Source organism: Mixophyes fleayi, chromosome 5 (assembly GCF_038048845.1).
Source record: "Mixophyes fleayi isolate aMixFle1 chromosome 5, aMixFle1.hap1, whole genome shotgun sequence".
Classification (NCBI taxonomy): Eukaryota; Metazoa; Chordata; class Amphibia; order Anura; family Limnodynastidae; genus Mixophyes; species Mixophyes fleayi.
Window position 1 is genome coordinate 76739510 of NC_134406.1, and position 140922 is coordinate 76880431.

The following is a 140922-nucleotide window of genomic DNA, read 5'->3' on the forward strand; positions in this document are numbered from 1 at the left end:
GAAGGGGGAAACAGACAGGCTGAAGGGGACAGAGAGACGCTGAAGGGGACAGAGACGCTGAAGGGGACAGAGACGCTGAACGGGACAGAGACGCTGAAGGGGACAGAGAGACGCTGAAGGGGGACACAGAGAGGCTGATGGGGGACACAGAGAGGCTGATGGGGGACACAGAGAGGCTGATGGGGGCACTGAGAGACACTGAAGGGGACAGAAAGACACTGAAGGGAGACACAGACAGGCTGAAGGGGACAGAGGCACTGAAGGGGGAAACAGACAGGCTGAAGGGGGACACAGAGGCTGAAGGGGGCAGAGAGACACTGAAGGGGGACAGAGAGAGGCTGAAGGGGACAGATAGACACTGAAGGAGGGGGAGAGAGAGACACTGAAGAAGGGGGACAGAGAGAGACACTGAAGGAGGGGGACAGAGAGGGACAGAGAGACGCTGAAGGAGGGGGACAGAGAGACGCTGAAGGAGGGGGACAGAGAGACACTGAAGGAGGGGGACAGAGAGACACTGAAGGAGGGGGACAGAGAGAGACGCTGAAGGGGGGTCAGAGTGTGAGCCGATGAAAAGGGACACAGGGTGTGAGATGGCGAAGAGGGGGACACAGGGTGTGAGATGGCGAAGAGGGGGACACAGGGTGTGAGATGGCGAAGAGGGGGACACAGGGTGTGAGATGGCGAAGAGGTTGACACAGGGTGTGAGATGGCGAAGAGGGGGACACAGGGTGTGAGATGGCGAAGAGGGGGACACAGGGTGTGAGATGGCGAAGAGGGGGACACAGGGTATGAGATGGCGAAGAGGGCGACACAGGGTGTGAGATGGCGAAGGGGATACAGAGTCATATGATAAAGGGGCACAATGTGGTAAGGGGTCTAAATACATCTTACGTCATTTTGACCCAACTACTTAAAAAACGGGACTACCCGGTAATTATTTTTGCTTAGGGGTGCCTTTGAAAAATTATGGTGACCCTAAGGGTGCCTCGAGCTGAGAAAGTTTGGGAACCACTGCTGTAATTTATGAGCAGATAGCATTTGGTTTATTATTAGTTTATATAATATGATTATATGTACATTTTAGTGTTATTAAAGGTTTAGGTTATAGGAAAGGTGTCATGCCTGATATCATATTGAAGCCCTAATCATCAGCAGCTGTCCGGTGCAGTCGGCGAAGAGATCGCACATTGCATACTTTAGTTATTGGTATTAGGGAATAATCCTTTGTATGATGCTGGCTATGAAAGGAGCAGACCCCCTGGAGAGACGACCCCCTCCTTTGGATTCCTTAGATTGAATCAGCCTATGAACTGTTTACCCTGAAGCCACCCTGTGCCTGGACCTATGGAAGCAAGCTACGTCATCTCTATTGTTTACAATGAAACACTGACTGTATATATTAGCTGCATCCCCCACCAGGGTCAGGCTACTCTGACCACAGTTATCTAACAGATACACTGTTCCATTGGGACCCATGGAAGCGCAGCGATTGCAGCGGTATGTATGTATATAACTTTTGGTATTGGCTGTGCTGTACTGTACTTTATCATAATATAATAATGTATTAAATTGTTGATTATTTACATCTGCTAAAATAAACCACCATGTGCTTTGGAAACACATACAATTGATTGGGCAATGCTTATTTTAAAACGATAGAATTACTTTAATACACTGCTGTGATGAGAAGACTTGTCCAGGTGCAGGTAGGGTAGCGGGAAGTCAGTGGTCTGCGTTCAGCAAGTTGTACCACTGCTGTGATGAGAAGACTTGTCCAGGTGCAGGTAGGTAGAGGAGGCGTCAGTGGTCTGCGGACAGCAAGTTGTACCACTGCGAGGAGGTGAGGACTTGTCCAGGTGAGGATAAGTGGAGGAATGAATAGAGTCAATAATTGTATGAATACAATGAGAGCACAGAGGAACTTGCTCCAAACAGATAGGCAGCGTTATAGCTAATAGTCAACAGCAAGTAAGCATACCGCTGATGAGTAGAGAAACTTGTCCACGAGGATATGCAGGCACAGCAGGAGTGCTGAACGGCTGAAGCGGGTATGGGAACCGCAGGTGAGCAGAGCAGGTAATCCAACAGACAGCTGAGAACACGAGCAGGATACAAGAGTCAGTAGCGGGTATGAGAACCGCTGATGAGCGGAGCAGGTAATCCAGCAGACAGCTGAGGACACGAACAGGATACAGAAGTCAGTAGCGGGTATGAGATCCACCGATGAGTAGAGCAGATAATCAGCAGGAAGCTGAAGACACGAGCAGGACACAGGAGTCAGTAGCGGGTATGGGAACCACCGATGAGTAGAGCAGGTAATCAGCAGGAAACTGAAGACACGAGCAGGACACAGGAGACACCTTCAGAGACTCACAGGGAATGAGACTCAAGATCAGGCAACGATGTAATGAGCACAGGTGCCTTAAATAGGGAGAGGTGCTTGATCCTCCAATTAGATTAAAAGCAAAGGTCATAAGAGTTCTTGGGTGCTGCGCATGCGCAGTCCATCAAGATGGTGGATGGCCGCAGCTCAGGACAGGCGCCGGCAGGAAGGCTAGAGAACCACGCACCAGCGCAGAGGCACTCACGGTCCGGTGGGTGACAGTACCCCCCCGTTTTAAAGGTGGGCACAGAACACTTGGAGCCGGGTTTGCCCGGATAATTGGAATAAAATCTTTTTAGAAGAGCTGGAGCGTTAAGATCATCTGCGCGGATCCAAGAACGCTCCTCTGGACCAAAGCCCTTCCAATGCACAAGAAAATGAAGAACTCCTCGCAAAATTTTAGCATCTAAAATATGAGTAATTTTAAACTTCCTCTTGATGAACTTGTACTGGCTGAGGTGCTGAAGGAGGAACAGAGAAACGGTTGATGATAAGAGGCTTGAGTAATGACACATGGAAGGCGTTGGAGATACGAAGGTTCTTAGGTAATAGTAGTTTGAAGGACACCAGATTTATCACCTGAGTGATCTTGTATGGACCAATGAAATGGGGAGCGAACTTCATGGACGGAACCTTCAGGCGAATATTTTTGGTAGAAAGCCATACGCGGTCTCCAATTTTCAGTGGTGGAATAGCTCGCCTCTTTTTATCAGCAAAACATTTGTATCTGGCAGATGTCTTCTTCAAGCAGGAATTAACTTGAGACCAGATATTTTTGAAATTCTGACATACACTCTCCACTGCAGGAACTTGGGTGGGAGGGAGGGCAGGAAATTCTGGAAAAGACGGATGGTGACCGTATACCACAAAGAATGGACTTTTTGAAGATGACTTGTGATACATATTGTTATAAGCGAATTCAGCCCATGGAAGTAAATCTACCCAGTTGTCTTGGTTGGCTGAGGAGAACATCCTTATGAAAGTCTCAAGATCTTGGTTGACTCTCTCGGTCTGTCCATTTGATTGAGGATGGTAGGAGGATGATAGTGACAATTGGATACCGAAGGTCTTGCAAAGGGCTCGCCAGAATCTGGAGACGAACTGTACTCCTCTATCCGAAACAATCTCAGATGGACATCCATGAATTCGGAAGATCTCCTTGATAAAATGGTCAGCCAGAGTAGACGAGGAAGGTAAACCAGTCAAAGGAACAAAATGTGCCATTTTCGAAAATCTATCCACCACTACCCAGATGGTATTGCACTTTTTACTAGGAGGAAGATCGGTGATAAAGTCCATACTAATATGGGTCCAAGGCTTGGAAGGAATGGGTAGTGGTTGAAGTAATCCCGCTGGTGTTCTGCGGGGGGTTTTAAACTGGGAACACACCTCACATGCGGCCACAAATTCTTTGATATCTCTCATAGAGGGCCACCAGTAGCTTCGAGAAAGGACTTCTAATGTCTTGCGTTCACCCGAATGTGCAGAAAAGCGTGAAGAATGATACCACGATAATATTTTTTTACGTAGAGATGGAGGCACAAGGGTTCTCCCAAATGGTAGCACCTTGGTGGAGGAAGTGGCCAGAGTCACACATTTGGGATCCAATATGGGATGATTAGGACAATCTTCAGCATCAGAGGACGCCACAAACGCCCGAGATAAGGCATCTGCTTTTCGATTCTTGGAAGCTGGTTTGAAGGTTATGATAAGCTCAAACCGGGAAAAGAAAAGTGACCATCTTGCCTGACGAGGATTCAAACATTGGGCTGACTGCAAATATAACAGGTTTTTGTGATCCGTAAAAATAGTAACAGGATGACGAGCTCCCTCCAGCAGATATCTCCACTCCTCTAATGCTGCTTTTATGGCCAACAACTCCTTGTCCCCGATAGTGTAATTTCTCTCCGCAGGTAGAAGACCTCGAGAGTAGAAGGCACAAGGATGGAATTTTTGTTGCTCCAATTTTTGAGATAGTATGGCCCCTAGGCCAACATTAGAGGCATCTACTTCCAAAAAGAAAGGAAGGGTCACATCAGGCTGTCGAAGAACAGGAGCGGAGGAGAAGGACTTCTTGAGAAACTGGAAAGCTTGAAGGGCCTCAGAGGACCATTGTTTAGTGTTAGCTCCCTTCCGGGTCAGAGCCACTATTGGAGAAGCGATGGAGGAAAAACCTTGAATGAAACATCTGTAGTAGTTTGCAAAACCTAAAAAGCATTGGATTGCTCTGAGAGTAGTTGGCTGGGGCCAACGTAGTACAGCGTTCACCTTTTCAGGATCCATCTTTAGACCAACACCGGACACAATATATCCTAAGAATGGAATCTGGTATAGCTCAAAGGAACATTTTTCTAACTTGCAAAATAAAGAGTTTCTCCGGAGTCTGGAGAGGACCTCTGCCACATGTTGATGATGAGTGGGCAGGTCCTGAGAAAAGATTAATATGTCGTCCAGGTAGACGACGACACAGACATACAACAAGTCCCAGAAGATCTCAATCACGAAACCCTGGAAGACAGCGGGGGCGTTACACAACCCGAAGGGCATAACTAGATATTCATAGTGGCCATCCCTGGTGTTAAAAGCTATCTTCCATTCGTCTCCAGACTTGATCCGGATTACATTATAGGCGCCTCGGAGATCAAGTTTGGTGAAAATCCGGGCTCCCTTAATGCGATCAAAGAGCTCGGTAATTAGTGGAATAGGGTACCGATTTTTGATAGTAATGGCATTGAGACCACGATAATCTATACATGGTCGTAATGATCCATCCTTCTTCTTCACAAAAAAGAACCCCGCTCCAGCGGGAGAAGTGGAAGGTCGGATAAATCCTCGCTGGAGGTTCTCCTTGATATACTCAGAAGTTGCTTGGGACTCTGGTAGTGAGAGTGGATACACACGACCCCTAGGAGGGGTCTTGCCAGGTTGTAAGTCAATCGGACAATCCCACGTCCGATGAGGAGGAAGGCGTTCAGACTGGATCTTATCGAACATATCCGCGAAGGAAGCATACTGTGGAGGAAGACCCGGTGGGCAGGGTGTAATGGAAGACTGATTTATTTTGAATGGAACGACTTGAGACAAACATCTATGATGACAATCCGGACCCCAGGAAGTGACTTGAGGAGTGTTCCAGTCAATCTGAGGTGAATGAAGTTGAAGCCATGGAAGGCCAAGTACGATGGGACTGGTGGTAACAGGAAGGACCAACAAGGAAATTTTCTCTTGGTGTAAGACTCCAATTTGAAGGGTCAATGGAGCCGTACATTGAGTGATGAGTCCATTAATTATGCGTGAACCATCGATAGCGGTGACCGCTACAGGTGCTTTTAAAGGAATCACTGGTAGGGACCATTGATTCACTAGAGAACTAGATATAAAGTTTTCGGCAGCTCCAGAATCCAGAAGTGCATGAGACAAAAACGATTTGGTGGCAAAGGAAACGGTAACATCAAAAGCACAGATTTTAGCATCCATAGAATTTGGAGAGGACTCCAGGGACCCTAACCTTATCTCTCCAGAACTGGTTAGGGCCTGGCATTTCCCGACCTTCTAGGGCATGAGTTCAACATGTGAGTAGAGTCAGCGCAATAGATACAGAGTCTATTCTTCACTCGTCGCTCCCTCACTTCAGATGTTAGTTTAGAGCGTCCTACCTCCATGGGTTCTACTGGAGGCGGAAGATGGCGAACTTGGGATACTGAGCGAACAGGCGCTTTGGAGGAAATTACTCTTTCGGAATCTCTCTCACGAAACCTCATGTCTACACGATGGCATAGAGAAATCAAATCGTCCAAGGAGGAAGGTAACTCTTGTGAGGTCAGTGCGTCTTTAATCTTGTCGGCAAGCCCCTGCCAGAAGGCAGCTATCAGCACCTCAGTGTTCCATTGGAGCTCGGAGGCAAGAATCCGAAATTGGATGACGTACTGAGCTACAGACCGAGATCCTTGGCGAAGCCGGAGAATACTGGAAGCCGCAGAGACAACACGACCAGGTTCGTCAAAAATTCTTCAAAACGTAGAAATAAACATGGCACTATCTTCCAATAAGGGGTCATTTCTTTCCCACAGAGGGGAGGCCCATGCGAGAGCCTGTCCGGAAAACAAAGAGATGAGATAGGCCACTTTGGAACGATGAGTAGAAAAGTTATGTGGTTGGAGTTCAAAATGAATGGAACATTGGTTAAGAAAACCCCTACAGGTTTTGGGGTCTCCATCATACTTAGAAGGAGTAGGCAGGTGTAGCGTGGAAGCAGTAGACACCTGGGATGGCACTGGGGGAGAAGAAGGAGGTACTGGAGGGTCAACAGTAGCTGCTACATTTTGCTAAGGGATTCCTCGGGAGGCTAGAGCCTGACAACATTGAAACAACTGTTGCTGTCGAACATCTTGTTGTTCAATCTGAGTAACCAGGTACTGCAGCATCTCTTTAGCTGTTGGTTCCGATCCTGGGTCTGTCATAGCCTGATCTTACTGTCACGGGCACTAGGAGTTCTGACCAGGATTCACCAGTTGACTATGCTTACCAGAGGGGCGGAGTTTGCACAGCGGTTCTCTGGCAGCAGGGTGAATAGTGGAACGTATATAACAGCAGATGGAGAGAGGATGCCAATGGAATTGATGATAGTCAGTGACTTGCAGCTATACTAGTAGATAAGTCAGCAACTTGCAGCTATAGTGGAAGGCAGGTTTCAACCACGGAGAGCCGGGTGGACGTGAGCAGGTGAAGGAAGGGAATGGGAGAGTCAGTGGTCTGCGCTCAGCAAGTTGTACCACTGCTGTGAAGGGAAGACTTGTCCAGGTGCAGGTAGGTAGCGGGAAGTCAGTGGTCTGTGTTCCGCAAGTTGTACCACTGCTGTGATGAGAAGACTTGTCCAGATGCAGGTAGGTAGCGGGAAGTCAGTGGTGTGCGTTCAGCAAGTTGTACCACTGCTGTGATGAGAAGACTTGTCCAGCTGCAGGTAGGTAGAGGAGGCGTCAGTGGTCTGCGGACAGCAAGTTGTATCACTGCGAGGAGGTGAGGACTTGTCTGGGTGAGGATAAGTGGAGGAATGAATAGAGTCAATAATAGTATGAATACAATGAGAGCACAGAGGAACTTGCTCCAAACAGATATGCAGCGTAATAGTTAATAGTCTATAGCGGGTATAGATACCGCTGCTGAGTAGGGAAGTTTGTCCTAAGCGGATATGCAAGGTAACAGTTGAAAGTCAATAGCAAGTAAGCATACCGCTGATGAGTAGAGAAGCTTGTCCACGAGGATATGCAGGCACAGCAGGAGCGCTGAACGGCTGAAGCGGGTATGGGAACCGCAAGTGAGCAGACCAGGTAATCCAACAGACAGCTGAGGACACGAGCAGGATACAAGAGTCAGTAGCGGGTATGAGAACCGCTGATGAGCGGAGCAGGTAATCCAGCAGACAGCTGAGGACACGAACAGGATACAGAAGTCAGTAGCGGGTATGAGATCCACCGATGAGTAGAGCAGGTAATCAGCAGGAAGCTGAAGACACGAGCAGGACACAGGAGTCAGTAGCGAGTATGGGAACCACCGATGAGTAGAGCAGATAATCAGCTGGAAGCTGAAGACACGAGCAGGACACAGGAGTAAGTTGCGGGTATGGGAACCACCGATGAGTAGAGCAGGTAATCAGCAGGGAACTGAAAACACGAGCAGGACACAGGAGACACCTTCAGAGACTCACAGGGAATGAGACTCAAGATCAGGCAACGATGTAATGAGCACAGGTGCCTTAAATAGGGAGAGGTGCCTGATCCACCGATTAGATTAAAAGCAAAGGTCATAAGAGTTCTTGGAGGCTGCGCATGCGCAGTCCATCAAGATGGCGGACGGCCGCGGCTCAGGACAGGCGCCGGCAGGAAGTCTAGAGAACCACGCACCAGCGCAGAGGCACTCACGGTCCGGTGAGTGACAGTGATGAAGGAAAGGTATCAAGAAACATGGGACGGACACATATTGGCAGACTATTGCTGGAGCCTTCAACATGATTATCCTGATAACCTGATAACATTAAAGAAAATCGTACAAACACCATTTTACTATGCATTAAGTGTAATTATCTGAATCAGCTTACTATGATTATCTGTTATTATACCGAATAAAATGCTATTATGTATTTCATATATTTAGTTTTGTATGGTTTGAGACAATTTCAATGTGATTTGTAAGTAGGCTCTGCCTGCCATTTATGCCACTTTTATGTTTTTGAATGGGGTACCAATTATCTCAATAATTAGAGCCAATCTAGCAAAACCAATGTCATATTCAGAATCAGCATCACAATGTTATCCCAAAATCACTCTATTATGATTGGCAATAAAATGTGTTAACCAGAGTAATATGTATATGTTTTTTTAGTGAAGAGTAAGAAATATGTAAAACGAACAGTTCAGATAGGCCAATAGTTGGCAGTCCCACACAAGTAAGTATGTTAAACTGACATTGATGCAGATTTGGCTGCCAAAACACCTGTCTTGACAAGACAATGCAATTGAAAGTCCAAATTCTGATTAAGATTAAGATGATAGAATTTGGCACTTGCAAAGAATACGTGTATAGATAGAGATATGATGGCTGATGATTTAGACAGCGGCATTACTAGACAAGATGATGAGAGGGCACAATGTTAAATGGTGCAAGTCAAGATGACATTGTACTTGGGACCACCCACCCATATGTTGAAAAGGACATACACATAGTTTAACAAACGCTTCAGCAACAAGTATTTTATGAGGGGTGGGCGGAAATAGCTAAAAAAAAAAAATCTTCTTTTAATGTTTTGCCATTTATGATTATATTATTAACAGGTGACATTGATTGAATACTATTTTTTCTGTGCGTTCTGCTGGCACTCTATATTCCACATATATATTGGAAGTATCCTGCAGTGTTTTGTCTGACAGAGCAGAGCATTCCTAGACCGTAACACTCATGAACTGTTGTCCTATTTGAATTCAATAGTTGTAACAGCCTCACCCTGTCACCAGAAACTAAAAGGGCACACATCTTCCAATCATCTTTCCTATCTTGCTTCCTCCCTGCTTCTATTAGCTTGTATATCACCTAATCCAGGTACCCCACACTTCTTCCTCACACATATATCTGAACGCTACCGAAATCCAGCAAACCTTAAACACATCACCTGTCTCCCCTATTTTTCAAAGTTTTTTAAATGTGCCCTTTGGAATGCACACTCTGTTTGTAACAAATTTACCTCTCAAACAACCTCAACCTTCTGGCAATAACATAAACATGGCTCACGCAATCAGACATTGCCTCACCTGCAGCCCTTTCACATGGTGGCCTCAATCTCACCATACCCCCAGACCTGGAGGCAGACAAGGAGGTGGGGTTGGACTACTTCTCTCCCCACGGTGCACATTCACAGTTCTACCAAATGTCCCATCACTCACGTTCACATCTTTTGAAGTACATACTGTTAGGATTTTTAACCCATTCTCTATGCGTGTTGCTGTGATCTATCTAACATTTCTCTGCATAGCTCCCTCACATCTTCTGACATCCCCACCATCATCATGGGTGATTTCAACATCCCTATTGCTAATCCACGTTCCAGTGTTGCTTCAAAGCTGTTTACTCTAACCTCTCCTGACCTCTCCCAGTGGATTGAATTAGCTACTCATCAGGTTCGCCACTGTCTTGATCTTGAGACTATGCTCAGTTTCTAATTTCCTTAACACTCCTCTCCCCCTCTCGGATCATCACCTTATTGGTTACTCGCTCACTCCCAGTATTAACCTCCCCGCTGTCAAAATCTTCCAAGCATCCTCATACCCGCAGGAATATTAACTCTATTGATTTTCAACAGTTTTTCACCTCTATCCAACACCTTCTCTCCCCAATTTCTACATTCTCCTACCCCGATATGGCAGTTCCTCATTTTCACCATACCCTAACAACTGCCCTTGATCAAGTGGCTCCAGTGACTCTTAATACTCCGCGTAGACTCTGCTGTCAACCGTGGCACGCTAAAGTAACACGAAATCTACAAAAACTTTCTCGGAAACCTGAACATTACTGGCGTAAATCTTGTACCTCTAATGATTTCAGCGCATATACTGCTATCTACCACTCCTATTGAAGTGCTCTGGACACTGCTAAAGAAGCATACTTCAAATCTCTCATCTAGGCTTCTAACCTCAAATGCCTTTTTAACACAAATCTCTTCTCAATCCTCCCACCCAAACCCTCCAACTACCATCAGTGACCAGGATCTTGCTTCCCATTTCAAGGACAAGATTGATAAGATCAGACTTGAAATGGTAACATACACAGACAGACAGAAACACAGACTAGGATCAATTTGATAGCAGCCAATTAACCTACTAGTAAGTTTTTGGAGTGTGGGAGAAAACCAGAGCACCCGGAGGAATCCCACGCTATGGTCAGGAATCGAACTCATGAGCCCAGTGCTGTGAGGCAGAAGTGCTAACCACTAAGCAATGATCTGATAACAGCTAAAACTAAAGGTGATAAAATTCTCCTGGATTTCTCTGCTGCATTCAACATTGTTGACCACTCTCCCCTCATACACACACTACAATCTCTAGGTCTTCAAGACGCTGTCTTATCCTGATTCTCATCCTACCCATGTAATCGCTCTTTCAGTGTTAAGTTCTCTGATACAACCTCCAATCTGCTTCCTTTATCAGTTGGAGTACCACAAGGTTCAGTCCTAGGTCCTCTGCTATTCTCTATCTACACTACTTCTCTTGGAAAACTAATAAGCTTTTCAGTATCATCTCTATGCGGATGATTCACAAATTTATCTATCCTCTCCTCACCATCTGTGTTGTCTCGCGTTACTGACTGTCTTTCTGCAATTTAATTTTGGATGTCATCTCGCCAACTCAAACTCAATCTTTCAAAAACAGAAATAATAATATTGCAACCCAACAACAGAAGCTTCCTGCCTGACATTTCTATTTCTGGTGATAACATGACCATAAATCCCACCCCGCAAGCTAGCTGCTTAGGTGTAATCCTTGACCTTGTTCCCCACATCGACTCTGTATTTACATCATGCTGCATACATCTAAAAAACATTTCCAGAATACATACATATCTCACACAAGACACTGCAAAAACTTTAATTCATGCACTCATCATCTCCCGCATTGACTATTGTAATTCCGTATTCAACAAGAGGCGTTTCTTCAGATTCACTCCTTGTTGAATACAGACGTGTGTATGCACCAATTATGTGTGTTTTCAAAAACAGGCAATTTAAGTTCGTTTTGCGTGTTTTAATGAATCAGGCCCAAGGTGTCATTTCAAATCTCTCATTGTCAGCTATATTTCAAGTCACATAGCACATATCCTATTGTAAGCTACTGTATATACATACCCCATTGCACAATCCACCAATTGCAGAGATGGTCTGATGATTTAATAATCCTGCCCCTCTTCCTCTGCAGATGCAGTTATTATTAGAGGCACTTGCTATGAAAAGCAGAGCAGGGGCTTCTTCCAGAAGAGCAGAGAGGGGGCTTCTGGAACAGATGGATGCGCATTGCCAGGACCACGTCACTGCCAGATCCCATAGCAGTCGCATAAGCTGCTAAGGCAATAGTTAAGTTCTCTTTACGTAATATCTGATATCAAGTATACATTCTGAGCCATATCTATTTGTCAGTATAATTTAAAGTAATATTATGTGAAGCAGTGCCCAGCACTGCGGAGGATCTTACTTGGATATCGGGCTCAGGTATGGATTGGTCCTGGTCCAATTTACTGCTGTCCTACAGCTTATATTTAGTGTGCAGAAGACCAGTACGATGGTGGAGAGAGACCGACAAGAAGCCCCAGACAGAAGATCACAGCCAGGACCAGCACAGAGTGGCAAGTCATCATCATCATCATCATCATCCTCATTTATTTATATAGCGCCACTAATTCTGCAGCGCTGTACAGAGAACTCATTCACATCAGTCCCTGCCCCATTGGAACTTACAGTATAAATTCCCTAATATAGACACACACTCACACACAGACACAGACAGACAGAGAGGGAGAGACTAGGGTCAATTTTGATAGCAGCCAATTAGCCTACCAGTATTTTTTGGGAGTGTGGGGGGAAACCGGAGCACCCGGAGGAAACCCACGCAAACACAGGGAGAACATACAAACTCTACACATGGTCAGGAATCGAACTCATGACCCCAGTGCTGTGAGGTAGAAGTGCTAACCACTAGGCCACTGTGCTGCCCAAGAGAGATGACTGCGGGCTCAACAAAGAATGCTACAGAATCAAAAAGGAAAACAGCAGCGGCCGGCGTGTCAAGTCACAACACAACAGGGGAATGGTTATAAACTGCCAGAGACAGGTAAGGCCATCAGGCACCCTTCTCACAGACCACTCCTGCACTCTCCTTTCACATTCGGACATATGGCTAAAAGGCTAAAAGTTTGTGCTGTATAATTCATACACTAGGCCTGTAAGGACTATTCAGGCACTAGGCCTGCCATAAGTTAGGAGGTCCTCCCCAGTTCTTTAAGAGACTGTGCCCAGTCTATCCCCACCATCTTTGACCTACCAAACTCCCCGGTGGTAGTCTGTTGGTATTGCCTGGTTTCCTTGATTTGTCTTTTGTTTTGAGTCTGTCCCTACAGGGTGTTGCTGGACGGCGTCTGTGTGAAGAGACTGTGAGTACACAGAGAGTGTGAGAAATCCTTACAAAAACAATTGCTACAAGACTTCAAGGATAATTGATACACCCCCACGTGGAAGCCTTCAGTGGATGTCCCAGTGACTGTATCGTCACCTGTCTGTTAGTCTTGTGCGCGTTTGCCTTTCAGGACCTGATACAAATATATAGAGGCATCTCTCATACCAGGCCTACAAAGCTAAACCATATCTGGAGAGAAATTTAACAAAAAGCTTCCATGTTTCCAGCTTTCAGGTTAATGCTAAAAGCTTCATTGTCTCAATTATCTAAGGAAAAATAAGATCATAAATAAGCTTGCTCATTTAAAAAAACTGAACAAAATTGACCCTGTCCCAGTGCCACTCAAGCCTCCAACATTAACTGTGACCCCCTCCTAATTCTAATAGGACACGTCCCTTTCACCTATAAAATGTTGACTGTCCCATTATAAATGACATAACTGGCGATATAACAATGATGAAGCCACTTGTTATTGTATCATTGTAAGTTTCACTGTGTTCCTGCAATGATCCAAAATGTTTCACTCCGTTTAAGCTGAATTCAGTCAACATAAAGCCTTTATTGCATTTTTAACATTCAGTGGACATCTTAAAGTATATTCATTTAGCAGTCATCATCTAAAATACCGTAATGCAGATATTAATTTGTATTTTGTCAAATGCTGTATTAACAGGATATAAGTGCATGCTGTTTAATGATTCTTTTCACATTTGGTATGTAATTTATATCAGGATGGAATAAAATCTTTGGAATCGACCTGCTGTTCCAAGGCACTTACATTTAGATTAAAATGGTACCTACTGCTCCAAATTCCTCTTTGATAGAAAATCGCCCACTCACCATTCAGATAGCTGAGGTCTTCATGAGCTGGCAGTGTTCTTATTCATTTAGCAAAATAAGTCCTTTGGCTATAGGAATTACACATTCAACTCTTCAATTGCACCCACATAAGCATATTAATATCAGCTGGTGACAGATTTCTAATTTTAAATTAGCTACCAACTATTGTGATGTTAAATGCTCTCCGTCCTGGTACAAAGCGCAAAGATATCTAGAAAGTTTTATAATATAAAAAGAATTATTTACAACCTTATTTACATGTTAAAACTATACATTAGTAAGTAAAGCAAAGTAAAGCAGATAATGTTTGTGCCTAAATCGACTGATACATTGATAGTGGCTAACATTGCAATTGCCTTGTATTCCTTTAGCAAACAATTCAAAGGCATCTTGCACACCTCTTCTATCTGTCACTCTGCACTGGCATTGTCCCTTTCTCCTTTAAACATGCCCTTATCTCCCCCATTCTTAAGAAACCCAATCTTGACTCCAACTTACTTGCTAACTACCACCCCTTTTCACTTCTCCCCCTATGCCTCTAAACTACTCGAGCATGTTGTCTGCAACCTCCTCATCAGACATCACTCGGACAACTCTATCATTGACCCTCTCCACTTTGGCATCTGCCCCTTCCACTCCACTGAAACTGCCCTGGCCAAAGTTACTAATGACTCCTCTCGGCTAAATGCAGAGGTCACTTTTCCCTGCTCATCCTCCTGGACCTCTCCACGGCTTTTGACACCATGGACCACCTCCTCCTGTTGCAGTCCTTATTTATCTTGGCCTCTCTTGCTCTGTCCTCGCATGGTTCACCTCATACCTTGCAAACCGCTCCTTCTCTGTTTCCTCTCCTGACTTATCCTCACCTCCTTCTGCCCTCCCTGTAGGAGTCCCCCAGGGCTCTGTTCTTGGCCCTCAACTCTTTTCTCTGTACATTACCTCCTTGGATGATCTCATCTCTTCATTTGGTCTCCAGGATCACCTTTACGTGGGTGACATTCAACTCTACATCTCCTCTGCTGACGTTTCCCCTCCTCCTCTCTCATGTCTCTGGCTGCCCTACTACCATCGTCACTTGAATGTGCTCGCATTTTCTTAAAATCAACATCGCCAAAACTGAACTCATTGTTTTCCCACCTTCTAAATCTTCATCCCACCTTAATCTCTTTATGACTGTTAACAACACCTCCATCTCTTTTGTTCCCCAACTCTGCTGCCTGGGTGTCACCCTTTACTCCTCCCTCTCTTTTGCCCCCCCACATTCAATCCCTTGCCCAATTCTGTCACTTCCAACTATGTAACATCACCTGCGTCCGACTCTTGTAACCTTCTCCTGTCACCTCGCTCTCCTTTGTTTTATAATCAATGCAGTTGCAAGACTTATCTTTCTTTCACGCCGTGCATCCTCTGCCTCCCCTTTCTGTCTTGCCTTACACTGGTTCTCTTTCCCCTATAGAATCCTTTTCAAACTTCTTATCCTCCCCTACAAGGCCATCTCCCACTCTACTGCCCCTTATATCTCCAATGTCCTCTCCACTTACAGCCCAGCCCCTTCCCTGCGATCAGCCACTGACTGACGCCTCTCCTCCACTTTGATCACCTTATCCTGTGCTAGAATTCATGATTTCTCCTGGGCTGCCCCCCTCCACTGGAATGGAGGGGGGCAGCCTCCTAACCTGTGCACCATCAAATGGGCACTTAAAAATCATCTGTTCCTTAAACCCTACCAGCCATCCACCTAACCTTCTCCATGCTTGTTCTTCTCACTTCCCTCTTCCCCTGTCCCTATACATGCTCTTCTTGCACCTGATCCCCTCCACTGACTCCCCCGTGTGCCTGCTGTTTGCCCTCCTTTAGTATGTAAGCTCTTACGACTAGGACCCTCTTCCCTCCTGTCCCTATACTTACTACTTCTGCTCCAGCTACACTGATACTGATCTTGCTTGGAGTCTTTGGAGTTTTAGTCATCTTGTTTATTGTTCTGTGCTGTTTCCCCAATAAGGTCTATTATTTGTAATATGTCTGGCCCTGCAGAAACCTTGTGGTGCCTTATAAACAAAGGTTAATAATAAAAAGGCATCAAGCTGGTTATGTAAGCGCATGAGTGTGAGGTTTTTTGCAATGTAAGTGTTGTTTGATAATTTCATTTTTGGAACTGAGAAAGTTGAGAATAATAATTTTAGTGGATATACAGCAATCCACTGATAATCTTACATGGTCATTGTAAGATGTAGGTAAGGGTGGAAGCAGGTGCAAATAAGGCGTATTCGTTGCGCCTGCTTTCCCATGGTACAAGATACGTGCTGATGATACATAAATAATAATAATTACAAAAATGTGCCCTCCCACCCAAAAATACAACAGGCACTAGTGCTGCTAGTCTCAGCTGGAATTGTCAAAATTGGCAGGACGAAAAGCATGAGTTCCCCCCGAAAATGCAGATACCAGCACTATGCTATGCACTATAGCAAGGAAATCCGCAGATTCCCCTTGCAATAGTGACAACATGACCTATTCCGGTCAGCATGGGCCTGAATTCCATAGTAGGATCAAGCCCGTAAAAAAAATGCGACACCCCCCTCCCCACATAAGAGAAATCAGCCTTGTGCTGAAAGCACTAGATTTCGTCCCACAATTTTTAAATGGTGCACTACTGGTCCCAGCAAACATGGCCCACCTTAAAGTGATCGGGTATGCTGACACTTATAGAATCTACGAGTGCCAGGATGCCCTGACAACATCTTTAGTGTATGTTGGGAAAATGTAAAAAAAACAAAAAACAGATACTGTAATTAAAAAAAAAGATTAAAAAAGTAAACACCACTCACACACTACCCTTGTTAATCATTTTATTGCTTACCTAATTTCTTGGGTGCAAAGGTTCCTTGCCTTAGTGTTAAAAAAACAAACCCTGCATTTTTGCAAGGTCCAATAGAAGTCCTGGCATGCCCTGGATGCCAAGGCATTCTGGTACAAGCGCCAACTTACCCAAACACTTTAAGGCATCCAGCGCTTGCTGGAACCAGTAGGGCGCCATGTAAAAATGCATAACTATCACTTTTTTATATATATTATCGCAACACACACCACACCCGGGGTTTTTTAGAAAGAGCCCTAGTGCTCTCAGCACATGGTTGGTTTTTCCTGGTGGACGGGGGGGCATACTTTTGTGGGCCTGATCGCCCTAGGGAATTCAGCCCTGTGCTGACCGGTCAAGGGCTCGTTGTCACTTTTATAGGAGGACCTCATGCTGCAGGCCTCCCTGCTATAGTGCCACCAGCCCTGGTTGGCATAGCCCAATGCTAGTAACTGCATTTTCAGGGGTACCCGTGCTTTTCTTCCACCCGATTTTGCTGATACCAGCCTAGGCTAGCATTGTTTGTACTGCTTTTAGCATATGTTACGTTTAACCGTATTTTACTCCAATCTATTCAATTTGCGTATTATGCAGCCTGGCTGGTATCTTAAGATACCTACGACTCTGCATACAACACAAATTGGATACATTTCACGGATGCAATTTACATTTTTGTCTATATGAAAATTTTGAAAACATCATTAAAAAAGGAACAAAATCAAGATACATCCAGTTATCCAAAATGAAATGTTCACATAAATAAAAGCAGATAAATATTTTGTAGGAGATGGATCTAATATGGCAGACAGCAAAATCTTGTTGGGGGTTAGATGCACATATTGCTGTTCTCACTCTAAATGTCCTTAGGATGTGCACAGACGTAGTAGAATATACTCATAGAAATGGTGTTTCTTCTGTAAAATGTTATTTTCATTAGAGCAGCAGATGTGATAAGTAAAATATTCTGCTTCAATAAATAAGCAGAGCATGCTGTATATCCAGAGAGCAATCACTGTGTGCATAATGCCTTCTAGTCCATTCATAACTCATTGCTTTGTTCAAGGTCATTTACTAACCTTAAAAATGTAGATATTTACGATCAAGGCCATGCAGAACATGTTCTCCATGTTTAAATCTGAAATATTATCAGAAATGAGATCGTCAATCAGGGAGATACAGCGGGAGTTAGCGGAGTTAGGCGGTCGTACTGGCCAAATTGAAGATATACTGGAAGAGCTGACGGCCTCGCATAATAATCTAATAACGGAGAATGCAACCTTGAAAGCAGAAGTGAGCACATTTCGGGACAAATTTGCGGATGTGGAGGATAGATCCAGAAGGAATAACATCAAGATACGGGGTATTCCAGATTCAGTTACCTCAGCTGAGCTACTCCCCTATGTAACGAATCTTTTCCGCAAACTATTGCCTGGAGCGACTGAACAGGACTTGATGATTGACCGCATACATAGGCTTCCTAGACCAAGATCAGTGTCGGATGACCTACCTAAAGATACACTTATGAGAATCCACTTCTTCCAAACTAAAGAACGTATACTGAGAGCGGCTAGATCAGAGGATAACGCTGAATCCCTCCAGAATCTTCAGATATTTCAAGACTTTTCTATGGCTACGATATCTAAACGGAGATCCTTTCAAGCAATCACCAAAGCACTAAGAGACCAAGACATCATATACAGATGGGGATTTCCTGTCAAGTTAATCATCAGAAGAAATAACTCTACCCAGGTTATTGCATCAGTTGAGGAAGGTATAACGTTACTGAAAACCTGGAGTGTCCCTGTTCAGGACGTTGCATCCGCTCCTAGGTCCCGTGTGAGACAAGACTGGTCAAATTGAGTATTGTAGTGGGCTTGAATGGCCCTGATATTTTTCCATCTGATTAAATACTCTGGAAGTCCTATATCACCACGGTCTTTGAGACACGGATTCTGCGGCTATTCAAGCTAGTTCTAAAGTTTCCGGGGGGCGACCCACCAGTGGTTGTCTGGAGTCCTCTGAGCACCCACGTTCAAAAGTATCTTGTTGTTTTCATTAACTTATGTTATAACCAGGTGTGCCTTTTATCTGGTCACGTTACTTACTGCAGGTGCTGGAGGTCGCAGGAAGATGCCGTGTTTCACCTCCGGATGCAAAAGAGTCGGACACTTATTTATCTATAGGATTCGTTTAACGGTTAAGGTACTATTTCTGTATTGTGTTAATGTTTTACGGTTATGTTGTTATGGGATATGTGGAATTTGATCTTTATATCTTTGCACTCTAGTTATATTCTCTCTGATATGGTTGAATTTTAGATTCTTTAAGTATGCAGGGATTTGTTGGGGTGACAGGGATGAGGTGAGCCAAAATTGGCCTGACCCGCCCCAAGTTACTTATTTTGCTGGTTTTGCTTCCCTACCAGCAAATACTCTAACCCAATGTTTTGGGTTATTTCAGTTTTTTCCCCCTTTTTTTCCCCTATGTTTCCCGTTCCCACCGTTATTTCCCCCTCAATTGGGAACACTCCATTACATACTAAGGTCGTCACATCTAATACTCTTGTTTTGGGTACCGATGTCTCACATGAGGCCCATTCTTCCTACTCTAATATACAATGTTACAGGACACCCCGCTTTAAGAATGTCCACAGGGCAATAGATTACTTAAAGTATAATATGATAGACACACTTATTATTCTAAATGGTTAAATTTCTTACGCAAAATGTTAGAGGTTTGAATTCTCCAAATAAAAGGAGACTAGCCCTAACTTCATTTCACAAGCTGCATGCCGACATAGTATCCCTGCAGGAAACACATTTTAGGGCCGCAGCTCCCCGCATTCTTCGAGATAACCATTATCCGACTTGTTTCACGGCAAACGGCCCATTAAAACGTAATGGAGTAGCCTTGCTATTTAGCAGTAGAGTTACTTATGTTAATAAGACTACCATAGCAGATAAAGCGGGTAGATACTTGATTCTAGTCGGTCTATTAGAAAACAAACCAGTGACCCTGGTTTCACTTTATGCTCCAAACTCACGCCAGATTCCTTTTTTAAGAAGAGTCTTCCGGGAAATAGAGAAACACAAAGAGGGTAAATTGATCGTCATGGGAGACTTTAATATTGTGGCAGACCCTAGGCTAGATAGGTCCTCCCCATCTCCATCTTCTCCTTATAATTCTACTCTTCCCGCTATACCAGGACCTTCATTAGCTTTTTCTAAGCTGTTAGCAGAGTTCGACCTGTATGATGTCTGGAGAATCTCAGAACCGAGTGACAGGGACTACACGTATTTTTCCTCTGTCCATAATTCCTACTCCCGTATAGACCTTATCTTAACTGATAAGTGGACACTACAGGCCACTAAACAAATTAAAATTCTACCAATATCTTGGTCTGACCATGCCCCAGTGTTGTGGACGTGGCATAGGGAGTGACCGTACGAAGCTCCTAGGCCCTGGCGCATGCCAACATATCTATTGACACTTCTGGAAGCTAAATAGGACCTCAAGAATGCTCTCCACCAATACTGTCAAAATAATGCCCCGGAGGACACTAATATTTTTAATTTTTGGTGTGCTCTGAAAGCAGTTTTGAGAGGAGTGGCGATTCAGACAGGTGCCCGGTTAAAAAGAGCTAATGCACACCGCCAAACTGAGCTAGAATTAAAATTACAAACCCTAGAATCCCAAAATAAGGAGCGCCCTTGTACTGAACTAAAGAATGAACTGACACAGGTCCGAGGTCAACTCCAGAAACTGTTGATGGCCAAAACACAACAAGCTTTGACTAAACTTAGGCAAAAATTCTATGTTGCAGGGAACAGAGCGGGGAAGCTTTTGGCTAGAAAGTGTAGGGGTCAAAGAGCCAAACATAGAATTAAACATCTAGTGGACGAAAGTGGACAAAAAGTATCTAACCCTAAAAGTATAGCTAATATGTGTCACGGGCACTAGGAGTCTTTACCCAGGGATCACCAGGTGATAAGCTTACCAGAGCAGTATAGGTGGTAATATGGTACTCTGGTAGCGGGGTGATCACGGAACAGGAGACAGCAGATGATAGAGATGCTCAGGAAAGTCTATGACTAGCAGCACTGGTAATATATATGTAGTAATACACGAGGAACTGAATGGACAAAGGACACGTGAGGGTAGTCAGTGGTCTGCGGTAGCAAGTTGTACCACTGCTATAGTGAGGAGGAATGTCCAACAGAAACGAGGAGGTGATGAGAGTCAGCGGTCTGCGTTTAGCAAGTTGTACCGCTGTCTGGGTGAAGGAATGTGATCCAGGTGAAGGTATCCGGGAAGTCAGTGGTCTGCGTTAGCAAGTTGTACCACTGCTATGTGAGAGGACACTGGAACAGGTGACACTGAAAACAGGAATCAGTGGTCTGCCTCTAGCAAGTTGTACCACTGAATATATATGTGAGGAGGAGCACGGGGAGAGACTGCAATACAGAGGATACACGGGCACCTTGAACTGGATCCACAATGACATGCACAATATAGTAATGACGAACAGCACTGCAGTAATATAAAGTCATAGAAACTATCCGAGCAAAAGATAACACAGTCAATGATGGCAAAAGTCTCAGCGGATAGTAAACTCCAGAGGAGAACAACTCAGTCCAGCAAGATATGCAATACACCAGCACAGTCAATGAGAAGTATGCATACCGTGGTTCAGGAGCAGGCTGTCAGATAGGAGTGCAGAGATACCTGAACGGCTGGAGGCCGGCAGGATGCGAAGTCCCTGGAGGGTGAAGCGGTAATCAAGTAGGTGCAGTGCACAGGTAGGTAGACCAGCAGGGGAACAAATACTCAGGAAGCAGTAGTATGTAGAACTGGACTCCTGGAGGACCCTGAAGAGTAGCGATGGTCTAGACGAGATGAAAGCAGTGAGGCGCAGATCCGATGCAGACTGGCGAGTAGAGACCAGCAGGAACACTGAGAAGCACGGAGAGCGGATCAGCTGCTGTAGACACGAGTAGAACTGAGGAGTAGCAGCCAGCAGGACTCTGCAGGTACACGGAGGTAGCGGATAGCAACCAGCAGGTGCAGCCACGTTGAAACACGGGAGAGCAGAGCTGAGCTGGAACTGTTGAGCACGGAGAGCAGCGGATAGGAATCAGTTGTAGCAGTCTCGAGGAAACACGGGAGAGTTGAGATGAGCTGAAGACTGTAGCGCACGGAGGCAGCAGATAGGAATCAGCCAAACAGTCACGATGAAACACAGGAGGGTTGAAGTGGTCAGAGGACTGTAGTGCACGGAGACAGCGGATAGGAATCAGCTAACAGTCACGATGAAACACAGGAGAGTTGAAGTGGTCTGAAGACTGTAGTGCACGGAGGCAGCGGATAGGAATCAGCTAACAGTCACGATGAAACACAGGAGAGTTGAAGTGGTCTGAAGACTGTAGTGCACGGAGGCAGCGGATAGGAATCAGCTAACAGTCACGATGAAACACAGCAGAGTTGAAGTGGTCTGAAGACTGTAGTGCGCGGAGGCAGCGGATAGGAATCAGCTAACAGTCACGATGAAACACAGCAGAGTTGAAGTGGTCTGGAAACCACAGGAGTAGAAGTGGTCTGGAAACCACAGGAATCAGCAGCGCTGAATACACGAGGAAACACAGGAACACCTTCAGAGGCTCATGGGGAATGAGACTCCAAGATCAGGCAACGAGGTATGGACAGCAGGTGCTTTAAATAGGGAGTGTTGCCTGATCAGCCAATTAAGTTAAAGGAACAGGTACTGAAGGTTTTGAAAGGGCTGCGCATGCGCAGACCCTCAGGATGGTGGACGGCCACGGTTCCTAAACACACGGGAAGAAGCACTCACAGTCTGGTGAGTGACAGTACCCCCCCTTTTAAAGGTGGGCACAGAACGCCTGGAACCGGGCTTGTCCGGATTTTTGGAATAAAACTTCTTAAGAAGAGCTGGGGCGTTGAGATCTTCAGCTTTGATCCATGAACGCTCCTCAGGACCAAAGCCCTTCCAATGAACGAGGAAACGGAGAACTCCTCGCAAAATTTTTGCGTCCAATACATGAGTAATCTCGAAATCTTCCTCCTGATGAACTTGAACTGGCTGAGGTGCTGAAGGAGGAGCCGAGAAACGGTTGATGATGAGAGGTTTGAGCAAGGACACATGGAAGGCATTGGAAATACGAAGGTTCTTAGGAAGTAGAAGTTTTAAACAAACTGGATTTATCACTTGAATGATCCTATATGGACCAATAAAACGAGGAGCGAATTTCATAGATGGGACCTTCAAACGAATATTTTTGGTAGATAACCAGACACGATCTCCAATTTTCAGTGGTGGAATAGCCCGCCTCTTCTTATCTGCGAAAGACTTATATTTGGCAGATGTCTTCTTTAACCAGGTTTTGACCTGAGACCAAATTTTTTTGAAGGTCTGACAAACAGTCTCTACAGCAGGAACTTGGGTGGGAGGGAGGGCAGGAAATTCCGGAAAAGACGGATGGTGACCGTAAACCACAAAGAATGGAGTTTTGGACGATGACTCATGGTACATGTTGTTATGGGCGAATTCAGCCCAAGGAAGCAATTCTACCCAGTTGTCTTGATTGGCTGATGAGAACATCCTTATAAAGGTCTCGAGATCTTGATTGACCCGTTCAGTTTGTCCGTTTGATTGCGGATGGTAAGAAGATGAGAGTGCTAATCGTATGCCCAAGGTTTTACAAAGGGCCCGCCAGAATCTGGAAACGAATTGTACTCCTCTATCTGACACAATCTCAGACGGACATCCATGAATACGAAAGATTTCCTTAACGAAATGTTCAGCCAGAGTAGACGAGGAAGGCAAACCAGACAGGGACAAAATGAGCCATCTTCGAAAATCTGTCTACCACTACCCAAATAGTATTACAATTTTTACTGGATGGCAGATCAGTAATAAAGTCCATACTAATATGGGTCCAGGGCTTGGACGGAATGGGTAGTGGTTGCAGCAACCCCGCTGGAGTTCTGCGGGAGGATTTAAACTGAGAACACAATTCACAAGAAGCAACAAACTCTTTGACGTCTCTCCTCATCGAGGGCCACCAGTAACTTCGAGAGAGAATCTCAAAGGTCTTGCGTTCACCAGCATGTCCAGAAAAACGAGAAGAATGAAACCACAAATGGATTTTCCTCCTAAGAGTAGGAGGCACGAGGGTCTTCCCAAATGGTAGCACTTTAGTGGAAGAAGCAGCCAGCGAGGTACATTTGGGGTCTAGTATAGAATGGTTGGAAACCTCTTCAACATCAGAGGACGTCACAAAAGTTCGAGATAGAGCGTCAGCTTTCTTGTTCTTGGCAGCTGGTTTGAAGGTTATGATTAATTCGAAACGGGAAAAGAAAAGAGACCATCTTGCTTGACGAGGATTCAAGCATTGGGCAGACTGTAGGTATGACAAGTTCTTATGATCCGTGAAAATCGTCACAGGGTGACGAGCTCCTTCCAATGAGTATCTCCACTCCTCTAATGCAACTTTGATAGCCAGCAACTCCTTGTCCCCGATAGTGTAATTTTTCTCCGCAGGCAGGAGACCCCGAGAGTAAAAGGCACAAGGATGGAATTTTTGTTGCTCCGAGCGTTGGGAGAGAATGGCTCCTAAGCCCACTGTCACGGGCACTAGGAGTCTTTACCCAGGGATCACCAGATGGTAGGCTTACCAGAGCAATGTAGATGGTAATAGGGTACTCTGGTAGCTGGGTGATCACGGAACATGAAATGATGGCCGATGAGATGCTCAGGAAAGTCTATGACTAGCAACACTGGTAATAATGAGGTAATGATACACAAGGAACTGTATGGACAAGGACACGTGAAGGTAGTCAGTGGTCTGCGATAGCAAGTTGCACCACTGCTATAGTGAGGAGGAATGTCCAACAGAAACAAGGAGGTGATGAGAGTCAGCGGTCTGCGGGTAGCAAGTTGTACCGCTGTCTGAGTGAAGGAATGGAATCCAAGTGGAGGTATCCAGGTAGTCAGTGGTCTGCGGTAGCAAGCTGTACCACTGCTATGTGAGAGGATAATGGAACAGGTGATACCGGAAACAGGGATCAGTGGTCTGACATCAGCAAGTTGTACCACTGAATATATATGTGAGGAGGTGCACGGGGAAAGACTGCGACACAGGATATACACAGGCACCTTATACACGATCCACAGTAATATGCACAATATAGATATATATATATGTAAATGACTGATCAGGTCTGCAATCTAGAAAGTCTCTTGAAGTAGTCCAGCACAATGATAACACAGTCAATGATGGCAATAGACTCAGCGGATAGCAGACTCCAGAGAGAACCAAACACAGTCCAGCAAGATATGCAATACACAGCACAGTCAATGAGAAGTATGCATACCGTGGTTCAGCAGTAGCAGTCAGATGGGATTGCAGCGGTACCTGAGCGGCTGGAGACCGACTGGATAGGAAGTCCCTGGATAGGAGAAGCAGCGGTCTAGCAGGTGCAGCGCACAGGTGAGTAGACCGACAGGGACACGAATCCACAGGAGTCAGCAACACGTGGAACTGGACTCATAGGAAACCCAGGAGAATGGAGATGATCCAGCAGAGGGTAGTAAAAGAGATACCAATCCAATGCTGACAGGAGGGTAGAGGCCAGTGGAACACGTGAAGGCGTGGAGAGTGGATCAGCAGGAGATGGACGATAGCGCTGACCACAGCGGCAGGACTCAGCGGCACACGGAGGTAACCAGTAGCAACCACAGGAACCAACAGCGATGGGAAACAGGAGTGCAGCGCAGGGCCGGAGCTGTAGATCACGAAGTGTAGCAGATGGTATGAAAAGCGGCAGTCTCGAGGAAGTCACAGCAAAGATGAGATGAGAGTGTAGTGCACGGAGGCAGCGGATAGTAGTCAGCTGGCAGTCACGATGTTGAACACAGGCGAGTTGCAGGCAGGAGACTGTAGTGCACAGAGGCAGCGGATAGTAGTCAGCTGGCAGTCACGATGTTGAACACAGGCGAGTTGCAAGCAGGAGACTGTAGTGCACAGAGGCAGCGGATAGTAGTCAGCTGGCAGTCACGATGTTGAACACAGGCGAGTTGCAAGCAGGAGACTGTAGTGCACAGAGGCAGCGGATAGAAATCAGCAAACAGACTTGATGAGAAGCAGGTGAGTGAGGTAAAAGCTGGAGTGCACGGAGGCAGCGGATAGCAATGAGCAAACAGTCACATTGATATAAAATAACGTTGAAGTGGTGTAGAAGACTGTAGTGCACGGAGGCAGCGGATAGGAATCAGCAAACAGTCATGATGATAAAGTTGATGGTAGAAGTGGTATGGAACCACAGTAGTAGAAGTGGTTTGGAAACCACAGGAATCAGCAGCACTGAATACACAAGTAATACAGGAACACCTTCAGAGACTCATGAGGAATGAGACTCCAAGATCAGGCAACGTGGCAGTGACCACAGGTGCTTAATATAGGGAGGTTGCCTGATCTGCCAATTAAGTTAAAGGGGTATACACTGAAGTATAGAAAAGGGCTGCGCATGCGCAGACCCTCAGGATGGCGGACGGCCACGGTTCCTAAATGTCCGGGAAGAGGCACTCACGGTCCGGTGAGTGACAGTACCCCCCCTTTTAAAGGTGGGCACAGAACGCCTGGAACCGGGCTTGTCCGGATTTTTGGAGTAAAACTTCTTCAAAAGGGCAGGAGCATTAAGATCTTCAGCTTTGATCCAAGAGCGCTCCTCAGGACCAAAGCCCTTCCAATGAACGAGGAAGTGGAGGACTCCTCGCGAAATTTTTGCATCTAGTACCTCGGTAATCTCAAAATCCTCCTCCTGATGGACTTGAACTGGCTGCGGAGCTGAGGGAGGAGTTGAAAAACGGTTGATAATAAGAGGTTTGAGCAAAGATACATGGAAGGCATTAGAAATCCGAAGACTCTTAGGAAGAAGGAGTTTCACACATACTGGATTGATAACTTGAATGATCCTATATGGACCAATAAAACGAGGGGCGAATTTCATGGATGGAACCTTCAAACGAATATTTTTTGTGGATAACCAGACACGATCTCCAATTTTTAGTGGTGGAATAGCCCGCCTCTTCTTATCAGCGAAAGATTTATATTTGACAGATGTCTTCTTCAAACAGGTTCTAACCTGAGACCAGATATTTTTAAAGGTCTGACAAACAGTCTCCACCGCAGGAACTTGGGTGGGCGGGAGGGCAGGAAATTCCGGAAAAGACGGATGGTGACCGTAGACCACAAAGAATGGAGTTTTGGATGATGACTCATGGTACATGTTGTTATGGGCGAACTCAGCCCAAGGGAGTAACTCTACCCAGTTGTCTTGATTGGCTGATGAAAATATCCTTATAAAAGTCTCAAGATCTTGATTGACACGTTCGGTTTGTCCATTGGATTGTGGATGGTAAGAAGATGAGAGTGCTAATCGTATGCCCAAGGTTTTACAAAGGGCTCGCCAGAATCTGGACACGAATTGTACTCCTCTATCCGACACAATCTCAGATGGACATCCATGGATACGGAAGATCTCTTTAATGAAATGTTCAGCCAGGATAGACGAGGAAGGCAAACCAGACAGAGGGATGAAATGAGCCATCTTCGAAAATCTGTCCACTACGACCCAAATAGTGTTATGGTTCTTACTAGGTGGTAAGTCAGTAACGAAATCCATACTAATATGGGTCCATGGTTTGGACGGAATGGGTAGTGGTCGCAGCAACCCTGCTGGGGTTCTGCGGGAGGATTTGAATTGCGAACATAATTCACAGGAAGCAATGAACTCTTTGACGTCTCTCCTCATTGAAGGCCACCAGTAACTTCGAGAGAGAATCTCAAAAGTCTTGTGTTCACCGGCGTGTCCAGAAAAACGAGAGGCATGGAACCACGAAAGGATTTTCCTCCTTAGAGTAGGAGGCACGAGGGTCTTCCCAAATGGTAGCGTTTTGGTGGATGAAGCAGCCAGTGAGATACATTTGGGGTCTAGAATGGTATGGTTGGAAACCTCTTCTATATCAGAGGACGTAGCAAAGGCTCTAGATAAGGCATCAGCTTTTTTGTTCTTGGCAGCTGGTTTGAAGGTAATTATTAATTCAAAACGGGAAAAGAAAAGAGACCATCTTGCTTGACGAGGGTTCAAGCATTGGGCAGACTGGAGATATGACAAGTTCTTATGATCCGTGAAGATCGTCACCGGATGGCGAGCTCCCTCCAACAAGTATCTCCATTCCTCTAATGCGGCTTTGATAGCCAGTAATTCCTTGTCTCCGATGGTATAATTCTTCTCTGCGGGTAGGAGACCCCGAGAATAGAAGGCACAAGGGTGGAATTTTTGCTGTTCCGAGCGTTGGGAGAGAATAGCTCCTAAGCCCACATTAGAGGCATCTACTTCTAGGAAAAAAGGGAGTGTCACATCAGGCTGACGAAGGATTGGAGCCGAAGAGAAGGACTCTTTTAATGTTTGAAAGGCTTGAATAGCCTCAGTAGACCATTGCTTAGGATTAGCCCCTTTACGAGTCAGGGCCACAATAGGAGATGCAATGGAAGAAAAGTCTTGAATGAAGCGTCTATAGTAATTGGCAAAACCTAAAAAACGCTGGATGGCACGAAGAGTAGTTGGCTGGGGCCAATGTAGTACAGCATTTACTTTGTCAGGATCCATCTTCAGACCAACTCCGGAAACAATATACCCCAAGAATGGAATCTGGGGTAATTCGAATGAACATTTTTCTAATTTACAGAACAATGAATTTTTCCGTAGCCTGGAGAGGACTTCTGCCACATGTTGGTGGTGAGAAGGCAGGTCCTGTGAAAAAATCAATATGTCGTCCAGGTAGACGACGACACATACATATAATAAGTCCCGAAAAATCTCATTGATGAAGCCCTGAAAAACAGCGGGGGCATTACATAGCCCGAAAGGCATTACCAGATATTCGTAATGCCCGTCTCTGGTGTTAAACGCCGTCTTCCATTCGTCACCGGAACGGATTCTGATTAAATTGTAAGCACCACGAAGATCCAACTTAGTAAAAATACGGGCTCCCTTAATGCGGTCAAATAGCTCAGTGATCAACGGAATGGGATACCGGTTCTTGATAGTAATGGCATTGAGTCCACGAAAATCTATACAAGGGCGTAATGATCCATCCTTCTTTTTGACAAAGAAGAACCCAGCTCCAGCGGGCGAGGTGGAAGGTCGAATGAACCCACGCTGGAGGTTCTCCCGTATATATTCAGATGTAGCTTGAGTTTCAGGTAACGAGAGTGGATAGACCCGGCCTCTGGGAGGAGTCTTGCCAGGAAGAAGATCAATCGGACAATCCCAAGAACGATGAGGAGGAAGACGTTCAGACTGAGCTTTATCAAAAACATCGGTAAATGAAGCATATTGAGGAGGGAGTCCCGGTGAAATAGCTGAAATGGAAGCTTGCTGTACCTTGAGAGGAATGACTTGGGAAAGGCAATGATGGTGACATTCAGGCCCCCAAGACGTGACTTGAGGGGTGCGCCAGTCAATCTGGGGAGAATGACACTGAAGCCATGGAAGGCCTAGGACAATCGGACTTGTCGTAACAGGAAGAATTAAAAACGATATCTCTTCATGATGCAGAGCACCAATCTGAAGGGTTACTGGAGACGTACTCTGGGTGATGAGACCGTTGATGAGACGTGATCCATCGATAGCCGTCACAGTAATGGGAGTTTTTAAGGTAATCATTGGTAGAGACCATTGATTAACTAACGATTTGGAAATAAAATTTCCTGCTGCTCCGGAATCAATCAATGCCTGTGACTCAAAGGTCTTGGTAGCAAAGGAAATAGTCACATCAAAAGCGCAGACTTTAGATTTCATAGACGATGGAGAGGACTCCAGGGACCCTAACTTCACCTCTCCAGAACTAGTTAGGGCCTGGCATTTCCCGATCTCTTAGGGCAGGAGCTGAGGACATGAGTGGAATCAGCACAATAGATACAGAGTCTATTCTTGACTCTTCGTTTCCTCTCCTCAGAAGATAACTTGGAACGTCCAATCTCCATGGGAATCACAGTGGGTGACACTGGACGAAATTGAGGGTTAGAGCGAAAAGGTGCTTTAGCAGAAGTCGTTTTCTCAGCCTCTCTTTCACGAAATCTCATATCAACACGATGGCATAGAGAGATCAAATCTTCAAGTGACGAAGGAAGCTCTTGGGTAGTCAGTGCATCTTTAATTTTATCGGAAAGCCCCTGCCAGAAGGCGGCAACTAGGGCTTCAGTGTTCCACTGAAGTTCAGAGGCTAAGATCCTAAATTGAATGACGTACTGGCCTACAGTATGAGATCCTTGTCGCAGACGGAGGATGCTGGAAGCAGCGGAGGTCACACGACCTGGTTCATCGAACACACTTCGGAATGTAGAAATGAATTTGGCACTATCTTGTAATATTGGATCGTTCCTCTCCCACAGAGGGGAGGCCCAAGCCAGGGCTTGTCCTGAAAACAAAGAGATAAGATAGGCCACTCTGGAACGATGGGTAGAAAAATTTTGAGGTTGGAGCTCAAAATGGACTGAACATTGGTTAAGGAAACCCCTACAAGTTTTGGGGTCTCCATCGTACTTTGACGGAGTAGGCAGGTGAAGCGTGGAAGCTATAGACACCTGGGATGGCAATGGGGAAACGGAGGAAAGCACAGGAGCTTCAGTAGTAGCTGTCACAGTCTGTCCAGATGTTCCTTGGGAGGTTAATGACTGATAACACTGAAGTAACAGCTGTTGGCGGGCATCCTGTTGCTCCACACGGCTAACCAGATGTTGCAGCATCTCTTTGGCGGTAGGTTCCACATCTGGGTCTGTCATGGCCTGATCTTACTGTCACGGGCACTAGGAGTCTTTACCCAGGGATCACCAGATGGTAGGCTTACCAGAGCAATGTAGATGGTAATAGGGTACTCTGGTAGCTGGGTGATCACGGAACATGAAATGATGGCCGATGAGATGCTCAGGAAAGTCTATGACTAGCAACACTGGTAATAATGAGGTAATGATACACAAGGAACTGTATGGACAAGGACACGTGAAGGTAGTCAGTGGTCTGCGATAGCAAGTTGCACCACTGCTATAGTGAGGAGGAATGTCCAACAGAAACAAGGAGGTGATGAGAGTCAGCGGTCTGCGGGTAGCAAGTTGTACCGCTGTCTGAGTGAAGGAATGGAATCCAAGTGGAGGTATCCAGGTAGTCAGTGGTCTGCGGTAGCAAGCTGTACCACTGCTATGTGAGAGGATAATGGAACAGGTGATACCGGAAACAGGGATCAGTGGTCTGACATCAGCAAGTTGTACCACTGAATATATATGTGAGGAGGTGCACGGGGAAAGACTGCGACACAGGATATACACAGGCACCTTATACACGATCCACAGTAATATGCACAATATAGATATATATATATGTAAATGACTGATCAGGTCTGCAATCTAGAAAGTCTCTTGAAGTAGTCCAGCACAATGATAACACAGTCAATGATGGCAATAGACTCAGCGGATAGCAGACTCCAGAGAGAACCAAACACAGTCCAGCAAGATATGCAATACACAGCACAGTCAATGAGAAGTATGCATACCGTGGTTCAGCAGTAGCAGTCAGATGGGATTGCAGCGGTACCTGAGCGGCTGGAGACCGACTGGATAGGAAGTCCCTGGATAGGAGAAGCAGCGGTCTAGCAGGTGCAGCGCACAGGTGAGTAGACCGACAGGGACACGAATCCACAGGAGTCAGCAACACGTGGAACTGGACTCATAGGAAACCCAGGAGAATGGAGATGATCCAGCAGAGGGTAGTAAAAGAGATACCAATCCAATGCTGACAGGAGGGTAGAGGCCAGTGGAACACGTGAAGGCGTGGAGAGTGGATCAGCAGGAGATGGACGATAGCGCTGACCACAGCGGCAGGACTCAGCGGCACACGGAGGTAACCAGTAGCAACCACAGGAACCAACAGCGATGGGAAACAGGAGTGCAGCGCAGGGCCGGAGCTGTAGATCACGAAGTGTAGCAGATGGTATGAAAAGCGGCAGTCTCGAGGAAGTCACAGCAAAGATGAGATGAGAGTGTAGTGCACGGAGGCAGCGGATAGTAGTCAGCTGGCAGTCACGATGTTGAACACAGGCGAGTTGCAGGCAGGAGACTGTAGTGCACAGAGGCAGCGGATAGTAGTCAGCTGGCAGTCACGATGTTGAACACAGGCGAGTTGCAAGCAGGAGACTGTAGTGCACAGAGGCAGCGGATAGTAGTCAGCTGGCAGTCACGATGTTGAACACAGGCGAGTTGCAAGCAGGAGACTGTAGTGCACAGAGGCAGCGGATAGAAATCAGCAAACAGACTTGATGAGAAGCAGGTGAGTGAGGTAAAAGCTGGAGTGCACGGAGGCAGCGGATAGCAATGAGCAAACAGTCACATTGATATAAAATAACGTTGAAGTGGTGTAGAAGACTGTAGTGCACGGAGGCAGCGGATAGGAATCAGCAAACAGTCATGATGATAAAGTTGATGGTAGAAGTGGTATGGAACCACAGTAGTAGAAGTGGTTTGGAAACCACAGGAATCAGCAGCACTGAATACACAAGTAATACAGGAACACCTTCAGAGACTCATGAGGAATGAGACTCCAAGATCAGGCAACGTGGCAGTGACCACAGGTGCTTAATATAGGGAGGTTGCCTGATCTGCCAATTAAGTTAAAGGGGTATACACTGAAGTATAGAAAAGGGCTGCGCATGCGCAGACCCTCAGGATGGCGGACGGCCACGGTTCCTAAATGTCCGGGAAGAGGCACTCACGGTCCGGTGAGTGACACCCACATTAGAGGCATCTACTTCTAGGAAGAAGGGAAGTGTCACATCAGGCTGTCGAAGAATGGGAGCAGAGGAGAAGGACTCTTTAAGAAATTGAAAGGCTTGGAGGGCCTCGGATGACCATTGCTTAGTATTGGCCCCTTTACGAGTCAGGGCCACAATAGGAGATGCAATGGACGAGAAGTCTTGAATGAAGCGTCTATAGTAATTGGCAAAACCTAAAAAACGCTGGATAGCACGAAGAGTAGTTGGCTGGGGCCAATGTAATACAGCATTCACCTTTTCTGGATCCATTTTTAGGCCAACTCCGGAAACAATATACCCCAAAAATGGAATCTGGGGCAACTCGAATGAACATTTTTCTAGTTTGCAGAATAATGAATTTTTCCGGAGTCTGGAAAGGACCTCTGCCACATGTTGGTGATGAGAAGGCAGGTCCTGTGAAAAGATCAATATGTCGTCCAGGTAGACAACGACACATACATATAACAAGTCCCGAAAGATCTCATTAACAAAGCCCTGGAAAACAGCGGGGGCATTACACAACCCGAAAGGCATTACTAGATATTCATAATGCCCATCTCTGGTGTTGAACGCTGTCTTCCATTCGTCACCGGGCCGGATTCTAATTAAATTATAGGCACCACGAAGATCCAACTTGGTAAAGATCCGAGCTCCCTTGATGCGATCAAATAACTCAGTGATCAACGGAATGGGATACCGATTTTTAATAGTAATGGCATTGAGTCCACGAAAATCTATGCAGGGGCGTAGTGATCCATCCTTCTTTTTTACGAAGAAGAACCCGGCTCCAGCGGGAGAGGTGGAAGGTCGAATAAACCCTCGCTGGAGATTCTCCTGGATGTAATCAGATGTAGCTTGAGTTTCAGGTAACGAAAGTGGATAGACCCGACCCCTAGGAGGAGTCTTGCCAGGTAGAAGATCGATCGGACAATCCCATGATCGATGAGGAGGAAGACGTTCAGACTGAGCTTTATCAAAAACATCGGCAAATGAAGCATACTGAGGAGGGAGTCCCGGTGAGGAAGATGAGATGGAAGATTGCTGTACTTTAAGAGGAATGACTTGAGAAAGACAACGATGATGACATTCAGCTCCCCAAGACGTAACTTGAGGAGTGCGCCAGTCAATCTGGGGAGAATGACATTGAAGCCATGGAAGGCCTAAGACAATCGGACTTGTCGTAACAGGAAGAATTAAAAACGAAATCTCTTCATGGTGTAGCACACCAATCTGAAGCGTTACTGGAGACGTGCTCTGGGTGATGAGACCATTGATGAGACGTGATCCATCTATAGCAGTCACAGTAATCGGTGTTTTCAAAGTAATCACTGGTAGAGACCATTCATTCACTAGGGATTTAGAAATGAAATTTCCTGCTGCTCCAGAATCAATCAGTGCTTGAGACTCAAAGGATTTGGTAGCAAAGGAAATCGTAACATCAAAAGCGCAGACTTTTAATTTCGTAGAAGATGGAGAGGACTCCAGGGACCCTAACTTCACCTCTCCAGAACTAGTTAGGGCCTGGCATTTCCCGATTTCTTAGGGCAAGAACTGAGCATATGTGTGGAATCAGCACAATAGATACAAAGTCTATTCTTTACTCTTCGGTTCCTCTCCTCTAAAGTTAATTTGGAATGTCCTATCTCCATGGGAATCACAGAAGGTGAAGCTGGACGAAATTGAGGGGTTGAGCGAAGAGGTGCTTTAACTGAAGTTGTTTTCTCAGATTCTCTTTCACGAAACCTCATGTCTACACGATGGCAAAGAGAGATCAAATCTTCTAATGACGTAGGAAGCTCTTGGGTAGTCAGTGCATCTTTAATTTTATCGGAGAGCCCCTGCCAGAAGGCGGCAATTAATGCTTCAGTGTTCCACTGAAGTTCAGAGGCTAATATCCTAAATTGAATGACGTACTGGCCTACTGTATGAGAACCCTGACGTAAACGAAGAATGCTGGAAGCAGCGGAGGTCACACGACCTGGTTCATCAAACACACTTCGGAACATAGAAATGAATTTGGCACTATCTTGTAATACAGGATCGTTTCTCTCCCACAGAGGGGAGGCCCAAGCCAGAGCTTGTCCAGAAAACAATGAGATAAGATAGGCCACTCTGGAACGATGGGTAGAAAAATTTTGAGGTTGGAGCTCAAAATGAACTGAGCATTGGTTGAGAAAACCCCTACAAGTTTTGGGGTCTCCATCGTACTTTGACGGAGTAGGCAGGTGAAGCGTGGGAGCTGTAGACACCTGGGATGGCACTGGGGAAACGGAGGAAAGCACAGGAGCTTCAACATTAGCTGTAACGGTCTGTCCAGATGTTCCTTGGGAGGTTAACGACTGGTAGCATTGAAGTAACAGCTGTTGGCGAGCATCCTGTTGCTCCACACGGGTGACCAGATGCTGCAGCATCTCTTTGGCTGTAGGTTCCGTATCTGGGTCTGTCATGGCCTGATCTTACTGTCATGGGCACTAGGAGTCTTTACCCAGGGATCACCAGGTTATAAGCTTACCAGAGCAGTATAGGTGGTAATATGGTACTCTGGTAGCGGGGTGATCACGGAACAGGAGACAGCAGATGATAGAGATGCTCAGGAAAGTCTATGACTAGCAGCACTGGTAATATATATGTAGTAATACACGAGGAACTGAATGGACAAAGGACACGTGAGGGTAGTCAGTGGTCTGCGGTAGCAAGTTGTACCACTGCTATAGTGAGGAGGAATGTCCAACAGAAACGAGGAGGTGATGAGAGTCAGCGGTCTGCGTTTAGCAAGTTGTACCACTGTCTGGGTGAAGGAATGTGATCCAGGTGAAGGTATCCGGGAAGTCAGTGGTCTGCGTTAGCAAGTTGTACCACTGCTATGTGAGAGGACACTGGAACAGGTGACACTGAAAACAGGAATCAGTGGTCTGCCTCTAGCAAGTTGTACCACTGAATATATATGTGAGGAGGAGCACGGGGAGAGACTGCAATACAGAGGATACATGGGCACCTTGAACTGGATCCACAATGACATGCACAATATAGTAATGACGAACAGCACTGCAGTAATATAAACTCATAGAAACTATCCGAGCAAAAGATAACACAGTCAATGATGGCAAAAGTCTCAGCGGATAGTAAACTCCAGAGGAGAACAACTCAGTCCAGCAAGATATGCAATACACCAGCACAGTCAATGAGAAGTATGCATACCGTGGTTCAGGAGCAGGCTGTCAGATAGGAGTGCAGAGATACCTGAACGGCTGGAGGCCGGCAGGATGCGAAGTCCCTGGAGGGTGAAGCGGTAATCAAGTAGGTGCAGCGCACAGGTAGGTAGACCAGCAGGGGAACAAATACTCAGGAAGCAGTAGTATGTAGAACTGGACTCCTGGAGGACCCTGAAGAGTAGCGATGGTCTAGACGAGATGAAAGCAGTGAGGCGCAGATCCGATGCAGACTGGCGAGTAGAGACCAGCAGGAACACTGAGAAGCACGGAGAGCGGATCAGCTGCTGTAGACACGAGTAGAACTGAGGAGTAGCAGCCAGCAGGACTCTGCAGGTACACGGAGGTAGCGGATAGCAACCAACAGGTGCAGCCACGATGAAACACGGGAGAGCAGAGCTGAGCTGGAACTGTTGAGCACGGAGAGCAGCGGATAGGAATCAGTTGTAGCAGTCTCGAGGAAACACGGGAGAGTTGAGATGAGCTGAAGACTGTAGCGCACGGAGGCAGCAGATAGGAATCAGCCAAACAGTCACGATGAAACACAGGAGGGTTGAAGTGGTCAGAGGACTGTAGTGCACGGAGGCAGTGGATAGGAATCAGCTAACAGTCACGATGAAACACAGCAGAGTTGAAGTGGTCTGAAGACTGTAGTGCACGGAGGCAGCGGATAGGAATCAGCTAACAGTCACGATGAAACACAGGAGAGTTGAAGTGGTCTGAAGACTGTAGTGCACAGAGGCAGCGGATAGGAATCAGCTAACAGTCACGATGAAACACAGGAGAGTTGAAGTGGTCTGAAGACTGTAGTGCACGGAGGCAGCGGATAGGAATCAGCTAACAGTCACGATGAAACACAGCAGAGTTGAAGTGGTCTGAAGACTGTAGTGCACGGAGGCAGCGGATAGGAATCAGCTAACAGTCACGATGAAACACAGGAGAGTTGAAGTGGTCTGGAAACCACAGGAGTAGAAGTGGTCTGGAAACCACAGGAATCAGCAGCGCTGAATACACGAGGAAACACAGGAACACCTTCAGAGGCTCATGGGGAATGAGACTCCAAGATCAGGCAACGAGGTATGGACAGCAGGTGCTTTAAATAGGGAGTGTTGCCTGATCAGCCAATTAAGTTAAAGGAACAGGTACTGAAGGTTTTGAAAGGGCTGCGCATGCGCAGACCCTCAGGATGGTGGACGGCCACGGTTCCTAAACACACGGGAAGAAGCACTCACAGTCTGGTGAGTGACAATATGTTTGCTCAGTACTATGCTAAACTATATAATTTGAAAGAGGATAGCTTATTGCATCAACCGTCTCCGGCAGACATAGATGGCTTCTTAAGTAGTCTACATATCCCCAAAGTAGATCCGGAGACCGCAGAATCCCTATCTGCCCCCTGGTCCCAAGCTGAAATACAAACAATTATTAAAAACCTACCAAGAGACAAAGCCCCTGGCCCTGACGGTTATATCAATGGCTTTTATGTTATGTTCCAGGAAGATCTCCTCCCAATACTAGAGCAACTATTTAACGCAGGAACATCACATGGGTCATTTCCCTCTGAAATGTTAGAACCTCGAATCGTCGCTATACCCAAACCGGGGAAGGACCCAGCATCGTGTCTCAATTATAGGCCAATCGCCCTTCTGAATTCTGATATCAAAATATATGCTAAACTGATAGCAAATAGGCTTAACGGACTTCTCCCGAATTTAATCCATCCAGACCAGGTGGGATTTGTTCAGGGGCGGCAGGCCGCGGATAATACGAGAAGAGTGCTTAATATTATAGAATGGTTCTCAGAGGCCCAGTCTGAGCTGTTAGTCCTCTCCCCTGATGCCGAGAAGGCATTTAATAGACTACATTGGGGCTACATGGAGGGGGTCCTTCTCCGGTTTGGATTCCATGGCGAATTCTTGAGGGCTATTTTGGCCTTATATTCCCACCCATCGGCTAGAGTGTTTAGTAACGGATTCCTGTTGGATAGATTCACGATCACAAACGGAACTCGACAGGGTTGCCCCTTATCCCCGTTGATATTTGTCTTGGCAATGGAACCTCTTGCCATATCCATTAGATCCTTACATCTGTTTCCTGGTGCCACTGTTAAAAATACTGAATAATAATAATGATGTTTTGCTTTTTGTAACTGACCCGGGGACTTCGCTGCCGACCCTTCATAATATTTTAGACACATATAGCTGAGCTTCATATTATAAGCTAAACTCCACTAAATCATAAGCCCTTCCAATAAATATTCCCCATGAGAAGGTGCAACTCCTTAAAACATCTTTTCATTACTCATGGAAGATGTCGGCACTGAAATATTTGGGTATTCAAATCACTTCCTCACTGGAAAATACGATTAATCTTAATTTTTTATCTCTAACCCTCCAACTTTCAACTTTAAGTAAATCCTGGGTCTGCAGCGAGGTCTCCTGGTTGGGAAGGATCGCAGCCTTCAAGATGATGTTGCTCCCAAAAATGATGTATTTATTCCGTACTATTCCTGTTTGTATCCCCAAATCTTTATTGGATAAACTGCATTCAGTTATGATATTATATGTCTGGAAGCACAAACCCCCACGAATAGCCAGTTCTCGGATGTATTTGCCTAAACAACAGGGAGGTTTGGCATTGTCACACTTGTACAGATACCATGCGGCTTGCCTACTTTCTCAGCTTCGTGACTGGTCCCTCCCGATGCACCAAAAACCATGGGTAGACCTGGAGAAAGCTCTTAACCCGCATTTCCCATTGGCAGATTTGATCTGGGTTCCAAAAAATTGGCGCCCTGTAAATGCCCAATTACCAAAGACAACTAGGGACTCCCTGTTGGTGTGTGACAAAATGTTAAAGGCCAATTCTATGACTCTGGTCCCGACCAAAAATATCTCCTTAGCTGCAGTGGCTAAATTAATTCCTAATTTAAATCTCAGCCTATGGGTATCAAACGGAATATCCTCATTCTCTCAATTACTAGACGATCAGAGTTTACTATCTTTTACACAAATAAAGGAAAGATTTCACCTCCCTTCTCAGGAATTTTATAAATACCTGCAGATCAGACATTGGTTTAATTCCCTTCCCAGACTAGGTCTACCCATTACATCACCACCGCCACTTGCTGTTCACTAAATTAACAAAAGGAGATAATAGAGCCAGCATTACCTTCTGGTACCGCTATACCCTCCTCTCTACATCAGAAAATAAAACCAAAATACAATTGCAGTGGGAATCTGACCTTCAACTAGAGTTGGAAAGTGAAGAATGGGAAGCCATTTTCACAAACTCGTTCCGAATGTCCAAATGTATAAATCACACAGAAATGATGATAAAATGAATTAATAGATTGTATCTTACCCCAACTAGACTTCATAAAATGTGGCCTTCCCAGTCTAAACTTTGCTGGCGGCAATGCAATATTCCGGGGGATTTGATGCATATATTCTGGAATTGTCCCCATATACAGTCGTTCTGGGTACAAATCTTCCAGCTAGCCAATAAGGTTACTAGACAAAATCTCTCTCCTACCCCGGAGGTTGCGTTGCTGCAGCATTACCCCCCTCAGTTTCCATCACATGCTAAATATGTCTTTAGTCATATTCTGATTGCCGCAAGAGCCTCCTTAGCTCAAGGTTGGAAGTCACCACAGATACCCTTGATATCGAAAGTAGTGGCCAAGGTGCAATTCAGCTTTGAAATGGAGACAGAGGGGATGCCCTACTCCACTGCCACCTCGTCCCCGATAATGAAGTGGTTCAGCTGGCATGTGTATGTTACGGAGGGAGAGGGAGCGCGTCCAGACCGAATAGACTCTGATTTACTACCTGCATCTCCTACACTTAGCGAAGTTCCCCAATGTCCCTATTAGTAGTTCCATGGTGACCATTCGACCAGTGTAACTTTCACGAATTGGAAGGGATCCTATTAGGTTCCCTCCCTCATGTGTTCAATATGGTTTAACAGCAGAATTGTTTAATGTGTTCCCCCCACTATGTACCCCTTCAATCCTTCCCCTTTTTATTTTGTGTCCTTTCCTTACCCCCATCTCTTTTCTTCTTTCTGTACCCCATAATTTTTGAAAAATTAATAATAAAAATACTATTGAAGTTAAAAAAAAAAAAAAAAAATTTTAGATATTTGAGCAATTGTAGATATTTTATGGGTTTGCATAGTCATAATTGTATACCCTTAGTAATAATTAATACCCATATTAATCTGCTTTTACGGGATGCTGGAAAAAAATAGAGTATGAGGCATGCACATATTTATAACAGAAAACAGGTCGTCACACAGTTCTGCCAACCGTCATGCAATACTGCCAACCATCACTGTCCCACCCGAATTTAACTATACTGTTTTTCTCCTAAAATACTGCTTGTTTCACTTTATTTGTATTGTACCTTAACTCATGAACGTAAAGGGATGTCATTGTTTCCTTTATCTTATGTGTGGAATATTTACACTGCGTGCAATGTAATGTATTTGAATATTTGCCTACTTCTCTGGATTCCATATTACTTACACCTTGATCTGCATTGGATATTTTTTCTGGCTAAACTATTTTGCAAACCTTTTTGTGGAACTGAAAAGCCCTATATGTCTATTAGTATTGGAACTGTCCAAATTTAGGTTGGGCAGTTCCAATTCGGGGGCTCTCTCTTGTATGTTTGATTCACTGCTACTCTGCAAAGCACAGCAGCTGTGAACAGCTGAAGCGCGCACCAATGGCATTGAAGGACTGTTTGATAGAGTGCTGGGGTGGCCCAATGCTCAGAAGCACTGGACATGCTCCAGGGAGATGTGACCAAGCCCCACAAGTCCTGCTCCCATCATTCACATTTTGAGGATCACTCCTGAGTCATGTGTAGGTCACAATGTTCAAAACAAATTTGTGACAAGCTTGCCAAACACCCCTTTACCCCCAAATTTTCCACTTATCTTGGCCAAATTATCCACCAATTCAATTGAAGTGCCTGCTCGCCCGTACCTTGTGCAAGAAATGAGGGGTTTAGAAGCAGGAAAGTAGGACACAGAACAAAAAGTTTTATGTGCAACTTTGACCAGTAGGGGACTCAGCTGTTTTTGCCTAGTCTATGACTTATTGTGGAACTACATGAGGCACTGGCAGCCATTGTCGGGTTTTCTAAATTTAATGGAACTTAGATGAATTTAAATAATAAATGTGTACTTATAATTATGCTTAAAGAGTTAATAAGAGTTAATAGTCTGCAGAAGGAATAGTCTGCTCAGGTTGGTTTCTAATAAAGAGGGAGATAAGACACATGCCTGCATCTAATCGTACCAAGTACAAGAGAAAACAGATGAAACCAGCAGTACTGTGGACCCCTGCAAGTTCAAACACTGTATAGGGGGGGGGACCATAGAAAAGGGAGTGTTACTGAAATCTGCACAGTAACACAAAAGGTGTATATGCATTATTTGTTGTTCAGTGTTAGAATGTTGCACCCATGCTTGCATGCCTAAATAAAATGCTTACATTTGGATCTTTGACTTATGATTTTTGACTTTACACCCATTAGTAAAATCCTAGCTGTAACACTGGGAGAGCATGCTGGTGCTTATTCCGCCTGCAATCTTATCCGGAAACAAAATGCTCTGAATGTTGTTCATTGTATTTAATAATATGGAAAATCTGTAGTTCCAAATACAAATATGAATATTCAGCAAGTTTCCTGAAAACAAATCAATGCTGCATTATTTAGCAGCAGCGAAGCCTGAAAAACTTAAATAGCAAGCAGCTCAAATACATTATATTGTTTAAGTAGTGTGAAATTACATAATCAATCAAATAAGGTAGACAATTAATACCAAAGCTTTTTCAGATTTCTTCAAGGTTTGTCAAATAATGTAAAAGCAACATTGTAACCACAGTATGAAAGAACAAACAAATGTTAATCATTACACAATGTCAATGGTAGTGTTCTTTCAATCATTGTACGTTATATTAATTACACAAGTGAGCTCAGTAAGTTATTTACTAATGAAAGAAAGAAAAGAATATCATATCCGTGTCCACAAGCATTCAGACTACTAGTGAACATCATCGGAACTGGATAAAGTGTATCCATTTAGAGATTGAAACTTATAGCACTGATAACAATGTTTTCAATGACCAATTAGGGATAATGACAAAACAATTTTTGGATAAAGGATACAACGTTAAAAACATCCAAAATACTGAAAGAAAAATTAAAGAAATGGTTAGACAAAATGAGAATACAATAAGTAGAGAGAACAAGACGGGCTGTAAATTGGCATTTTTCTCTCAATATAACATTAAACATAAAGATATTGAAAATATATTTAGACACCATTGGAAGGTGTTATTAAAAGATCCAATACTTAACCTGGTGTCATTGTAGTGGAAAGTTGTCACACGGATGTTGAGGTGGTCATTATGACCCGGGTATATTTTATGCCTGATTTTGAAATTTTAAGGATGATTTTAGAAGATTATTAGTATATTTGGAATATTGAACTATTGGAAGAGGTAATTTGATTTAATAAAAAAAAAGTCATAGAGAATAAAGAAGGAACTTTTTATTTCGACGAAGTCTTCAAACAAAATCAACAAAACTGACTAATATCTTAACAAAAAATAAACTTTTCATCTAAAATTAAAATTTAACATTGACATAAGTATGAGATCTTTGAAAATTAAAACAATACAAAAACAAAATCAGTCTTACAACTAATCAGTTTCACCCAGCTAAAATCGCTGCGATATGAAATCAGGTGTTCCGGGCATATAGATTTGTAACCCGCTTGGCAGGCATGAGTGGTGTATTGATCTTTTTTAGCGGTACACACTTAGCGTCTTTTTCGAACTCCTGGTACTTTCGCTGGTAGCTCCTATGTGATTCTCCAGTGACATCTCTAATTCTTTTGCACATTTCTCTTGGAAAACGAAATACATGTTTGCAGATGCTCAAGTGTTCATTTATAAGAGCAAGACCCAAGGTTTTGATGAATTTACATAGTTTTTGCGTCACACTATTATTATTACACTGATGTGTTGCGATCACATTGATTCCAGCCATATTTAGCATAGCATAAAAAATAGCCAGGGTCCATTTTCTCGAATTGTGGCTCACATCATATGTCCAACATAGCTGGCCTGCAACATCTACTCTGCCTTTTGTCAAGTTATAAAATCTATTTATTTCCAGTTTCTTCTTTTCTCCTGTTAACTCATCAATTTGTTCATCATGGTGTAGAATTGACATAAGCAAAACCACTTTATTCTTCTTAGGAATATGGGACACAATCATAACATCTTTTAAGCAAACCTAGATGAATATTCATCTCTACCATGGGTTTTAGTGAACTCTGGAGGAATTTGTCTTTTATTTTTACGCAGAACATCACACACTATAATGGCACAAAACTGCTACACGGACATTGAGGTTGGGTCATAATAACCTTTTTGCAGTTTGCGCCGGTCTAGTTATCAGCGCTGATGCCGACTGACTGAGTGGTAGCGGGAAATGGGTAGGGAGGGGTCTTAGCTCCATCTACAGAGAGGCTTGGCAACGTTGCATAACTAAGTAAAAAGTTACACATAATTTAAATTGCCCCGGGCCATCATGATCTAACCTCAATAAAGCGTGGTTAAAAGTTATCTTCTTTCACGACCCACATTTATATACAGATGAGCTCCCTCTTTGATGAAAAATCTTGTAAAAAGCGCACTTCCAGCCCCAAATGATGGGCATATAAAGACAAAAGGTTTTCACAAATATAGAACATGTAATGCATGTAAAACATGTAAGAAAAGTAAAAGCAAATTCATAAATTTTATGGTTGATAACCAAGAATGTACAATAAAAGAGTTCATTCAATGTCACACAAAAATGTGATGTATCCAATTGAATATAGCTGTGGCCTATTTTATTTGAGGGAACACCCTGTTCACTTAAAGTATGAATTTTTGAACACAGACCAAATATTAAGAATGGAATGGAGATGCATTCCATTCCAGCTCATTTTAAAAAGCAAAATACTGTAAATGTTCGTAAATCCATATAAACATACAATGCCTCACTGGAAAAAGAAAGACGTCTCAGAGAGATTAGCACAAGTGGAAATGCGGTGGGAGATTTGTCACCATGTATATATTTATATAAATATATATATATATATATATATATATATATATATGCATATATATTAGGGATGTGCACCGGCGACTTTTGAGGTATCGTGTTTTGTGTTTTGGATCCGGATTTTCGTTATTTTTGGGGTTCGGATTTGTCTCGCAAAACACTTGACGAAAGGTCTCGGTTCGGATTTAAGGTTTTGGATTCGGATTTTTTTTGAAAAAAACATAAAAAGTTTAAAAATCAAGTTTTTGGGCTTATTTTCACTCCTACGCTATTATTAACCTCAATAACATTCAATAACAAGCATTTCCACTAATTTACAGTGTATTCTGAACACCTCACAATATAGTTATTAGTCCAAAACATTGCAACGAGGTATCTTTCTGGACTGCGTAGAGGAGTGGGTCACCACAATATATATTAAAAACCCTGAACTTTTATGATTCGCACCAATAAATGTACCTGGACTGCGTAGAGGAGTGGGTCACCACAATATATATTAAAAACCCTGAACTTTTATGATTCGCACCAATAAATGTACCTGGACTGCGTAGAGGAGTGGGTCACCACAATATATATTAAAAACCCTGAACTTTTATGATTCGCACCAATAAATGTATCTGGACTGCGTAGAGGAGTGGGTCACCACAATATATATAATAAGAAAACCATCAACTTTTATGATTCGCACCAATAAATGTACCTGGACTGCGTAGAGGAGTGGGTCACCACAATATATTAAAAACCATGAACTTTTATGAATCGCACCAATAAATGTACCTGGACTGCGTAGAGGAGTGGGTCACCACAATATATTAAAAACCCTGAACTTTTATGAATCGCACCAATAAATGTACCTGGTCTGCGTAGAGGAGTGGGTCACCACAATATATATAATAAGAAAACCATCAACTTGTATGATTCGCACCAATAAATGTACCTGGACTGCGTAGAGGATTGGGTCACCACAATATATATTAAAAACCCTGAACTTTTATGAATCGCACCAATAAATGTACCTGGACTGCGTAGAGGAGTGGGTCACCACAATATATTAAAAACCATGAACTTTTATGAATCGCACCAATAAATGTACCTGGACTGCGTAGAGGAGTGGGTCACCACAATATATATTAAAAACCCTGAACTTTTATGATTCGCACCAATAAATGTACCTGGACTGCGTAGAGGAGTGGGCACTGGGCACCACAATAAAATATATAAAAAACCTTCAACAGGTCTGCATTACACTACACATACGGCTGCTCCTCCATCCTCTCCATCATATACATGTTGGAGTTTTAGCGTGTGACAACCTCTTGTTTTTGATAATGTCAGTGCATTTTGAATATTTTTCAATTTGCCCCACACCACTGAATGTACTTTATCTATGATACGCATCTATCTATCTTGACTGCGTAGTGTGGTGGCCCCGGTACACAATTTGGTACCGAGGCCACAATATAATTAAAAAACCCTCCACGTGTCAGAATTCCACCAAAAAAGGGTATGGACTGCGTAGTGTGGTGGCCCCGGTACACAATTTGGTACCGAGGCCACAATATAATTAAAAAATTGGGCATCAACTGTCACCGTTGTTTAATATCTGATACACCTAAATATGGACTGCACAGTGGAGTGGCCCCGGTAGTAAATTTGGTGCCGGGGCCACAATAAAATAAATACACCCTCAACTGGTCTGAATTCCACCAAACAAGTATCTGGACTGCGTAGTGGGGTGGCCCCGGTACCCAATTTGATACCGGGGCCACATTACCTCCTCCAAACATGGTACAGACAATTCGTCATTGAGATCCCATCAAGTATGTTAAAGACAGACAGGGTCGAAGTGTTATTGGTTGACTTTGTAAACCAAAAAACTGTCCCTGTTGCACATAGTCGTGCAATGAAGACTGACTTTTTCATTTAAAGGCACCATCTTTCAAGTGTAGTGTTTGTAAGTCTAAGTCATATTATACTTTTGGTAAAATTGGTTTATTTTGTTCCTCTTTATGGTAACTACTAATAGAATTAAAGTATTAAATAGAAGCGGCAGTTCCTCTTTATGGTAATTAGTAATAGAATTAAAGTATTAAATAGAATTAAAGTATTAAATAGAATTAAAGTATTAAATAGAGTGGTATAGAGTTGTAGTGTGGTATAGATAGAGTGGTCCCCACAATATAATAATAAAACCCTCAACTGGTCTGAATTCCACCAAACAAGTATCTGGACTGCGTAGTGGGGTGGCCCCGGTACCCATTTTGATACCGGGGCCACAATAAAATAAATACACCCTCAACTGGTTTGAATTCCACCAAACAAGTATCTGGACTGCGTAGTGGGGTGGCCCCGGTACCCATTTTGATACCGGGGCCACAATAAAATAAATACACCCTCAACTGGTCTGAATTCCACCAAACAAGTATCTGGACTGCGTAGTGGGGTGGCCCCGGTACCCAATTTGATACCGGGGCCACATTACCTCCTCCAATTTCCAAGTGTAGTGTTTATAACATCTTAACACTACACTAATTCTAGCACGTCAAAACCTCTTGTTTTAAATAATGACAGGGCATTTAACTTTTGATTTAATTTATTGAATTTGTTGGCATTTTCTTTTACTTTTTGAACATGGCAAACGACTGTTGAATGGTCACATAATGCCAAAAAAAAAGTTGCAAGATGGAATTGTCCTTGGGCCCTCCCACCCACCTTTATGTTGTTGAAATAGGACATGCACACTTTAACAAACCAATCATTTCAGCGACAGGGCCTACCAAACAACTGTGGCTGAAATGATTGGTTTGTTTGGGCCCCCACACCAATAAAACAATTCATCTCTCCCTGTACAAACTAAACAGGCTCTACTGAGGAAAGATGTCGTCCTCATCCTCAACCTCTGATTCCTCTCCCCCTACAGTGTGTACTTCCTCCTCCTCACACATTATCAATTCGTCCCCGCTGGACTCCACAACCACAGTCCCTCTGTACTGTCTGGAGGGCAGTGCTGTACTTCATTGAGGAATTGATTATTCATTTTTATAAACATCATTTTTTCAACGTTGTGAGGAAGCAACCTCCTTCGCCGCTCACTGACCAGGTTCCCCGCTGCACTAAAAACTCTTTCCGAGTACACACTGGAGGGGGGACAACTCAGTTAAAAAATAGAGCCAGTTTGTACAGGGGCTTCCAAACTGCCTTTTGGAGTTCTACCACGTCACTACCTCTAGTTAATTTAGATTGCAAGGCTTGTAAATATAAATACTTTGAAGATAAAAAAAAGCAGGCTGCACAGACTGTGGAGCTAGAAAGTGAAATTAAATGGACCACGTTACTTTGGTGGCTATCTATGCCCCCCCCCCCTGCCCTACACTTGTAGTTGAATATAAATAAAGCAGCCTGCATAAACTGTAGAACTAGCAATTCAAATATACAAAGAAATGGACAAAGGCAGTTTGGTATCTGTCTGCATCAGATCCCCTCTCCACTAGGAGTAAAACAGAAAACTTTTCAGCCGTTATATAATCTAGAATATAAATAGAAATTGAGAAATGCAATTTGGTATCTGTCTGCATCATAATCATCAACATCCTCCTCAGCGCCAGCTACATCAATATCCTCCTCCCAGTGTACAACATTCACACCTTCATTAGCCAAATCTGTAACTGGACTGTGGGTGATCCTTCCAGCATATGCAGAGGGCGTGCTGCAAATGCTGGATGGAGTCACCTCTTCCCGTACAGTGATGGGAAGGTCAGGGTTCACAACCAACAACACCCTTGGACTCGCCTTGGGGATTTGTGATGTCATCTGTTTAGAAGGCAGAGTTCTTTGCTGTTTTGTTGTTGTTGCTGACAGCATAACTCTCTTAAATTTTTTGTAGGGGAGGGGAGGAGGGCTTAGATCCTTGGGTGAAGCTGGACCACTAGTCATGAACACGGGCCAGGGCCTAAGCCGTTCCTTGCCACTACGTGTCGTAATTGGCATATTGCCAACTTTACGTTTCTCCTCAGATGATTTTAAGTTTCTTTTTTTGCTGTTTTTTGAGAACTTGGGCTTTTTGGATTTTACATGCCCTGTACTAGGAGATTGGGCATCGTGCTTGCCAGACGACGTTGATGGCATTTCATCGTCTATGTCATGACTAGTGGCAGCAGCTTCAGCATTAGGAGGAAGTGGGTCTTGATCTCTCCCTACTTTATCCTCCAAATTTTTGGTCTCCATTATATGTAGCACAAGATACTGCAGAATGTGTGAACTTGGTAATATTGCAGTACCAATGGACTTATACTGCTGGATTGGTTTTGCAAATTTGGTTATAATTATATATATTTTTTTTAATTTTTAATTTTTTATTTTTTTTTACTTTTTTTTTATTTTTTAAAAACTTGGGAATAATGGGGAAATAACTATGCCCTTAGAAGCACAGAGCACAGGACACAGCACCACTGGACTGAACAGGACACGGCACAGGACCCAGCAGCACTACGGAACTCAGCAGGACAGAGCACAGGACACAGCACCAATGGACTGATACTGCAGAATGTGTGAACTTTGTAATATTGCAGTACCAATGGACTTATACTGCTGGATTGGTTTTGCAAATTTGGTTATAATTATATTTTTTTTCTTTAATTTTTAATTTTTAATTTTTTTCTACTTTTTTTTTATTTTTTAAAAACTTGGGAATAATGGGGAAATAACTATGCCCTTAGAAGCACAGAGCACAGGACACAGCACCACTGGACTGAACAGGACACGGCACAGGACCCAGCAGCACTACGGAACTCAGCAGGACAGAGCACAGGACACAGCACCAATGGACTGATACTGCAGAATGTGTGAACTTTGTAATATTGCAGTACCACTGGACTTTTACTGCTGAATGTGTGAACTTGGTAATATTGCAGTACCAATGGGCTTATACTGCAGGATTGGTTGTGCAAATTTTGTGGTAATTAAAAAAAATTAAATTAGTTTTTGGTATTTTTTTAAATAACTTTTTTTTATTTTTTTAAACACAGGGGAATATTGGGGAAATAACTATGCCCTCAGAAGCACAGAGCACAGGACACAGCACCACTGGACTGAACAGGACACAGCACAGGACCCAGCAGCACCACTGACCTCAGAAGGACAGAGCACAGCACACAGCACCACAGGACTGATACTGCAGAACACAGCACAGCACAGCACAGCACAGCACAGCACAGCACAGAACTAAACAGCACAGCACAGAACTAAACAGCACAGCACGAGATCTACCAGGACAGAGGACCACCTAACACACCCTCCCTCTACCCTGATCAATGCCCGAGTGAAGATGGCGGCGACTAGCGGGGAATTTATAGGATCCGAGTATCGCGAGATCCGACAACGGGATTATGAGTCAGAGCCTCAGTTTCAGATTTGAATTTGGCGCCAATACCCGGATCTGTCTCGGATCCGACTCGGATCGGCAACGTTCGGGTGGGCTCGGATTTCATAAATCCGAGTGCGCTCATCCCTAATATATATATATATATATATATATATATATATATATATATATATATATATGCACATCAGTCCCTAAATACCCCCCAGCCACACACACACTCCTACTAGTATGTTTTTGGAGTGTGGGAGGAAGCCGGAGCAATCCCACGCAAGCATGGGGAGAACATACAAACTCCATACAGATGAGGATAATATATAATATAATATATAATATATAACAAGTACATGCTTCTTTTAGCTCGTCAAGGCCTCTCTGAAGTACTATTAACTCCAATGGGGTAAATGTATCAAGCTGCGGGTTTGAAAAAGTGGAGATGTTGCCTATAGCAACCAATCAGATTCTAGCTGTGATTTTCTAGAATGTATTAAATAAATTATAGCTAGAATCTGATTGGTTGCTACAGGCAACACCTCCACTTTTTCAAACCAGCAGCTTAATACATTTAACCCCAAGAGTTGCTTGTGTCCCATCCTGGTGGACTATAAGGAGAACTCTAGTCATTTATAAATGTTTCTCTCTTTGCAGCTTGTTTATTCAGCTTCCAATTGAAAGCTTTACACTATGCCGCTATTTAAAGTTCTTCAGGCTGATATCCCTACAGAATCATGAATAGTAGATACTGGCAATCATAAGTATCTGTAAACCATGGAGATCACTGGTATGGAATCTCCGCAATTCTACTAATAGGAGCATGGAGATTTAGGGTATATGTTGTTTTGTCTGGCGTTCTCCTTTAAATGTGGTGCTGACATTCCTCATTATAATGCTACTGCTGGTTTTCACACATAGGGGCATATTCAATTGTTAGCAAGACGGGTGAAAATCCCACGCTCAAAAAAATAAATAAATCCTGCGCTCGTTTTTTCCTGTTCAAGCGCTCGTTTTAAAAAAAAACAAAAACGCTCAATTCAATTGTTAACATTGCATCCACCCCCTTGCGCTCTACTATTGGTCCTAGCGAGTTTGAAATGAGGAGTGGTTAAGGCAGCCATTTTAGTATAAAAAATTAATGCAAATTAATGCAATCAAGAAGGGCCCCAGCACTGCAAATGAGATTGGGCCCCTACACTGCAATCAAGAAGGGCCCCAGCACTGCACAAGAGAATGGGCCCCCACACTGCAATCAAGAAGGGCCCCAGCACTGCACAAGAGAATGGGCCCCCACACTGCAATCAAGAAGGGCCCCAGCACTGCAAAGGAGATTGGGCCCCTACACTTCAATCAAGAAGGGCCCCAGCACTGCAAGCAACAATGCCCCCCCTGGACAGCAGATTTAAAGATTTTACAAGCAGGAAATTTTTTTTTAATTTACAAACATTTCTTGAACACTGGCCAAGCATGGACATTGAAGGTACAAATATTTGTGGGACAGTGGGCAAGCCGGACATTTGGAAGGTACAAATATTTGTTGGGACTTTGCGTAAATACGTGTGTGTAGGTAAAGCATCAGAAAACTGAGGATTTCGTCCATGGTGAGTATTTTTGTTTTTTTTGTTTTTAATAAAATTCTATGGTGTACATGAGGGTGTTTACTGTATTTCTTGGGGTTTTATTATTTTTAATAAAGATTTGTGGTTGGAATGAGGGTGTTGTGCTTTTATTTAACATTTTGCTTTGTGGAACTACAGATCACAGCCAGCTGTGGGTGTAAGAGCATGTTGGCACTTGTGGTTCTACATGTGCCAACATGCCCTGGGTGCCATGGGTACGCTGGTGCTTGTAGTTAGACAAGTAGCAGCATGCCCACACTATTTAGGCCAACAAGGCTGGCTGGGACATGTAGTTCCACAAATCAAAAATGTGTTTTTTTTGTTTTTTTTTCATACAAAATCCCCATTTATTACCCTACTACCCACAGCCCTGGGGTAGTAGAAAGAGCCCTAGTGCTATCGGCACTGGGCTGGATGTCCCTAGGGGGGTGGCCCGCTTACAATTTTCAGCGGACCACACTCCCTAGGGAATCCAGGCCAGCGCTGAACAGTCTGTGCGTGTTTAGTCATTATGGCCGTGGGACCCAAACTGCGCTCCCCCCCCCTGCTATAATGCCTATCACCCCGTCTGGATTGCCTAGTGCTGTTTCAATTAAAATAGGGGGAACCCTACGCAAAAATTTTCAAAGATTTTAAAACACACAGCAATAGCCTGCCAGCACTAGGGTTAAGGCTAAATAGAGTGGGGAGCAAACGCTTTTGGTTTTAAAAAATAAATAAATAACTTATGCTACTTTTCACAATTTTGAGAGCTGACTGAGGTCAGGCACAACCACCACCCCCCAAACCACCCACCCCCAAAAAATAAAAAAAGTTTAAATACATACACCACTAATGGATTTTTTTAAAGGGGGAACTTTGAAATATTTATTAATTATTTACACTGTTATTTTTTTTTTACAAAAAAGCTTTTCAGTTTTCGTGTTATTTTAATGAACTTATACACCTATTTTTTCAGTTTAATTTCTATTTTTCATAACTTAAATTTTTTTTTTCTTTGAGCAGACCAAGGAGGTGCGAGATGAAACAGCAGCTTTGCCTGTTTCACTCACAGCATTAAAAAACAATTGAATAGCTTTTTCTGCTGAGGGTTCGCATCCAGCCTATACTTTAACATTGACAAACGTTTGGAGCGCGAGAAAACCGCTTCGGTAAAAAAAAATAAAAAATGATATTTGAATTGCGCGAGAAGTTTCCGCACTCGAAAATAAGGAAAAAAAAAATAATGACTTAACGCGCTCGAACTTCTAAACTCGCTAACAAATGAATATGCCCCATAGTGTTTCATGGGAAAAGACTATTGTGAACTATATAGTGCTAACAGGCTAATTTTCCTCACTCCTCCTTAACTGTTTTGGTTTCAAACTACAAACTCCATTTCCTTGGATTATAAAGTATTTTAAAAGCTTCCTTCCCTTACCATGGAGAAACATCTAATCAGACTGGAACACTTCCTCACAGAGAGCATGAGGCATAGTTAATGTCTCCAATTATTAAATCACTAGCCCTATTGTACCGTCAGACGGTGTCTAATCTGATATGTTCCTTTGGTGAGTACCTATCTAAATATTACATGCTTCCAAGTTTAATCAGTATATTTATGGCAGTTTTTCCTTCACTTTTTTGCTCAAGTCCATCCATGGTGTCAATGGTAAATTTGTGATCCTAAAATAATCTTTAGCACATTACATTTTTTACTACACAATTATTTGAAAGATAAACAAACAAAGGAAGTTCCAGAAACTTAGGTACATTGCAGGGTCTCTGAGTTTAAAATCCATCTCAGGATCACTCACACAAGCATCACTTACCTGTTTGTCAATTTCTTTCTTTTGTTAGCAGCACATAAATATGCTATAAAATAAAAGCAAACAATCATCTATTACCTTTAAAATGACTTAACTAGCTAAAAGTTGATATATTATTGCTTGTTGTGTGTTCCTTGCTTCCGTCTGTCCCAATTTAGGCAGACAGTCTCAATTTGAAAGCCCTGTCCCACCATCCCAATCGGGATAGATTTCTGGAAATTTGGGAGGTATGTATCATTCACTGCTGCTATGCAGGGCAGACAGGGCGAACTGAGAGTACCCAGCAGCCTAGCACTTCAAAAGTACCCCATCATGACATGGGCATGCCCCCTGTCCTGATGTCAGATACACAAATGTTGGGTGGTACGCTCTTTGTACCATTGTATTAAAACCTAATGTATTTATATTGCTGCCAGCTTTTACAGCCTCCATGTTGGCATGTTGGTGGCTTCCTTAGTGTAAATGGAAAATGGTTTATCTTTCCATCTGTATGAGAGAATGAGAAGTGTGTCCATTAGACTAAACGCAGTTAAAATCATGCGGGTGAGTGACTTGCCAAAGAACCTATGATCTGTGGATTCCTGGAATTTCAGCCAATGGGAGCAGGAAGGGTATGGGACTTATACACAGTTATAAGTCAGTGCTCAGAGGTTACAGTTCTTCCTGCTTCCGGATTCCTCCCGCCCGCCCTGCTATTTTCTGGGGTAGCATTTAATTGTAGTCGGTTAGAGTAGGAGAGCAGTGCAGTCTGTAACTATGCATATGGTGCTCGGGTGATCTTGTCATAGGTCACTACCCCTCTGTGGTTATGGTGTCATACCATGGTTGGTCCGTATGTTAGGAGGACTATTGGGCCAGTTTTGTATGGTTTATACTGGCGGAGTTAATAGGGGGCGTAGTCTTGCCGTTGGACTTGATCTTAGCACCGGCCAATAGATAAGGTATGATCCTGGGTTGGTGGTACTATGGTCTGACCTTTCCACCTTTGTTGGTTTTGCGTTCCTGACTGCCCTGCTCTCGTCCGCCTTACAGTCCTATTAGTTTAATATTAATAAATACCATCATTCATTCCAACTTTAATTTGGTGTCCGTGTCATTATTTAGTTTATTAAAGGTTATGTCACAGGTGGTGTTATTTGGGGGAAAACTTCCCCGCTATGCATTTTAATGTTTAATTTAAGCATACTGTACATTTTATGACCATATGTTCCATAAAAAAAAAATATTTCTCTGTTAGAAAGTACCTTGTTACATTGATTAATATTATGTCAAATGCATTTTAACACTAAAGATATATTTTGAAACCCTATTTTTTCAGTAGTGAGACTATAACCTGTCTTGCTGAGGACTGTGTGTTTGAGCCAGGCTTGCTCTGCCTACCTGCTGTGAACAGATTCTCCCCCTTTGCCTCTCTTTTAATGTCTTGAATACTCCCCTGCTGGGGGTGCGGCTTGAAGCTCTGCCTATAGAACACAATGCTATATCTGCGCTCAGGCATTTACACAGTGCCCAGAGCATCTCTGCCTCGTTACCTCTGTACTTCGGCTCACTGATTTGGGATTGTATTATTTATTTCTGCATCTGACTGAGCCGCAGTGCTCTGTGACTGGACACTGTCAGGTCCCGCTTCGTTCTTCACTGAGCTGAAGGGAACGGTAAGAACCATAAAGTAAATATATTTATTCATGTGCAAAGCTAGTGAACTGTTTATCTTGGACTGCTTAGTGTATGACATGTACCAACTTGCAATTCCTTTCACTCATCCTTTATCTGTACGTTGCAGGTAAGCCTAGTAAAGAAGACCGTGTACAGTATGTTCTTCTAAAGCACTATTTATTTTTGTAGCCAGATAGTAATGGTTATTATGTCCATTAGCTTGTAATACAATTTTCTTTACATAAGTAGGTTATTTATTCTAATGAAATATTCCAATGTCTTACTATATATTTTCAATGTGTTATCCATCATTATATTGCACACACAGAAATAGCTGCACAATATCCTGTGGATACTATACAGTGATTGATGCATACTGTGTAGTAGAACATACTCTACTACAATGCATGTTCTATTAGCTGAACAGTCATCTTCCAAACTGGATGCTAAATGTTGTTGGTCATTAGACAACCTACCTCTATATTAAGTGACATTTTAACCACATTGTTTACTGGATATAATGTGTGTGTTGCACCCCCCCCCCCCCTCCCTCCCCTGCCCTATTGCCTGCCTCACATACCAAAACAGACTATTATTTGCTTGATTGCTTTACAGACTTATTTGCAGGTGTTGGAATTCAGGGATTCTAGAAACCTGTTATCCTACTGCTCCAAATGCTGTATTCTGCATACAAAGAGTTTCATGTCAATGTGCCTCTTTTTTCAAAACTGATTTTGGTATTCACTCGATTCTATTACATATTAAAATCTCCTTGAAGTGGACATCTGTATTTAGTAGTAGAACAAAATGCTTATTATGATTGATGATCTCTCTTTACATTGTTAGGACTCATGAACATGCTTTTAAAAAGAAAAAGCTGATTGCTGAGTGCAGATAAATCAAATAAATTGTATTCAGGCATAATATTTCTCATGTCTCTACATATTTTAGTAAACACCTGGCCAGCAATACATTACATACAGCAGTGGGAAAAGGTGGGAACAAACACCTATTAATGGCTATCAGTATTGCTTCATCATGGTTCGTGTCATAATAGTGTCAAAAACATTGTTAGACTGTTGCAACATATTTTAGTGAAAGCAGAGATTAAAATTTATGCTATTTGTTGTAATTTTGTATCATGTAAAGAGTACAAGAAATGCAATTGGTACTGCAGATTGATTTATAATAAATGAAATCAATATTCACAACAGACATCAACTGAGCCATTCAAGCAAATTATATAAAAAAAAAACCAACATATATATAGTCTGTAGGTATATCAAGATGATACCTTGGGGACTTTGGAAGAAGGGTAAATGTTGGACATTTTGTAGGAGGTTCAATGATGAAGGCAGCTCAGCTTCTTCATACACAAGCCTGATGTCAGTACAAGGCGAAACACATGAGATACGGCAGATCAGCTGACTGCATAATGTCATCATGGGGTAGCAAGCAGCATGAGTAACACTTGTGTGGGTGGCCTTTCTCTGAGCATACTTGACGTTCCCAATTTATCATGTTATTCCCTTTTTCATGATTATTATGTCTTAATTAAACCAAGTTAGGGATATGTTTGCATGATGAGTTTGTAAATGAATAAAAAGTATGTTCAACTGGAATTGTAGGGGCTGGTTCAGTCCTTTGCAAGAAGTGGAAACTTCTTACACATCTCATGGCCCAAAAGGAAACTTTGGGTCTGGTTTGAGTTAGGAACAAATCAAAGAAAATGAGCAAATTTGCACCTGCACAAAACCATATTGCATTAGAGCGGGAGGTAAATTTAAATTGTAGGGACAGATTTATAGTTGGGATACGGCATGTGATAGATCATTTCAGTGTAAAAATAAAACTATCAGGTATTTATGTGCTACATGAAATTACAGCCAGTATTTCTCTTGCGTTTAAGTCACTTTGTACTCCTTGCATGGTAACATGGTTTGTCCAGGTGCAAAGTTGTTCCTTTTCTTTGCTTTGCCCCTAAATCAATATCAGGCCCTTTGTGTGCACCTTTGCACCTAAAGTATGCCCTAAATGAGAAAGTGCCTGCTCTCTAGACCTCATGTGGGAATTGGTAAACAGGAAAGTTGGATGAGCTCCAATTCTGAGGTAGAGGCATGTGCCTCTGCCTCTCCTCCTAGTAATCATTTCTGTCAATGCTTTACCTAGCGGTATGGTACCCACACAGCCTTTTATGCAGGATGGGTGCCATGTGACCTGATACTTCATTAATTCATTAGTGGCAGTAGTTTTTCTGGCAGGATGGCACCTGCCCAGGCTGTTATTCTGGGCAGTTCCATCATAAAACCAGGTACTGCACATGCCCTTGCACATATTCTGCAGCCACTTTATGCAGAGGGCATGCAAGACGAAGGCATGGCCCCAATTGTGAAGCGCTACGGAATATGTTGGCGCTATATAAATAAATGATGATGATGATGGTGCCCTATCAGTTTCCTGCTCAAGTGTTCTTCCTAGACAGAACATCAGAGCAGGGCTGCAGAAAACAGCTGGAGACTCAGCAGCTTAGTTATGAAGCAGAATTTGTATATTTACATTATTTTTTATCCATATTGATAAATATGTACGTTCCTGAAATATCTCGCCAACCGCAGTGTGGCTTGCAGATTCAGGTGAGAACAATTCCCTGCATGTGTGAGAGTTTGATAGGATACAACAGGTGGAATTCAATTGACGGCAATGTGGTGCACTGACATCGCACTGCGTACGTTGCTGGCAATTACGGTAGAAATCTCCGCTCATTTTTCTGTGCGAGGGAAAATGAGCTGAGATTCCTGTCAAATCTCAGCTGCGAAATGACTCATGGACGTTCTGGAGATAGTTTGCAGCTAATTGATTTCCCCCCTATGAGACTATTTTTCTCCTGTGCAAATCAAAATTTCCCAATCGAATAGATGGGAAGTGAAAACCTTTTACTTTTGTATGGGAGAACTATTTTCCCCTGTGAAAAGGGAGAATTTGAATAGACCTCTTATAGTGCTGATAATGGGGCATGTAAATGTTTGGATCAAAAACAAAGTTGCTTTTGGACGAAGAATGAGAGTAAACTTGGGAAACTAATTGAATGTACAAAAGAGTGAGTATTAACTATGCCATCTTCACTTTCTTTACATTGAAGAAGTGTTTTACTCAGAAAATTATTCCAAGTGACTGACTTAGACTAGCATAGTGTCGTAGGTGGATCAGTTTGAAATGAATAAACTATGTAAGTCCATTTCTTTTTACCTTAATTTGTCAAATGTATTAAGAAAATATTTTAGTGTTAGTGGCACCTAAATTAGCACTGCCCTTCACTGCCCAATCTGCATTAGTGCTGTACATTATTGCAGTACAAATTCTTGGCAACGAATGATTTTACAAATTAATTGAACGCAGTGTTGTAAGCTTTGCAGTATTAGACTTGTAACGTCAGACATTCAACATTTTTAATATATAAAAAAGCTATAGTAAATTACATGTCTTCATTTCTAATAATGCTGCATCTTTAACACTTACTAAAAATAATGTTATAAAATTGCAATCTTAATATATGGTACCAACAAGGTGACTAGGTCAATGTAATTTGATTGATGTATGCAAGTAAAAGCGTGGCAATAACAGTCACAGCCGTTGCAGTAAAGTTACACCATCATTCTGCTACCAGAGGTCAGGCCTGTGTGCTATTACTACAAACAATCTGCATGTTTATTGGGTATAATTTTATATGTTCTTTCCCTTCTACAAAAACAACAGTACTACTTATCAAATACTAGGGAAGTGAAGGGATAACTTTTCCGCTCCAGAAATGAGGTAGAATTAATTCCCTTGGGCGCTAGTGGTAGGTATAAATTAGAGTAATTTAAATATGTGGTTGCTGCTGCCAGCAGACACTAAGCTGCTGGTCTCAGAGGTTTGTGCAAAACCTCACATGTAAAAAATGGATGAAGTGATCAGCATCTATTTATATAGCGCCACTAATTCCACAGCACTGTACATAGAACTCATTCACATCAGTCCCTGCCCCATTGGAGCTTACAATCTAAATCCCTTAACATACACACAGACAGACCAAGAGAGACTAAGGACAATTTAATAGCAGCCTACTAGTATGTTTTTGGAGTGTGGGAGGAAACTGAAGCACCTGGAGGAAACCCACACAAACACAGGGAAAACATACAAACTCCACACAGATAAGGTCATGGTTGTGAATCGAACTCATGACCTCAGTGCTGTGAGGCAGAAGTGTTAACCACTAAGCCATCATGCTCAGGGGCGGGCTGGGGCAGGGGGACGTCAGCGCACAGGCAAGCGCATCACATGACACGCGATGCAGCCGCGTCCTTGATGACGCGGGCGCATCACGTGTCATATGATGCGGCCGCCTATGCGCCCCCTGGGCTGAAACTTGCCAGCCCGTGCCTGACCGTGCTGCCCATATATATATCACACTTGCCAGCATTTTAGATTTGGCTTCCGGGAGCTGCCGGGGGGGTGGGGGTGGGCGTGCAGTGGGCGAGGCTCCAAAATCGCGTCATTTTGGCCCCGCCCCCGTGACGTAATGATGCAAAACGCCGCGATTCCCAGTGAATCGTATACTTTTACTAACCTACAAGGCCATCAACAAAGCTGCACCAACATACATCTCCTCTCTTGTCTCAAAATATCTCCCAACTCGGCAACTCCGTTCTGCAAAAGATCTGCGTCTCTCATCCACCCTCATTACATCCTCCCATTCCCGGTTACAGGACTTTTTGCGGGCTGCACCCACTCTATGGAACTCTCTCCCTCGCACAATAAGACTCTCCTCTGGTCTACAAAATTTCAAGCGTTCTCTGAAAACCTACCTATTCAGACAAGCTTATAATATTCCTCAACCACCCTCTTAACCTCACTACCTTTAGCCTGTTACACAATTTCACACAAGACAACTACCCCCTGACCAACATTGTTGTGTGACAGGATCATTTAGCTTATGAGTCACCCTACCTTTGCAGTCTGGCTGGGCCAAGATGCAAAATGTATACTTAACCTCATGTGTCAATCTCCCATTGTCCCATAGATTGTAAGCTTGCGAGCAGGGCCTTCTCACCTCTTTGTCTGTTTTACCCAGTTCGTTTATTAGTTTATTATGTTTGTCCCCAATTGTAAAGCGCTACGGAATATGTTGGCGCTATATGATGATGATGATGATGAATCGTGGCGTTTGAACCGAATTCTGCCCACTTCACTAGGAAGTGGGCAGATCAGGGAGATTGCCACTCTATCCCGGGAGTCCATGAGACTCACGCGAAATGCGGGAGTCTCCCGGACATTCCTGGAGATTTGGCAAGTATGATATATATATATATATATGTATATATATATATATATATATATATATATATATGTATATATCTATATAAATATAATAGATGTTGCAAATCCTTTATAATCAGTAAATTGGTATATACATTTATTAAATATAAATAAAAAATAAAATATCATAGATATCAACTTATATCCATCCTTTAATTAGTATAAAAAGGTATCTATAAGGCTGCACTCAATGTGATGATTAATAGTGGCATTACCAGTCAGAAATTTCTCTCGATGTTTGTAGAGGAATATTACAAATGTTATTTGTTACTCACTTTGCAGTCCTCTATGTAAACGTATCTCTGTTTCAATCGGGAAGATTTCTTATTCTGTATCCAAATATATAACAGTTTGGCAACTGCAATTTCCAGGGGATAAAAATTTAAATGTGCATCATTGTTATTCACTCCGAGGACCTGAGTCACTAAGGAAAGTAAAGCAAAAAAAGGAGTAACTTTGCACCTGGTCAAAACCATGTTGCATTGAAAGGGGGGGGGGGGGTAAATTTAAAATGTGGGAACAGATTTATAGTTGGCATAGTACATGTCCTAGATCAAGTTTAAATTTCAGTGTAAAAATAAAGCTATCAAGTATTTGTGTGTTAGATGAAAAAAGACAGCCAGTATTTAACTTATTTGCAAAATAATAAGCTAACTTGCACCACTTGCATTGAAACATGGTTTGTCCTGGAGAGCATTTACTCCTATTTTTGCCATACTTTCCGTAATGACCTGAGAGCGCAATTCGCACCTAGGCTCCAGCGCCTGCAGCTCTTTAACAGGTACTCACCTTTCAGTTCAGCTGGCCAGAATCAGATGAATAATCAGTTAACCTCCGTACAGGACACCATTCATCATGGGGGTAGTCTGATCAGATTCACTGTTAATATTTCATGTAGATTTATTAATCACAGACAGTTTGTGTCAATGTCACCCAGTATATTTGTTTGAGATAACATAAAGATGGCTAAATGGTGCCCCTCACACATACAAAAAAACAGTGTGAGCAGTACCAGTACCAGTGCTTATGGCCTGGTCTGGTAATTAGTAATGCAGGGAGTCAAACAGCATGGGATCATAACCAGCACATGTGAACCAGCCACAGACTGCTGTGCATGGGGCAGAATTACATAGGGGAATCAGGGCCACAAAAAATGTGCAGCACTTCCTATGGTAATTCAACACATTGCTGAATAGCACTGGGGCTCTTCCCGAGGCTCCTGGGGCATTGCGGGTCCGGTTAAGTCATAAAATATGTAGTTTTGATTAGTCCCAGCAATCTCTGGCATCAATTAAGAGCTTAGGCATGCTGAAGCGTGTAGAACTACAAATGCCATCATGCCCATGACTGACAAATTACACTGGTGTATGTAGAACTGCAAGGCAGCCAAAGCCCGCTGGAACCTGTAGTTCCACACACTGGACTTATAGTAAATTAAGAATGACTAAATCACTTGTTCCTTTATTCCACTCCTAAATTCATAGACATACTGTCTTGTTCTTCCCCGAGGTAATCCATAAGATATCCAAGAGTTAGCTACGACGCAAACTGCAACGTACCAATGAAGCTGAAGCTTGTAGTTCTGATCAGTATTCTTTTTTTTAATTGAGTTCATTACCCTGAGACCCCAGCACAGGGCTGGATTTCCCTGAGCTTGGATGGACCATACTTTATTTGCGGGCCTGATTTCCCTTGGGAATTTAGCTCCATACTTGCCAGGCTGGGGTTGGTTCTCACTCTGCAGGTTTCTATGTTATAGTGTGACCAGCCCAGCCTGGTGCTGGTTTCACCTTTCTTGGGGTGACTCCATGCTGTTTGTCCCCCACATTAGTAGTTATCAGCCAAGGCTTTAAGTGCTGGTTACATTTTTGTGGGGAGATCTGTTTTTTTTTTAGTTTTTATGATTTATTTTTTTTATAGTAGTAAAGATACGTGCTGAAGGTCATCGTCATCATCATGTATCTTTACACCACGATTTGGGAAACCACAATTTGTACTCCAAACAGACTTACCTGGAGATGTCTACTCATAATAGGAAGCATTTCCAGGGAGAACACCACAATTATGTGTGCAAGGAGCAACAAGTACAACTTATGCAAAACTCTAAATTCCATGTTGTTTTATGGCCATGCTCCAAATGAGGTCCACACTATTTACAGTGAATTGTGGCAGATATTGTTTTTTGTTAGCATACTTTGATATGCTTTTATACAGTCTCTTACTAGCCCGCAAGGAATAGAATATGAAAACATCCACAGCAGAAAAATCATTACTGATGTCTAATGGAAAAAACAATATAAAAGCATATAAATCCGCTTCATAGAAAAATAATGTGTTTTTTTTAGAATATTAAATGAGTATAATGCTCTTTGAGCAGCAAACAAAAAAATAAATGCACACTTCAAATTGCAAGTACAGAGCTCTATATAAAAGCATTAAAACCTCACATAAAAACATACATATATAAACATTACCAGATTCAAATATTGATTTCAGCCAGTTTTGCTCTAAAAAATCAAACAAAACAGACAAACAACAATAGATAAACAGTCATACCAACAACAATCATATTTTTAGAATCAAAGTCACACGCAAAAATATATATTTATTGAAAAGGTAATAAAAATAACTGAACACCATTGCAGACTAGCCTTCAGCAAATGATACAAAAGAACTAGAAAAACAGAACCACATATCCTAAGAAAAACAGCAGTCACATGCCTGTAGGTGGAAAGGCCTTATGTAGATAAGTGACCCATTTGCAACTCTCTTTAGTGATGTCACGTGAGGTTTGGGGTTGAAGACCATACAGAATAGTCCCAAGGCATTAAACAGGGACTGACGACAGACAAAGCCAAATGCCAGGGTAGGCAGCAGACTGGCAGCATAGACTGACAAGTCAGGAGTTGAGCAGGCAGCAGACAATCAGTACTAGGAGCAGTAGAATAGGACATCCAAGCACTCAATGAAAGCAACTGACAGCTTTAAATATCTGAGACACAAGAGAGCCAGAAACTTCTACCTGACGTGCGTCTGTCTATGTGAAGAAAACGCATGATTTAGTTTAATTTTCAACAGTCTTCTCATATCCATTTGAATGGCTCAACCTTGTCAACTTATTTGACATATTATGCAAAATGACAATTTACTGTGATAACTTTTATTACTGTCACAAATTTCACATTGAGCAGTTTCTTTGTTGCAACTGTTAATTCCTTATAATAGTATTGCTAATGAAAGAAATGATGACCTCAGAACTCACAGATTATTTAAAGGAGTCTCTATATTTATTAATAGTACATGGCCTACAGAATTAAATGTAAACTCCTCACCCTCACCTTCAAACCCCTACCCCCCCACCCCCCCTACATCTCCAACCTCATACCTACCTACACTCCATTATATTCCATCATTCTTTGTACCTCTTGGCCTGCTGTCCTAGTCCTGTATTCTTAAGCTTAGGCCTACTTCTCGCTGGTTACTACCATCACTCTCGCTCACTGACCTGAAAATAATTTGATCTACATTACCATGTTACCTGTATTTTTATTCATTCGGTATGTCTGGTCTTTGTATTTTGTTCTTCATGTATCATGTTGTGTTATGGAATACTGTTTAGCTGTATATGTCATGTTCAGCGCTGTGAACCCTTTGTGGCGCCTTATAAATAAAAGTTAATAATAATAATAATGTAATATATAAAGTTATCATCCTTATACATGCCAAGTCTACACTTGCCTTGTTCATCAATTAAAGGCTTTCCCTCACACTTAGTTTATGGTCACTGCAGCACTCAAATCCAAGGATGTGGTCTCTGTAGTGAAGAACAAATCACATACATAGCCCACGTGGTAACTTTGGGGCACATACTTGGGCTCAGCATAATTGCCTATTCTCCCAAAATGTCTGGGAGACTCCATATATTCTCTGACACTCTTTGGAGGAAAAAGGCAATTCTCGCTAAAGGCTGTTCCCAGACCTGCAAAGTGGTTGTGAACATGTTATATTAATGCAAATCATGTAATCAAGCCCCTTCCACCCAGAGCATGATCATGACAAGATGCTGGTTCCTCCCTTCTGGTTGTCAAAAAAATATAAGGCACATAAAAATGGGTTAGAGTACTCCAGGGCCCTTGGTACCCACTGGTTTCTAGGTGGGAGCCTAGGTTGCCTAATTTAGAGTTAGGCCTCATTTAGAGTTAGGAGTAAAACCAGATAGAAGGTGCATTTTTGCTTTTACTTTGTGCACAGATTTAGAGTTGGGAGGGGGGCATGTCCTAGCTCAATTCTAAATGGTAAGAGAGGAGATATTTCTATAAAAACAAACTTTATATAATATTCAACACATAGCCCATGGATTAACATAATATAGTAAGTGTGCATTTGAATAATAGCCATAGGGAGTTTTCAAATTTTAAAGATTGAAAGGATGCTGCACATCTTTAAAACAGGTGTCTAGGAGGGGGCGGGATGTTCGTAGGGTTAAGTGAAGAGGGGAAGAGATGGATCGAGAAGCCAGGAGCAGCGCTGAAAATCAGATAGATGTGTAAAATATATGGTGCTTTCAGTGGTTATCTTTGCAGCAGTATTATAATATGAGGTCCATACGTTCCAGGTGCATAGAATGGTCATGTATTATGCATGTTATATGTTCTAGTTTGTATATATGCCAAACTTTGTTAAGCATTATTCCTATTGACTGCTTTCAGGCCTTTGGCTGCTTTAAGAATATGCTCTATTAATCTAGACGTATGTTTCAGATTGTCTGCAATTGGGTATGGAAGAAAAGAAAATAGGCAAAAAATTTATAGACGATATATTGTTTATTTGGAGAGGAAGTACAGAGAAACTTATGGAATTTTGTGAACATCTTAATTCCAATCAACGTAATATTGTACTTTCTTTTGATGTCAGCAAAATAAGTGTCAATTTCCTTGATATTACGATTTATGTTAAAAAAAATACACTACAGACTAAATTGCATAAAAAATCTACTGATTCCAATTCTCTTATCCCATTCCCGAGTGAGCATCACTCGAGATGGTTAAGAAATATTCCGTACGGTCAATTTGTTAGGTGTAGAAGAAATTGCACTGAAACTACAGAACTTATGTGCCATGTTTATAGATTGTTAGAGGATTTCAGACAGAGGGGTTACTCTGAATCTCTTGTTGAAGAAGCTAAAGAAAAAGCCCAGGCATTGGATAGAGAAGGGTGTTTGAGTAAAGATCATACTCTAAGGAACAGCAAAACCACCAATAATGAATATAGACAGTGGTCATTTATTACAAGATACAATAATCAACACAAAGAGAATGAACGTATAGTCAATAAACATTGGGGACTACTCAAGAAAGACAATATTACTGGTCAGATCCTTCCAGAATGCCCTAATTTCATCTATAGGAAGGCAAAAAATCCTTAAAGACAATTTAGTTAAAGGCTTGTTACCTGAAACAACAAATGGAATACGATCAAAAGGTTTCCACAGATGTGGGATCTGTGCTATGTGCAAAAATACTTAGATCCAGAACAAGAATAGCAAAATTACTACTTTTCAAATAGGGAACAATAACTATCCCATTGATGAATTCATTACATGCCATACGAAAAATGGGATATATTTAATTAAATGTAAATGCAACAAATATTATGTAGGCCGCACCTCTCGATCATTGAAAATACTTATGTCTGAACATTTGTATAGCATTAAAAAAGGATGCTTCACCCATTCCTTATCTCAACATTTTGCAGATAACCATAACTGTTCAATTAAACGTTACTGCAAATTGGAAATATAGAGACATTGCAACCAGATTAGCAAGAAAAGAAATGTATTGGATACATAAATTACAGACCCTTGTTCCAAATGGGTTGAATGTTGATTTCGAACTCCACTGGTTCTTATAATATTCATGCTAATTCGGATCAGTAGTACCTATTCGGAGTTCACGTTTTGTATAGAAGTAAATTAAAGAACAGTATGCCTCAAACAATCCAAAACGGAATCTACTCCTTGGATGTATATATTGAAATGTCTCATTATAAATGTACGATAAATAATAACTTTGCGATTTAAACAAGTGTGTTCAGTAAGCCTAATATAGAGAATAATCCAGCGTGACTAAAAAAATTAGAAAAAAAATAAATATTATTTATAATAATAGAAGGTGCCTAGTTAATAATAGCTAAATTCATTTTTGTATTTATTTATAGATACTGTATTTATCTTTATAAGCGTTGTATTATATAATCTTACAATGTTGTATAAGTTTTCTAGCAACTAACACGGTTTCATGTACAAATACGGACTATGTAGGGCAGTGGCGCACGCAGGGGGGGTTTCTGGGTCTCCAGAAACCCCTCCCCTCCGCTAAAAAAGTGCCCTATATAGCGGCACTGTACTATACAGCAGCCGCAGCATTGTCAAAGAAGCGTCCGCGGCGGTGCTGTATTGTATATTGTATATTGTATGTGGGTGGTCAATTCTAACTAGAGATGGTCACTGACCCCCGTGTTTTGGTTTTGGATTCGGTTTTGGATCTGGATTACCGTCGTGTTTTGGTTTTGGTTTTGGTTTTGCAAAACCGCCATTGCGTGTTTTGGTTTTGGTTTTGGTTTTGTTTGGTTTTGTTTTGCTATTTTTTGGGAAAATCCATGTTTTTGGGCCTAAATTAACCCAATTTAGTGCTCCAACTGTTTTAGAGACAAGTAATCTAATTGTTGAGGTAATAAATCATCCAAAAAAACAGTTTAATTCTTCGTTGGTAGGCCTATTCTACACACAAAACAGATTGTCTTCCTCTCCATCTATGCATATTGGCAATGCAGCCATCGTCTTTGAATGTATATTACACCCTACACTTATAGTTAAATATGTAAAGAAATGGAAAAAGCCAGTTTGGTTTCTGTCTCTCAAGGCCCCCCTCCACTTGTATAAAATAGCAAAAAATTCAGCCATTATAGACTGTACAATATTAATTGACATGGAGAAAGCCAGTTTGGTTTCTGTCTCTCTAGGCCCCCCTCCACTTGTATAAAATACTAAAAAATTCAGCCATTATAGACTGTACAATATTAATTGACATGGAGAAAGACAGTTTGGGGTCACTCTGTCTCTCTAGGCCCCCCTCCACTTGTATAAAATACCAAAAAATTCAGCCATTATAGACTGTACAATATTAATTGACATGGAGAAAGCCAGTTTGGTTTCTGTCTCTCTAGGCCCCCCTCCACTTGTATAAAATACTAAAAAATTCAGCCATTATAGACTGTACAATATTAATTGACATGGAGAAAGACAGTTTGGGGTCACTCTGTCTCTCTAGGCCCCCCTCCACTTGTATAAAATACCAAAAAATTCAGCCATTATAGACTGTACAATATTATGAAAAATGGACAAAGCCAGTTTAGGGTCACTCTGTCTATGACACCCTACCCTTAAGGATAAATTGCCCTAACAGCAGCCTTTCAAGATGGTATGTGATATGGAAATGCCACAAGTCCCTTTCCTCTTTGGGGGTAGATTGCACCCTACACTTACATAGAAAGTTTTAAAAAGATGTTATCGGCATCATCTTCAGCTTCATCCTCACCCTCATCAGTGTGTACGTCATCATCACAGACTATCAATTCATCGCCGCTTGAATCCGCCATTAGAGAACAGTCAGTGCTTGGATGTCTTGGATGGTGAAGGCCTTCCTCGTGGAAGATGTAGTTCATTTTTATAAACATCATTTTCTCCACATTTTTGGGAAGTAACCTTCTACGGCGATCACTGACTAAGTTCCCTGCTGTGCTGAACACTCGTTCAGAGTACACACTGGAGGGTGGGCAGCTTAGGTATTGCAAAGCAAGTTTGTACATGGGTTTCCAAATGGCCTGCTTTTCTTCCCAGTAAGGAAAGGGACTGTCTGACATTTCCATATCAACTACCTCTTGAAAGTAATCCTCCACCATCCTTTGCATGTTTATACTCATATTGGATGGACTTATGGGCAAAGTGACACATTTTTTTGAAAAATCCTTCAAACCAGCCCAGATGTTAAATTGTTCTCGTCTGCCCCCTGTGTCTTCCCTGCTTCTTTTTTGGAAATTTAATTTTTTACGAGCAACAGCTTGAGAAAGTGAAGGAGGACACGTCGTCAAGCCGAGGCCCAGTTCAGCGGCCAACTTGCTGAGCAATAGCTCCTTGCAAAAGTTCACATCTCGCTCATTTACAAGTAAAGACTCAATGTAGGTTTTAAACCTTGGATCAAGCACAGTGGCCAAAACGTACTGATCCGAGTTCAAGATCTTAATAACTCGAGGATCATTGTGAAGCGAATTAAGTACTTGATCGACAAGGCCAACATACTTTGCTGAATTGCTTGCTTTCAGCTCCTCCTTCATTTTCTCAAGCTGCTTTTCCAATAGTCTAATTAAAGGAATGACTTGGCTCAAACTAGCAGAGTCTGCACTGACCTCACATGTCACAACTTCAAATAGTTTCAGCACCTTGCACAGCACTGAAAGGATTCCCCACTGTGCAAGAGTGAAATACATCCCCCCTCCTTTCCCAATGTCATGACTTGTGCAATATGCTTGGATGGCTTTGCGCTGTTCCTCCATCCTCTGAAGCATGTACAGGGTGGAATTCCACCGAGTTACCACCTCTTGCTTAAGTTGGTGGCAGGGCAAGTTAAACTGCTCTTGGAGCTGCTGTAATCTCCTACATGCTGTGGCTGAATGCCTGAAATGGCCTGAAATTTTACGGGCCACCGAAAGCATCTCCTGCACCTCACGGTTATTTCGTAGGAAGCTCTGCACCACCAAGTTGATGGTGTGAGCAAAACAGGGAATATGTTGGAAATCACCCAGCTGTAATGCTCGCACTATATTGTTGGCGTTATCTGAAATGACATACCCTGGGGAGAGTCCGAGTGGTATAAGCCATGCATCAATCACATCTCTCAGTTTGCGTAACAAATTGTCAGCCGTATGCCTGTTAGTGAAGCCGGTGATACAAAGAGTGGCCTGCCTGTGACAAATGTTACGTAGTGGTGTACATGCTGCTGCTGTTCCTGCTGGTGAAGGTGAATGACCAACCCAGTGGGCTGTCACAGTCATATAGTCTTTGGTTTGGCCACTTCCACTTGTCCACATATCTGTGGTTAAGTGAACAGTGGGCAGAATGGCATTTTTCAGCGCAATCTCTACATTTTTACACACTTTTTGGTATAGTTGTGGAATAGCTTTACGGGAGAAATGGTGTCGCGATGGAATTCTGTAACGCGGACACAAAACCTCAATTAACTGTGAAAAACCAGCTGCGTTTATTGTGGAGATTGGACGCAGATCTAACACTAACATTGCAGCCATGGCGTCTGTGATTCGCTTGGCGACTGGGTGACTGCTGTCATATTTGCTTCCCCTCGCAAATGATTGTTTCACAGTTAATTGCTGAAATGTAGGACTGCTCATTTTATTCACCTGCCTCTGGGATGACGATTCACCCCCAGCAGCAGCAACAGCAGCAGCAGGACTAACGCTTTCTTCAGAGGAATCAATAATAGTGCCGGAGTCATCCAGCCTTAAGTGGGATGCCGGGCTAACTCCGAGCGCTACTGAGGATATTGATGAGGATGGTGTGGTGGGTGTATTTTGTAGCCGTCGGTATGTCGGTGAGCGGAGGGTCTTAGCTGATGAGGGAGTGCTTGTATTCTTTTGGGAAGAACTTTCAGCTTTTCCCAACACTTTGCCATGAACTCTCGTTAAATGGCGTAACATAGACGAGGTTCCAAGATGGTTAAGGTCCCTCCCTCGACTGACTGTGGCTTCACATACACTACAAATGGCTATACAATTGTTGTCTGGATTTGGGTAGAAATAATTCCACACATAAGAAGTGGATTTTTTTGTTTTATGCCCAGGCATGACAATGGCCTTTTTCTTGTCACGTGCCAGAACTGCTGCCACTGGTGCAGGACTTACACAAACAACCTCATCCTCATCAACATCCTCATTAGCGCCCTCGTCGCCTACACAAATCTCCCCCTCATCCTCTTCTAATTCCAAAGTGGCATCCTCAATTTGGGTATCACCGGCTACACTCGGGCTATTAAGGCACACATCAGCAGAATGCTCACGATTAGACATCCCACTGTTGGATGGACTCTCCACAGGGATTGTTGTCATTTGTGAATCAGAGCAAATATTCTCCTGTAATGCCTCACTGGTATCTTGCAGCTCAGCTTTGACGCGTAACAGTAGTTGTGCACCAATTGTAGCCTGGGTAACTTTTTGGGATCTGCCACTAATAGCCAAAGGTGAAGGCCTCATTCTCTCTTTGCCACTGCGTGTGTAGAATGGCATGCTTGCAATTTTTTTTTTATCGTCACTTAACTTTTGCTCAGTTACACTTCTTTTTCGCTTCAATACAGTAAATTTTTTTTTGGTTTTTGTTTTTTGCACTAATTTGAAAACACTCTGTTGTTTGACATCGCCTTGGCCAGATGACGTACTGGGAACACTAACATCAGGACTGGTGACAGAACCTGGTTGCTCATTTAGATCATATGTGGACTGCTTTGAATCCATTCTGAGCGCAAACCACTGAGGAGTGCTAAAAATTATTGAGTAGATACTGCTGACAGATATGACTTTTGACAGCCAGAAATATTAATGCACAATTAGGGAGGACACCCCAAAAACACTGAGGAGTGCTAAAAATTATTGAGTAGATACTGCTGACAGATATGACTTTTGACAGCCAGAAATATTAATGCACAATTAGGGAGGACACCCCAAAAACACTGAGGAGTGCTAAAAATTATTGAGTAGATACTGCTGACAGATATGACTTTTGACAGCCAGAAATATTAATGCACAATTAGGGAGGACACCCCAAAAACACTGAGGAGTGCTAAAAATTATTGAGTAGATACTGCTGACAGATATGACTTTTGACAGCCAGAAATATTAATGCACAATTAGGGAGGACACCCCAAAAACACTGAGGAGTGCTAAAAATTATTGAGTAGATACTGCTGACAGATATGACTTTTGACAGCCAGAAATATTAATGCACAATTAGGGAGGACACCCCAAAAACACTGAGGAGTGCTAAAAATTATTGAGTAGATACTGCTGACAGATATGACTTTTGACAGCCAGAAATATTAATGCACAATTAGGGAGGACACCCCAAAAACACTGAGGAGTGCTAAAAATTATTGAGTAGATACTGCTGACAGATATGACTTTTGACAGCCAGAAATATTAATGCACAATTAGGGAGGACACCCCAAAAACACTGAGGAGTGCTAAAAATTATTGAGTAGATACTGCTGACAGATATGACTTTTGACAGCCAGAAATATTAATGCACAATTAGGGAGGACACCCCAAAAACACTGAGGAGTGCTAAAAATTATTGAGTAGATACTGCTAACCCACGATTAGCACCAGTTATCTACATACATATATGCAGCTCTAGAATATTTATAAATAGACTAATACATGTCAAAAAGGAAGCCAGATATTATTTGGAGATATCCAGCAATGATATAGCAGCTGGTGATATACTGTGCTTTCCTTGTTGGAATTTTTAATGGGACTGCGATATTTAATAATATGTAGTATTTAACAACTATTCTTCAACCAAGGTTTGGTTTGATATCTGCCTATATTACCACTGAAGGGCTCCGAAAATATTTTTTATTGTACACCATACATACACACAGTACCATTTTTAACCAATATTTTTCCTTTTGTTTCTGAGAATAAATATTTTAAAAATAGTTTATTAATAAAAATTTAGTTTTTTAACCAACTATTATTGGCTTTGGGATTGGAGTGCCTCTTCTGTTTTTCTTTCATTCTCTTATTTTTCTAATTGATTATTTAACATAAGAGGGAGCACCCCATCTGTATTATATAAAGGTATTTTACCCATAAAGTTACATATGCTAGTCCCCCCTTTGTGCGGTCACACTCATTTATTTGTTGTGGCATTAGTTTTCTAGCAACTAAGGTCTGATTGGTTCCAAGTATCACATGATCGGATTATTATCTAATTGGTATTTCCCTATAGATATGAGGCTGTCAATATCGAGTGACGTTAGTGTCACATGATCGGGATATAACTGATATTGTCAGTATTGATTTTTCATATATTTATTATCACAGCTTAGGTGCCCTCACCATACATTTACCTACATTAAATTTCATCTGCCATTTCATAGCCAAGTTTGTACATTTTGCATGTCTTAGGGGCCAATTTTACAAATCTTTCCAAGCCTTAATTACTGCAAAAACAGCCATCTTCACAGGATTAGGCTATATAAAAGTAATGAAACTATTTATCAAGGTCATATCACCTGAGATATCCCAGTCACTAAAGTGTTAATCGCTACAGCAAAATGGGCCTATTTATCAAACTCCGAAAAGCTTAGCTTGATATCTAACTCAGTCTATATACTAGTACTATATATATGCATTAATAACAACCAGTAACCACTACTCCATCTAAACTCTCTAACAGATTGAAAGTAAAACCAATTGATCAGCAAACCATTCTAGCTGACTGATCCCTACAGAACTGCTTTACAATAATCACAACTGTTCTATTGTTTTCTATGTCCCTCTTTCAGTCTGAATGCTATCTTCAGAGCATCGCACTGCAGCTAACTTCATCCCTACACACTGTCTGTTCTAAAATGACACATGAGAAAATGAAGGAGGACTATATATATATACATATATACAGGGCCGGACTGGGACTAAAAATTAGCCCTGGCATTTGAAGCATACAGGCCCACCTCTGTTGATGAGCAGGAAAAAACCAAGGGCGTGGCCACATTATATTGGGGGCATGATCACACTGTGCCCCTTCATCACAACCACACCATGCCTCCTTATGATCGCACTGCGCCTCCATGCTGCTTTTCTCCCATTCATCACACTCTGCCATACTGCTTTTGCCCCTCCTCACGCTCTGCCATGCTGCTTTTGCTCCTCTTCATCACCCTGTTCCATGCTGCTCCCCCTTCTTCATCCCCCTGTGCCATTTAACCCCCCCTTTTTTTCATCCCGCTGTGCCTTTTATTCCCCCCCTTTCTTCATCCCCCTGTGCCTTTTATTCCCCGCCTTTCTTCATCCACCTGTGCCTTTTATTCCCCCTCCATTTCTTCATCCCCTGTGCCTTTTATTCCCCCCGTTTCATCATCTCCCTGTGCCTTTTATCCCCCCCCCTTTCTTCAGCCCCCCCTGTGCCTTTTATTTCTCCCCCTTTCTTCACCCCCCTGTGTCTGTCTGCTTTTTTCCAGTCTTTTACTTTCCTCTATATGGCTTTCTTTCATCTTTATTTTCTTTTCTTCTCTTCTGTCTTATTTCTTCTGTGTGCCACTCCTCACTGAATGTCTGGCGTGATGTGATGACGTCACGCCCGACCTTCAGTGCAAATGAAGGGAGGGGGGAGAGGGACACCAGCGCCGCGATCATGTGAGTATTTGTATACTCACATGATCGCGTGCCGGTACCAGACCGGCGTGAGTATACAAATACTCACATGATCTCTGCGCAGGGTACTGGACTGGCCCATACGGCCATCGGCCCTTCTGGCAAATGCCAGAAGTGCCAGATGACCAGTCCGGCCCTGCATATATATAAATTTATATATATATATATATATATATATATATATGTTTTTCATTCGGGTGCATCAGATTTTTCAGAGTTGCATGAATTTATTGGAGTATGGCTGGGTACACACTACATAGTTTTCAGATGATTATCGGGCCAATCACCCGATAAACGACTGTTCAGCCTGATGTTGTGTTAGTGTGTACACTGCAACGATGAGTGATCGTTCCAAAGCACATCGTATAATTTCATTTGATTTTGAAACTGAATTAAAAATTTTGTTCAATGATGGAACGATGTTGTTCCAATTCTGCAGTGTGTATACAGTCATGATCAGGATCTCCATAGAGCCATGATCTTTTCAGCTGATGGTTATGACTTATGAAGAGCATAGATCTGAAGGTAAATCGTGTATAGTGTGTACACATGAATCAACATGCTGATCGGGACTTTTTCTTACCAGTCGTTGTTAAAATCGTTATCGATAACTACATAGGGATAAAATTTCGGTAGTGTGTACTCATCCTAAGTGTATTTAGAAGTGAAACAGGATCAACTTGATGACTTTTCTTACTGTTGAAGAGAAGCTTGAACAAAGCACTCAATGCTAGATTGTGGATAATAGGCTAGGCTATAGATTTCATCTGCAGCGACTGGATGTTAACTGTCTTCTATGTTTGGAACCAGCCGTGAATTATACAGGAACTTTCAGCTCAATCTATAATCGATGGAATGATGTATTGAAATGTCTTATTCCAAATATTATTTCTTGTTTTTTATATATTATACATAAACATGACATCTATTTATTAGATGCTAACATATTTTACTTTCCATGTCACTGAATTGAGTTGAGTAAAGCTACTGTCCATTTGGAAGTCGGCACCAATGTAGTATGTGTAGTATTTATTCTATGGGAATACTTTGCAACAGTGAAATGACTTAGTTCCCATGTTTAGCAAAGCCAATAGAGGAACAATTTTTAGAGGAACTGTGATCTAAAGAATCAAACTAATGGCTTAAATCCTCATACTGTCAGTGCAAATACTACAGAGAACAATAAAGCTACAGGTGATGCTACTGCCATTAAATCACAGTCACTTTCATATCTGCTTTCTTCTTTGCTTATTTTAGAATTTATGATAAGGTTTCCAAGCATTGGCCAAACATAATAACTTTCACTTCCTAGAATAGCCCTGGTAATCTTGTATTGATAAAAAATATGTTACAGGAAAGTTATGACCTTGTCGATGTGATGTAAATGTATGCAAAAATGTCTAAATTCCCCTCAAGAAGACATACACTTAAGATCAAATGCTACTTAAATCCTAAGCTATTAAATGAGATCTAAACTTTTTAATCCCCTTTTATGAATTGTGTCCCCTTCAGGTACAATATAAATACATTTTTATTAAAAAGGAACATCATACTGGCCTATCTATTTCTACTGCTTGGTACCTGGAAGGGCTGTCTAGCTGAACAGATTTTCCTTTGTTTACTGTGGGAAATTGTTTCCCACAGCAATGGAGCCGACAGATGATCATTCAAAAACGAAATTACAAGGTACCGTATATACTCGAGTATAAGCCTACCCGAATATAAGCCGAGGCACCTAATTTTACCACCAAAAACTTGGAAAACGTATTGACTCGAGTATAAGCTTAGGGTGGGAAATGCACCAGCTACTGATAAATTTTTACAAATAAAAATATTGGGGGGTGACTTCTATGCATTAGATAAATACATATACAGCTAGTACCATAACTGTGCGTATTCATAAGCACATATTCCCTGAAAGTACAGTCCAAAAATGACTTGCTTCTTTTAATAAACTCAGGCTCCCAAAATGTCTCCAAATGTACCAAAAATCATTAAATACCCACATCAGCCCACGAAAGTACACAGCCAGAGGAATAAAAAAAAACAAAAACGTCTTTTTTACCTTCCTTGGTTGGTTAATTTGTGACCTAATGCTTTTGAGGGAGGGAGGGAGGGAGGGAGGGATTTTCTTCAGCCCTTAATTTCCGCAGTGGAACGAAATGTGCGTTCAACTAACAGGAAGTTCGGCATTTGGAACTTCCAAATGCTGAAGTTCGTGTCAGTGGAACGCACATGCGTTCCACTGCGGAAGTTAAGAGCTGAGGGACCGGAGAATAGGGACTCACTCGAGTATAAGACGAGGGGGGCTTTTTCAGCATAAAAAATGTGCTGAAAAAGTCGGCTTATACACGAGTATATACAGTAAATTCTTCTATTGAATAAAATTATATGTAGGGTGTAGCTTGAAAATGTGTAGCAAAAGAGAGGTATAAAATGTAAGCAACTGCTTAAAAAATATCCTTTGCCATTATTATTTTTTAGTTCAATTATTTTAATATTAATTTTAATTTAATTTGAATCATTCTCTGTCTCCTATGCACTCTGGAACTCAAGATCTGCCTGCAGCAAACTTTCAATCACCCACAACCTTTTCCTCTCCCTCTCCTTCTGTCTCCTAGTCCTAACAGAAAGCAAGGGAACCCCTAACACAAACACCCTTCTGCATTCACCTATGGTGGCCTCTCCTTCAACTACACCCCTCGTCCTGGTAACCATCATGGTAGTGAAGTAGTCATCATACTGTCTCCTGGCTTTACCTACAGCATCACCCCCGCCTGAAGCCGTTCTTCCCTTGTCCTCCTCCGTGTAGTAGTACATGAAGTGACACAGATGTTAACAATCATCATCAGACCATCTCACAAGGAAATTTCTCTCCTTTATTTACTGTTTCAACACTTCACCTAGTTGCACAGTCAGATTGACAGTGGTTCACAGGTACACACAACCTAAAATTCACATGCCTTAGGAATTTTTGCCTCTACCTGCACTGTCTGTATTTTTCCCAGTTTCTATCAATATGTAAACCTGCATTGAAGGTTTGAAAACTATTGGCGCTTACAGTGCTCAATATCTCTATTAAGGTTTGCATGCAGTTTACTCATAACTTCCAACAATCTTCACACACTGTACAGTGTTTTCCTTATCTCATAAACTGGACAAGTGGAATGTTGTTAATTGGTTTGGTAGTAATCAAAGCAAAAACCTAAATACTGACTAAACACATTTAAAATAGTAGCAACCTATACAAAACATCAATGTTCTATGAACAGATCAACTCTACAGGTGGTGTCTCTAAATAATATCTGAGCAGATTTAATGCTTATGTGACAGGTGCAGGAAAGATAAGCACTTTGGGTCTGATTCATTAAGGATCTTAAATGGAGAGGATCCTTATTTCAGTCTCCTGGACAAAACCATGTTACAATGCAAGGGGTGCAAATGAGTGTTCTGTTTTGCACATAAGTTAAATACTGACTGTTTTTTCATGTAGCACACAAATACTTGATAGCTTATTTGTACACTGAAATTTAAAGTTGATATGTGTGTGTTAGATGAAAAAACAGTCAGTATTTAACTTATGTGCAAAACAGAATACTAATTTGCCCCCCTTGCATTGTAACATGGTTTTGTCCAGGAGATCCTCTTCATTTAAGATCCTTAATGAATCAGGCCCCTTGTTCATCCAGTTGTTTCCTGCAGACTCTAAATGGCATGGTAAAATCTTTCAGAGCAGGAAATCTGCTTGTGTGACACTATTTAGAAGAAAAACATTTATTTCAACATTAAAGCATCATTTAAAAACAAAAAATAAAACCACTCACATGACACTACCCTAACTCTGCAGTTATCAGATTTTTCTATTACTAATAATGATCATCATCTCAAAGTGACTCAGCGTTTCTTAGTAGTTACTCTATAGTATAGCTAGTTGAGACAAGCCCTTTCAGAATACTTTTTAACACCTTGTTTCAGATTGTGACATGTGACAAAACATTGTAAAAATATTGCAGGCAGGTTAAGTAATTGGTCAGAGCAAAATAGCATACACAATGAACTGATTAAATCAATCATGAAAATGTATTAATATCTTCTAAATCTTTCAATTGGGGGTAAAAAAAATACATATCTAAATGTGATTTATATTGCAGTGATAAAGCTTCTTACTAACCGGAAAGAGTTACAGTATATTGCAATCCACCAACAAATGTTTTTCGTTTGTGTCATAGTTTGTTATACATTCCTATAGTTAGCACACTAAGAAGCATATCAGTCTTTAGGATTCTGATCAGACACTTTCTGCTGGCAGATTTTATAAGTAGTATTGGGAACATCTTTCTAATGAGCACTGAAGTGATGACATCAGAACTCACTGTTTATATACTGATTACAGGAGTTTATACATATATTACCATTATGTATGTTAAAAAACTATTATTAGTTCCCATTTTACTGCAAGAGAGAACTAAATATCTGGTTATTTATAGTACTAACGGCCCTGTCTAATTGTTTTGTCTTTTTGTTTTTATTACAGATACTGGGATGCCTTTAAAGGTGAAAGTTCCTCTCATTGTTTCTATTTTGTTCCTCTTAATCAGTGTATCTGTTATCATTGCCATTGCGTATATTCAGATTCACCATGAGCGGGCCCTTTCTCCTGGTCTGAAGGTGAGTCAAGTTAACCATGATGTTTTAATGTGCAAAATAATAAGATTTAAACCAGAGTACTTATTTTATTAGTTATGTTCGTACATAATAGGCTTGCAACAAACAAATGAAAACCTGGAGATCCACCCCACCATAACTGATCTTGTAAGCCATGTGTTATGATCCATAAATGTAGAACCTGTTGAATGCACAAATTAAGTAAAATGCGCCAGTATCGAATGTTTTAAGTAATGCTAAAAATTCTAAAAGTGTCTGTAATCTAAAGCATTTTTAGGTCCCATGTATATTTAAAAATGTTCTCTTTTCCTTTAGAACTGTCTTGTAAGGTTCCTTATTTGTCATTTATTGTAAAGTTTCTTTGTGTGGTTTATTACTTAAATAAACCATCCAAATTTAGCTGAAAATGATTTGTGCGTTATTCCTAAAGGTAATTATTGAGTAGTAATGGTATGGCATACTTGCCTACTCTCCCGGAATTTCTGGCAGGCTCCCAAATTTCGGGGAGTCCTCCCAGACTCCCGGAATTGTAGGCAAACCTCCCGCACCCTGTAAAATGCCAAAATTCACGACATTGAATAGTGAGGGGTGGGGCTTAATTACATCATTAAGTCCCACCCCCCGCTATTCAATACCTTGAATGTCTGTATTTTATGGTAGGGGCGGGGCTATAGTGACGTAATGACATCATCATGCCACCTCCTGCCTTCTGTCACATGATCTGTACTCCGATCTCCCGGAGTACAGATTTAAAAAGTAGGCAAGTATGTGGTATGGTGCTTGTAAGATAGAATGTCACTGTTATTGTTCATGGACACTGCTCCTTTTGAAGAAACTTATTTGAATATTTTGTCACTGCTCATTATTGTAGTGAAACTGTTCATACTGCTTATCTGAACAACCTGTCCTGCATTACTAAGGCCAGAATGGATCTGGCTGTAGGTGAATATTCTGCTTCGTGCTCCATATGCCAAGTTGGCTGGTCATTGACTGGCAGGGCTTCTATGTAAATGGCATTTTCCAGATGTACCTTTTCCTTTCGGGAAGTTTATTTAAATATTTTCCACAGTAAGCATTGCCTGAAAGTGCGTCTCACTGTTCTAGTGAGTCTGGTTATCAATGAAGTGTTTGACTTTTAAGATGTGATTCTGTCTCTTTCCTCCCAAATTACTTTGTTGGCATATTTAATACTTTCTCCCACTGAGACTATTGTGCATTAAATATTGCTGCATGTATATATATTCAGTGTATGGATTTAGCAGTGACTCTGCAGTTTAGCTTACTGCTTTTTCAATACAGCTCTACCTCAGGTTTTGAGATTAAAAGCACAAACCATTACAGGGCTTCCGCATAAGAAGACACAAAATGTGTTACATGAAATAATACTATAATCCAGTGCAGTGCCGTAACTAGACATTTCGGTGCCCTGGGCGAGACAGGGCACCGGCGCCCCCCTTCGAAGTGGGAGGGACATTTGCCAAGTGGGTGTGGCCAACCTAATGTGGGGGTGTGGCTAGAACTTTACTGAAAGAATTCTGTTACACATATTTGCAAATGCATGATATATATATCTATCAGAGCCAGATTTACACCTCATGGGGCCCTAGGGAAGATATTGGTTTGGGCCTCCCCCTTCACACACACAGTGGCCCCTCACATACACATAATACACACACAGTGGCCCCTCACATACAGAGCTGGGTTAAGGCTTTGGGGGGCCCGGGGCACTTAAGGCAGGGGGGCTCCTATGATGTAGCATGGTTATCATTTTACACAAATAAACAGGCAATACAGTGTGCACTACTGTTAGTTGCACACAGCTCTGCCTGCACAAGCAGTACGTGGTGAAGCGGGGACATACCTCCCAACTGTCCTTTTAGTCGGACCAAATCCTGACTAAGCGAGACAGCCACCCAAATTCAGGGCTGTCCCATCAGATTCAGGACAGTTGTCAGACTGTCCTGCTCTCTCCTACCTGTCTTGGTCACTTTCATCACATGTAGCAGCTGGTTTCTTTAGCTCCGTTCCTTCTTGTCTTGATCCTGTGGATCCCTATTTTGAAAAAAATGGGTACATGAGATTTAGAAAACTCCAACCAGCCCCGTTGTTAAATCAATAGCACTCACGCTTTATAATTAGGCCTCCCCCCATTCCCAACAATAATATTCAGATTTAATAAGTAGACCTATTTCCCTCCAACCAGCCCCAACATTAAATTGACAGTATACCCATTTAATCAAAACTTATTTCCCTCCCTCCAAACAGTCCCAGCAATAAATAGCATTTACATTTAATAAATATAACCATTTTCCACAACCATCCCCGGCAATGAATAATTCATATTCACATTTAATAAATAGCCCTCCTCTCCAAAATCAGCCCCATGTTCAAATAATAGCCCCAAACCACCCCAGCATTAAATTAAATATTCTGTCACCTCACCTTAAATAATTAGCCCCCACCTTCACTCCACCATTAAATAGCCCACCTTCCACACTATATTAAGATCCTCCTTTCCCTCACACGCCTAATTAAAATACTGCAGCCACACACACTATATTAACAAACTTTCACTCCCCCCCCCCCCCCCTGCAGCCATGGTCACTCACTCAGCCCCCCCCCAGCCGCCATGTTCACTCACTCAGCTCCCCCTCACAGCAGCCATGTTCACTCACTTAGCCCCCCCCAGCAGCCATGTTCACTCACTCAGCCCCCCCCCAGCAGCCATGTTCACTCACTCAGCCCCCTCCCCCCCAGCAGCCATGTTCACTCACTCAGCCCCCTCCCCCCCAGCAGCCATCTTCACTCACTCAGCCCCCCCCAGCAGCCATGTTCACTCACTCAGCCCCCCCCCCCACAGCAATGTTCACTCACTCAGCCCCCCCCCACAGCCATGTTCACTCACTCAGCCCCCCCCATGTTCACTCACTCAGCCCCTCCCCCCACAGCAGCCATGTTCACTCACAAATGTCTTGCTATTGCCTTGAAGTAAAATAACTCTGCATCCATTTTATTTGAAATGTAGAGCACAAATTTTTACGATAGCTGATGTTTCAGTAAATTGTTTGATGGAAAGTGGATTTAAATGTTAACTCATTGGACTGTATATCTAAGCAACATTTGCTAAATATCTTGTTTGATACTTCTGTCTTCTCTTGCGTGTTTTTAGTTATTTATTTTTTTGCCATGCAATACAATACAAAGTTGATCTCTGGATAGGTTTGTGCCCATTGCAGAGAGCCCAGAGGTTGGAGATAACTAAAAGAAGCTACACCCCCCCCCCCCCCCCTGTACACATGTTCACTTATTCCCCGCTGTGAAGTCTTCTTTACTTATTCCTCCCCCTCCAGTACCTGTCCCTATCCCCCGAACAGAATAAAGACTCTAAAAATAAAGACAATCAAAAACACTCACCTCATCAGCCTGCAGGAATTCACTCTGCGCCGCACTCAACACATTGCGAGTACACGTCAGCCAGCCACCACACTAGCCCCTCCCCCCTCTCGCGGCATCCGACCCCCCACTCCCCCGACTCGCGGCACCCCCCCCCCCCCCGCACGAGTCGCGGGGGGAGGGGGGGGTGCCGCGAGTCGGGGGAGGGGACACAATTTTTTTTATTTTTTTTTAAAAATGTTTTCTTTTTTTTTTTACTCTGTGCCAGAGGGGAAGGTAGCGGGCGGCTGCTGCGCCCCCCTCGGGCTTGCGCCCTGGGCGACAGCACCGCCCGCACCACCCTAGTTACGGCTCTGATCCAGTGTGAGTAATGATTAGCCCTATCAGTCTAACTTTTTGAGGATGCAGATGTCAGTAGGTGGCCACACATTCAAGACAATATTGATCTATTGCTATTGAACTTTCAAATTGACAGAGTTAACTCTCAAGTTCACGGTTGTGAAGCTACTGTTAAGCACATGACCAGTGTGGAAATGACAAAGTTCTTTTATTCTTCCATAATTCAATGCATGAGTCTTAGTTCAGGATAGAGCAAGACTGACTCTTTATTCAATGTACACAGATTATATACATAAAAATCCACCCCTCCTAACAGACGTCACTAATCATATCACATACTAAAGAAATCAATTATAAATGCTTTTGACAGATATTTCATCAAACAGAAAACCTATATGCTTAAGGTCAAGGGGCATATGTGACCTTTCACATTCCTAAGGCTCATGCCTACTTAAAATGTCTGGTATCTATTCGAACATCCTGTATACAATGAGTCCCCCTATTCATTCTAAGACACGTAGAAAGAATTTAACCCTTGCACAGAATACATAGAAATACAGACAGTTGAACTATTCTATCTAAACACATATAATACATTAATAATATTTTATCCAACTTATATTTGTACCATAATTTATTCTATTACACATTTCTTTAGGTTCATTTGCTGAATAATGAGAATGTCCACTTCACAAAAGTTTCTATATATACAGGGCTGGCGGTGCCATTTGCAGCTCCCCCTGACAGCAATTTGCCGATGCGCCTCAGAGTCTATTCCGATCCCTGCTCAGAATCGGAAGTTAATAGGAACCAGTGCCCATCGTGTGACCTGTAACTTCCATTTATCATTTTTTACTTCATAATTTCCCCATAAACAAACATGAGTGCTTTTCCCAGAACTTCATGAAGAAACAGCCTCTAAAACCAATATGTCTGCACTGGGCATATTGCACAGTTTGTGTCGACACTGTTAAACACATTTAACCAGTTGAACTAAATTAGCAGTTTATATCTGCTAATGTATCTCTCTCTCTCTCTCTTATGTCTGTTCAGTATGGAATAGTGTTGGATGCGGGATCCTCAAGGACCACAGTATATGTGTACCAGTGGCCTGCCGAAAAAGAAAACAACACTGGGGTAGTGAGTCAGACCTTCAAGTGCAATGTAAATGGTAAGAATGCATTTTTTCACTCATTGTGGCGTGTTTTGCCCATTGCGGCCAATCCCATTGCTAACAGTTGCATAAAATCAAGCACATAGCCATGCAGTCTCCATTGTCAAACATTAGCAGTAGAATGGATCGCACTGAAGAGCTCAGTGACTTTCAACATGGCACTGTAATAGGATGCCCCCTTTCCAACAAGTCAGTTTGTCAAATGTCTGCCATGCTAGAAGTGCCCCAATCATTGTATATACAGTACATTACGTATAGTACAAACGTTAGGTTACGTCACTTTAAAATATACACAAATTGATGTAGTAATATTATTATTTTTTTACTGTTATCTTGTTATTTATGTGCTTGAAATATAAGAGGCGTGTGGAACACAAAAGGTAGCAGAATGACATTTGGTGGGGAAAGTGGTTATCGTGAGGACGCAGCATTATCTGACTCCAATAATAACTAATAAAGCAGTCATTGGGAACTGGCATTTTGTGCAGTTAGCGGTTGTATAGTACGGTTGGAACAAGGAAAGACAGCAGAAAGCAAACACATGAAATATGAACCAGTCATTGTAGAAATCTTAGACAGTAACCATAACTGCCCTTCACCATTTATCATAACTGACATTTAGTCAAATTATGTTAACTGTAGCAAATTATATTGTGAGCAAAAAACCTCATTGTCGTAAATTAATTTTGACATTGATCAAATTGAATTAATTGACATTTACTGTGATTTGGTTCTTTAATTTCTGTAAAGTAAATCCCTGGAGGCAGAATAATAAGATAAGTCTGACATGCAGTTGGAAAATGGCAAACCAAATGTTCCAATTCCTGAGTAAATTCCATCAGCTGACACCTTTATGTCTTCTGTATTGTCTTATTTGTTAATCAGAAAGTCCGGGTAACCAGTCAGTTTTTTAAAAATGTATTAATTGTTTTCATGCATTTTTTAGATAACTCAGAATACCTTTTGTACAAAAGGCCCCGGACCTGCCTGGGGAGGAGCCACCAAACTGGTGTGGCCCTACCTCCTTCAGTGGCTTTGGAAGGGCCCCAAAGAAGTTGCTGACCGGGCCTGAAATTTTCTTAGCGACTGCCATTTGCAAGCGGTTTGATATTGCCAGTCACCATCATCATCATCATCCATTAGTTGCACCTGCCCTTAACCACCATCAAATAATACAGATGGATAGGCATATATGCATCTGTATCCCGGTCTGCATCTGCTTGCAACTACGTGAACACGCCCTTACTGTACTGTAGTCTATGTTAGAGTGCCCATTGCCTCCCTCTTGAAGTGGACATAAGTGCCAAAGTCACGCAGCTCTGCCTGGGCACACATGCATGTGGTCCCTTTCCTGAGCTTGCACAGAACAATTTCATGCAAGATAAAGTACATATACTGGTGTAGAACTACATCAGCCCCACAGTATTTACACTGGCTGTTGCAGCCGTTTGATGGGAGGGGTTGGGGGCTTTCCTTTCTAAGTGCAGATTTCGCACATGAGTTTGTTTCGATTTTGCACTGAAGTGGGAAAATAAAATTTGAGTGTGAGGGATATCATTAATTAAATGAACAGGGGGGGTGCGGGTGGAGAATGCACATCAAGGGAGGGATTCCCCGATTTAGAGGATGGTGCATATCCTTTTCCTCCCTGTAATAGAGGAATTTTCAATCTAGGCACGCTTCTATCCATGTAATAAATACCTTCAAGCACACAAAGTGCTACATCTAATAAAGACAGCCCAGGTGCCCCTCTTTCTCATGATTAACTCAAGCATAAATTAGAATAAATCGAGCAAACATTTAAATGAGTAAAGGGGTGGCCCTAAAGTGGTAGTAAGTTGGACTTTGTAATGACGTTTACACTCTTTCCACCATGCACATTTTCAGATGTATCTGCCAATCTGCAATTATAGGAGCAGATTAATATTACAAGATAGTTTCATATACCGGAATGTGGGTGTGCAGTTTGTAATATGTTAGGCCAGCTTGGCAGGTTATGTGGGACTTCACAAGACCTGGAGAGCCGCAGGGTGGCTAGGCCTGCGCTAGGCGGACAATTGGGGCAACAAAGAAAAAGCATTGTGGGCCTACATTTTTTATGGTTCGTCAACGAGCATTAATATTTTTTTAAAACAACCTGCTTAGTCTAAACGCTAAAAAAACCCTAATGATTTAATTTTAATTATTATAAATCACTTTATTCACTTGTAATCAGTAGTTACTTATCTCTGCATGCAATATTGTGTGAGTGAAATATACAGAGATATGCGTAAAAATTGTGACCAATTATTTGTTTTATACTGATAAATATACAGTATGTTAATCTGAAATGTATTATAGGGAGTTCCAATATGATTCACAGCTTAACTTGTGTTTTCAGGCCTTGGGATTTCCAGCTTTGCTAATGAGCCAGGAAAAGCAGCTAACAATATTGACAATTGTATGAAGAAAGTGATAAATGTGATTCCGTTTAATCAGCAAAACAGCACCCCTGCATATTTGGGAGCCACTGCTGGAATGAGACTTCTCCGGTGAGTGACTTATTAGGTGTAAAATAATATGTCTGCCCACTTATTGCCCTATCATGTCATGTCAAGACATATGTTATGAGATTAAATATACTGTACTATGAAGGACAATATTAGCATGTACTTGTGTGTTTTGGGCTTGAATTGAAAATCCACTTTTCCAGTTTCTAAGCATTTTGTCCCCTGTAAACCGCTTAGGTTGAAAAATGAAAGTGCCGCTCAAGGAGTCCTTACCAGCATTGAGAATTACTTCAGAACCCAACCCTTTGATTTTAGAGGAGCTCACATCATTACTGGCCAAGAGGAAGGGGTGTACGGATGGATTACAGTCAACTATTTAATGGGAAATTTCTTGGAGGTGTGTGCAAAGAAATGCTTGCTTTCCATTCTCCAATTTTCATATCCACGTGTCATTTCTGCAGTTGCAGATCTGGATATTTTTGACATTTGTTTGAAAAAGATCTACATAAAGGTCACTAACATCAGCAGGGCTGTCGGCATAGTCAGTGTTCTTTCTTTTGTTGCATTTCCATCAAGTTCATGCCTATAATAAAGCAGTCTGAGGCAGATGTCTCAGTCAGTAGGTTTAGGAGTACAGAAATATTTTGGGGACTAATTACTACTAATGGTAGTAATTTTGCTACAAGGGATTTTTAGCTTGTTAGTAGATCAATCATTGAAATATCACTATGTCCGTATTATAGCATATATGAAACTAATACATTTTTTATATATGATGGTTAATGTAAGGTATTACGGTGGGATAATGGAAGGGATATAGTGAGTTAAATGAAATAGGGAGAGAGAGAAATGTATCACCTGGGTGCATCCTGTTATAATGCAGGAAACCACATTGCAATGTTTATCACGCTGGACGACAGCAGGACATATCTGTCAGAATAACTCTTCCCAGGGTAGCATGTGAACCAATCACATAATACTAACATCCAATCCTTGCATCCTGCAACTTCCAAGTCTCTCCATAAATGTCATAATGTGGCTGAGGGTTTCCTATTTTTTTTTATTTTTTTTTAACACCAGTCTCCTGCAAACACTGAAGGCAACCATTGTGTTGCTGGAATCAATAGTCATGAAAATGGAGCCTATGTCTTGGGGCCAGCAAAATCACCTGTGAATGGATAAGATGGATTTTAGTGAATACAAAGCTGCCCTCAATACAAACAGGCAACAGGGCATTATAATGAAGATGTCATAAGCAAGCTGTACAAAGGGAAATAATTAAGGTAAAATCTACACAAAGAAAGATAAGTAGTCAGTGATCACACATATGTATTTATAATGATTCCTTTAGCAATAACCCCACTGTGGAGTGACATACACGAATCATAGATGGCACAGACAAAATAAAGCACAAATTAAGAATACACAATGGGCCTGATTCATTAATGAAAGGAAAGCAAAAAGAAAATGTAGGTTTTTCCTGTACAAAACCATGTTACAATGCAAGGAGTGCAAATTAGTTTATTATTTGGCACATAAGGAAAATACTATCTGTTTTTTCATGTAGCACACAAATACTTGATAGCTTTATTTGTACACTGAAATTTTAAGTTGATCTAGAACATGCCCTATCCCAACTATAAATCTGCCATCACATTTTAAATTTGCCTCCCCCTCCAATGCAATATGGATTTGCCAAAGTGCAAAGTTACTCCTTTTTTTTGCTTTACTTTCCTTACTGAATCAGGCCCACTGTGTTCATATTTTTCTTAAGTCTACACCAACACAATTCTAGTTCATGTCTTTTATAAAACCTCCTTTTGACTATCTAATAATAATTCACAAAATGTGACTTCAGATTTCAGTTTGACATAGTAATTACTGCATGCCTCTTTCATGTACAGTATTACAGGTGTGGGAGTGTGGGATATGTAATGACATAATCTCTTCTAGATTAGCCAAGTAATGTATCTAAATTCCCATACATTTAAATATACTTTAAAACATTCCTGAATGCACAAGTCATAATTCTAAGAAAGTACCTTGAGTTCTTTAATCCAAAATAAATCTTATAATATTAGTCGCTTTTCCAGATGCTTTTAACAAATAATTAATTTTAGTTAAAGTAAATTGTTACCATTTAATGTAATGGCACTGGTATGAAATGTATTAAAGCTACATAAGAATAAAAATTAATTCATATTCATTTTGACTAATTTTACACTTACTAGAGCACTTACTTTGTAAGTGAGAGGACAAGTCATTGGTCCCACAGTATAAAAAGATAGGTTCGTAACAAGACTTCACAATATCTTAAAAAAGAATAATGATTTTCCCCTGTACCTCAGTGTATATTAGGCATACTTACCAACTTTAGAAAGTTGGTTTCCGGGAGCCTGCCGGGGGAAGGTGGGCGTGATGGGGGCGGGGCTCCAAAATGTGAGTCATTTTGGACCCGCCCTCGTGACGTAATGACGCAAACGCCGCGATTCACCGGGAATTGCGGCGTTTGGGACCTAACTCTGCCCACTTCACTAGGAAGACTCTCGCTAAATGCGGGAGTCTCCCGGACATTCCGGGAGAGTTGGCAAGTATGATATTAGGAGTAGTAACAACACCACAATCAGAAGCAGTAACCTACATCCAATTCACATGTAATAAGATCTATTAAATGTTGCCTGTGGAACATACATCATTTGTTATTTTGTTATGGAAACCTAGACAACAACAAGCAATTTGTATGACAACAACAAGCAATTCGTATGACAACAACAAGCAATTTGTAGGGCTCACTGCAAACTTCTACTTTGTTGTAGTCGCGCTACTGTTTCATTTATAAGGAACCTTGGGGGACAAACAGTGTGCAGAGGAATGCAGTGGTGTTGGTAACAGCAACCAATTATATTCATTTTTTCTGCCAATATTTACAGACACCTTTTTTTCATTGCATCAGTTTTCATAAATGTTCTTACAGGTTTTCAATACAAACAAGTGAGAAAGTGTAGCTCAGTGGTTAAATCCACTGATTTTAAAACTGGGAAAGACTTGCTGATGACCCTTGTCTGAGGTACGTTCTGTATTGAACCGTTAGTTAATGACTATTTTATCTGATTAATAGTGATGTATAAAATAGTATGAGATAGATGAGTGTTGGCTAACCTGTGACACTCCAGGTGTTGTGAAACTACAAGCCCCAGCATGCTTTGCCAATATATAGCAGCTTATTGCTGGAAGGGTATGCTGGGACTTGTAGTTTCACAACACCTGGAGTGTCACAGGTTAGCCAACACTGAGATAGATAATAAAGAATAACATTAATAACTAGCATTTGTAAGTGGTTTGGACTGTCTGCGCTTGTGGTGGGGTGTGCTGTTAATTACTGCTTGTGAAAGTAATATGAGTTCCGGATTCTTTCTGCTTTTGAAATATTGGAGGGCTCTAGTGTGCTGTAGGATCTGTGACAGAAGGAAGGCAGAGAGAGGGGACATGGGGCAGTGGTGAGAATGCTTACTTTGTGGTGTACTCTCCATGAGTTTCCCTTGCATGTAATAATTTTATGTTTTACTTATATTAGAAAAACATTTGGAGCATGTGGGTTCATCCTGATGGAGCAGAGACCACTGGAGCTTTGGATTTGGGTGGCGCCTCTACACAGATATCTTTTATTCCAGAGAAGTCAGAGCAGAACCCCAACAACACTTTGGAAGTGACATTGTACGGCTACAAGTACAATGTGTACACTCACAGCTTTCAGTGCTATGGGAGAGATGAATCAGAGATACGCCTCTTGGCATCATTAGTTCAGGTACGAAAACAAAGGTGTATCTACTGCATTGTGGTATAAGAATCCCTAGAGCATAACACTTACTGGTACACTCATGGTCCAAAAAGAAGAAAATCAATTTTTCCTCTCTCTCAATTTCCCTTGTGAACGAGAAATTGATACCCTGTGCACAATATCTACCCTTCCTCTTAACTGAAAGTCTTATGCTTCAGTACAGCTGTGGTATCGTGTTAGGTGGTACCACACGTGTACAGGTGTGTCCATGGATGGCCAAGGTGCGCTCCACACATGCACAGTTCCCAACTGTCCTGATTTCCTGTATTATTGGAAAAAAGTCTATAGAGATTAGTTACCTTTATAGAACCCCAACTGGCATATATTCTTGAATTTACCACCAATAACATTTTAGTGCTTATTCACCAGGCATGTTTGCACTTTTGTCAACTGTCCCGAAATAACTAAGATGGTATTGTGCCCACTGATGTCCCAAAATTTTTGATGGTTGGTCTAACAATTTTTAATTATTGTTGCTACTTGAAATAATCCACTGCCTAGTGTGACAGAGTGTTGCTGGGATAGCGTTGTTAGTTTGGAGCAAATGGAGAAAGTGAATGGCTACAGCAACTTATATAGAAGTAGGGTTTAGAGAAGGTAGCATATAATAAGGGCTCATATGGGAGACAATGAAGATAACGAGTAAACGGCAATGGTAGTAGCATGGAAAATATTAAATAGATGGTAAAGCTACTGGCAGAGTATGGATTAGATTGACAAGTGGAAGAAGACATTGTTGGCAGCGGTGAGTACTGTGCTGTGCGTGTTATTGTCCATTACTACTAATGGGTCTACTTTACTAATGGGCAAGATGCATTACTGCAACTAATGACCTCTAATTGGATTTCACTGGCAGCTAATAGATACCTTTTAGGACATTAATGACAACTAATGGCATCTTGCTGGGCAGCCTATGTCAAACAATGGGCATCTTATTGGGCTTAACAGCTACCACAAGTATCTTACATGGCATTACTTTTACTAATGACATCTTATTAGACATTATTTTTAGTAACAGGCATCTTATTGTGAATTACTGCTACTAAAAGACAAATGAATCATCATCAAACATTTATTTATATTGCGCCAGCAAATTCCATAGCGCTTTACAATTGGGAACAAACACACAGCTTACAATCTATGGCTCATCAATCTATCTTAAATGCTGCAGCAAAACTGCTCATCCACTCTCACCACTCCACATCTACTGCACCACTTTGCAAATACTTACACCGACTTAGGTATCCTCCAGAATCCAATTTAAATGACTCACCCTTACCTACAAAGCTCTCCACAACTCCACTCCTTTATACTTATCAAAATACTCTCTGATCTGCGCTTCACATTTATTTTGTCTACCTTGTGTGTCACTATTTTATGTATGTCCTGTTTTGCCCACTGTCTGGAGCTGTGAAACACAAATCAATGATAATAATAATAACTTATTGGACATGACTTTCATGGTGGGCATCTTATTGAGCATTACTGATACTAGACATTTACTGCTATGCATTACTTATGCGCATGGGAATTTTCACCAGTGTATTATATCTTATATATTCTGAGTGATGTAAACAGTAGCTAACATATTCGATTTTTCTGGTCATTATCACTGTTATCACATATTTTTCTTATGACATGTAATTGAAAACTGCCATCAGGCCAGTGACTAGTTGGCACTTATTGTCTGTTGTCTAGTTTAGAGATGCAGAATAGTGCTTTATAGGTATAGTCACATCCACTATTTTGCATAACCACATGCCCCAAAATCTACCTCCTGCATTGCATACTGCAACACTTCCCATATACAGCCATTGCTTCACACCAAGAGGTGTCGCTGATTTGTTTTGTAAGTGCTATTAGTCCTGATTGGATGCCATCTTGTGTTAAGTATACTTTCAGCTAAGTTGAAAGGTGACTATTAAGGTAATTTTATCGTTTTCAAATAAGCATTGCATAGGCGATTGTATTGTGTTTCCAACGCACAAAGTGATTTATTTTAGCAGATGTAAATAGTCAACAGTTGAAATACATTATTATATTATGATACAGTACAGTACAGCCAATACCAAAAGATAAATACATACCGCTGCGCTACGCTGCAATTCGCACTGCGCTCCCACGGGTACCGGTGAACAATAATTCACCTTTGAATACTGTGGTCAGAGTAGACTGAAGACTGGGAGCGCAGCTTTGATTATATATACATTCAGTGTTACAGAGAGAACAATGTAGATGACGTGGCTTGCTTCTATAGGTCCAGACTTAGGGTGGGTCCAGGGTAAACAGGTCATAGGCTAGTTCAAACTAAAGAATCCAAAGGTGGGGGTCATCTCTCCAGGGGTTGTGCTCCTTTCTTCCCGCCTGACTCTCCAGTTACAATTAGTCTATTAGCATTTTATGGTCAGTATCATATTAAAGGTTTATTCCCTAACATCAATAACTAGAGTATGCAATGTGCGATCTCTTCGCCGAATGCACCAGACAGCTGCTGATGTAAAGGGGATTAATATGATATCAGACATGACACATTTCCTTTAACCTGAACCTTAAATAACACCGAGGTGTACATATAATCATAGCATATAAACTAATATTAAACTAAATACTATCTGCTCATAAATTACTGTGTAACGGAACCAATATGAATATGAATTACATAAATAACTAAATGTTGTAATGTGAGTGTGTACGTGCGTATTTTACCGTGCGATCGCAATATGCCACGTGTAGAGTGGCATACTGAGTGCAATCGACCAATAAAACAATATCAACCAATATACTTTCGTTCATCCAATTATACTACTTCGACTTGACAAATAGGGGTTTGGCTGTACATACATGGCAGCAATCAATTGGATGTCACTGTGTATACTGAAAGTATAGATGAGGAATGGGAGGTATTGTGCAGTGGTAGCACTGCAGCATTCTTTTGACGCCATACTGTGAAATATATGGCTTTTAAAACTCATTGAGTATTCTAGAGACCTAGGAGTAGATTTACTAAAGCTTCTGAAAAGGAAAAGTGGAGATGTTGCCCATAGCAACCAATGAGATTCTAGCTATCATTTTCTAGAATGCACTAGACATGATAGTTAAAATCCTATTGGTTGCTATGGACAACATCTCCACCTTTTCTTTTTAGAAGCTTTAGTAAATATACCCACTAGTGTACTTATTCAGGGCACCAAACTCAGAGATTCCTTCTAACACTTCAGAGGGTCTGTTAGATGTTATAATACATGAGCAGTAGTGTTTTTGGGGGGATTTAACCCTTTCATTTTCTGTTTTAATTTTGAACATTCCATTTTAACTTTGAACATTCCATTCACCTTTTTAGTTTAACAATGTTCTTTTTCCAAAAAGTCTCACCAAATGGAGAATGGACATAGGACCACTAATTGGGTTTTTAAAGCATGACATAGGCTTGTGCTGACACAGAACATCCATTTACAGACAGATTTAATAAGGCCAAACTAGGCTGGAACATATCTTTCTGTAGGTGAATGTGTCAGCGCATGTCCCTGTCATACTCAACAGCTACAAAGTTTGATGTCTAATTAATATCCTTTCCCCATCTCCTTGTGTTGCTGTGTGCTTTTTTACATGACCTCCTGTTTGTAGCAATGGTGAGTATGACAAAACAGAACTGATGTGTATGTGCTTGTTTTTTACTGGATTTCACTGGCCTCTACCAGCAATTGGTTTGCCCTCAAGGCTTCAGCAGAGGAAATAAAAACAGCAATCGTTATGGATATATAGTTATATTATATAAGTTAGTTCATTAGTTGGTGCCACTGTGTTACTTCTTATGTATCAAAGTGTGTTTTCATATCATACACCACATATTTCTACTTAATTAATTATAATTTGTTCCAAGTAAAAGTCTAAATCCCAAATACATGCCAAGGTAACATAACTTGTATGCTTTCCATGTGGGGTTGAGTGTCAGAGCCAGTTTATTAAAGTGTTATTATCATACCCACACTACTCTTGTGTCTATCTTCCATGTGTAGGGTTCATCGGGGAAACTCCATGTTGAAAACCCATGCTACCCCTTTAATTATAAGGTGAATTTAACAATGAGTCATACATTTGGGAGTTTGTGTTCTGCACCATTCCGGCCAACAAATTACAACCCAGATCAGCTCATCAGTTTTATGGGGACGGGAGATCCAGCCCAATGTCTGGAGAAAGTGTCATCTCTATTTAATTTCACGGCATGCCACGGGGAACAAGACTGTTCATTCGATGGGGTTTACCAGCCAATGGTAAAAGGAAAGTTTTCGGTAAGTAGTGCCTATTATACAGAGTAATAGTGTTTAACAACATATTATCTAGTCCTACACCTACCTATATATCAAGAGTAGTAACAATGCAACTGCCAGAAATAAAAAGCTACATTCAACCTTCCTGTAAAATTATCTATTCCAGATAATATAATGGAAAATAATTTTAACTGCAGTAAGTACATTATTTATTATAATGCTATAAAAGCTGGTGAACAACAGTCTGTAATAGTCACTGCAACCCAAAACATGCATTTCAGAAGTCACCTTACACAATAAAACTGCTGTTTTGGCCAGGTTGTAATATTAAATATAACTGATAAGTAACAGCAGAACATACTGTCCTGATAAACTTTATTATACCTTTTGTTATATATGTGTTGTGTTACATACTACAAATGTATATTGCAACAAACATATTTGACACTATAATGTACAGTATTTGCTTTCACACTTGGGGAAGGGGAGGGGGGGATAGTGTCATAGGCAAATCAAGGGGGAGGGGTGTTCCTAGTGCCTGGAAACCCCCTCCAAGCCTGGGGCACTGTGTAATTGAGGTGGCTGGACACTACCCCCGCTTCAAAACGGCTCTGCTCGAAAATAGAGAGCTGCATGCACCTAACAATATTGCATCCAGCATTGATCATGTATATTATGGGGATATGGAGAGTTGGAGAGCAGCCAAGCACACTCTAAACTTATAGTCACGCCCCCATGCATGCTGGTCACGCCTACTGGCGGCGTGGTGTGCAAACCCCCATCTGCAAATCCTGCGTTTGCCCCTGCGTGTCATATATACAGTGGGTTTCACATAGCCCTTAGGCTCCCTCATGGATACCCTGGAAACTGAAATTGCCAATCCCACAACAAACACATGAACATCTCTTCTTCTTTGTTTTACAGGCATTTTCCGGGTTTTATTACACTGCCAATGCTTTGAATCTGACTGGAAATTTCCACTTAAATGAGTTTAACTCAAGTATGTCATCTTTCTGTACTCATGAATGGAGCAAGGTTTGTATGGTTCTTACGCCCTTGAGTTTTATAAACGCATGATAAAATATTATAGGAAATACAGAAGACTGTCCTAGGTGAGATACTCCTCTTGCGTGGATCATCTGTCCACGTGTACTTTATAAATAAGCCCCACACACTTGCATGTTAACTGGTTATAGTAATCATATTAATAGGTTTCTAACAACTAAAACAGAATAATTAAAAAACACTCATATGAAGATACCATGAAAGGGGAATTCACCCACCCAATACAGTATTATTTTTAATACTAGAACACAATGGGCCTAAGATTTGAAGATTTGGCTGCCAGATAATGTATCCTTATCCCTATATCAGACCTTTCATTCACCTCATTACTCAATCCTTAATATCATCACATACAGTCTATGTTTGTCGCTCTCTATTTGTATTCACTTCAGCATTTTTCTTTAAATAATTCTTACATTACCACTGGCTGTTCATCCCTGCTTGTTCAACTGTGGGTACAAGAAAAATGCATATAAAATATTATCCTGTCACTCCCTTTTATTTAATTAATTTTTGACATTGGTACTTCAGTCAAATTGCTGTTACAAATGAAAACATGAACAGAGGTGCACTGAGAAAATCAAAACAAATTGACCACCCGTCTCACCTATTACAGGGTATGTTTCTGGACAATAATGGACACCAGACTCATAATAATTTGTCAGCATCAAACACAGTTGACCCCCAGACCAACAGAATTCACCAAATTGTTGAGCAATATGTGAGGGCTTATTTTTCTGTTCATCAGGATGATTGGACTGATTTACTTATATAGGCTGAGTTTGTTTCCAATAATTACATTCATGGCTCCATCAGCAATACATTTTTTTCATGTTTTATGGTACTCATCCATACTCGTGTACTCATGTCATATGGGCATCACGGTGGCTAAGTGGTTAGCACTTCTGCCTCACAGCGCTGGGGTCATGAGTTCAATTTCAACCATGGCCTTATCTGTAAGGAGTTTGTATGTTCTCCCTGTGTTTGCGTGGGTTTCCTCCGGGTGCTCCGGTTTCCTCCCACACTCCAGAAAAACATACTGGTAGGTTAATTGGCTGCTATCAAAAATTTACCCTAGTCTCTCCCTCTGACTGTGTGTGTATGTTAGGGAATTTAGACTGTAAGCTCCAATGGTGCAGGGACTGATATGAATGAGTTCTCTGTACAGCGCTGCAGAATCAGTGGCCCTATATAAATAAATGGTGATGATGATGATGATGATGATGATGAACTCCCAGATCAATCTCCTCCGTCTTATAGAGTCCTGGAAGTCAGTGACACCATAACAAATATTCAAACTAACTGTCTGGTCTGAAGTCCGCAAAGCCACTGACAATGTTATTTCCAAAAGCAAGCAGCGGATAAACAGAGTAGATCTATCCCTCTACTAAGACCCGGAAACAAAGTCTTTCTACCAGGAATATTACATTGAAAATGTAACGCCTGCGGGGAACAGGACAGATGCACACAGATGAACTTACCTTACAAACAATGGTCACCTCCCGTCCTCTTCCGATGCACCCCAGCCGCTGCCCTATCCCAGAAGACCAGCAACCAAACCTCTGTCACCTCCAACCACTTCCCTCTGAGGAAGAAACAGAAATTAAGGCTGTGCCTACCAGGAAAGGGCTGTCCGAAACCACGGCAATGAGCAGAGACACTCAAGTCAATCTCGCTCGCCGCACTCTCGTTTTGTTTTTGACAAGAGCACGGGACTACGAGTACTTGAGACCAGGAACAGTCCCGCCTCAAGTACCCCACTCACCTCTCGGTGAGGGCCTAACCAGAAAAAGGAATAGAGCGTTATACTCAGCGGGCACTCCAACTTCCGGTCCCTGCTCTCCTGCTCCTCTCCGTTACCTGTGGACAACAGACACAACACAGCCTCCCTCTACTCTACCGGTGAGGCTAGTATTTACACCCACACAACTGCAATAACTAACAACAGGCGTCCTGACCCTAACAACTAACTAATGGCCAGGAACGCAACTTGACTATAAACTGGGTGTAGTGTACTGCCTAAGCCTCCTCCCTCTACTTTACGGGGAACACCAGCCGGTGTTCATGGTCTATTCCGGAGGGCTGTTCCTGAACCCTCACCCAGATCGTACAGAGAAGACTATCTTCTCACTATGGGGTCACTCATGGAATCCTAAGGACTAGTCGCACGAGGGCACGAAAGAGGCTCACTGGAGCAGTGCACCACTGGAGTGCCAACTGCCGCACGGAACCGCCAGTCGTCACTACTGGAACTCGAAACGACTGCCTTCACTCAAGCGGAAAACTTGTCCCAGTCCGGAACCGCAAGAGAACCTGCCGGAACTGAGGACTGGAACACCAAAATAGAACCACGGGACGCCCCCTGGAACTCAAATGGGCTGTGCTGCACTGCCAGTGATATACTCAATTACCGCCTCTGGAAATCAGCGTAACCCCAGGGACCTACGGGACGGTGTGTTCTTCCCTGGCTATGTGTGTATTCTTAACTACACCTTGTCCCCACAGACACAGGTTATTGCAGGAAATCAGTAAGGAACAAGATCCTACCTTTAATGGGGGCCTGACGTCTTGCACCTGTAAAGAAACACACACAGCACACCAAAATACAAAGCACAATGCAGTATTCGCTGCACAGATGGAACAAGACCCTGCCTCTGTACCTGGAAGGCTGTCACGTAATACACACACCTGCTATCTAACCAGACGGGTTAGTTTAGCACTAACAGGAGCCTTCTGCTCTACTGTTACCTAGGCCTAGCACCTAGCGTACTCACCACACACGGGACCACACCCTACTCTCTCAGGGCTCTCACGCCCACTGCCTACAGGGCCTTACACCCTACACCATGGGCCTTATGCCCTACTCCATGGGCCTTATGCCCTACACCATGGGTCTCTCCGCCCAGCTAACTACAGGGTCTTGTGCCCTTACTATGGGCCTATTGCCCCCTCTCTGCCTTGGGCTCTGAGCCCACTAACTAGGACCTTGTGCCCTTCTACCTATGGGCTTATTGCCCCTACCTAGGGCATTGTGACCTGTCAAACACTATGGGCTTTAAGCCCACTAACTACCTGAATGGGCCTTGTGTCCAATTGCCCTGGGCCTTGTGCCCCAAACTGTGGCCATGAGTTTTATGCCCGACTGCCCATGGGCCATGTGCCCGACCTAAGTTGAGTATACTTACCTGCTCTGCGCAGGATACTCAACTTGCTCCCGATGTCTTCTTTTTCGGGTCTTCCAGACCCTCCAGCCGGCGGCCCCTCTTCTCCTCTTCGGCGGAGTATTTCCAGCAGTCTTCTGGGCGGGGGCGCTCTTAGCCCTTACAAGGGATCCCCGCCAATGTTTTCGGAGGTGATTTCTTTCAATGGCAGGGTAGCTCCTTGCCCTGACAAGGGCACCCTGCCATTTCCGCCGGCTTTTCTTTCTTGATCCGGCGCTCCAGATGTCCCACGACATTCTCTTCTCTCTCCGCCAACAAACTTATGCAGTAATGGCGCTGCCTGGTGGCTTATATAACCGCTGGCGCTATGTTATCACTGAGCACTGCCGCAAGCGTTTATTGGCTCGCCGCAGCGCCAGTCCTTTGAACGGCCGGAGGGGAAGGTGAGCCCTGATTGGCTCATCCTCCATCTGCCGACAGGACCTGCAGAAAAGAAGAAATACTCACCACTGGAACGTTTGATCTTTGAGTAGCTTTCCCCTTCTTTCTTCGCCCTCTTCGTGGGCACAGCAACCAGGTCCATCTTCGCCCTCATCACGGGCACAGCATCCGGATTCGCGGGGCACATCTCTACAAAAATACCAAATTTCTTCAGTATATTTTTATTAACCTTGATTCATTGAATTCTTGATTCTAAAATCTCCCAAGGAAAATTGTTCTGACTTTGAAAAATTTGTTTAGACCAAGGCTTCTTCTCATATATTAGAATAGTGATTCTGCACGCTCTCAAATTACTGTGCTGAATCTGTGCTCCATTAGCGTATCCATTAGATAGTTGGAAGTTATCGAATCTGCTACACTTGTTGACAAATTAGCTTTACTCTGTTCAGTGCAGTTTGTCTAACAAGTCACAGTAAGTTGCATCACTCCGGTCTATGGGCCTGAGTCATTAAGGAGAGCAAAGCATAAATAAAGAGTAACTTTGTACCTGAGCAAAACTATGTTGCATTGGAGAGAGAAGTAAATTTAAAATGTGGGGACAGATTTTAGCTAAGGTAAGGCATGTCTTAGATCAACTTTAAATTTCAGTGTTAAAATAAAGCTATCAAGTTTTTGTGTGCTAGTTAAAAAAATAGCCAGTATTTAACTTATGTGCAAAATAACAAACTAATTTGCACCCCTTGCGTTGTAACATGGTTTGACCCAGAGAAACACTCCTTTTTTTGCCTTACTTTTCTTAATGACCTATGCGTCTTATTGTGTGTGCCTCTAACAGTTCTAATACACTAAACTTCCAAAGTTCATGCTTCTCTTCTGGCCCAGAAGGTAAATTTAACCCATCCTCTCAAGCAGAATTTAGAGCATCTGGTTACCAACTATAAAAAGGAGGGGGAATTTTAAGAACTGGTCCTTTCATTCATACAAACTCAGATGTTGTGTTGCTGTTTGTCCTATTTTGCCAGCATACAGAGTTGATAGCAGCTCTTTTTAGACCCATGCACCTGAAAAGGCACATTTAAATGCTAATCAGGGCCTGACTGGCCATCTGGCAGTTCTGGCAAATGCCAGAAGGGCCGATGGTCAGATGGGTCGATCCGTCCCCCTGCAGGCTCGAGCAGCAGCAACTCCTGGCACCAGGGCTGGATATCAGCCCCGTACACAGGGTGGATTGACAGGCTAGTGCCGAGAGAGGCACCAACTGTAGTAATGCTTGTGTCCACGGATCTAATGATCCGACCGTCCTCTGCTTTCCTCTTCCTCTTTTTGTGAAATTATCATGTGACAGCGCGCATCACATGATGTGCGCGCCGCCCCACGTGTGCAGAATGGAGAAGAAGGCAGAAGACCCGGCCTCTGCAGCGCCGGATAAAAGATGGTAAGTGTGGGAAGGGGAGGGGATATTGAAGTTGATTGAGGAGGCTCACTATCTGAGCTCTTTGGTTTTGCCACCGACATGATTTCAATTGTGTCGGCAATAGAGGATTTGTTCACCAATGCGACAGTATGAAGCCTCTAGACAGATCATCCTGTTTCTATTTTGTATAATTCTCACAATTTTCTAAATCCAAGTAGAGTATCTGTATGATGAGTGTGCAGCAGTCCAATATCATTTTTATTTTTTTTTATTGCATTTTTCATTTTTATTTTTTGGTAATTTTTACATGCATGAATTTCTATTGTATTTACAATCTTTTATACATTAATTTGCCTTGGATTAATAGGGATACAGCAGTTTTGACAGGATTCTGACAGAGTCAATTAAAATATAGGGAATCTGTTCTTTTGCCCGGGCATACTATATGTATTGATCTCCCTCTATACAGAAAATCTAGGTGTGTATACATGGGGATGTTATTGTCTGTTAATTATTGTATTATCCTTCATATTTATATGATTCTGCATCACTAATATACAAGCTTTTTTAATACTGTCATGTTGCTTAAGTGTAATAAAACTTTTTGATGCAGTACTTGGTATAAAGTTATCAGTGTACCCTAATTGAAGGGGATAAGGATCACAGTTTTTTTTCCAGCGCTCTACATTCTGTTTATATCCTTTGAGGTTAACGATTTGATGAATCGTGGTTTGAGCTGCAGGGTCCTCCATGTGATACCCCTATTATAGAGATTATTTGTTGGTCTGCTAGCGCCGAGGGCGATTCTCTAGGGAATCTTGGTTTTAGTCCAATATGCTACCTACTGTTTACCATTTGTAGTTTTGGCATCTTTTTGGTTACCACAACATTACTGCCCCATGTTCAAATAACCGCACAGGCATCATATCCCACTGTAGCAGATAATGTTTGATAGTTGCCAGACATCAATGTGAATACAATAAATATATTTGTCATGTACATTCACTGCAGGTCTATCCACTGCTAGGACTATTTGGGATAGAAAAGTGGTTTGTTTGTGTTTGCAGCGTTAGAAAGCGCGCTTTAAACTTGAACACTTCAATATAAAACCAAAAGGCAGATTATATGGTGACGCAGTAGTTTCTTAATATTATGGTAGCTAAATCTCATTTCATTGCTTGGCATACATACTGTAAATAAATCGCCAGAATTCAAAGTTGTACGCAGCTATAAATTCCTGCTGGTTAATGTCTAGAGCAAGGACACCTAAACTTAAGGTGGACCAGTGGAGATGGCCGTTATGTGGGCAAGCTGCTGCCTCCACTGGGACGATGAGTAGTGTCCCCCTGTAAAGATCTGATCTGCCAGATCAAATCCAGGTCTGAAATATTGTAAGCTGGAGACATTTGTGTGAGCTGTTATCTGCTATGCACAAAGCATGAGGGCTTTTTGTTAGCTAGTCATTCAGCTTGACCAACTTATGTAGCCAAATTGGCAACAGATTGGTGATCTCCCAAAAAAGAACTGAAAATTTCCTGTGATGCTCACACAGCTCTTTTATAGGAAGGTATTTCAACAACTACTGTAGTGGAAAAAAGTTACCCAATCCCTGACTGACACATGTTATATTTGCTTTTATTTTTTTCTTCACATAAAAATCTGCAGCAACATATACAGTATTTGGTAAACCAGTTTGTTTAAAATGGACTGTAGAGAGCAGTCTTTAGCAAGCAGTCAAAGGGACAGATTCAATTGGCCGCCATGTTCCACACATTATTACAGTTTAAATGGTAAAAAGTAACACTTACTTTTGCTCACACCTCTATGGGGCGCAAACAAAAGTTAGCGTTACTCTCACTAAAAAATTCACCATGTAGATTCTCGCGGCTGTTCCCGAGACACTACGCTGTGATGTTTGTACTAATTGAATCTGCGCCAAATGTTAATAAAAATTCCTGCTGTTTCCTATATGACAAAGGGACCTTTCTAGGTGACAGAAAAGCATATTACAGAGTTTAGAAAATGTTGCCACTTTATTGCTTGCTGAGAATCCAGAGATTGATGCAAGCTCTGACCCATATGAATTTTTGTTTCCAATTTTTGCAATAGTTTTTGGAATATGTAGTAGGTCTAATTAAACTAAGAAATTTATTGTGGCAAAAACAGAACTGTCTATAAAGTTTATCCCAATTTGTAGATGGTCATAAAGATTTTTTTGTATGGTTGTACTTCATAATAAAAGATATGTTCCTGTTAAAAAAAAATACACTTTAAGGCAATTTTAGCAGCTGCAACGTGACCTCTTAGATAGCAAATATTATACATTCTTAAAAGGTGAACATTTTAGCTTAGCTTTCCAACTTAGTATAGGATTAGTGTGATCTCAGTGAATTATATGTTCAATTACAGGGCATGAGGTTTCCCATGATGGGCAAAGATTTTAATGTCTATTATCATGGATTTCTCCTGAGAATCAATGAGAGCTACTGGGGCGTTTAAGTAATTGTTTAGGAAGATTTGATGAGCATAGGATACATAAATAATTACCACACAAGCCTTGCTTGTTTTCCTAAATATATCATATATATCATGCATGGAGCCCACAGCAGGTGGGCCTATGTGCTTTAAATGCCAGGGCTGATTTTTAGTCCAAGTCCGGCCCTGATGCTAATACTTAGGTGCTTTCAGTGATGATTGAGTGCGCATTCCGACACATGTTCATGACATCAGGTACTCTCTATTTATTTACACCTGCTCAGACTATTCTGTGGTGCCTGAGTAACAGCGTTGTGCATACACTGAGTTATATAGATCTTAACACCTATTGCTTGTTTGTGGCCCTGATCCCAGATTGTTATGCATTTCTGAACCTGTCTGCCCCAACTTGGCATGGAGTCTAATGGGAACCCAGTCTTCAGTGACACCCTTGAGAGATTTTGCTGTAGGGAGTCGACAGGTTACCAAGTTCGGTAAAGCTAGGTGACCCCTGATAAAAAGAAGAAATGTGTATACAGGCTAAAGTCAGGACAAGCAGTGTCACGGGCACTAGGAGTCTTTACCCAGGGATCACCAGGTGGTAGGCTTACCAGAGCAATGTAGGTGGTAATAGGGTACTCTGGTAGCAGGGTGATCACGGAACAGGAAATAGCAGATGATGAGATGCTCAGGAAAGTCTATGACTAGCAGCACTGGTAATATGGAGGTAATAGTACACGAGGAACTGTATGGACAAGGACACGTGAAGGTAGTCAGTGGTCTGCGATAGCAAGTTGTACCACTGCTATAGTGAGGAGGAATGTCCAACAGAAACGAGGAGGTGATGAGAGTCAGCGGTCTGCGGATAGCAAGTTGTACCGCTGTCTGTGTGAAGGAATGGAATCCAAGTGGAGGTATCCGGGGAGTCAGTGGTCTGCGATAGCAAGTTGTACCACTGCTATGTGAGAGGATACTGGAACAGGTGATACAGGAAACAGGGATCAGTGGTCTGCCGCTAGCAAGTTGTACCACTGAATATATATGTGAGGAGGTGCACGGGGAGAGACTGCAACACAGGGTAAACACGGCACCTTAAACACGATCCACAGTAATATGCACAATATAGATATATATATGAATGACTGAACAGCACTGCAAATATGGAAAGTCTCTTGAAGTAATCCGGCACAAGATAGTACAGTCAATGATGGCAATAGACTCAGCGGATAGTAGACTCCAGAGGAGAACCAACACAGTCCAGCAAGATATGCAATACACCAGCACAGTCAATGAGAAGTATGCATACCGTGGTTCAGAAGCAGGCAGTCAGACAGGAGTGCAGCGATACCTGAGCGGCAGGAGGCCGGCAGGATGAGAAGTCCCTGGATGGATGAAGCAGAGGTCTAGTAGGTGCAGCGCACAGGTAAGTAGACCAACAGGGACACGAATCCACAGGAATCAGTAGAACGTGGAACTGGACTCTTGGAGGACCCAGGAGAATGGTGATGGTCTAGCAGAAGGATAGCTGATGAGACACGAATCCAATGCTGACAGGCGGGTAGAGATCAGCGGAACACAGGAAGGCGTGGAGAGCGGATCAGCAGTAGATGGACGATAGCGCTGACAGCAGCAGCAGGACTCTGCGGACACCCGGAGGTAACCAGTAGCAACCAGCAGGTGCAAATAGCGATGGAACACGGGAGAGCAGAGTAGACCAGGAGCTGTTGATCACGGAGAGTAGCGGATGGCAATAATAGCAGCAGTCTCGAGGAGACACGGGAGAGATGAGATGAAGACTGCAGTGCACGGAGGCAGCGGATAGGAATCAGCTAACAGTCACGATGATGAAACACAGACGAGTTGCAAGCTGGAGACTGTAGTGCACGGAGGCAGCGGATAGGAATCAGCTAACAGTCACGATGATGAAACACAGACGAGTTGTACGCTGGAGACTGTAGTGCACAGAGGCAGCGGATAGGAATCAGCTAACAGTCACGATGAGGAAACACAGACGAGTTGCAAGTTGAAGACTGTAGTGCACGGAGGCAGCGGATAGGAATCAGCTCACAGTCTTGATGATGAACAGGTGAGTGGATGTGGAGAGAAGGCTGTAGTGCACGGAGGCAGCGGATAGGAATCAGCAAACAGTCACAATGATATGTGGTAGAGTTGAAGTGGCTTAGAAGACTGTAGTGCACGGAGGCAGCGGATAGGAATCAGCTAACAGTCACGATGATATGTGGTAGAGTTGAAGTGGCTTAGAAGACTGTAGTGCACGGAGGCAGCGGATAGGAATCAGCTAACAGTCACGATGATACACTTGGTGGTAGAAGTGGTATGGGAACCACAGTAGTAGAAGTGGTTTGGAAACCACAGAGGTAGAAGTGGTTTGGAAACCACAGGAATCAGCAGCGCTGAATAAACGAGGAAACACAGGAACACCTTCAGAGACTCATGGGGAATGAGACTCCAAGATCAGGCAACGTGGTGTTGACTACAGGTGCTTAATATAGGGAGTGTTGCCTGATCTGCCAATTAAGTTAAAGGGACATACACTGAAGGATGGGAAAGGGCTGCACATGCGCAGACCCTCAGGATGGAGGACGGCCATGGTTCCTAAATGTCCGGGAAAAAGCACTCACGGTCCGGTGAGTGACAGTACCCCCCCTTTTAAAGGTGGGCACAGAACGCCTGGAACCGGGCTTGTCCGGATTTTTGGAATAAAACTTCTTCAAAAGGGCAGGAGCATTAAGATCTTCAGCTTTGATCCAAGAGCGCTCCTCAGGACCAAAGCCCTTCCAATGAACGAGGAAACGGAGGACTCCTCGCGAAATCTTTGCATCCAATACCTCAGTAATCTCGAAATCCTCCTCCTGATGAACTTGAACTGGCTGCGGAGCTGAGGGAGGAGTTGAGAAACGGTTGATGATAAGAGGTTTGAGTAAAGACACATGGAAGGCATTGGAAATCCGAAGATTCTTAGGAAGAAGAAGTTTAACACATACTGGATTGATTACTTGAATGATCCTATATGGACCAATAAAACGAGGGGCGAATTTCATAGAAGGAACCTTCAAACGAATATTTTTGGTAGATAACCAGACACGATCTCCAATTTTTAGTGGTGGAATAGCCCGCCTCTTCTTATCTGCGAAAGACTTATATTTGTTAGATGTCTTCTTTAAACAGGTTTTGACCTGAGACCAGATATTTTTGAAGGTCTGACAAGCAGTCTCCACAGCAGGAACTTGGGTGGGCGGGAGGGCAGGAAATTCCGGAAAAGACGGATGGTGACCGTAGACCACAAAAAATGGAGTTTTGGATGATGACTCATGGTACATGTTGTTATGGGCGAATTCAGCCCAAGGAAGCAATTCTACCCAGTTGTCTTGATTGGCTGATGAGAACATCCTTATAAAAGTCTCAAGATCTTGATTGACTCGTTCAGTTTGTCCGTTAGATTGCGGATGGTAAGAAGATGAGAGTGCTAATCGTATGCCCAAGGTTTTACAAAGGGCTCGCCAGAATCTGGAAACGAATTGTACTCCTCTATCAGACACAATCTCAGACGGACATCCATGGATACGGAAGATCTCTTTAATGAAATGTTCAGCCAGAATAGACGAGGAAGGCAAACCAGACAGAGGGACAAAATGAGCCATCTTCGAAAATCTGTCCACCACCACCCAAATAGTATTATGATTCTTACTAGGTGGTAAATCAGTAACGAAATCCATACTAATATGGGTCCACGGTTTGGACGGAATGGGTAGTGGTCGCAGCAACCCTGCTGGAGTTCTGCGGGAGGATTTGAACTGGGAACATAACTCACAGGAAGCAATGAACTCTTTGACGTCTCTCCTCATTGAAGGCCACCAGTAATTTCGAGAGAGAATCTCAAAGGTCTTGTGTTCACCGACGTGTCCAGAAAAACGGGAGGCATGGAACCACGAAAGTATTTTCCTCCTTAGAGTAGGAGGCACGAGGGTCTTCCCAAATGGTAGCATTTTGGTGGATGAAGCAGCCAGTGAGATACATTTGGGGTCTAGAATAGTATGGTTGGAAACCTCTTCTACATCAGAGGACGTCACAAAAGCTCTAGATAAAGCGTCAGCTTTTTTGTTCTTGGCAGCTGGTTTGAAGGTTATAATTAATTCAAAACGGGAAAAGAAAAGAGACCATCTTGCTTGACGAGGGTTCAAGCATTGGGCAGACTGGAGATATGACAAGTTCTTATGATCCGTGAAGATCGTCACCGGATGGCGAGCTCCTTCCAATAAGTATCTCCATTCCTCTAATGCAGCTTTGATAGCCAGTAACTCCTTGTCCCCGATAGTATAATTCTTCTCTGCGGGCAGAAGACCCCGAGAATAGAAGGCACAAGGATGGAATTTTTGCTGTTCCGAGCGTTGGGAGAGAATGGCTCCCAAGCCCACATTAGAGGCATCTACTTCTAGGAAGAAGGGAAGTGTCACATCAGGCTGTCGAAGAATTGGAGCCGAAGCGAAGGACTCTTTGAGAATTTGAAAGGCTTGGAGAGCCTCAGATGACCATTGCTTAGGATTAGCCCCTTTCTGAGTCAGGGCCACAATAGGAGATGCAATGGAAGAAAAGTCTTGAATGAAGCGTCTATAGTAATTGGCAAAACCTAAAAAACGCTGGATAGCACGAAGAGTAGTTGGCTGGGGCCAATGTAGTACAGCATTCACCTTGTCTGGATCCATCTTCAGGCCAACTCCGGAAACTATATACCCCAAGAATGGAATCTGGGGCAATTCGAATGAACATTTTTCTAATTTACAGAACAATGAATTTTTCCGTAGCCTGGAGAGGACTTCTGCCACATGTTGGTGATGAGAAGGCAGGTCCTGTGAAAAGATCAATATGTCGTCCAGGTAGACGACGACACATACATATAATAAGTCCCGAAAGATCTCATTGATGAAGCCTTGGAAAACAGCGGGGGCATTACACAGCCCGAAAGGCATTACCAGATATTCGTAATGCCCGTCTCTGGTGTTGAACGCTGTCTTCCATTCGTCACCGGAACGAATTCTAATTAAATTGTAGGCACCACGAAGATCCAACTTAGTAAAGATACGGGCTCCCTTGATGCGATCGAATAGCTCAGTGATCAGCGGAATGGGATACCGATTCTTGATAGTAATGGCATTGAGTCCACGAAAATCTATGCAAGGGCGTAATGATCCATCCTTCTTTTTGACGAAGAAGAACCCAGCTCCAGCGGGAGAGGTGGAAGGTCGAATAAACCCACGCTGGAGGTTCTCCTGTATGTACTCAGATGTGGCTTGAGTTTCAGGTAACGAGAGTGGATAGACCCGGCCCCTGGGAGGAGTCTTGCCAGGTAGAAGGTCGATCGGACAATCCCAAGAACGATGAGGAGGAAGACGTTCAGACTGAGCTTTATCAAACACATCAGTAAATGAAGCATACTGAGGAGGGAGTCCCGGTGAGGAAGATGAGATGGAAGATTGCTGTACTTTGAGAGGAATAACTTGGGAAAGGCAACGATGGTAACATTCAGACCCCCAAGACGTAACTTGAGGAGTGCGCCAGTCAATCTGGGGAGAGTGACACTGAAGCCATGGAAGGCCTAAGACAATCGGACTTGTCGTAACTGGAAGGATTAAAAACGATATTTCTTCATGGTGCAGGGCACCAATCTGAAGTGTTACTGGAGACGTACTCTGGGTGATGAGACCGTTGATGAGACGTGATCCATCTATAGCCGTCACAGTAATGGGTGTTTTTAACGTAATCACAGGTAGAGACCATTGATGCACTAATGATTTGGAAATAAAATTTCCTGCTGCTCCGGAATCAATCAATGCCTGTGACTCAAAGGTTTTGGTAGCAAAGGAAATCGTGACATCAAAAGCGCAGACTTTAGATTTCATAGAAGATGGAGAGGACTCCAGGGACCCTAACTTCACCTCTCCAGAACTAGTTAGGGCCTGGCATTTCCCGATCTCTTAGGGCAAGAGCTGAGCATATGAGTGGAATCAGCACAATAGATACAGAGTCTATTCTTTACTCTTCGTTTCCTCTCCTCTGAAGATAATTTGGAACGTCCTATCTCCATGGGAATCACAGAGGGTGAGACTGGACGAAATTGAGGGTTTGAACGAAGAGGTGCTTTAGCAGAAGTTGTTTTCTCAGCTTCTCTTTCACGAAATCTCATATCAACACGATGGCAAAGAGAGATCAGATCTTCAAGTGACGAAGGAAGCTCCTGGGTAGTCAGTGCATCTTTAATTTTATCGGAGAGCCCCTGCCAGAAGGCGGCAACTAGGGCTTCAGTGTTCCACTGAAGTTCAGAGGCTAAGATCCTAAATTGAATGACGTACTGGCCTACTGTATGAGATCCTTGTCGCAAACGGAGGATGCTGGAAGCAGCGGAGGTCACACGACCTGGTTCATCGAACACACTTCGGAATGTAGAAATGAATTTGGCACTATCTTGCAATATTGGGTCGTTTCTTTCCCACAGAGGGGAGGCCCAAGCCAGGGCTTGTCCAGAAAACAAAGAGATAAGATAGGCCACTCTGGAACGATGGGTAGAAAAATTTTGAGGTTGGAGCTCAAAATGGACTGAACATTGGTTAAGGAAACCCCTACAAGTTTTGGGGTCTCCATCGTACTTTGACGGAGTAGGCAGGTGAAGCGTGGAAGCTGTAGACACCTGGGATGGCACTGGGGAAACGGAGGAAAGCACAGGAGCCTCAGTAGTGGCTGTCACAGTCTGTCCAGATGTTCCTTGGGAGGTTAATGATTGATAACACTGAAGTAACAGCTGTTGGCGGGCATCCTGTTGCTCCACACGGCTGACCAGATGCTGCAGCATCTCTTTGGCGGTAGGTTCCGTATCTGGGTCTGTCATGGCCTGATCTTACTGTCACGGGCACTAGGAGTCTTTACCCAGGGATCACCAGGTGGTAGGCTTACCAGAGCAATGTAGGTGGTAATAGGGTACTCTGGTAGCAGGGTGATCACGGAACAGGAAATAGCAGATGATGAGATGCTCAGGAAAGTCTATGACTAGCAGCACTGGTAATATGGAGGTAATAGTACACGAGGAACTGTATGGACAAGGACACGTGAAGGTAGTCAGTGGTCTGCGATAGCAAGTTGTACCACTGCTATAGTGAGGAGGAATGTCCAACAGAAACGAGGAGGTGATGAGAGTCAGCGGTCTGCGGATAGCAAGTTGTACCGCTGTCTGTGTGAAGGAATGGAATCCAAGTGGAGGTATCCGGGGAGTCAGTGGTCTGCGATAGCAAGTTGTACCACTGCTATGTGAGAGGATACTGGAACAGGTGATACAGGAAACAGGGATCAGTGGTCTGCCGCTAGCAAGTTGTACCACTGAATATATATGTGAGGAGGTGCACGGGGAGAGACTGCAACACAGGGTAAACACGGCACCTTAAACACGATCCACAGTAATATGCACAATATAGATATATATATGAATGACTGAACAGCACTGCAAATATGGAAAGTCTCTTGAAGTAATCCGGCACAAGATAGTACAGTCAATGATGGCAATAGACTCAGCGGATAGTAGACTCCAGAGGAGAACCAACACAGTCCAGCAAGATATGCAATACACCAGCACAGTCAATGAGAAGTATGCATACCGTGGTTCAGAAGCAGGCAGTCAGACAGGAGTGCAGCGATACCTGAGCGGCAGGAGGCCGGCAGGATGAGAAGTCCCTGGATGGATGAAGCAGAGGTCTAGTAGGTGCAGCGCACAGGTAAGTAGACCAACAGGGACACGAATCCACAGGAATCAGTAGAACGTGGAACTGGACTCTTGGAGGACCCAGGAGAATGGTGATGGTCTAGCAGAAGGATAGCTGATGAGACACGAATCCAATGCTGACAGGCGGGTAGAGACCAGCGGAACACAGGAAGGCGTGGAGAGCGGATCAGCAGTAGATGGACGATTAGCGCTGGCAGCAGCAGCAGGACTCTGCGGACACCCGGAGGTAACCAGTAGCAACCAGCAGGTGCAAATAGCGATGGAACACGGGAGAGCAGAGTAGACCAGGAGCTGTTGATCACGGAGAGTAGCGGATGGCAATAATAGCAGCAGTCTCGAGGAGACACGGGAGAGATGAGATGAAGACTGCAGTGCACGGAGGCAGCGGATAGGAATCAGCTAACAGTCACGATGATGAAACACAGACGAGTTGCAAGCTGGAGACTGTAGTGCACGGAGGCAGCGGATAGGAATCAGCTAACAGTCACGATGATGAAACACAGACGAGTTGTACGCTGGAGACTGTAGTGCACAGAGGCAGCGGATAGGAATCAGCTAACAGTCACGATGAGGAAACACAGACGAGTTGCAAGTTGAAGACTGTAGTGCACGGAGGCAGCGGATAGGAATCAGCTCACAGTCTTGATGATGAACAGGTGAGTGGATGTGGAGAGAAGGCTGTAGTGCACGGAGGCAGCGGATAGGAATCAGCAAACAGTCACAATGATATGTGGTAGAGTTGAAGTGGCTTAGAAGACTGTAGTGCACGGAGGCAGTGGATAGGAATCAGCTAACAGTCACGATGATATGTGGTAGAGTTGAAGTGGCTTAGAAGACTGTAGTGCACGGAGGCAGCGGATAGGAATCAGCTAACAGTCACGATGATACACTTGGTGGTAGAAGTGGTATGGGAACCAAAGTAGTAGAAGTGGTTTGGAAACCACAGAGGTAGAAGTGGTTTGGAAACCACAGGAATCAACAGCGCTGAATAAACGAGGAAACACAGGAACACCTTCAGAGACTCATGGGGAATGAGACTCCAAGATCAGGCAACGTGGTGTTGACCACAGGTGCTTAATATAGGGAGTGTTGCCTGATCTGCCAATTAAGTTAAAGGGACATACACTGAAGGATGGGAAAGGGCTGCGCATGCGCAGACCCTCAGGATGGAGGACGGCCACGGTTCCTAAATGTCCGGGAAAAAGCACTCACGGTCCGGTGAGTGACAAGCAGCTCCTGAAATCAGAATCCAATCCAAGGTCAGGCAACACAGATGCAAAATGGATTAACAAGACAGAGGATCATGGTCACAAGCAATCAGTCAGACAAGCTGGATCTTTACACACTAAATCAGTAGCAGGTAGAAGAGTTCAGACACATAAGGTAAATAACTTATCACTCAGGCTCTTGGGAATGGACAGAATCTGTTAAATAGCTGAATGGCATCAGAGCTACGCAACTGAATGCTTGCACACTATACACATGATTGAAGTGGATGCCATTGGGCCGGATTGTCTCAGTCACATGGGCAAGTATGTGACAATGTCTTATTCTTACTCACAACTGGTCATTTCTCACACTCGCTCTTCATTCTACTTTTGTCACTCCGAACTTATCCCTCATCACTCATGACTCTTGAGTCATCACTCTTCCCTTGTCATTCATCCTCAAAACTTGTCACTTATCACTCCTTTCTCACCATTACGTACTCGTTGCTAATCACTTGTGACTCATCACGCTTCATTGTCACTTCTCATGTTTACTTTTCACACATCACAACTTGATTCTGACAGATGGTGATTTCTAGTCTGATTGTGATGTTTGTCTGTGACAAAAATTACTTCTTAACTCCGACCCATGTTTCTTCTTAAAAGTTACCTTAATGGTGTATATGTTAAACTGCAAATATGAAATAGGATATTGTGAATAATGCTCTATCTATAAGGCTATTTTCATGTCTATATAGAAAGAATGTAATTTCAAATTATATGGTCTTTTAAATGTTACGTACAGAGTGTTTCAAAAACAGATGATCATGTCTATATTAATTGAAACACTCTGGATTAATTTGATTATATTAATGGATGCTATTTATTTCCTTTGCAGCTTCCACAATTCCTATCTAAATTTGATGAAAAATATGCAAGATCCTATTGCTTTTCAGCTAATTACATCTATTATCTATTAGTTCATGGATATAAGTTTGACAGTGAATCTTGGCCACGAATTCAGTTTCAGAAAGAGGTAAAATTTGCACATCAAAAATTGTAAATAACAATTAGCTAAATTACTGCAATATTGTCATTTAATCTCCCACCAACTGTCATCCTCCAACAAGAGTGTCTTTAAAACAACCAATGAGTATTTGTATAAATGTCGGGGTAAAATAGAAACAGCAGTTGTACTTGCCTTTCCTATCCTCCCCAAAGGCACATAGTTTTGCACTACTAGTATTTTATATCTGTATCATTCCTCTCATTAACATACTGTAACTTAGGGTATTAGACTGTAAATTCCAATAGTTAAGGAGACAGATTAAAAAAAGCAATAAAATAACTAAAAGATAAGTATTTCTGGAACACATTTCAAGGTCCTTTTATAATATTGAGGTCAAAATATTAATTAATGGTAATTTGCTTTGAACTATTTGTTAAATTAATTTGACAATTTACTTACTTTTTATTTTTGTCATGTAAACAACTTCAATTTTATCAAAGCAAAAGCACATTGTTTTAATTACAGTGATAGGTTTTAAAAGATTGGCGTATTTATTAATATGCAGCGATAACAATGATTTTCTGTCACAGCGATAGAAAGCCAATTGTTGCCGCAATTTACTAAGAATATATTGCTGGGGCAACTGATTGATACTCAGCTACTCGGCGATACTGGCCAGGAGAAATAAGGCTTATGTTACCCAAGTCATATGTGCAAGCATGACCCAACTAGCCAGCTCATGTATGCAGGCTTTGGCTTTCAGTTCCACTTAGTGCAAGAAAAAAAAATGTACACCAGTGTGACCACATTACATATATTCGTGTGTGCACTTTTACATCTGCACCATGTTAATTGCATATATGTAGCTAGCTACAACATCTTCTAATTTGCATGTGGCCATATATATCATCATTGGCCCATTAAATCGCCTCTTGATATGCATACTTGGTGATCTAATGTCATTTTCAAAGCAGTGCGTTTAAGTGAACACTTCTGTGTTATTACCACATATCTTCACATTCTTTTGTTGATACCCTCACCAAATTGAGACTATATATTATCATGGTGTTGTACATCTGCTATATTTGTTATATATCTATATTTTATTTTAGTTATTTGATATTCAGTACATTTGGCCTCTATTTTTACGCACATGCAAAAGGTCACATCAGAACTCATTACAAAAAAACAATATAATCATTTTTAGAAATAGGGAATTTAAAAAAAAAATTCTACATTAAACACATAAATGAAGATGCTTGCAATGCTTACAGTACATACAATGCATTGTTATAGTCTATATTACTTGCCTACAGATATTCTGGGATAGCTAGTGGTACGCATATCTGTACTGTTTAAATCAAAGACTATGCCGCGTCAGTTATCACTATCAGTTGGCATTTACACATGACCTGTAGTGGGTGCAAATGATACGGCTGAAACCAAGGAACGCCTTAGGCACACCCGTACTGTACACAACCTATATTAGTCTGCCCCTTCCATCCCCGGTGCTGCCTTTCAAGTTGTAGACAATTGTAAGTGTCATTTGCATTCGGATGTAAATTTCATGCAAGTGCATTCATTGGCATAATGGTAATTTCCGAGCATGCAAAATACGCTACGCAAATGGACAGACGTCCAAATTTCAATCAGGCCCAACATGTTTTGAAATGTCTCTTGAATTAGTCTGGCAAATATACCTAAAGTTAGGCCCAATTAAAGGCATAAACAAATAATTCCTGTTACTATTTTGAAGGCAAGAAGCAAACAGGTAGTTTGTGTTATTTTGTTGATTAAGTGAAATCTTGTTTTTTTCATTGACAGGTTGGTAATAGCAGCATTGCGTGGTCCCTGGGTTATATGCTAAATCTCACCAATATGATACCTGCAGAAAGCCCCCTGATTCTTTTACCCATGCGACCTACCATCTTTGCTGGACTTCTCTTCCTGTTTGCAGCCATATCTTTACTGTGTCTGATATTCCTCTTGGTTTTACTGATCCGGGCATGCTAGGACTAAAATCTTCTCCTTTAACATTGGGACCTATATAAGGGACAAAATAAAAATGACCAGTGCTTCTTTAGCCCTTACACAAGGACACTGTGACAGTCATTTGTCAAGGAGCGATATTCCTTATTAATCTTTGCACAGTATCAAGAAAAAGTACAGTGTCAAATACAAGCATGCTCGGACAAAACCTCATTTTACGGATGTGCCTCAGGGACATTCATTATGGATATTTTCATCTGTAAAAATCAAGCAAAGCGGGAGCTGTGGAAACTGAAATTTTTGCTTATGAGGTTTTTATTATGATGAACTGTATATGAATATGTATGTTTTTAATTCTCTAATTCTCAGAGACATTTTATTTTGCTGACAATTACCGGTATGAAAAGCAGTAGTTATCTGCTGTTCTTTCTGGGGGGGGGGGGGTTAACTTCACGGAGATTATATATATCTCTATAACCACACACATATAGGGGTGACTATGATACGGTGAATATGGAGGAAAGCATGTCACATTTCCATTCATTAATCTCTGTTGCTCTGCACAATTGTCCACCCAGAGGATTGCCTGGAAGGAGCAGTACAGCCCACACGCATGGTAAAGAGATCAATCATTAATTATATCAGAGGTGACAGTGGTCAGGTCTATGCTTGGTCCATGTCTGTAATAAACAAGTCTTGCATATGGTGCCACTCTAGTCCAAAAACTGAGCATTTTGGTGGCTCGGTGGCTCTATGTACATAGCCCATAGCAATATGGGAGCTTCTCAGTGAATATATAATATATTTGTAATAAAATTGTGATTGTGGGGTAAGATTTGTTCTTATGCACTATTTCTGTTAGTGATTGTATTGACGGAATGCTAGTTAGCCTCTATATCTGAAGTGGTTGGTGACAGAACAATCATTTGCATTATGTTACATAGCAAATTTAAATACAATGTCCTTTAGTTATCATAATATAACAGGTTACCTCAGCCTTTCTCTTACGTTTTACTAACAACCCACTTGTGTCTCTTAAAGGTAACAAAATGTTTCTGTGTCTGTTCTTTTGATTTTTGTATATATTTTATTCACTATAGATTACATTTGTATTGTTAGTTACAGATTGAACCATCCATTAAATCTGTACAAGTTTCCCTCTGGGAGTGTGTGTAGTTAGACTCAGAATCACTGTAGGATTAAAAAGCTTCTGCTTCCTGAATTGGGCTTACAGTGATTTTGTAATTTTAGACAATTTCATTTTATAGTAAAAAAATGTTTTTAATCAAGTTTTTATTCATTTATATGGTTTCTTTTGATTAGAGACACAAAGTATGGAACAGTAATTTCATGTGTGAAATAAATGCCACATCTTCAGGCCCTACAGTTCATTCTGACAGTCTTCATTTTATTAGACAAAATCCCATTCACCAGTGGTCAAAGTGGAAATTTAGAAGTGCTGGTATAGAACATTCACTTTTGAAATGAACGGCCAGGGGTTTACCCCTTCATCACACTATGCCCCCTCCTTCATCACACTGTGGCCCCATCTTCATCACATCGTGGCCCCTTCCTTACACTGCTGCCCCCTTCATCACTGTGCCTCCTTCATTACAATGCCCCCTTAGTCACACTGGTGCCACCTCCATTCTTTACTTACCTTTCTATAACATATTTTCCTTTGTTTTCTTCTCTTCCTCTTCTGTCTTCTTGTCTTTAGTGTGCTGGTTCCTCTCTATGCCACTCCTCACTGACTGCGTCAGGACGTGATGACGTCACGCCTGCCAGTGAAGAAGGAGGAGGGTGCTGGGTGCAGCTGCCCTGGGTGTCTGCAAGGAAGTGGGGCGAATACAATACAAACCCTGTTTTCCTATGAGTGCACATCTCCCCTATTAACAGCTCCCAAGAATCACGGAAGGGCGCTCTCTGAGTATCTGAGCTTGGCGCTATTAGGGGCTGGCTGTCAAATTTCAGCTTGGGAGCAAACATAGGCCAGTGGCTCAAGATCTTCTACTAGCATGCAACAATGGAAAAATGGGCATGATGTGGGTGTGGTTTTATTAATATAAGTGTGGTTTTATATGGAACTTATGTCAAATAACAATAATCAAATCCAATTACTACCTACCCTATCTGACTAGTATTTATTGCAGCTATTATTCTAGTAACCTCTATATAATACAGACAGCTTAACAGGGTTTATTTAAAATACAGACAGCATTCCAGGGACCCCTACCCAATGCAGAGGACATTCCAGTTACATGTATATATATATATAATACTGAGAGTCTATTATAGTGGCCAATATATAATATAGATTCTGGTGACAATTATACAGTACAGAGAGTATTCTAGTGACTTCTATACAATACAGAGAGCATCCTATTGACATATACACCATTACAACATTAAAAGCACCTTCCTAGTATTGTGTAGGTCCCTCTCATGCCACCAAAACAGCTCTGACCAGTCCAGGCATGGACTCCACAAGACCTCTGAAGGTGTCCTGTGGTATCTGGCACCAATATGTCAGCAGCAGATCCTTTAAGTTCTGTAAGTTGTCAGGTGGATCCTCCATGACTCTGACTTGTATTTCCAGCACATCCATCAGATGCTGAATTGGATTAAGATCTGGGGAATTTGTAAGCCAAGTTAACACCTTAAACTCTTTGTCATGTTCCTAAAACCATCCCTGAATAATTGCAGTGTGGCAGGGGGCATATTATTCTGGAGACCACTGTAAAATAGGTTGACACTCTTAAGTTTAATTATTTTTTAGCCTGGTACACTAGAGCCAGTGGTAGAAAGAGAGGCCCAGTGCTATTCAGAATTAGACCTGTATTCTTGAAGTGAGGGAGGCAATTGTTTTTTTGGGCGCTCTCAAATTTGATCGAGCTGAACATGCTGGAAAGTTTAGTGACTGTAAGGTACGGGGGACTTTAATTGCAGAGCAACAGCTCAGCATTAGATTTGGATTTCCAGTTTGTTCACTCCAGACTAAACGTTGCCACAATAATCTAAGAACATTTTTGTACATTATAATAATTTCCAGACATCATATAGAGTTAACATTCTAAATATTTTGTGTTCATTGAGTCTGAATTTTTACACTTAAGATTACATATCTAATTAAGCACAATCCCTAGGGCAGCTACATAATTTCTTTTAGAAGCAAGCACAGATGTTATTGTCAGATTTAAACATTGCTTTAATTCATGAAGGTCATTTTATCAATGATGCTCAACAAATGAGAGATTTTTTTTGGAATTGTATACAGCACTTTAGTACCAGGCTTATTTGAATATCTCCTGTTTATCACAGTTTATCCTTTGAAATATCAAATTAACACAAGCAGACAGCATTAAGGTCACCTTTAACATTCCACTGTTGGTTAGAGTCAGTAAGTAACTTAATTACTTTCATCTCATACAAATGGTATGACAGTCCCTGCAGTCCCTTTGAAGCATCAGTCTTTTGAAGATGCTATTTTAATTATATGCAAATCAAGCAGTTGCTATGGGTGAGGTCTTGAAAAAATGAAACTGAGATTTACATATGAGTGCAGAGAGTGAAGTATGCCAAACTGATCAGTGTACATTTATAAAATATCATAATTTGGAAGTTAAACTATGCTTATAACAAATCTAATTTACAGACATGTGGCTAACACTATTCTGTCACAAACTAGTTTCATTAATGAGGGTATATATTCTTTTACATGGGATTTAAATAAAAATAGTTTACATTTATGTTTACGGGTTCTGTAAATTGATAACATACATTTTAGATATTTACCCCTGGGTAGTGCAACTCCCACTCTATGCTGCAGATGTTTTGTGTTTTTGGTTTCTTACAGTATATCCCTCATAGTTAAAGATGGGGAATGTCCAGCTCTTGATTTGATCAGACATTCGAGTCAGTTTAATTCAAGGGACCCTTTGGAGAGCTGAGATGGTAAAATGGGCCCTAGAAGTCATCTAGATGTGACAGAGAAACTGACTAAATGTACAAGCAACTCTCTGAAAAGTGGTGGCCCATCCAGGCAGCAGGAAAGAAAGGGAACTTAGCTCTGTCAGAGCAGATGACGACACAAAGTGCCCCCAAAAGTGTTATGGTTGTCGTTGTTACAAGACAAATGGTACAGAACCTCAACACCTGAGAAGCTGGGCAGACCCATTTCAGTGACCCCCAGGTAATGTATTGGGGGAGGTGGGATACCTGGCAGATAATGGAGATGGAGAAGATAACCCAGAGCCCACACTTAATGAAATTCTGGATACTATGCAGACACACCAGATGGCTTTAACTACTCATGTTTATTGGGTAAAGGTGAAAATGTTCCTCATGAAACATGTTCAAAACTAAAAGAGAATGCGCTACTTTTGCAGAAACATAAATCCGTACCGTTGAGGAAACACTCTTTCCTGTAAGAGATTATGTGATAGACTTACAAAGGATAATTACCACCTATAGAAATAAAACTGACAAGCCTAGATCTGTTTTTTTCACACCTCGGTACTGTCTCTGACCTCATTAATTCAGCTTTTCCTCTCTCGGACCATCATCTCCTCCCTTTTAGCATCTCTCCACCCCTCTCATTGTCCCCGGACCCCAAGGTTACTCTCACCAGGCGTAATCTTGACACAGTTGATCCTACCAGTTTCTCCTCCTCCCTGGGCTCACTCCTCTCCCCCATCACCACTCTTTCTTGCCCCGATAAGGCTGTCTCCTTTTACAATTGCACTCTTACCGCTGCACTTGACTCTGTCGCCCTGGCTGTCAACGCCAAGCTTCGTCGGTCCCCGCCGCAACCGTGGCACACTAAACTTACCTGCTATCTTCAAAAATGCTCCCGCAGTGCAGAACAGCTTTGGAGAAAGTCACGCACTCATGCTGACATCCTCCGCTTCAAGTTCATGCTTGCCTCTTATAGCTCGGCCCTATCCCTCTCTAAACAATCTTTCTTTAAAGCTCTCATTTCTTCCCAATCCTCCAACCCCCGTCGGCTTTTTGCCATCTTCAACTCACTCCTCTCCCCCCCACGCTCTCTGCTGTCGACTTTGCTACCCACTTCACCTCCAAGATTGAGTCTATACGTCATAACAACTCCCAGCAGTCTATTCTTACCCCAACCCCTCCCCCCTCCATGCCCACTCTGTCCCCCTTTCCACCCTCCTCTGCTGCTGCTATCTCTTTTGTCCCATCCCCTTCTGCTAGCTCACCCTCCCTCTCTTCCTTCACTCCGGTATCTGCAGATGAAGTCCATACCCTTCTCTCTTCCTCTCCCCCCTCCACTTGCACACAGGATCCTATCCCCTCCCATCTCCTCTGCTCCCTCTCTCTTGATGCCTGCTGCCACCTTGCACACCTCCTCAACCTCTCCCTCTCCTCTGGAATCTTCCCCTCCTCTTTTAAACAGGCTCTTGTCTCCCCTATACTCAAGAAACCGTCCCTTGACCCCGCCTCTCTCTCTCTAATCACCTATTTCGCTTCTTCCTTTTGCTTCCAAACTCCTTGAATGGGTTGTCTACAACCGTCTCACCTCCTTTCTCTCCTCTCACTCCTTGACACGCTCCAATCTGGTTTTTGCCCCCCCCCCCACTCCACTGAAACAGCCCTCACTAAGGTCACTAATGACCTTCTCCTCCCTAAATCCAATAGACACTACTCCCTTCTTATCCTTCTTGACCTCTCTGCTGCCTTTGATACCGTTGACCACACATTCCTTTTGTAAACTCTCAAATTTATAGGCCTATGTAACACTGTCCTCTCTTGGTTTTCCTCTTACCTCACCAACCGCTCCTTCTCAGTCTCTACTCATGATTCTACATCACCCCCTCTTCCCCTACCTGTTGGCGCTCCTCAAGGCTTCGTTCTTGGCCCCCTGCTTTTCTCGATCTACACCTCCTCTCTTGGTGTCCTTATCCACTTCTTTGGCCTCCAGTACCACCTCTATGCTGATGATACCCAAATTTATCTTTCATCCCCTGACCTCTCCCCTTCCCTTCTGTCTCGTGTCTCCTCCTGTCTCTCAGCCATCTCATCTTGGACAACTCTACCTGTTCTTGATGTAATGCTCCGACTTGGAGGGTGATAGGTTTAGTGCAAAATTCTACGGTTCCATTAGCTATGTGAGACCCATTGATGGCCGTAATCGAAACAGGAACCTCCTGGGGTACAATGGATATGGAGTCCTGAGAAATTAAAGAAAGTGAAATAAAATTCCCAGCTGCTCCAGAATCTAAAAGAGCTGAGGTGTGAATGGAACCCGAATGCCCGCGAAGAATAACAGGAAACGAGCAGATTTTAGGAATTTCAAGAGAGGGAGAACTTTTAGAGAGTCCTAATCTGACCTCTCCGGAGCAGGTTAGGGCCTGGCGTTTCCCGACCTCTTAGGACAGGCATTCAGCAGATGACCAGGTTCAGCGCAATATAAGCACAATTTGTTCTTAAGTCTCCTGTCACGATCTTCTGGAGTCAGACAAAAACGCCCTATTTGCATGGGCTCAGCTTCAGATACAGGGTGAAGAAAACGAGGAGCTAATTTGACTGCAGGGCGCCGGGAACTATCCTTTTTGGAAGATCTTCACGAAAGTGGGGGTCCACTCGATTACAAGTGAAATCATAGCGTCTAAGCTGGTAGGAAGTTCCTGCAAGACTAGGGCATCTTTAATTTTGCCCGAGAGGCCTTGCCAAAAGATGGCCACCAAAGCGTTGTTATTCCAGCAAAGCTCAGATGATAAGATCTGGAATTGAATGACGTATTGAGCCACAGAACGGGAGCCTTGACAGAGACAGAGAATACTGGATGCTGCAGATTTTACCCATCCAGGCTCATCAAAATTGTATGAAATGCAGCAAAGAAAACTGCACTGTTTGCAAGGAGTGGGTCATCTCGCTCCCACAGAGGGGATGCCCAAGCTAAAGCTTGACCCGACAGTAAGGAAATTAAGTATGCCACATTGGATTTTTGAATTGGAAAATTTTGTGGTTGTAACTCAAACTGTATGGAGCATTGGTTCAGGAAACCACGGCAAGATTTAGGATCCCCATCGAACTTGGAAGGAGCAGGAATCCGTAGCGTAGAGAAAGTGGCTGAAGAAGCCACTGGCGAAGGAAGATCTCCCACCGGTGCAGCAGGTGGTGTCTGCGAAGAGTTAATGCGAGCTGTGAGGGTCTGGAGACACTGTAGGAGTTGATGTTGCACTGCATCTTTCTGTTTCACTCGGTTAACTAAGTGCTGAAGCATATTTTTGGCTGATGGTTTCCCGGTCGGATCCGACATGGTCTGTTCTTGCTGTCATGGTTCTGGAATATGGATCCTTAGGCTTGCCTAGATTTGCACTTCTCTAGTAAGGCGCGGAGTCTAACAGGGGAGATGGTTTTCACCAGGGACCGCCGCAAGGTGGTTAGGTCTTAGCTTCATCTATGCAGCAGGTCGCGGCCCCTACTAAGAGTACCAGGCGTAACCCATAGGGGAATATACAGAGATGGTCAGCAATGGCAGACAACACGAGGAGAGGTGAACTTGCTAGAAGAAGAGAGATTGCGGGCAGCAGGTAACGTAGGAATGCTGATGCAGATGAGTGAGATTAGGCCTGCGGACTGCAGAATTACTACTGGAGAGGTGGCGTAGTTCACCATGAAGTGTCAGCTCTGTGGTCAGCAGGTTACCACTGGAATGATGGCGTAATACACGAGGAAGTGTCAGCTCTGCGGACAGCAGGTTACTACTGGAATGGTAGCATAGTACACTGTGAAGTGTCAGCTCTGCAGTCAGCAGGATGCAATCCACAAAGAGAGAAAAGACAGCAGGAGAAATGGAGCCACGTCTAACACCTATCAGGTAACTAAAAGAACAGGCACCGGACGTCAGGAGGAGGTACCTTTTGAAATTGGAGTAAAAATGAGTCAGCCAATGGGAGGAAAGCAGAGGAAATGAATAGATCGGGGCTGCGCATGCGGCCGGGACAGAGCGAGCTGTCAGCGGGGACCAGGTAAGAGCGCCGGGCATCGGGTGCGCAGCCCGACTGCCCGGGGTGTGACAGACTAGCTCATTTGTAGATCTTCTGCCAGGGTCTCATCACCTTATGGAACTTTGTATATGTGTAAATTTCTTGAACTTTGTTATGGTGACTATGGAGATTTCTTTACAGACCTTCATTTTCCATTTAGGACTTGTGTTAAAGTTAAGGAGCTAACTCTCATGAGAACAGCCACTTCTGACAGAGTGCATGTCCACTACAATGTTGTACAGGGGGCATACACAAAATTAGATTACCCACATGCAGTATTGAAGCATTGGGTGAGCATGAATACATGAATTTAAAAACATTTGTCATTAATCATGTAAACTTATAATACACCAGTATCATTAACATATGTTACTTGCCCATTTCGTATACCAAGTATGCTATTGCTTGTGCCTAAAACCTCTTAAGGCAGTCTTTTATAGTTAAAGGTCAACTGTATCTATTTTGCAAAGCAGGCAAGCACCAACAGACCTAACTTTCACTTATTTACATGTCTCACGGTATTAACAAAAAGTAATTCAATAGCTGCTAAATATTTCAGGTGCTCATAAAATGGGTGTTCAAAGATTACTGCTCGCAGTAACTGTCAACAGTTATTATTGTAGCACAAAATTGCCCATACAAGTCCTAATCTCCATGACTACACCAATGTTTTCATAACACGTCTGCTATATTAAATATGTTTGGATGTCACAATTAGATGTTAAAAGTAATTTTATATAATGTACCTTTTTTCTTTCACAACAGTGAATAATGAAATACTGCGCTGAATATGAATGATCTAACATAACACCCAATCAGATTCTAGCAGTTATTTATCTAGTACATTCTAGATTCGTGCTATGGGTAACACCTCCATTTTTGGTAAATTTACCCTGAGTGATTAAAAATTCGCAGAGAGTAACTACCTGGCCACTGCCACCTAGCTGACCTCTCAGACCCTGGCTCCTTAACTATACAGTATTATGAGCTGTAGACACAGACACATGCCACTGTGCCATCTTGCGATCACATCATTTGTTGAATAAAACGGCTGTGGGGTGGTGGAGGGACTTGCCTCTTAGGGAGAATTCCTCTTCACCGCCTGCACCAAATCAGTGCAAGACAACTGTGCTATTCACACCCATTATAGGTGCAAAATACTAAATTCAGCTAACCACCTAACCAGTGTTGCCCCCCAGCTAATCACCAGTGGTATATGCTGGGATATAAAAGATTAAGGGCTAATAGCTAACAAACCACTCTACTGGTTGGTTTTCTGATGTTGGCGCTTAACATTATAAGTTAAACTGGTAGTGTTCCCTTCCTGCCTCATAGATCTCATTATCAGAAGATCCCTTTGTGAAGATACAGTGGGTAATAATGTGCCCTTTTACTTTCCAGCTAACAGGATTGCCTAAAAGCAGCCTTATGTGTCAGCCATGCTTCCCTGTACCTCCTAATTGGGTACAAAATCACTTATGTAATTAGCGGATAAAGTAAAAACCCTTCATTGTGAAAACACAACACAAGGTATTATAGCAATTTACAGGAATAAGTACCAGTGGGTCACCACACCAAGTCTAATATACAGCCCTAACTAGAAGGAGCAATAGTTACCATTTACCAATGCAACTGTCCTGGCTGCTAAACCATGATCTTCCACTCTCTACCAATTTGTTAGGGAGCCAACTCAAAATCATCCTGCTTTTTGAAGGCCCACAAAGAGATAGTATACTTGGAGATCACATTACCCCCCAAGAGAGTACTACTACACCCCTGTTTTATCCTATGTAGTCTTTTCTAAGGAGAATGGTCCAAGGCAGGCCAGCATTTCTGGCACAACATGGCTGACCACTAGCAGAGAATATTTCACAAAGTCTTATGCCAAAGGTCGGCACAGTTTAATGGGTTCAGCTGGGTGTGATTTTCTTTCTCCACAAATAGAAGAAACAAGAGAAAATAAAAATTCTCTAGTGTATTACTTAAATAAAAAACAGAATTAAAAAAGCTGAAAAAGAAGCTAATTATTGTTTTACAAGTCCAATGTTAATGTCGCAGGCCAAAACAGGATAACTGTGCTTTTAGCTTTGATCTGCGGCTGGAGCCATCCAAACACCATCCACCAACATGATTCAACATTAATTGTCTTTTTCTTGAAAAAAAGACAGTAGGTGCACCAGTGAATGAAGGGGGTGACTCCATCAATTCCAGGACCAAACTTCAACAGCCAGCAGACATCTAAAGAGGACTGGGACCAGACCCAGATGATAAACAGACCAGCCACTACTTATATGTAATCTTAATACAACTACACTACAGTGATTGCTAATACTTTTCCTTTCTTATGCATCACTGGACCTTACACTGACTGTAGAGATCCAGACACTCCCTTTCCTAGAAAGACGAGCAACAGATTGCACAAAAGGAGCGACCCCTATTGAAGGAAACTGAAAATTCATCACACCATAATTGCAAACACTTTCCATCTTACAGTATATGACTCAGATCTACACATTGATTTGGTCAAATGCTTCATAGGGTTTTTTTGAGCCTATCACACTAAAAAGAAAAGCAGCCAGAGAGCTACCACTTTCAATCTATAAAGGTAGGATCATACTTGATGGAATTCTATGTGCAGTGACTAACTTTGAAGATATTTATGGTATGATCCTATTTTCATTCATGTAACAATCCTACCACAATTTTCCACTTTATGCTATGGCACCAAACTGCAGCACCACACCAAGTTTAATATTATCCAGAATGTAGTCTCTCACAAAGTTTTCATAAAATACCATTTCCACCTATGATCCTAAGTTGTGTGATCTTGTTTATCAACTCAAACTGTTTTATTTCTTACATTCTTGAAGTGTTTTTCTAATAATAAAACAGAAGTTAAAATCACAAATTTGTATCTGTCTTATTGTTGAATCTAATGTACTTAAAACCTGTTTTAAAATATCTGAAATGTATGCAGATATTATTCCATAGTGATATAACTCTCAAAACAGAATAAAAATGTATACAAAAATATTAGAGATGTTCGGGCTCAGTTCTCCGAGAACCAAGCCCAGCCAAATCTTGCCAATCCAAGTACCGAACCGGCTCGGCTCTGTGCTTTTCTCGTGAAAATGAGGCAAAACATCAACGTTGCGTCGCTGGATCTTGCGAGTTTTGGATTTTATAAGTATAAGGAGATCCGGCGCCATTTCACAGAGAGAGACAAGGAAGGGGCAGCATGGTTCTTGGCATTGTACTGTGTTCTTAAAACTCACACAGAAACAGGGGAGGTCCCAGTTTTGTTGCCAGTCTACAGTCTACGTGCCATTGCTCCATTGCTAATTGTCATTGCTGAAATAGAAATAATAGGGCTGTCAGTGTTCTTCAAAATCTGCAGTCACATTGTACTGTGTTATCAAAATGGATTCATAGCAGTACACAGGTGCACCAAGCAGCTGCTGGCACCAGTCATGATGATAGTAATTCCTCTACATCATCTGCTAAAGCCTATGTTAAAGTGCATAGTGTTTTTAACTTAGGGAAACTAAATGTAAAAAAACAGCTTTTACCTTGGTAAAGAAATAAAGACCTGTAATCCAGGCAAAGTTAACTGCAAAAAAAATATAAAATTGCCAACATGCCATTCTACACACACAGAGGCAAGGAGAGAATCAGACCTTCGCCTTTCTCTATGAGTGCTAGTTCTGTAACTGTCACTAAGGCATCTTCTTGTAAGGTCAGTCATGACCAAGCAAGACCTTGTCATTCTGACTCAAAAATTGGTGGAAAAATACTTTTACATGTAAAAACAGAGCTGGAAGAAAACAGTAAGGCATTAGAGGAAAATGTATGTTCAGATTCAAAAATTACACAAATCCCTGAGGAGAGTCTATCCACGAGAACTATGTGTAAGCCTGACCTTTCTGATACTGTACCCATAAGGAAGCCTCCTTTCAGCATTTCTGCAGATGTGTGGATGAGCAGCCCAAGTGTAGCCGGTGATACACAAATTGAGGATTACACTTTGGAATTGCAACAGGATGAGGGAGATATTTGTGTAGCAGATGACTGCACTAATGAGGATGTTGATGAGGATGATGTTGTTTGTCTAAGTCCTGCAGTGGAAGCAGTTCTTGCACATGATAAGAAAAAGGCCATTGTCATGCCTGGGCATAAGACCAAAAAATCCACCTCTTATGCGTAGTATTAATTTTACCCAAATCCTGCCAATAGTTGTCTAACCAGTAAAGGTAGGGACCTTAGCCATCTAGGAAACTCATCCATGTTACTCCATTTGAAGTGAGTTCATGGCAAGCTGTTGGGAAAATCTGAAACTTATCCTAAAAGAATAACAACAAGCAGTCCAGCATAAGCTACGTCATTTCTTTCAGCTAGATCCCGTCACCTGCAATCTACACCCACAACACCTTCCTCATCAATATCCTCAGTAGCGATCGGAGTTAGTCTTGCATCCAAGTTGCTAAGGCTAGATGATTCCTACACTATCCAGGATTCCTCAGAAGAATTCTTGAGCGTTAGTCCCACTGTGTAAGGGTCCTTACCTGCCCGGGATCCAGCGCTTGTATCCTGAATCCTTCCGCGGGCCTGTTCCCCGCAAGGCTAGCTGTTACCAGTGAATCTGCACCGCAACCCTCTGATTTCTATTCACATTGTGTTGTCATATTCATCTGTCCCGCTCACGTCTAGGGGCCAAACCAGGGGCCGCATCTGACATCTGCTCAGTGTCAGTGCAACTTGTTGCGAACCTGATTCCTTGGACTCCTGTGTATCCTGAACCTGTGTCTTTGCTGTGGATGAGTTTCATTTCTCTGCCTAGTGCTGGTGTACTTCTACTGGGACTCCCCTGCTGCAAGTATCACCTTGTGCATATTACAAAGACTTTGTTTTCTCTCTATTGTGCCTCCACTGATTCACAGCCTGCTGCAAGTCTGTTCATGTGCATATAACAAGACTGTTATTGTGTTATCCTTGTCACGCTCCGCCGTGGCTATTTGACACCTGCATATTATCATCTGTGCTGTGAATAGACTGCTATTGTGTTTATCACCTTGAAACGCTACGCCGTGGCTAATTGACATCTGCATATCATCTGCATATTTATATATATATATATATATATATATATATATATATATATATATGTTTTTATCAATCATTGAAGTATTGAAGAACTACATCGTGTCTTGCCTCCTTATTCTGAACCTAGTAGACTCAGCATCAGGTCGTGTACAGGCCTGTTCTGACTTTCAGACCTGTAACTACCAGCACCGTAACATACTGCTGCTGCTGCTGGGGGTGGATCTTTATTCCAGAAGCAGACCAAGAAGAAGACTACTAGTAGTTTACAACAATTGACTATTAAACAATCCTTTGCAAGAGGAAGCAAGTATGAAGACTGTCACCCATTCGCAAAGTGGATCATAGACGCCATGGCGACTATGCTAGTATTAGATCTGCATCCAATATCCACTATTAATGCAGCTGGTTTTAGACAGCTAATTGAAGTCTTGTGTCGCCATTACCAAATTCCATCACAGCACCATTTTACTAGAAAAGCTATTCCTCACCTCTACCAGAAAGTTCGTAAAAATGTAATTATTGGGCTGCAAAATGCCATTCTAACCACTGTACGCTGTACACAGATAGGTGGACAAGCGGACCTGGGCAAACTAAAGATTATATGACTGACAGCCCACTGGGTTGGTGATCCGCCTTCACCAGCAGGAGTAGCAGCAGCGTGTACCCAAGTACATCACATTTTTCAGAGGCAGGCTACTCTGTGTATCACCGGCTTCACTAAGAGGCATACAGTTGACAATCTGTTACTAAAACTAAGGGATGTTATTGCAACATGGCTTATCCCGCTTGGACTCTCCTCAGGATTTGTCATTTCTGATAACGCCACCAATATTGTGAGAGAATTACAGCTGGGTGAATTACATCACATTCCCTGTTTTGCTCACACAATAAACTTGGTGACAGAGCTTTTTAAAAAATGACAGGGACGTGCAGGAGATGCTGTCTGTGGCCCATAAAATATCTGGACATTTTGGCAACAACATGTAGGAGATTGCAGCAGCTACAAGAGCAATTTAATTTGCCCTGCCACCAACTGAAGTAAGAGGTGGTAACAAGGTGGAATTCCACACTGTATATGCTTCTGAGGATGGAGGAACAGCGAAAAGTTATCTACACTTACTCCACAAGCCATAATATTGGGAAAGGACGGGGATGTATTTTACTCAAGCGTAGTGGTGAATACTTTCCTTATTGTGCATTTGAAGTAGTCATCTGTGAAGTGAGTTCAAACACTGCTAGCTTGAGCCAAGTGATTCCCTTAATTAAACCTTTGTAAAAGCAGCTTGAGAAACTAGAGGAGATGAAACAAAGAAATTACGCTAAGTATGTCCGACTATTAGATCAAGTACTTTATTTGCTTTGCCAGGATTCAAGAGTTATCAAAATCTTGAAATCTGATCACTACATATTGGCGACTGTGCTTGATCCTAGGTTTAAGAGCTAAGTCTTCTCTGTTTCCAACTAACCCAGATCTCAAGAGATGCAAGGAGCTCCTGGAGAGCAAGATAACAGCTCTAGTGTTACGTGACAGGATGGCAACTCCTTTTTCAGTATCTCAGTCAACTGCTGCTAGGAAAATACTTAGCTTTCCCAAGAGACCCAGGGATGATACAGATAACTCTGCATAACATTTTGACATCTCGTACAGTCTAAAAAATTGACCAAAAAGCATGACACCTCTGCTGTAACTCCACCTGATCCTACTATCAACATCCAAAGGATGGTGGAAGATTATTCTAACATCATAGAAATAGACACATCAGACAGTCCCTTTACATACTGGGAGGAAAAAAAGGGAATTTGGAGACACATGTACTAACTCATTTTGCACTATCTAAGCTGCCCACCCTCCAGTGTGTACATGGAAAGAGTTTTCAGCACAGCTGGGAACCTTGTCAGCGATCGGCATATGAGGCTACGTCCTCAAAACGTGGAAAAGATGATGTTCATCAAAATGAACTACAATTTCCATGCGGAAGGCCTTTCCTGCCAATTACATCAAAGTACAGAGACTTATGTAATGGTGAATTCCAGTGAGGATGAATTAATAATGTGTGAGGATGATGTACACACTGATGAGGGTGAGGATGAGGCTGAGGATGATGACAACAACAACATCTTGCCACTGTAGAGTTCAATAACAGCACTGTTAGTTTAGGTGACTTAAGGCCATTGTTAACTTGTTTTGTGGGGGCCCAAACAAACCAAGCACTTCAGCCACAACATTGGCACTCCTTGTCGCTCAAGTGCTTGGTTTGTTAAAGTGTGCATGTCCTTTTTAAGATCCAACATGAGGGTCAGTGGGAGGGCCCAAGGATAATCCCATCTTGCACTACTTTTCTTTTCAGCTACCGCTGTGTGCCTATGTTACCTAGATGTTTTAGTAACAAAGAACAACTTTGCTTGCAGAAGTAATGTAAGCATGAATGTCTAAATAGACATGTATATGTATTATTCAAACCACCACTTTGCTGCTGTTTCATCAGTATTGCACAAAGTGTTTGTAATCTGCACTTTATGTCAAAGGTACCTAACTATATTTAAATTTTTTGGGGATTGGGGACGATTCTAAACTCAGTGATGACCTTGCTTTTTGCTGTGAATGTCAATGGCTCTTTTTAGTGCATTGTCCGGAACAAGATCTAATATACTCATGTCAGAGTGATTCAGCCACTTTTTGGACAACTGGCAGATTTACCCTTCTGATGATTGCTTTCAATCATCCTTTTAATTGCTTCTCTCTCGTACGTTTGTTTTTCACTGGGTTCACCATCTCCAACTGTGTTATAGGAGTGCTCTGTGTGACGGCAATCTCCTTGTCTATATTTTTCAAAGCTTTGTCTGCAGAGGCTCGTGACACACCCATTTGTTTTCTCAGGTCTCTTAGCTGTTTTTTAAACTGGACATATTTATCATCTTGCTTTAGGGCTTCCTCTGTATTATTCTTCTGAAGAGCAATGTATCTCTTGTGTACAAGCTCTCTTAAATCAGGGATCTCATCTGATGGGTCACGTTTTAACTTAAGTACGGTCTCCTCAACTGTATCTATATATTGGTTTAAATCTCTGTTGAATCCAGCAAATTCCAAGATGACCGATTCCATGCTGCCCACATGTTCCATGTCAGTCTGTCTGTAGCAGATGTAATGCCACTCCAGTTGTAATATTCATTCCTCTGTCTACATAAGTTTGGCAGTTCTTCAGGGATTACAGGGAAGTATCCAGAGAGGAGAAGAAGATTAAAGATGCAGCACGAGCAGACATGGTTTAATAATGTAGAGTTCATTGACAGCACTGTTGGGCTTAAGGCAGCTAAGCTAATAGTAGCTTGTTTTGTGGGGGCCCAAACAAACCAAGCACTTCAGCCACAAAAGTGGAACTCCTTGTCGCTGGAGTGCTTGGTTTGTTAAACTGTACATGTCCTTTTCAATATCTTACATAAGGGTGGGTGGGAGGGCCCAAGGACAATTCCATCTTGCACCACTTTTCTTTTCTGCAACTGCTGTGTGGAAATGTTTCCTAGATGTGCTAGGAACTGCCATGTGTTTGTGTCATGCTCTGTCACTTAGTATCCTGCCAGGTCACTGCAGTCTTTGTCTGAAAGTGGATGAAAATAATATTGTGACCTGTGAGGTGGTCAAAATTCACTGGAAATGACTGGAAATTACTGTTATTTAGGTTAATAATAATGTAGGAACAAAAAAGAGCAAAAATATGTGATTTTAGCATATTTAAGTAATTTTTAAAAAAAAAATACAGATCCAAAAGCCAAAACCAAAACACGAATTTAAGCCAGATGCAAAACCAAAACCAAAATACAGGGGTCAGTGAACATCTCTAAAAAATATATATATCACTGAACACTCCAGACAACGAGGCAAACAGCAGACAATATCATATCAATATCAATATCATTGAATATTGGAAAACAAGCAAACCTCAGGAAAACCCCCCAGTGTTCTTACTAAACAGTGAGCAATCAACTGGGGCTTTCTGAGTCTGCTTATTGAGAGATTTTAGGATTAGACAGAATTTGTCTAGGGCTCCTAAAGTTTTATAAGATCATCCAAAAGCTCCAAAACTCAGACATTAGTTACTAATCTTGCCCACCCTTTAATATTTTAAGATTGACTAGGCAGATGTGCCCACTCTCACCCCTGCTTTTTTAAACTTGTTATGATACTCAGACAGAGAGAAATATGCTAGACATTCATCGGCAGCATACTAATATTTTGTAAGGTCCCACATGTACAATATGCGTCAGCACAAGTGAGTGACTGTGACTTCACAGTGACCTCACACATTCTGTTCCAGTTCTTCCTTTATCTTCTAGTTGGGTGGAGTCATAGATGGCTCTTCCTCCCCTCTCTCTCTCGCTCTCTCACACACACTCCCACACTTGTTTCTATTGAATTGTGAGGACCCATGCCTAGAATATGCCACATAGGGACACCCCTTTCCTAATACCCTGTCAACAGGACTGTCACACGTCGGACTCTCGGGTTCCCCGCTTGAGGTTTAGCGCGCTTACCTGCCCGCCAACGATCTGCTCCATATGGCTCTGGCTGCCTCCATGTTTCTCTTGAGTCTGCACATGCGCAGATCCGATCACCTTATCTCCTCACCTGTTCCATCCATTGGTCAGTCAATCATGGGCAGCACTATATTAAGCACCTTCTTCCTCAGTCCTGTGCCTGTTCTTCAAGTCAGCTACCTTGTTGGTGTAAGATGTGGCTCCTTTGCTCTCCAGTCTGCATTGTCTCTCTGCAGACTATCACTTCAGTGGCACAGTTACCCACTCTATTGCCCTGCATTGTCTCTCCGTAGACTATCACTCCAGTTGCACAGTTACCATCTCCTTTGCCCTCAAATTGTCTCTCCGCAGACTATTATTCCAGGGGCACGGTTTCCATCTCCATTGTAACAGTGGTCCTGCCGCACAGACCTTTCCTCCCAGTGAACTCTTTCCACTATCTGTGGTATTGGTCTGCTGACTATGGCATCCTGCGTATCTTGTCTACCATCTCAGTGGTATTGGTCAGCAATCTGTTGCATCCCTTACACTGCCTTTATTTCTCAAAGGTTCACTACTAGCTACTAACTACACCTCAGATTCTGTCTAACTACTTCCAACCATCCACACACCCCCTACTGGTCTCACCAGGTAATCTTTTGGAGGGCCAAGACCTGCAGTGCAGAGGCCACTAAGTCTAATCCTCCTTGCAGGGGTCCCTGGTGAAAACCCTCTGAATTATTAGACTCTGCGCCTCTGGGTGAAGTAGTAGCAAACTCGGCAGACCAAAAAGGATTCTTCATTTATAATCCGGTGCTTACGTGACAAGGACAATCATATGGGTATGCTTCTCACCAGTTACCACTTCAGATTTTCAGTTTGACTTTGATCAAAGAATTGACACAGACTACATGGTGGGAAAGGTTTCATGTATTCCTGCCATCTGAGGACATTCATACACTCACATACACCGACATCCAGCCATAGCTAGTGAAACAGGTTACAGTAATGATCAACCACTGCGTGTCATTTCAACCATTTTTTTTTCTCTTTACAGCTGTTATACATTTCTTTATGTAGACTTTCACAGCTAAGCAGTTTCAATATTTCAGTGCTGATGGTTCAGCCCTGAAACATGTAATGCAATTATGCTTTCCAGGCACCCTGCTTGTCTCAATAAACTTAATCATGTGCTTCTCCACAACTTGGATTTCATCTCTGTCTCAGGTTTTTTTTCACACTTCTTTACGGCCTGAAAGGCAGCAGAGTTTTTCATTATGAATCTGCGAAAAACAGAGTAAGGAACATGCCTTTGTAACAGAGTAAGCAACAAAACTCTATGCTACACGGATCTTTGGAATTGTTGGCTTACCATTGGGCCCATTTTGACAGGTCAATACACCGTCTCCCTTCTAAAAGGGAAGTGTCAACCAAATGCTTGCCCACTTGTCTCACTGTTTCAGGGGATTGCTCATCCTCTGAATGATTACTCTGTAGCTGGACCAGTTGTAAAAATGAACAGATGTGTAAATGACCCAGGTAAAATTCAAAACCATACATCAGATACAAGATTTTCTTCTCAAGCTTAAAAAGTGCTAATGTAACATGGAGATTTGAAGTATCTCTTGAAGAGAAGTTATTTTCCAGCATCTTGGAATCTTCCCCATCCTTTCTTCGATTGAATAAGATCATAAATTGCTTTGGTATGCTTGCTGTTTCTCATCGAGAAGCATATTTTCAGTGAAAGGTAAGAGCTGGGGCACTTCACTGTTACACTTCGACTTGCCTACAGCAACCAATCAGATTTTAGCTATCATTTTGTAGAATGGACTAAGTAAATGATAACTAGAATCTGATTGGTTGCTATAGGCAACATTTCCACTTTTTCAAACCCGCAGTTAAGTAAATCTACCCCTAAGTCTGACCACAATATTCAATTCTCATATGATGAGAATTGTGTTCTCATCAATTGTGTTCTAATAGCGTATTACCCTGTTACGATCAATCTTTTGGGGAGACACGACCATTACGCAAATGTCAGTTGTATGGTGTTTACAATACTGGTAATGCAGTAGCTCCATTAACGTGCAGTGTGTCACACTGCAATATGCAGATATAAAGAGACAAAACAAGATCTGCTGCAGCCACAAGAGGAGACCCTCACCTGCTACAGGAATACCTCCAAGGAGGAGTTTCCTGTTAGTGGAGCTGTTGCAAAATGTTGATGTGCGGTAGGCTACCAGCACAGCAGCAGATGGTGTGTACCACTATGGTTTTAACCATGGATGTATGAACTGTATAATTAAATATATTATTTTGTATATATATATATATATATATATATATTTTATTTATTCATTGGATAGAGACTGGACAGCAGCAAGATGATGAAGAATCTGTCACCCCACCTACAAAGGGAGGTGAGGACACCATCATTATCCTTCTTGTCGTCAACAGTGAATGCACCACCTGCTGCTGATGAAAGCCAGAATACTCCTCCCAATGTGCAGTTGTGGAGAAGTGGTAAAGGTCCATTCAATCTCTCTACCACTACACACAGAAAATTATTATCTGCTTCCTGACATCCATCCTCCTCTCATGAACACACAGGAAGTTAGCAGCTCCTTCAGCCCCTTCAACGTCACAAATGATTGGAAGGGGTTAAATGGAGTAGTTGCTCTTCAGCAACTGAGATTAGGGGGTAAATGTATCAAGCTGAGAGTTTGCAAAAACAATCAGATTCTAGCTACCATTTATTTAGTACATTCTACAAAATGACAGCTAGAATCTGATTGGTTGCTATAGGCAACATCTCCACTTTTCAAACTCACCGGAATACTCTTAGCTTGATATATTTACCCCTAGGAATCTAATTATCCAGTGTTGACCTCTATTGTTGTCCCCAGGACTTTAGTAGACTTGAAAACACCAGCTCAACAATGGAGAGCCCCATGTGGGGAGAATCCTAATCCCTGCTCATCACCATCTTTTCAGCCCGGCCAAACCAGATCCCAACTGACCTGAGACTACCTCAGCGGAATGTATTTTCTACTGTGAGAACTTTGGACACTTTAAAAGAGCCTGCAGGAGGGGTCTAGAGGTTGTTCAAGGATTTCCAGAGATTGGTGTAGAGCCACGGTTCCCAAAGTGTGTCCCACGGCTCCCAGGGGTGCCGCGGGCAGGAAGAAACCCCCCCCCCACAAAACTTACCAATCCGGCGGCGTCCGTGACTCAGCATTTTCCTCTTTCCTCGCTTCTCACTGAATGTCGGGCATGATGTCATCACGTCCGACATATTCAGTGAGAAGCGTCTGGAGAGAGGAGGATGCTGGGTCCCGGGCACCACCGGGTTGATAAGTTTTGTGTTTTGTTTTTTTTCTTTCTAACCGCGGCAACCCTGTGACGAAAGAAGAAAGAAGGCCAAGTGTGGTAAGTAAAGAAAGGGAAGGAGGGGGCAGAGTGAGGATGAAGAGGGGCAGAGTGAGGATGAAGAGGGGCAGATTGAGGATGAAGAGGGGCAGATTGAGGATGAAGGGGGGGGCACTGAGTGTGTGGATGAAGGGGGGCACTGAGTGTGTGGACGAAGGGGAGCACTGAGTGTGTGGATGAAGGGGGGCACTGAGTGTGTGGACGAAGGGGAGCACTGAGTGTGTGGACGTAGGAGGGCACAGAGTGTGTGGATGTAGGAGGGCACAGAGTGTGTGGAGGAAGGGGGCACAGTGTGATTGTGAAGGGGCACAGTGTGATCGTGAAGGGGCACAGTGTGAACGTGAAGGGGCACAGTGATTTTTGTACATGTTGTTTTATTTTGTTTGATCTTATTCCTCTTAATATTAGCTGTAAATTATTCTTTGACAGAAATATAACTGAAAAAAATATATAAAAATGTATTATTTTTGCACACAACTTACTAAGTATTTCTGTTCTGACCTAAATTCTTATTACGTTATTTTGACCCAACTACTTGGGACTGCTCAGTAATTATTTTGGAGGGGTGCCTTTAAAAAATATGGAGACTCTAAGGGTGCCGCAAACTGAAAAAGTTTGGGAACCACTGGTGTAGAGTGTAGAGCTCCATCGTGATTCCTGCATCTGATCCTGCAACCACTTCACCTATCTTGCTGTCCAGGAACTCTGCTCCATCTGGAGTTGCTCACAGATCTGTTCACCTGGTGAGCCTGTTAGAGCAGGGAGACTGGGATTCAAATCCTTATCACGCTGATAGAGAGCATTGACCAAGTTGTCGGGAATGTTAAGATATTGAGGAGTACCGCTGAGATATTTACTACAGCTTCGATGAGAGTTCTGTTTTCACCGCCGTGAGAAAGCAAGGATCTTTTATACTGGATTTTGCCTTTACTGCTGCCGTATCATAAAGACAACCTGGTTGGGAGTTTATTGTTTGGAGGGATCCAGAAGGTCTGAAGGCCTTGTTTATCAGGTTACTGCCTCAGGACCACTCCATTTGGTTACTGCCCTGGCCGGAGTGTGAATATTTATATGGAGATATTCCACTTATGATGTTTGAATTTTGGAACTTTACTCGGGGATATTCGAACTGATGCTGGACCACAGAAATTTATTAATCCTTGCTGGTCTGCCTAAAACCAAATGACTGTTCCATTTTTTAGTATAATTCTTCTGTTAACTTCTGATAAGGAATGTTTTAATGTAGAAATAACTGATTGTTCAAATCAAAAGTAAGAAGTAATGAAGGTTTACTTCAATCAATATTTCAGAAAAGGATTAACACAGCAGCCATCTAAGAGCATATATATATATATCTTAGACAGCTTCCATCCAAAGGCATACTTGTGGTTATAATGAACATATTTTCATACATTTTCAGTTATTTAGTTTATGGATAAAGTAGAAATATTTATTTACGCTTATGCCCATTCTGAGAACCTCTAGGGGTGTGGTAACTTAAAGAAGTCTTTATTTTCATTAGATGACTTAACTGTAGAGGGTCACAGTCTTATCTCATTTGTCCACAAGATCCTTAATTCCAGGAAAAGATGGTACACACTTTAGCTCTCACTATCATAATTAAAGAAATTGTTTTTGCTAAAAAAAAAATCTGTGCCCAACAAAACAAAAAATATGAATAAGGCCTAAGTACCCTAATAGCCGCAGGCTTTGTGCCCAACTAACTGCTCCCTAGGCCTAGTGCCAGAAATGTGTCCACAGGCCTTGAGCCCAACATTGGTGTCAGTGGGCAAAGTAAAGATATATTGAAATCAAACTTACCTGCTCCATACAGAAAATAAACCTTCTCACCGCTTGGGGTACAGTGTGTGTTCATGCACCCAGGTTGAAATGGAGCTTAAATGAGCAAAGGAATGTCCTTTATTAATTCTTCTGGAAAGAGTAAATGCTTTACCGAGAAAAGGAAAGACAAAGTTCTGTTGTATGAAGTCTAATGTGTTAAGCTGATGTTGAGAAATACAGAGAACTATGACATTATTATTTGCTTTCTGCAACCGTAATGCCTGTTAGCTATGTGGATGAGAAGTGGAGATCTGCATCTGTGCTACTCTCTAAAACCACATAAGTGAACTTATATGTTTAATATGCAAATGATTGTACTTGCCTAGTGTAATTTTCTGGGTATTATAAGGATCTATAATATAAATGTCCAGTGGCGTGTGTTAGTCTGTCTGTGTGTGGAAAAAATAAAACCAAGCTGCAGCGCCACCTGCTGGGCGGAGTTATACACTGACCTACTAAATTCTTAGTGTGTGTGGAAAAAAAAAAATCAGAAAGGGCTGAAATTTGGTATACTAAGATGTTTTTAATTTGTTAATTTAATTTGTTAATTGTTAAAAGTGTTTATAAAGATTTCAAAAAAATATATATATATTTCTTGAAGGAGAAGTGACAGTTGGGAGGGGTTGGTGGTTGCCGGGGGTGACAGTGGGGAGTGGTTGGTGGTTGAGGCCTGGGCTATGGCCCAAATGCATGACAAGAACCTTTTTAACACCTTAAGTAGCTTGATTTGACTAGAATGCATGAGTATCATGAACGGGTTAACTTGTAAATCAATATGTAAAGAGTGAAGGTCCCAGATGTACAATGCATTGTTTACAATGGAATGTTGGGCTACTCATGGGGCAGCTAATGTGTGTCCAAAATATGCGAAGTAACGGGTAAACGTTAGTGTAGACTCAGTGGTCTAATCTGTTGCTAACCCAATACTGGTTGGCAGGGAGATCAACTCATTGGACTGAAATTCCTACAGCACTTGGAATTCCCCAAAGTTAGCATTTGGGTACTAATCAAGCCCACCCGGTAATGCTTCCAAGTTCTGGATGGGTTTGGGCTTATAGCGGGTGGTGTGACAGTAGAAGGATCAGTCTTTAACCTTCCTTGCCTTCCATATGATTGAGCTATTACGTGCAACTCCGGACATCAAAGTCTATATTCATGCCCTCATGTGCGAGTGTTTTAAGTTGGATTATACACTTAAGTTCGTCTCTATTAATCTTTCTAATATAATCACCACCTTTCCAGTTTTTAGTTACTTTGGTGATGGCTGTGAATTTCAATTTTGATGGATCAATATCATGGGCCAGTTTGAAGTGTTGTGATACACTATGTGTTTCTAGGCCTTTTCTGATCTTTCTCACATGTTCAGATATGCGTGTCCAATGTTCAATGTCCTTGTTGTCCGACCCACATATTAAAGTGGGCATGGACACTCTAGGAGGTAAATCACCTCTTTTGAGTCACACGTTAAGAAGTCCCTAACGTTATAAGATTGCCCTGTGTTAACAGATTGGATTGTTTGATTGGGTTTAGTGCTTCTATTACCACATACCTTACAAGCCTAACATCTCCCACAGCTATAGAAACCAGTGGGTGGATTGGTTGGTGTGAGTGAAGTTTGTACTAACGATGGTGGAATAAAATGGTTACTGACTAATTTGGTCTTCAAGTCAGGGGCTTGACGAAAAATGACATCTGGTTTAGTGGGAAGTATGTTTTGAAGATCACGGTCTTGTATCAAAATGTCCCAATGTTTTTTTTAAATATTCTTAATCTGAAATGATTTGTTATTGTAGTTTGTAATGAAGTAAACCTTCCTATCTTGTCCCGATTCTCCCAGTTTGCTTCTCATTGTGAGTAAATTGGATCTCTCTCTCCTCATTGCTGTAGCATAGGCCAAATCTACATCATCAGCCGAGAACTCTTTGTCTATAAATTGTTGTCTTAGTGTCTGGCCTAGTTTTTCAAAACTAGTGTGCTGTGACCAGTTTTGCCATAGTCTAATGAATTGTCCATATGGGATGTTTCGGAGCCATTGTGGGTGATGATTGCAGGATGCCGAAATGTAGCTGTTGACATCCACTGGTTTTTTTATATGTTTTGTGTTTATTGAATCCTTATATATGAATATCTCCAAATAAGGAATTCAATGCGTTCCTTGCTATATTTCGTGGTAAAGTTCAAATTGTATGAGTTGTTGTTCAAACTGTGGGTGAACTGAACAAGGGAGAGTTCCTTTCCTTTCCAAATTATGATAACATCGTTGATGTATCTCCGCCAGAGGACCAGATTCGCCCGCACCTTGGAAATGGGCCAGATGTATTCTTCTTCCCATTTGCTCATGAAAAGATTGGCGTAGCTGGGGACGAATCTGGTCCCCATAGCAGTGCAACATAGCAAGGAACTAACTTAAACCAATAGTGCGAGCTGTGGCCACAGCGGTTTGAGCACATATATCACCCAGTTGGATGAGCCTGATCGCTGGGGAGAGCCAAAACTACTTGAAATCCAAAAGACCGGCTAGCCTGGCTAACACTGTGATCTCCTGACATACGGACTATCATCTTATGTTGCAGGATACGAGCAAATGAATCATCAACAATCAAGGTAAAGCATTTTCTGTTTCAATTTATTCTTACTGCACATAGATAATTGAAGGTTTAACTAATAGATAACACTGTAAAATTGCTGATAGGCATGTTACAGAACTTGACATGTGATTCCAGATAAAGTATATCAATGAGAGAGACTTCCTAATAGACAAAATACAGGAAAGAGGTAGGATATCATAGGTCAATTGCTAATACCAATTCCAGCTAAACTTATAGACACAAAGTATATAAAATATTGCTCCATAGATACATTTTTCTTTTGTCTCACTGAAAAACAAGCAACTATTCAGTTTATCAACTTTCAAGATCAAGTTGATCTGAAAATAAAAGGACATTTACCTTACGAATCTTCTGTTTACAAGAAGATAGGATCTGTCATAGATGGAATCATAACCAAATCCTACTGTTTTCAGAACGAACTACTGAATAAATGAACTAGTAACCAAGTTAGGACCTTGGAGTGTAACAGTAGTTACATAACCACCAGAAAATAATTTGTTGTTTTTACCACATGGAAATAAAGACCAATTATTATTAAATTAATCTATGCCATCTTTATTTTTACACATGCAAATAGCAAAACAACCACTGTCAAACATCTTTTAAACTAACTGTGTTGAGCGCTAGGACCTATATCAAATTACCAGTCTCCAGGGAGTGAAAGAATAGAGCCACCAACCTGAGGTGAAGTGCACTCAGGATGTTGGCTCCATGTATTTGATATTTAAATGTTGGCAGCTTCAAAGGCCAGAACCTGTTTCTCTAATTAAGGTGGGGGAGAAGGATTATGATTAGTTACTTTTGTGAGTCTTTGGAAGGAAAATGGAATATATAAAAGATTATATATAATATTCTTCAGAGTCTGACAGTACTATAGGGCCCAGACAGCAGTATGGAGTCGGACCAGCAATGGGCCCACACAGGTTTATTAAGGCAGGAGGGCTTGCGCAGTGAAACAAGCGACATGGTGGGTTCCCTGTCTAGGGGACTGCTGCTCATGTGATGTGAACGGTGGGGGGGAGGCTGCACTGATTTAAAGGGATGCAGCAGCAGGCCCTCTTGTAGGCAGCATGTCTGCCTCCCACTCAAGATATTGGGGAGGGCACCACGGCTGTCATGATTTGTTCCAGTCCCAGCCACCCAGGTGTGCTTCTTCTTGATTGAGAAGCGCACGGCTCCCAAATAGAGAGCCACGACAAGGCAGACAGGGTACATGATCCTTGCAGGTTTGCTGACATCACATAACTAATGATGCCATGACCTTGTCAATGGAGAATAGTAGAAAGGAGCCAGGAAGAAGAAGATGAGAAACAGTGGGGAAAGTAAACTACTGCAGGGGTTGGGTAGAGGTGACCTCACCTGTTACACTTGTGATGGGT

The 140922-nt window shown here is 42.3% G+C and overlaps 1 protein-coding gene across 1 annotated transcript; it reads left to right on the forward strand.

Moving 5' to 3' along the window:
* Positions 1-54247: 54247 nt before the first annotated feature.
* Positions 54248-115422, forward strand: ENTPD3 (ectonucleoside triphosphate diphosphohydrolase 3). The gene is made up of 10 exons (XM_075212414.1): positions 54248-54466; positions 77857-77990; positions 82773-82890; positions 85274-85424; positions 85620-85779; positions 88957-89187; positions 93237-93509; positions 94413-94523; positions 111937-112074; positions 113872-115422. The coding sequence occupies exons 2-10, from the start codon at positions 77865-77867 to the stop codon at positions 114058-114060; spliced, it is 1497 nt and encodes a 498-aa protein (XP_075068515.1). The 5' UTR covers positions 54248-54466; positions 77857-77864; the 3' UTR covers positions 114061-115422.
* Positions 115423-140922: the final 25500 nt, after the last annotated feature.

What these genes read in the sequence shown, in the direction of transcription:
- ENTPD3 (XM_075212414.1), top strand. Translation starts at nt 77,865, where the DNA reads ATGCCTTTAAAGGTGAAAGTTCCTCTCATTGTTTCTATTTTGTTCCTC. An exon ending in TGGTAAAAGGAAAGTTTTCG is followed by an intron (nt 93,510 to 94,412) that starts GTAAGTAGTGCC and finishes TTTGTTTTACAG; the next exon opens with GCATTTTCCGGGTTTTATTA. An exon ending in GTACTCATGAATGGAGCAAG is followed by an intron (nt 94,524 to 111,936) that starts GTTTGTATGGTT and finishes TTTCCTTTGCAG; the next exon opens with CTTCCACAATTCCTATCTAA.